Source organism: Thamnophis elegans, chromosome 4 (genome assembly GCF_009769535.1).
Source record: "Thamnophis elegans isolate rThaEle1 chromosome 4, rThaEle1.pri, whole genome shotgun sequence".
In the NCBI taxonomy this organism is placed as follows: Eukaryota; Metazoa; Chordata; class Lepidosauria; order Squamata; family Colubridae; genus Thamnophis; species Thamnophis elegans.
Window position 1 is genome coordinate 76,160,968 of NC_045544.1, and position 129,603 is coordinate 76,290,570.

Here is a 129,603-nt window from a genome sequence, read left to right on the forward strand (position 1 = left end):
CTCTACTTGATTAGTTGCCATCTATTACTTCTTGTCCTGCCTTCTGGTGCTTGGAAAATAGGTTGATTCCCTCTTCCTTGTGCCATTATGCTATGATGTCACCCTCTAGTCCTTTTTTTTAATTAAACCAATCAATAAAAGAAAAATAAGAATACTCAATTCCTGCAACTGTTCCTCGTATGTTTTAGTCTCCAGTTCCCTAATCATCTTTATTGCTCTTCTCTGCACTTTTTCTAGAGTCTCAACATCTTTTTAATAACATGGTGACCAAAACTGGATACAATTTACAAACGTGGCTTACCAGGGCATGAAGACTTCATGTGATACTAACACTCAGTGGTTTCAAATTTTTTTAGAACCTCTTCTGTAGGTGTGGCCTGCTTTGTGGGAGTGGCTTGCTGGCCATGTGACTGGGTGGGAGTGGCTTGGCAGTCATGTGACTGAGTGGGCATGGCCAACTTGTAAAATGTGGTGAAAGTCACTTAACAATGCTCTTGCTTAGCAACCAAAATTTTGGCTCAGGAACTCTGGCATTGAAGCATACAAGTCTTAAAGCTGTCAAGTTACAAGACCCTTGCACCCTTAACCCTTTAGAAAAAAAACGCAGGGGTGTTCAAACTTGACAGCTTTAAGACTTGTGGACTTCAACTCCCAGAATTCCTCCTCCAGTCATGTTGGCTCAGGAACTCTGGCATTGAAGTGTGCAAGTCTTAAAGCTGTCAAGTCACAAGACCCTTGCACCCCTAACCCTTTAGAGAAAAAAAACCAGGAGTGTTCAAATGTGACAGCTTTAAGACTTGTGGACTTCAACTCCCAGAATTCCTCCTCTCACTCTTCATCTTGATGATGTGCGGACGGGCAGGGGGAGGGAGCTGGAACCGGTTCTAAATGGCACTGTAGATTTGCGGAACCTCTTCTATAGAAGAGGTTAGAACTGGCAGGAACCCACCCTTGCTAACACTTCATGTGATCTTGATTCTATCCCTTGGTTAATGCAGCCTAGGACTGAGTTGTTTTTTTTTTTTTTTTTACAACTGCAGCACATTTTCTGATTTTTGTGTCATCTAATCCAATATACTTCTGGGTCACTCAAGGGCTTGATCTATACATTGCTTCAAGCAATGTAATTGCTGCTTTCCTAGAGGCTCAAAGCTGTACAGTGTATATTGTGGTTTATAAATCATGGTAGCTAGATCCAGAAATTCAATACAAAATGCAGATATGATGAAAATGAATATTGCATTTTAGTGCATGGAATAAATCAAGCCAAAAGCTGTTATCTTGTGAATTTTGGCTGATCCTAATAAAAATATTGCATCACTCGTATTTTTTAAAATCTTATTTCAGAATATCATCCCCATCCCCCCAATACTGATATCCTTTACCCTTTTTTATATGTATGTTTCCGACAACAACCTTATTTGCCAATATATTTATCCGTCTTAATTGGTAAACATGTGGGCATGTATATTGCTATTGATTTCACCAGTAAGTCATGATGACATCAAAATGACATGTGCAGTAACATCATCACATAGTGCCTTTGTGTACTTGTGTGCTGGTGTCTGTCCTAAGTACATAAATTACAGCACTTGTGCAATTATGTTGACACACACATCATGCAAAGGGAGACAAATACATGCAAGTATCTAACAACAGCAGTTGTGTGACACCATTACACATTGTTTGTCTGCAGCTTGTTTCATATGCCACTGATTACTAAGCATATGGATCACTGCCTAAATCAAAATTACCATCCCTAAAAAGTAATACTAAGAGCATCAATACTTGGGGAAACATTATTATTACTTCATCCTTTTCAGCCACTCCTGAGCAAAAAAAAAAAGATTTTGTTAAATGTGACAGAGCTGTGATGATGCAATCTGATAATTTGTATAGAGGGCAGGAAGGCACTGGTTGTTGATATTTTAATTACTGTATTTATTTTATAAAGTTACACATTTATCAATTGTGTATTACAAAAATAATCTTTCCTTCAGGTTTTTTTTTTTTTGCTTAACTTAGGTATTTCCATGTACTAGGAACTTAGCCACAATCCTAAAGTGTTGACATATTTCTGCTGTGAGATGAGGGGAGCTGAGCAGTAATACATATTTATCAATTGTGTATTACAAAAATAATATTTCCTTCAAGTTTTTTTGCTTAACTTAGGTATTTCCATGCACACAACCTAGGAACTTAGCCACAATCCTAAAGTGTTGACATATTTCTGCTGTGAGATGAGGGACTTGAGTAGCCAAGGCCAACATGAACTTTCTACAAGCTCAGCATTTTATCTTGATAGAATAGAGAAAGTACTACTGTACTACTGAATGGAATGGAACAGATTGTATCATTCAACCCAAAGAGCATTATACAATATTTTCTGTTTAACTGCATCATTACCTTCACTATCATATAGAGAAGGTAAAGTAATTGATTGTATATTTTTTAAATCCTGTCATTGCCAGGTAAGGATTGGTTACTCTCCTACCTAAATTCCTGGAGAAGTATGGCCAATCAATATGACGGCTTCTGAGCTAAATGTACCAATGAAGTGACTTGCTGTAAGACAATTACCAATGTTCCCTTAGAAAAGGAACAGCAGATGGACAGGAACACTTGCTGCTGAAAACAGACAAAACTTAGCACAAAGACAACCATTCTAAAAAGTGGGTTTTGTATCTGGAACCCTAAAACTTTTGTTTCAAAATTTCAGCAGTTCTACCACCTCTTTTTTGATAGAATCCAACATAGATCTTGAGGCATTCTTCTCTCCAAATTTATAGCATGTACCTCTTTTCCTCTCTCCCATATACATGCACACTATGTGGAATCCTCCAACAATATAATTGTTTAATGTCACTCCTAAGTTCTTTCACTTAAGAACTTGCTTGAACAGAGTTCTACTTCCAATTTCATAGACATCCATCTTCTTTCTGGCAAGTGTGAAGGCTCAAACCAGATATCCAAGGCAAAGAATGGACATTTGCTTTGTTTTTGCTCCAGTTTGACACCATAGCTGAGGAAATGTGTTGCTGGATTGGTGAATGAACATGATATAAAATGAAAGTATTAACAAACCTCCTGAGATGATTTGGTATAATACAGAATCTTTCATTTGCAACTAAACAAACAAACAAACAAACAAAGAAAATGAGATAGAAGGGAAGGGAGAAGTAATAAAAATGGTCAGCAAACTGTCTCATGGCATTATGAGGCCCTTGGGAAGATAATGTCATTGGAAACACATAATGGCAGAAATGGTAGAAAAATTCAATATTGTTTGGACCAGAATTCTAGAGTCAGGGCATATCCACAGCAGTTTCTAAACTCTGAGAAGTAAATAGGCCATTTGAAATCTGCAAAGACTCTAAGAGTTATCAAATGCCTGAAGGCCTAACGAAGTTTCAGCTCCTACAAACTCTCCCGGCACCTTTGACGCCATTATACAAGGTAGGATATAGTCGGATAACAACCTTCTGATCCACTTGCTGCTTTCAAAAGGAGGGTTATCCTAGCCCAGGGTTTCCTTGGCTGCCTTGATGAGTTGAAGTCAACATGCTAATGGATTTACTGCACACATTCAAGAATTATTTTCTCAAAGCAGGATTTACTGCCTTGTGGACACGTTCCTTCATGCCAATTCACAGCCTTCAGTTCCATCAGAGCCATCAACGCTTTGGAGATAAGCAGCCAGAACTGACCCCAGACACAGCTGGAAGGATTCTCTTGAGTCGCCAGTGGGCGTTTCTAGATCAACCAGGCCCTGATTCTGGCTTCTTACAGCTCTGTTGTTTTCCTGGGTTCTATCAAGATTGTACTTAACATTCCCACTTGACATTCTTGGTCCTGAAGCTTCCTTGCAGTTTGGGAGGGGCTCTGACTTCTCCGGCGCCCCTTCTGCCAATTCTTCAGCAGCAGCAACACGGTCACTAAGACCAACAAAATAGTGATCCCCCCAAATACAAGCACTAAAATAAGCTGTGACTGACTCAGCCCTGAGTCCTGTTGAGTTACCACCTCTTTCACAGAGATTAACAGCCCATCATCATTTGATTTCTCGCTGTAGTTAGTGATACGCTTTCCAGTAACTATAACCTTGGCTGGCTCAGACTGGGTCATCCAAGGGTAACTGCTGGTTGTGCTTCCCAGAGCCCTGTTGTGGTCCTTGTCATCAGGCTGAGACTCAGTGATCCAGGTTGCCTCTGGAGCTTGGAGCTGACATGTTTTCCCAGAAAAGCCCTCGGGACACAAGCAATCAAAATCGTTGATGCGATCATAACACTTAGCCCCATTCGTGCATGGTTGGCTGGCACAATCATCAATGTTGATGGTGCAGAAACGTCCTTCAAAGCCAACCTGGCACTGACAGGAGAAGCGATTAATGCCATCGAGGCAGGTGGCGCCGTTGGCACAGGGACGCATGAGGCAGTCGTTGACATCAATCTCGCAATGTGCACCAGTGAATCCAGCCAGGCACTTGCAGGTGTAATTGGAAGCAAAGCCATTATCATCGTGGCACAATGCACCATTTTTGCATGGAAATCTGAAAAGACAAAAATCAGGGGAAAATTAAGACCCATCATGCTTTTTTTATTAGATTACCACAACCCCATAAAGTCCACTACAAAGTTGGAAGTTTCAATTTTCTCTTTGTAAAAGTAAAACTTTAGTCAATCTTTGCCCAAAGGTTACTGTTCTGACCTAGGCTTCCCGAGAGCATGAAGCAAACTCCTTGTCCTGACAAAATATCCCTTTTACTAATTTCCTGTGAATTATGCTCATTCACATCCAGCAAAGTCTTTCAAGGGAGAATTTACAGTCCCAGACTTTATTTGACTTAGAGAGCTGACAGGTCGATATCGGCAAAACTTGGTAAGGAGTCTCAGAGAGCCACGAACCAATTAAGTGAACTAATTGTCTCCTGCAAACTCCACTCCCCTTTTGCTCCTCTTTTATTTCCTCTGGGAGGAACATTCATCGTCCACCTGTGGCCTTACTCCCAAGTCGACTCCTGTTCTTTAGCTGCTCCCTTCATCTGGCAACTCTGCGCATGCGTACACTGGGAACAGGCTCCAGCTGTTTGTCTACCTCACTGATGTCTGACTCTGATGGCAGCTGATAACTGGCATACGGTTCTGGTCCCCTTTCTGCTTCTGACACAAAGGCCACATCAGAGCCATCCCCAGACTCCAGGACTGGCACATGTTCCTCCCCAATCTTCTCACTCTGAATCTGCTGCCAGCTTCGCTGGCCAGCCACAATAGTTACACATTTTCATTTACATGGCATTTTCTTGAAGATGTAAAATTCATTGTGACCAAAGCAGAGGAGCTCTGGTCTCAGATTATCTTCTCCTTTTTTACTAGGACTGCTCACCCTGCTTTCTCACACGGCCCTGTCTTCAGTTCACAGTCCTTTCCATGGAATCCTTCAAGGCACAGACAGGAATATTCTCCATCACGATCGTATACACACTCAGCTCCATTTCTGCACGGTGACTGATGCTCGCAGACATGAACATCTGAAATAATTAAAAAAAATAAAAATAAAAGATAGGTTTAAAACATATTTGAGCTTGATTGTCTCATGCCAATTTTAAGTCCCACTTTTAAAAAATATATTTTTACACTACAATCATTAAGTAGAATTTTTTAAAAAATACATCAAAAAGGATGAAGATCCCATAGAGGTCCATAGGGAGGTGCTTCATAAAAGTTACAGTTATTTGGCCATCTACCCAAGATTCATCTTTAGGAAGTCCTTGACCATATGTGAACCCAAAATTCATGCTTGTGAGACAATTGTTAGATGAGTTTTGCCCCATATTATGATCTTCCTTGTCACAATTGTTAAGTGAATCACTGCATTTCTTAAGTTAGTTGTTAAATGAACCTGGTTTCCCCATTGACTTTGCTTGTCAGAAGGTCGCAAAAGGGCATCACATGATCTCAGGAGATGGCAACTGTCATAAATATGAGCCAGTTGCCAAGAAGCCAAATTTTGATCATGTAACCATGGGGATACTGCAATGGTCATAAGTGTGAAAAACAGTCATATTTCACTTTTCCCAGTGCCATTGTATCTTTGAATGGTCACTAAACAAATGATAAGTTGAGGACTGCCTGTAATTTGACAATGGGTAGAAGTTTTCTTTTAATGAACTTGATCTCAAGAAAAGATGGTAAATATATTTATTTACTGATAACTGAGTAGTATAACATACTTAATGTCTGAAACAAACAAAATGACAATCGAGGAGGAGGAAAGTATAGAACTGAGTAGTTAGATCAAAAGGAAAAACATTTTCCTAAAATAATTTATTGTCTGGATTCCTTCCATCCTTCTTCATACTCAGAAGCTACTTTTTAATTTTCCTCTCAAACACCCCCCCCCCTGAAACCCACTCACACAATAACTAACCAACCTATAGTGGAGTTTAGATATGTGCTTTATCCGTGCTTTACACATTCTCAGAATGTAATAATGTCCCTCCCAAATAGGGTGAAATGTTCAAAGCATGAATATTGTTGACCCAACGGTGTGTCAAAGGGTAAACCTTGCAAGAGACGGAATGAAGTGGCAGCAATATTCAACAAAAACCACTTTTGCTAAATGGCCCCACTTATACTGAAACTGCTAAAATTAAATGGCTTTTTTTCAGAAGTACATTATCATTGTCTTTACCCTGCCTGACAAGGAGGCACCTATTTCTACTGAGGCTTGTATAGGTAAGGCCAGTCTGAAAGAAAGAGGACCAGAGGTGGTATTCAGCAGGTTCTGACCAGTTCTGGAGAACCGGTAGCGGAAATTCTAAGTAGTTCGAGAACTGGTAAATACCACCTCTGACTGGCCCCGCCACCATTTATTCTCTGCCTCTTGAGTCCCAGCTGATCAGGAGGGAATGGGGATTTTGCAATAACCTTCCCTTGCCACACTCACCAAACCATGCCCACCAAGCCATGCCACACCCACCAAGCCACACCCACAGAACCGGTAGTAAAAAAAAATTGAATCCCACCACTGAAAAAGTCAGTTGGTCTTACCTGAACTGCATGTTTCAAGGGTGGCGTGGGAGCAGTCACTGATGGGTATTAACATGGCCCATTTGCCCAAAGACTGAGGTAAATCTGAGGACGCTCCCTCTGCTCCTCCTTCTGACTCTCCAGATTAACTGATGGTCCAGTTAACATAGAACCTGGGAAGGAAGGGACAGCGACCACCCAACTCCCTCCAAGGTCCCTGACTGACCTGAACTAAGCCAACTCAGGCCCTGGCCCAGGGGGCACCTAACGGGCAGGAAGTGACTGCTCCCACTCACCCTCGAACATGCAGTTCAGGTAAGACCAACTGACTGTCTCCGAGGTGGGGCGTGGGAGGAGTCACTGATGGGACATACCAAAGCTAGATGTCCATGGGAGGGATCATTGGGCCTGAGTCTCTCGACTCGGGACCCTCTTCCCGAAGGATGCTCAGCTGAGGCATACGCATTTAGTCGAAAGTGCCTGATGAAGGTCGATGGAGAGGACCAGGCGGCTGCCCTGCATATGTCCTCGATGGATGCCTGGATAGCCCAGGTTGCAGAGGTAGCTGCACTCCAGGTGGAGTGTGCGGTGATGGTCCACCGGCACTGGCAGCCTACATGCCTTATAGGCCCTGGAAATGGCTAATCTTATCCGTCTGCTGATGGTGGTCAGGGATACCTTGGCGCCAGGTAAAATGTCTCCTTCTGGGCCGAAGACTGAGATTAATCTGGAGAGTTAGAAGGAGGAGCAGAGGGAGTGTCCTCAGATTTACCTCAGTCTTTGGGCAAATGGGCCGTGATAATACCCATAAGTGACTCCTCCCACGCCCCACCTCGGAGATGGACCAAGAACTCTAAGCAACTGTTGTCTTCTTAAAAGACACCCTTTCAAAGACAAGAAGACACTGCTAACAAGGCTATATGATTACTGAGATTTGGCTGAACTGCTACTGTTGTTTTAAAACTAAAGATGGGATAACTAAGGTCAGAAAGAATACAGATTCAGTTTTTAAAGCTGGGAACTAAATGGCCTAAAAATCCTAACCTAAATTTTAAAATGTAGGAGAAAATGCCTCGGGCTTAAACCTTGAGTCTGGCCCACATGCACAGGTAGTCCTCAACTTACAACCACAATTGAGCCCAGGATTTATGTTGCTAAGTAAGAAATTTGTAAAGTGAGTTTTTCCCCATTTTACAACTTTTCTTGCCATGTTTGATAAGTGAATCACTGCAGTTGTTAAACTAGTAATACGGTTGTTAAGTGAGTCTGGCTTCCCGATTGACTTTGCTTGTCATAAGGTCCCAAATGATGATCATGTGACCTCGGGACACAACAACCATCATAAATATGAACCAGTTGTCAAGTATCTGAATGTAAATCACATGACCATGGGAATGCTGCAACAGTCATATATGTGAAAAATGGTCATAAAAGTCACTTTTTTCAGTGCCATTGTAGCTTTGAATGGTCACTAAATGAATTGAGGACTACATGTACATAGAATTCAATTCGGTTCTTCTCTGCAGTTATGACTTCTTTTGTATCTACAGTAAAAGCTACATATCTTGCTCTAGCATGTCCTTGAATTTTTTGTAGTTTGGCTACCAAGTATGTGGTCAAGCTTCTGTACACACACACACACACACACACACCAGTGTAAAGCAGCATTATGTAAGAGTATCCACTTCCAATATGTGTGTTTCCATTGTCCAGATTTTATTTAAGATTTTTCCATCCTGCTTCAATTGGAGTAACCTACCTTTGTCACAGAACTTGCCAGCCCAGCCAGTTTGGCAAATGCACTGCCAGGGCTGGTGGCATGTCCCATGGCCACAGCCAGGCATTCTCACACAGTGTTCACAATATTTTCCCTCCCAACCGGGATCACATCTGCAAAAGAATGCAAGATCTGGATGAGCAGAGAAAATTCCAGTATACCATAGGCAGTCAAGGGTTTTCCTCCCCCCCTCTTCAATACTAAATATTGCAAGCTAAATCTTTTCCAATTCTATATGTAATCCATAATGTGTGTCTGATATGCATTCCTACACCTTACAATCTACTTTGAGATAAACAAAATGTTAAAGGTACTGAACTGGAATTCTAACTCTGATACTGATTTTCTCTCTGGCTTTGGTTAGTAGAACTTCTCATCTTCCATCTAACTTCTGCCTCAGAGAAGCAATCTGTTTCCAGTAAAAAAAAAAAAAGGGGGGGGTCTCAGTGCCTCTTCGCCTTTGCCTTCAACCTACTTCTACAGAATATGCCCGTTTCCATTTGAAGAATGTTCCAATGCCATTCAAACCAATATCCCACTAGTATATCAAATTGCCTGGTGGTCCATCTCAGGATCACCCAGCCAATAAATCTTCAACAGCCACTGCTGTCTAACTCAGTTTTAGTTGCTAATTATTACACCTTCATTTTTTTTAAAAAATTGTTTATTTATTTGATTTCTATAGCTGCCCATCTCAACGAGTGACCCTTGGCGGTCCATGTCATGACACATAAAAAACAAAACTATTAAAACAGTACAAAATAATATAGAATAGAAATGTAAATAAATGCACTCTTCTTATATCCAGAATTCTCATTTTCAAGGACTCACAGCTGATGTCAGCTCCACAGGCCTTCCTTCTCTTATGGGAATATCTTGCTATAAATATTTAAGCTAAGTCCTTCTCTCAACTTCTATTTATCAACTTACTGAAACAAAGTGGTTTTTTGGTGGGGTGTCTTAGCCTCTTTGGCTTCTGTGTCAGAATCACAGAAAGTCAAGCCTTCTTGTGACTGTCATATGCATTGTTACAATATATTATATTGAAAAGGAAGCAACGGCAGACAGAATGGAAGGCTACACAAAGAAAAAGCTATACGTGCATTAAAACAATTGTTTACCTGCATTTGCCATCCTTTTCACAGCTGCCGTGGGCCAAATTACAGTGGTCGCTGCAGTCATCACCTGCAACTTAGAACAGAGCATAGAACTTTATGAACAACAGAGCCAAGAATGCAGTTAACTACATCAACATTACAGTGAAAGTGTAAGACTGACATAATAGAAGGGATCCTTCTTAATACACACTGGTCAAATCATAAAAAACCTGGGATCCCAGTCTAAGATTCTTCATGGGTATTAAACTTCTATGTTGCTGAGAGTTGCCTCGGCAAGATGGGTGGCATAAAAGTTAATAATAAAAAATTTAAATGAATAAAATATAAATAAAATAAAATATTACAATCCATGAAAGTAGTGCCGGTTTATTTGAGGTTCTTCACTGACTTCATTGGAATAACTGCACGTTTATTCTTTTGCATACGGTCTTCTTTCTCACACAAATGGAAAAGCACTTAAGACAGAAGCTTTGTCAAAACCTATACTCCGTTGGAACCAAGATACAGAAAATTCCTTTTAATTTCAGACATGCTATTTTCAAATTCTGTGTATCTCATTGTATTTTCCACTGTATCAGACCATCTTCACCTATTCCTTTATTGTGTAGGTCTTGTGCGTTTATAATGTCAGTCTAAACATTTCCTCTGAAAGTTCAAGTCTGCAAAATCATATACATGGAAGGACATTTAGGTATCCAAATAAAAATTATTCAGTCTGCCCAGCCTGTTTAGCTAATGAGGGGGAGCCCACTACTACTTCGATAATTGGTTCCACCGTTGAACTATTTTTGCATTATAAAGTATTTTCTTAATGTTTGTCTTGTTCTGCCCTTCTTTAACTTCTGTTCCTTATTCTATGTCCTGCATTCTGGGTCATAGAGAACAGATCTGGACATTTTCCCATCCAGACATTCACAGTCTTCAAGGACTGAGGCCGCACTCCAACAGCATCACCTTTCTGGGCCAGGGTGAAAATATATAACTGGGTATCATCAACACCAATAATGCTATACCTCATGCTTTCAAATGACCTCACTTACTGGTTTCATGCAGATGTCAAAGAAGGTCAGTGAAAGACTTGATCAAATTTCACATTTCAGAAACCTAGAACTAAGCCTCTGTTCCCCAATCACCAATATTGACTGGAACCAGCTGCATAGGAAAGAGAACCACCACTGCAAATCAATACCTCCCATTCCCCAAAGCTGGACTAGAAAGATACCATAGTCAATGTTGTCAAAAGATCCAAGTGGACCAATATGGTTCTGCTATCTCCATCTCAAGCCCTCCACAGGTTTTCCATGGTGAAGTTTCTCTGAATCCAGTCAGCTTTGCTTTTCATTCTTCATCAAAGTACACAAGGCATTTCTTGTGCCAGTTCCTCTTTCACAACTCTAAAACCACAAACTCTACAAGACCTGTAACCACAAAATCCTCATGAGCATAATCCAATATAGAGCCCCTGTTATGTGCTCATTCCAAACTGCAGCAAAAGCCTCCACTGAATTATGTGCTAGAGCTTCATGGAAAAAAGGCAAGCTCCTACTGAAATTGCATTGGATCTATCAGTTGCTTAAGTTGCTTCATGAAGAGATCTCTATGAACAATTCTAGGGCCAGGGTAAGGGACTGTAATCAACCCCCAACTCCCAAATCACAATTCCACTGCCTTGAAAGAAAAAAATCCAATGTATGAGCCCCCATGGGCACATTTCAGAGACAGGACACTCTTTCCACAGGGTCAACCTATTCTACAAAGCACCTGAAAGCAGGACAAGAAGCAATGGATGGAATCTAACCAAGGAGAGAAGCAAACTAGAACTAAGGAGAAACTTCCTGACAGAACAATTAATCAATGGAATAACTTGCCTCCAAAAGTTGTGGGTGCTCCAATGTTGAAGGTTTTTAAGAAGAGATTGGGTGATAATTTGTCTGAAATGATATAGGGTTTCCTGCTTGAGAGATGGGGTTGGACTAGAAGACCTCCAATGTCCCTTCTAATTCTGTTATTCTGTTATAATTTTGCCCAACCAATTTTTCCTTAAAATCAGAACGACTGTAGCAATATAAGATTAGTCATCCACAGATAGCCAGTAACCCCAAGGGAGATCTAGTGTGCACAATGCAGCTGGTGGTGGTTAAGGTTTATATGTTTAATAATATAAGGTGATACCTGTCTTGGAGTTGCAATGTTACAAGACTGATTATAATTATTAAAAGAAAGTGATGGTGAGACCTTATCTGAGTTTTCACACTGTTAACCATTCAAAACCTTGCCTCTCCTGGATTCCCATCAGCCATCATGGAGAAGTGCAAACAGAGAAAGAAAAAAAGCACTATCTAGCAAGAATGGCTATTGCTCAGAATAACCACATCAACTAAAACTGAGAAATAGTCTAGAAACTGGCATGGATTCCTCCACCTTCAGTTCTGAGGCCACTAATATTTCCAGTTCTTTGCCCCATCACTTGAGAAAAGAATTAGAAGTGTTCCAAGGTGTGGATTTCTTTTTAATTATCTAAGTATCCCCAAGGCTGTAATTGAGCCATCCTCTGGTCCCATCTTTCAATTTTCTACCATTACTTATTTCCATTCTTTGTCTCCATCTTAGTTTCTTGTGTACAAAGCTACTCTGGCTTCTTTTTCATTGAGGGGGGGTTGATCATTTATTGTTAGGTACCTGTAGGCTATGCTAAAGTTTCCATCGGGAGAAAGCTAAGATAATGTAGAGAAAACTAAATAAGATATAATGTACTGATAACTATAGTATATTTTAAAATGGAAATCTAATTGTGTTCTAATTCTAAAATCTAATTGGTAGTAAATTGTGATGGAGGAAAAGGATTAATTAATCTTTCCTCTGATTGTCATTTCCTGCATCAAAACATCTTCCCCAAGCTGAGGTTTTCTCCACGATGAAGATAGTCTAGCAACTAGCAACTTTTTTTCAGATCAAAGTGTAACTTTAATAAGATTAAGTTATGGTATGAAAATATTGCAGGGGACAAAGTAAACAGTAACAACAAAACATTCAGATGAGATTCTCACAGCCCACATCTGATTTTATAGATTTTGTGTGTGTGATACACACACACACATACATACTGTATATATAATATCTAATAAATGATCAGAGTTCTCCTTTCCTGATCTATGGCAGAATTCAGGCATTTTATATATTTTTTATTGTTTTTAACTCTGTTGGCTTTTTTACTCTTATTTTATTTCAATTGTGAACCACCCAGAATCATGTATATGAGATGAGCAGCCTGTGTATTTACTAAATAAATAATAATGTAGCCTCTGTTTTCCATTCTTTATTATTTCTGGTCCTCGGGAATATTGTAAGGCCACCCACTGAGTGTCCAGTAGGTGTCACTGTCTACATTAAAACTTAAAATGCAAGGAGGCACAGTTCAGATGCAGGACAGCGGATACAGTAACAGAACAGACATCCTGAATGCCAGCCAATTCAAGTTAAACATGACTTCCATGTTTTCAATCCAAACTCATTCCAGATGCAAGCAGAGATTCATCACAGCGAAAGGCCAAAATAAGTGTTTCCATTCTAAAACATCCTCCAGCTATTTTCTCCCTTTATGTGAAAAGATTCAGGTGGAGAACACTTGAGAAAGTGTGTGAACACTTGAGAAAGTGTGTGAACACTTGAGAAAGTGTGTGAACACTTGAGAAAGTGTGTGAACACTTTCCTGCACTGTGTTAAGACTGTATTGGATTTGTTCAAAGGAAAAACATCTCCTATGGGTCCTAGGAAAATCCAAGGCAATCCTGTGCCACCATTTCCCAGGAAAAAATTGTTTTTTCCAATACTGTTTTAATTTTTCTGCAGTGAACATTTCTTGCCATAGGAAAGGTGTCACATCAATCTGTTACTAATATTACTGTGACGTACTGTGAGAAACAAGGCAATTTTCACCTGCAGCCCATCTACCAATCTAAAATCTTTCAATGTTTTTTATGATGGATTACTTTATCTTATTACTTTATCAAGAGCCGAGGTGGCGCAGTGGTTAGAGTGCTGTACTGCAGCCACTTCAGCTGACTGTTATCTGCAGTTCGGCTGTTCAAATCTCACCGGCTCAGGGTTGACTCAGCCTTCCATCCTTCCGAGGTGGGTAAAATGAGGACCCAGCCTGTGGGGGCGATATGCTGACTCTGTAAACCGCTTAGAGAGGGCTGAAAGCCCTATGAAGCGGTATATAAGCCTAACTGCTATTGCTATTGCCAACTTTATATTATTTTTATGATGGATTATAGTTGTGCGCTCCTTCCTTAACTCATACTGGGGTTTGCGTGTACCCAAACTCCACTAGTGCCCAATATCACATAAGGATCTCTTGCCCTGCTACCTTCGTGCTCTGCATAGCTTTGTATTCTACCCTCATTTGGGAAACAAATCTGAATAGCTCCACAGACATAATGCTTTCTTTGCCTTGTCCTTAAAACTCATTTGCCTCATGGTCCAAACTAGGGCTAGGCTGCTACGAGCTCACCCGGGTTCGGGAAAACCAGGGGTGAGTTGCTGCCAGCATTACTGCTGGTTTGGTGCGCGCTCAATTCAGTGTGCACGCAATTCAGTGCGCAAGCAATTTTGCCTCCGGAGCCTAGGGAAGGCGAAAATGCTTTCCCCCACCCCTGCTGTAGTGCAGGAGGCCGATTTGGCCATGCCCACCATGGCCATGCCACCCAGCAACTGGGCAGACAATCTGTTTTGGGAAGGAATCCCAACCTCAGCCAAATCCTGGATGCTAATTTGGTAAAGGTGCTTATTTGGCACCTGAAGTACAACCCTCTTCAAATGAGACTCACCCCTCACAGAGAGTTATATAAAAGGAAGGCCATGTGTACAGTGACAAAATAAAACATTCTCTTCTCTTCGGCGGCACTCTAGAGAGTTCAAGTGAATGTTTAGTTAATCCTCACCTTGGATGAAGTGGTGATGGGCCGCAAGGATCCAAAGCAAGGACATGAGCTGAAGACAGAAGCTCCTGAGCATGATCAGTGTGGCCCCACCGAGATAGTCACCTACAAGAAACAAAGATACGATCAGGATCCTGCTCTGCTGCCCTCTCTTGCAGCACTAGCAAGCCACCTTATAAGCCAAATAGTTGGATGGACGCAATGTTAAACATGTTAAAATGAGAAACCTTTAAGACTCAGCTTGCATATTGTGCTCCATAAGCAATCGAACCCATCCCTCTGACCTTTTCAAGCTTTTCTCCCCATTTACTTGGGAAGGGGTTGACAGCTCCATATCTATGAAAAACTAAGCCCTTCTTTAAAATCAAGGGCATACATCAGAGAGTGATTCTTCTGAAGGCGCTGTTCCCTACATATGTGTTCCAAAGTGAAATGCCCACTGTACTGAATAGATAACCCCATCTAGAGCTTTATTTAAAGTTAAAGTTGAAACACAGAAGAGTTCATGGGGTTACTTGGCTAATTAAAAGTGTAATCCTCTGCTGCCTGTTCAGAAATAGAACTCCCACTGTTTTCTGAGCAATTCTGACAATTTCTCCATCTCCGGCAATACAAGGACACTTAATGGGAGTACAGTTTACAATTGGACAATGAATTTAACCATGTTGCTGTTTAGTCACAGCTATTCCTACTGCTTCATGTCTCCGGCAGAACAGCCCAATGGTTATTTTCAACTGCTGTCTACCCTTCTGAAGAAATGTTTGTTTTTTTAATGGTTGGATTTATTTATTACATGTGCATCCCTTTTATAGTGAAAAATTGGAAAACCCTCATGTTAGGGGATATTGGTCTGATATGAGCAATGTTAGCTTGCTCCAACTTGCAAACCTTCAGATTATTAAAGCATAAGTCTTTCGATATACTATCTGGAGAGGCAGGAGTTAAGCCAAAGACCTTCCTTCTAGGAAGCATGCATGTTCCTACTCTGTTTAGAGCGCATGCGCTAAATTAAGCTCTACCCCGAAAATAAGCCCTCCCTGAAAATATTGCAACACAGCCACAGCCATGAAGTGACCATGCTCGCCGCCTCCTGCACCTTAAAAATAATAAGACCTCACCCAAAATAAGGCCAAGTGCTTATTTCGGGGGTCAAAATAAAATAAGACCCTGTCGGTACTAAATGTCAGCTTTTCCCTTTCTTCCAACTACCTCCAATCAACATACTTGTGGCTATTCTATAGTATTATTCATGCCAGCAAAAGTGGGAAACTTGAAGATCCAACAATGCAGGTGACCCAAGCTACTCTTTGACACCTGTAAATCCTCACTGATCACACCAGGTGAAGAGTCATGATACACTGCATCAAGAAAGACTCCAAATAACTCCCCAAAGACCAGTTTTATTTTTTTTAAAGCAAAGATAACTATGGACAAATTTCCTCTGCTCCCTTCCCACCAAAATCACAGCTCATCCTACATGTGGCAGATACACCTTTTTTGTTGCATCATGGCTGTCCCTCTTCTTTTTCTCCCCCATCATTCCCAATACACGGTGAGTATGGACCATATCACTGAAAGAAGAGACACAACCTCTTCTCTTCAATCTTGGAACAAAACATAGCCTGCTATAACATTTTAACCTTTCTTCAAATTCTAGGGTAACCTCATAGATTGCACATGTTCACACACACACACACACACACACACACACACAAACACAAACACAAACACAGACACACTTATTGGTTTAACATTTATTCCCTCTTTTGGCAGGGCCAGACAAATCTTTTTCATCCAGAGGGTGCATTTTTTTAAAAAAGGGTCTGTCGGCTAAGGATTATAGATAGAATAGCAAGGATATATTACTATAATTAGAGTTGCAGAAGTAGAGTTTTAGGCCTCATTTTTCATATTGGGAGAACCAAGGGCAAAAGAGTTTTAAGCCCAGTAAAAATTTAGTGAACCAATTTTAGTCCTTGTTTTATGAAATAGATATAAGAATAAATATATACGGTAAGTTTTTAGGACACTAAGAAGAAGGGGCTGGGGTCTTGCAGTCATGTCATTCACCCTGGCTGCAGGGATAGTCTTATTCACTAAAGGTGTGAAATAGATGCTGAGGATAAGGAAGAAAAGTGGCGAGATTAGGATGTGCCCACCTGTGACTCTTAAAATAACCACCTCACATTTGAAATAAAGATGCTGAACCATTGTTGCTATTAACTAAATGTAAAGCAGCAAGTCCAGTCAATTTTTGTGTACAGAACAGAGGAAGCACCAGCTGCTCCTTTGTTTTGGGTGGAAAACAAAGTCCCCCACCCACATTCTCTCAGCACTTTCCCCAAACTACAATCCCAAAAGTCACTGTAACATAGCTACAGTAAGTAAAACTTTTGTTGCTTTGTAGTGATGATAGAGCTTAAGGCAATATGAAAAGACAAGAATATAATTACAAGCCTATTGCGCCCATTTCAGAATTGTTGATCTCATGAAGCTGGATGTATTCTTGTTGAAAAGATATTCTGGGTGAGTTTACAATAAAGATTCCATGCATGTTTGATTATTAAAGGATGTTATTTTTATGAGCCTACATAGAATTCTGGTCACGTTCTGCTGAGGGTAACCGAACTCTACCATTTCCCTAAAATCCTATTGTTGTTCCAATTGGCTAGCAGATTGGCTTTCATTTCTTATCCTGAAGTATTATGTCGTGGTGTAGTGTTTTGTGCTGCTGAACAGCTGCTGCATATCAGGGAAGGGCAAAATGATTCCTGTGAATCTTATAAAATAATTTATGGATTAAGGATGAACAGTTGGTAACCAATTCCTTTTGAGCTATTAGGACCCCAGCTGAATGCCACATGTCATTGAAAAGGTCATTTCTCCCCTCCATTCCCAATAAAGTCTTCAAAGCAGAGATATGACCTAAGTCACCAGCAATCATAAATCAATTATTTTTTTCTAATTGTTTCCCCCCCCCCCCCATAAAATGTATTAGAAGCTACCCTGAACCATTTTGAAAGTTCTTCACAACTTTCATTGTAGGAGACCTGAGTTAGTCCATCGTCACCAAAAATCATAAAGAATCTGGTAGCATCTTTTCAAAGTAATAAAATGTTAAAGTTTTCTCAGTATCACTTAAATCATGTTCTCAATTTTGCTACTTCAATCTCTGTTTAATGATTTGGGAAGACGTTATTCCTTTCACAGGAAGCTAATAAAATTCCAAATGAATCTTTTCATTTATAACTAGTTCAGGCCTCTCCAACCTTGGCAACTTTAAGACTTGTAGACTTCAAATTCCAGAGCAAAGCTGGCTAAGGAACTCTGGGAGTTGAAGTCCACAAGTCTTAAAGTTGCCAGGTTCAGTTGCCCCTGAACTAGGTGGCTTCCCTGAATTAGCTGAATTTGGAGTCCCTAGGAGGGTAAAAAAAAAATACTTGTGTACATTTCTGGATTATAGGTTATGCAATACCATTTGAAATCATATGGTGGGGTCGCTCATCACTATGTACAGCAGTTACTGAATCAAGAATTCATCAAGAAACTAGATAAGTAGCTGATTTCTCTGCTTCCAATATTTTCAACTGATCCTTTAGAGTTGATAGACTGACCACCTAGAAAGGACAGATCAGAGAAATTAGCACTGAGATAAGTGTTTTTTTTTTAAAGCAGAGATCTATATGTTATCCTAAAACATGGAAGCAATTTCTGCTGCTTTAGAATGGGGCTCTTAGATCTGAGTTTCTAATTCCATGCCCCAGGAGAGGAACAAGCATTATTCAAATTTTACAAAGGCAAGATTGGCCAAGTAACAAACAAACTGTTAGGTAGAATTGGTTATCCTTCTATACTAGTGGTTCTCAACCTGTGGGTCGGGATCCCTTTGGGGGTCCAACGGCCCTTTCACAGGGGTCACCTAAGACCATCGGAAAACACATATTTTCAATGGTCTTAGGAACTGAGACACCAATTTTATGGTTGGGGATCACCGCAACATGAGGAACTGTACTAAAGGGTTGCGGCATTGGGAAGGTTGAGAACCGCTGTTCTATACCCTGTATGCATATGCAGGCTTCTGATGTTTAAAGCCTACTGCTAAAAAGCAACGTGGCTTTGTTTAACTGTATTGCAACTTTATTTATTTATTACATTTGTATGCTGCCCATGTCCATAAGGCAACTTCCAACTTAGCTGGACAAAAAGGCAACTTGACAACGACCCTGTTCCCCACCGCCCCGGCACTCCCCATCCCGACAGCATAGGCAGAGTTGACCTCGCCTCCGTTTGAGGGTACTTCGCTTCAAAATTGCCTTTTCTGGCAGGGCGGATTGTAATAGACCGCTCTTCTGCCTTAACCTCTTAGCCCAGCAAGAGAGATGAATGCACAACCTCATTCAGAGGCAGCGGAGAAGCTCCCCCACCCCAAAAAGGCCGCCTGTCTATGCTGGCCACATCCTCTGCCTGATGCCTCCAGCGGCTCCGCATCGCCTGGTCCCTTCTCCGCCCGGCTCGCCTACGGATTCCCGCCGGCCGAGAAAGAGGCGCCTCTCCGGAGGGCAGCCGGAGCCACGGCGTAGCACCCCTCCCCAGCAGCCCCACGTGCTCCTGCCGCCGCTGCCGCCGCCTGGCAGGCGAGCCTCTCTGACAGCCTCTTCCCGAGAGCCCCACCCCAAGGTAGGGCGGCAGACCCTTCCCAAAGCCACAGTCACCTCCGCTCCTTCCAGGTGTGGAGGGGAAGAGCGCTCTCGCCCAGCCGCCGCAGCGCACAGGCCGAGGACTCTCCCGCCGCCAGCCGCCATCCAAACATCCCCACCCTCGCCCCAAAGAGCAACCTTCTCCGACCGCGCCTGCCTCCATTTGCAGGGCAGAGTCCGGTGTGCCAGCTCTCCCTGAAGGCAGCCCCCCCTCCCCATCTCCCGCTGCCTTTGCCGCCTGGCTCCTCGTGCGCCGTGGGATCCTCCCTCCCATTTCAGACCTACCTTTCTTTCCCGGCAGCTCTTTTCCCCCAATTTCCCCAGATCCCTTCCAGGCCACCCTGGCTCCCCCGCTCCTCTCCCTTGCGCGCATCCCTCCCCTCTCGGATGCCCCCACCCCGCCCAAAAGCAGACAAACAACTTCCCCTTTTCCTCACCTCGGCGATCGCGGCGGCTCCTTGCTTTCACCCCCCCCCCCGGGCCGGGGGCGTGCCTGCTGGCCTCTCTCCTTGCTTCGGGACTAGCGCGGGGATCGGCGAAGGGGGGCTGCCATGCCCTGCCCTGCCCGGGCACGGAGGGTTCGGGAGGCGCGGCGAAGCTGCCTGCGAGCCTCCCCGCTCCTCCGGTTGTTGCTCCTCCTGCTGCTGCTGCGGCAGCCGCCACCGCCGCCGCTGTTGCTGCTGCCGCCGCCGCCGTGCGCGCTCAGGCCGGCTGCCAGGGGCTGCGTGTGGCTACACATCCCTGCTCCCTCCCTGGGACATGCCGCCTCCCGCAGCTCGACGATTGCGAGAGGAGGGAGCCAGGAAACCCAAAGCCCCCAAACCGCAGGCGGTGGACGTTTCTCTCCCGCCCAGCCCGATCACCTCTCACCTGCGACTCCTTTAGCCTATGCTGGGGGAGGGAGGGGAGGGAGGGGGGAAGAGAGCGCGGAGGAGAGACGCCTTTCTCCAAACCGGAGTAGGATTGGCGCCTCCTCCTCCTCCTCCTTCCTCCCGGCCAGACCAGCAGTTCTTCTCCCGCGTTCTCGTCCCAGCGTGCAAATTGCCCCGGCCGTCGCTCTAGCTCGCCGAGTGGCCTCCCCTTCTGCGATTCGAATTCAGGGCTTCCAGGATTGACCCGAGACTCCGCCGTCCATCGACAATAATCTTCGGCCTTTCTAAAGCCTTCGCCTATTTTTGGGGTTGCCTTTGACTTAAGCGTTTGCGGTTCACCACATGTGCAGGGTATATAGTCCTAAGGAAGGTAGGTTGGAATGCACGAAAGCTGATGTGAGATTTGTTGGAAAGGTTTCATGAGCCATTTGCAGATGGCACCCGACACACACACTCCCAGTCAGTCCCTATAGCCACTCCAGAGCAAGTTACATGTCATTCAGTTCTGCTAGCAAAAAAAAAAAAAGCTTGATGTTTATTAAACTTCAGCAAACATCAAGAGTCAAAAGCCAAGCAAACACTAAGGAGAAAGAGATATGAACAGAGATAAAAGGATAGACAGCTTAATATCAAGAATCTATGCTATTTATATGTATACTATCAAAAGGTCCAGAGCTTTTCAGAGCCATGGAAAACAATATTGTGGGTCATTACTATGGACAGACCTAAAGTCCTTTGGTCATTCATTTTATGTACCCAGCGGAACAGATCAGAGATAGAAAATAGGATCCCAGGTGATCCTGCCTCTATTCTGCACCATGAATTTGGTGGACTGGGATAATGTATCCAACATTCCTTTTCTCATCAGCTCTGTGCCCAAATTGTACGCCATTCACCATTGTTCCGAGCACTGAGTGTTGCTGCTGCTGACTATCAGAACTTAAGAAAGTGGTCCCTGGGCAGTACCTTGGTAAGCGCATCTCCACCATATTGTCCATTGAGCAATCTATTTTTCTTGCCCCTTTTCATGTGTGTTCTTCTCATAGTGCAGATTAACGTCTGAAGGCTTCATGTTGGCTCTGGACTGCTTTTTTTGTCTGCAGTTCTTAAATATGCCATTTCGACTTTCAATAATGTGGTTGGATCTTTTATTTAGAATCTAATAATAGCTCCCTGCATGCTGGTTCTGCCAAGCAATATTTAGCTTTTGTAGATGATAAGACCACCATGCTTTGTTTTTTACTATACTAGGCAATGGGTGGAACTCATTAAAATAATTGTACAATATTTTGCACCTGATTTTTCATCATATAGTGCACGGGTGTCAAACTCGCCATGTCACATTGCCGTCGTCATGTGATGTTTCGCGATGTTTTTCCCATTCACCGAGCTGGGGTGGCCGTGGGCTGCATGTGATGCATCCAGTCCACAGGCTGACAGTTTGACACCCCTGATATAGTGTATCCAAAATGTTTTGGATGATTAGTTACCTACAGATTAAAATTAAAGTCCATAGTCTCTGTTAACTATTTGCCTAATCTTTTTACACCTGTCCAGTCCTATGTGAAGCCTACTTACAGTTGCATTGCATGTAGCAGTAGCTATTCTATAGCTATCTTACACTGCTTATTGCTTACCATCTTGCTCCATTTTTGCACCTCTGCAGCCAGCAGTCTTTGTACTTCTTTCTATGAATTGGGATCAGGTACATCACTTGCTCTAGTTATGTTGCAAATTCTTTCAGATAGAATTAAAAAGAGTCCAAAGATCTAAATCCTAATTCTAATTCTTGGTCTGACCGTGTGTCAGAAGCCTCTATTCCAGTAGAAGAGAATGTATGTAGCTCAAAGTTGAACTGTAGAGTCCTTTTTGAGCATGGTTGTTTGCTTTCAGATATTTCATTATCTGACTAGGTAAATATCATCAATGCTAGTGAGTGTGGGATTTGCTCCAGGGATGAACTTCAGACAAACTATGAACCAGTAAACAATACCCTAATTGAAGAGCTACCAAGGAGAAAAACACATTCTGACCAACACTAGCAGGATAAGTTATTAAAACAGTAAGCAGTGATTAACAGAAATATATATTGCTATTTTTTTCAAGCTAAAAACACATGGACAGCCCTCCTTCTCAAGACTGCAGAAAGCCTCATTAGGTACCTTTGGTGATGAGTGGCCCTCCCTCTAAATCATAATTATTAAAAGTCAAAGTCACGTCTTTCTATCATTTCGGAGCAGGGAATATATATATTATATTATATATATATATTATAATATATATTTGTATCCCAAAAATCAGCTGGAGGACGGGAAATGCATGTACATGCACGGTGGAGCTGAGCTGGGTGATGGCTCACGTGCCCGCAGAAAGGGCTCCACGTGCCAGCTGTGGCACGCATGCCATAGGATCGCCATCAGAGGCATATGCTGAACAACACAACCAATGAGCCAACCAAAGACACAATGTATGGGATAGACTCTCCCTATCCAGGTGTGAGATTCCACAGAAGGTCATGAAGAATAACAGGGCTAAGATGCGGTGGGATTTCCTGCTCGAGATAGGCAGGTAGGTACTAGCCAATCAACCAAGGATTGTGGTAATAGACAAGGACCAGAAGACAGCAGTGGTGATAGACATAGCAGTGCCAAATGACAGAAACTTGAGGAAGAAGGAGTATGAGAATCTGGGGAAGTACCTGACAGAGGAATTTAAAAAGATATGAAAGTAAACACCAAAGTGATCCCGATGAGGATAGGAGCATTTAGGGCAGTGACTCCTAAGCTGGGAGAGTGGCTTCAAGAGATCCCAAGATTAACATCAGAGCTCTCTGTCCAAAAGAATGCAGTGCTAGGAACAGCTAAGATACTGCACAGAACCCTCAAATTCCTGGGCCTCTAATTCTAATAGAGGACCCAAGATTGAGGAATACATATACACTATCCATAGGGATAACAGGGGACTTTATTTATTACAACTCAAGGCAGTGAGCATACCTAATGCAGGTAGTCCTTGACGTACAACCACAATCGAGCCCAGCATTTATATTGCTAAGTGAAAGATTTGTTAAATGAGTTTTGCCCCATTTTACTACTTTTTTTAGCACATTTGTTAGGTGAATCACTGCACTGTTAAGTTAATAACACAGTTGTTAAATGAGTCTGGCTTCCCTGTTGACTTTGCTTGTCAGAAGTTTGCAAAAGGTGATCGCATAACCCCAAGACGCTGCATCCGTCATAAATATGAACCAAGCATCCGAATCAGGGGTGGTATACACTTATCTTCCCTACCGGTTCACAAATGTGAGCAGTAGATCCTTCTGCACATGCACTTTTGGTGAAAAAATGGCCTATATGGGATGCCGTAGAGCTGGGCATGATCTGGTCCGAACTGGTAGAATACATCTCGGATCTGAATGTAAATCCTGTGATCATGGAGATACTGCAACAGTCTTAAGTGTGAAAAATGGTCACAAGTCACTTTTTTCAATGACGTAACTAAATGAACTGTAGTAAATTGAGAACTACCTGTACTCCTGCCACCTACTTTCCCCCACAAAAACAACCCTGTAAGGTGGGTTGGGCTAAGAGAATTATTGGCCTAAAATCACTGGTTTTCATCCCTATGGGAAACCTACAACTGTCTCCTGGTTAATAAAAGCACATTATGGCCCTACTCCAGGGCTGGGTTCCTGCCAATTCTAACCTCTTCTATAGAAGAGGTTCCACAAATCTACCGTGCCAGCTCCCTCCCCCCACCTGATCGCACCACGCTTGCCCCGCCTGACACTCACTGATTAGCTGGCTCACCGATCACCCTGCCCACCTCTAAGAGTCCTATCTAAACCTTAAAGTCTTAAAACTGCCAAGTTTGAACATCCCTGGGAGTTTTTTTTTTAAAGGGTTAGAGGTTCAAGGGTTTTGTAACTTGATAGCTTTAAGACTTGCACACTTCAATGCCAGAGTTCCTGAGCCAACATGACTGGAGGAGGAATTCTGGGAGTTGAAGTCCACAAGTCTTAAAGCTGTCAAGTGTGAACATCCCTGGAGTTTTTTTTTTCTAAATGGTTAGGGGTGCAAGGGTCTTGTAACTTGACAGCTTTAAGACTTGCGTGCTTCAAATGCCAGAGTTTCTGAGCCAACATTTTGGTTGCTAAGCAAGAGCGCTGTTAAGTGAGTTTCACCACATTTTACAAGTTGGCCACGCCCACCCAGTCACATGACTGCCAAGCCACTCCCACTTGGTCACATGACTGACAAGCCACTCCCACAAAGCAAGCCACATCTACAGAAGCGGTTCTAAAATTTTTGGAAACCCATCACTGCCCTACTCATACTGCATTACTGTTGCCTTCAATGATGCCATCTCTTTTATCAATGTATTCACACATCTACCGTACATTTTGATCATAATAGTAATTTTGTTTGCAATTATAGAGATAAATTCTCCGGCATTTAAATTTCTTTATCAAATGTATGTAGTTGCTATCTCCCTCAAAGTGGAGTTGAGGAGATATTGCAGGAGTAATAATATTCCTACTTCTTATTAAGCTCTATAAAGAATGGTTCCATGGGCTTTTTAAAACCATTACACATCTTCCCAAGCATTGTTCAGGGCCTAAAATCCATCTTTCATTGGATGCAAACAGAAAGATTAGAGAAATTTATTTCAGTGAAGGCCAGCTGCAGAAGCAACTTTGAAAAGAGACATCCTAGCTTAAATGAAGCCCCAAGAGCAAAAAAAGGATGGGCATAGCAACCAAAATAATATACTGTATCTCGTTTAAGAAGACTTTTACCAGACGGCTTTGCTATGCTAATGCCTGGCCTTGTTCAGTGCAATGTTATTAGGCCAATTACTAATTTTTCCTTTGGGGAAAGGAAACCTTAGGAGAGCTTGCATAAAATCCTCTGGCATTTCATATCTTGCATTGCTTATTATCATACAGTCCCAGAGGCTTGAATTAATCAACTGCTGGATCAGAGTTAGGAAGATTTTTTTTTTTGGCCCTGCTAGACAAAAAATGTGTATGTGTATACACACATTCACACAACCTTATAAATCTGAAGACTTGAGATGGAAAAGAGTTTGGGCATCTTTCCATTGGAAGCATCTTTGGCAGGTTATCCTCCGAAACTGCCTTCCCTGAATCAGACAAAGTTCACTTTGCTAAAATCAACCAGTGGTGCTATTTTATTTTTTTGCAGTTTGCAGCCTGCTTCTTGGAGCACAACAAAGGTGCAGTGTAGAGGGAGGAATAAAGTGGTGTTCAAGGACCTTTGGTCAGACTGGTTCGGCCGAACTGGTAGTAACTTGGGGACCTGGGTTGCTGGAACCAGCAGCGACCCACGCTTGCCATGCCCCCGAACCGGTTCTCCTATGGTGGCACCATCTTGATTTTCGGTTCTGCGCTGGCGCAGAACAATTTTCATTGCAGAATTTTTTTTTCCTTTTTGTAACATTTTGCACATGCGCAGATCTTTTTATGTGCAAATGCACATGTGCACCGAGCCAGCAGTAATGCCAGCAGCAACCACCCCTGACCTGGGCCAATTTTCCCCTCTTCCTCTAGTTGCGGAAGGGAGATACAGGCAGTGAGGGCTATGAAAACCAACTGCAGAAGAACAGTAGACCCAACTACAATGCCAGATTAAATTAATAACTCATAAGTGGGCGCTCATACAAGGTCCATTGCAAACAAATGCCCATACAGAAGTCTGTGTTAAATCAGACTTTACGAGCCGAATGTTCTCCTCTATGTTGCGTCCGTCCTCTTTCTTTTCCTGCCCGAGCCAAGGCTCACCGTTAGCAGCCTGTTCACCCTGCAATAGTGTAACCCAATGCCTTACCATTGTTTCCCCGTCCCCAACATCTATATTTGACTCTGCAGCCACAATGTGTGCAGTGTGTATGTGTGTGTGTGTCTTTGTCCGTGTATGCGTGTGCAGGCATATGCTTTGGTATTCAGCACCTCATTCCCTAAATGCCCAGGATTGCTTACAAATAGCTTCCATGGGCAGAAGGGAGCTGTGTATATGTCTCTCTCTCTCTCGCTGTGTGTTCATGTATATATGTGTGTGTGTCAAAAAGACAGAAGAAAGAGAGGGAGAGCTGATGGGGCAAGAGTGAAACAGTCTGTGGCTCATCATTTATTATTTAGCCTATTCATCTCCCCATGGAAGCTGGCTTTGTTGAAATGTAGATCTGTGCAAGTTGTGGCACGGAGAGGTAGCCACCCTCTCAAATTGCTTCTCCTCAGCACATACCCCTGGACATAAAGGTTGCTTGCTAAAAGCTTCCACCTGCTTCCTCTTTGAAACAGGAAGAGGGGATTGCTGTTGTATGAAGGCACTTGTCCTCCGTGCAGTAGGGTGGACAAAGATTATTGAAGCTAATCCGGGCAGGGGGAAGAGGTCGGGGGTCTTTATAACCTTTTATTAGATTAGAGTGGGGTTGAGTGTGTTATAATCCAAAGTGAATCGAGGTGCAATAGTTTAATCCTCTGATACTTACTTGGGAAGGATCAAAGATCATTGTGCCCAATTCCTTGTCCAAAGACAAACTGCCCACACCAGCTCTCACATACATTGACCTGGACTATCTGAAGCACAGCACTGGGGCCTGGTCTGTGTAAAAGAATCTATACAGAAAAGTCTGTTGTGTGTAGCCTGATTATCCAGCCTTGAAATTTTTGAGATCGATTTATTCATCTTGCGGAGGGGCCAGTTGACCCTAGACCAGGGGTGTCAAACTCAATTTCATTGAGGGCTGCATCAGGGTTGTGTTTGACCTCAGGAGGAAAGGTGTGTGTGTGTGGCCAAGGTGGTCATGGGCACAATGGTGAAATTCAATTTATTTTTTCTTCCGCTTCTGTGGGCGTGGCTTGGTGGGCCTGGGAGGTGTGGCTTGGTGGGCATGGCAGGGGAAGGATACTGCAAAACCTCCATTCCCACCCCACTCTGGGGCCAGTCAGAAGTGGCATTTGCCGGTTCTCCGAACTACTCAAAATTTCCACTACCAGATTCTCCAGAACCTGTCAGAACCTGCTGGATTTCATCCCTGCATGGGCACCTTGATGTCACTCGTCTAGGGTAGTCTGCCAACAAAAACAGGCTCCCGATTTCAGTTTTCGGCTGCGACGGCCTCCTGCAATCCTCTGCCAGTGAAAATGGAGCTCCATTTTTGCTGGCAAAGGTACCCCAGGCCGGTCCTTCACTTTTCCAGGGTGGCCCTGCCAGCCAGATCTAAGCAACCCGTGGGCCAGATTTCGGCCTACAGACATTGAGTTTGACACCCCTGCACTAGAGTATTTAGGATATTTGTTATTTCTCCATCAAGCAGCAGACAATGTCACAATGTTACTTCAATATATATAGTGTGGTGTCTACTGCCTTTGTATAGGCTCAGTTCATGCTTTTTTCAATCTCCAGCAATTTTGCAGAAGTGTAGAAGAAGAATCCAAATTGGGATTAGTCACTATGAATAGAATGATTAATCTGATCACATAGATTTTTGAGTAGGATTCTAGATTGTCCTAAAATGAGGCTTATTGAAAGATCTATACTGGGCTGGCTTATAACTAAATCCATATCATAAGCTATGATTTATAAATCAGAGGGCCACATCTTGTGAAGTCAAAACCAAAGAAACTAGTACTACATAGTGTGATATGGAAGTTAACTGATTTGGAAGTAGGAACAGCAAAGAGGGAAGAAAAATAGCAGAGCAAACAACTGACTGGTAGAGAATTTTTCACTGCTGCAAACACAGGCTATACAGAGTCGTAACCCGACAAATGCGTGCACGGCAAAAGTGTGCCGACAAAACCGCGGCGCTAAAACTGCAATGTCATCAACGCGACATCATCAACGCACCGACAACAGCGTGCCGACGGAAGTGCAATTTAAGTTAAGGTAAGGGTTAGGTTTAGGGTTAGGTTTAGGTTTACAGCGCGCTTCTGTCGGCGCGCTGTTGTCGGCGCGCTTCAGCGCTCATTCGTCAGTGCGGTTTAGAACTCGCGGTTTTGTCACCGCAGTTTAGTCGGGCGCACTTTTGTCAGTCGCCCTTTTGTCGGTGAACCATACAGAGTGACTATTAAAAAAGGAAACAACATACAGGTAAGTCCTTGACTTACAACAGTTCATTTAGTGACTGTTGGAAGTTACAATGGCACTGAAAAAAAGACTTACAATTATTTTTCACAGTTATGACTTCTGCAGCATCCCCATGATCATGTGATCAAAATTCAGATGCTTGGCAACTGTTTTATACTTAATGACCATTGCAGTTGCAAAAGATGATCAGGCAGTTGCTTGATCACCTTTTGCAACCTTCTGACAAGCAAAGCCAAGGGAGAATCCAGCTTCACTTAACAACTGGATTATTAATTTAAAAACGGCAGTGATTCACGTAACAACTGTGGCAAGAAAAGTAGTAAAATGGTACAAAACCCAACAAATTTCTGACATAGCAACATAAATTTTGGCCGCAATTGTGGTCGTAAGTTAAGGACTATCTGTATTTACATTCCCAATAAATATACTATAAATTCAATTTCCTAAAAATGCCACAGCAGGTGGCAGTATCGAGCTGATCTTGGCGGATTAAAAAAAACAAAACAACAACCCAAAGATATGGATGGGAGACCATAAGGAAAGCTATGGGTGGAAACTAGGAAATAAACCATCTTCCATATTGCTAACAAGAAATCTGTGCACCTGTGTCCATATATTTAATAGCAGCCAAGCTCACTTTTCCATTCTTCCTGAGCCGCGCATCATTCCTTATGTAGAAATGTATGCTGGGTTTGATTTAAAAAAGTCTAGATGGCAACTGCAAAGGTGTGGCCAAAATTCTGGTTTTTATGTGCATCACATCTTGACTTTTTTGACCACACTTTACAGACACCTCTGTTAACTTTTGAATCTATTTAAAAAGTACGTATCTATGCTGCTTTATGTGGACATAAGCATGTTTGAGCGCCTGAGTAAGTGTTCCTGAATTAACAGCATTCCGGTTAAATGTTTTCCATATTGCAAGGTTTCTGGTGATGCTGCTCCAAATCAAAAACATATATACCCTGAAGGATGGATGCTCCCCTAATACAAAATACATGGCTGAGGTCCCAAAGTTTTGTTCATTCTATTAAGGATCCTTCAATTTATTGTCAGTCTTCCAAGCCCGGTGCTGCCTGATCTATTTGGCCTGCCATTTCCAGGATTCTCAACCATCTCTTTCCAACTGGAGGGCATCAGGCTGGGAACAGCTGCCACAGTATAACACAGAACTTGTGGCGGAAAGGAAAATTATAAATCAAGAGAGAGAAATTTGCCTATGCAATATCAGTAGTAGCAGCTCCTGATTTCTGAACTGTTTCCAGGAAGCAACAAAGGAGTTATGCCAGCTTACTTTAAAAAAATGTACCCTAAGGCTACAGTGATTTAGAGGCTTGTTGCTGGTTGGATTTCATAGTGCTTTTATTACAAATGAAGAGAAGTATTGCAATTAGCGTGCTGACTCAGTATGGTTAGAATAGACTCAGCCCTTAGCTGCAAATTAAATGGTAAAATTTAGGCCCGTCCCATTCAGAGTGGAGAATGAACATTGGTCAGAATTACAGTGCCAGAAGAAAGCGCCAAATCATACTATACAGTCAATGGCTGGGTTCATTGATAATGCCAAGGCATGTTTTATGATTCTGATTTGTTAATAAGTCACCGTGGCTGTGTTCGCACCCAATGCGAACTCTGAAACCGCAATTTATAATAGCGTTTTTCAGCCTTGGCACCTTTAAGATGTATGGACTTCAATTCCCAGAATACCCTAGTCAATAGTTATGTTTATAACAACCATTAAGGCAAAACAAATATAGCTGGCTTGGTGATGTCCAGTGCAAGTCCAGAAGCATTGAATTGCTTCCATGAATGAGCACGGGTACCTTGAAGCAAACTATATTGTTTCAGGATGTGTCATTGATCTGGATTGCCTCTTTATGAACTTTTCCACAGGAGTATATGTGGAATTCCTAAGCAGACTAACTTGCCAGCAAGACCTAATTAATTAATTAAGCAGGAATTTGCTTAATTTAAAAGTAGGGGGGGGGTTAGTGGTTAAGATTTTGGATTAGAAGTACAGAGACCCAGAGTTCAAGTCCACCCTCAGTCACAGAATTTAATTAGTGACTTTGGGCCAAAAGCCTCTCCCAGCCCACCGTCACAGAGTGGCTGTTGAGAGGAATATAGAGTGTACTAAGGATGCTTGATTTAAATTCCTGAAGGAAAGTTAGGGTATACATCCAATCAATCAATCAGTAATGTATATGCTATTTTCACCACCATGCAAACAAAGGAATTAATTCAGGAATAATCCTTTGATAGAAAAGCTTGCATGATTAAATCTTCACGGACTATAAAAATTGAAAATGCATCATTTGAGCAGCAATTTTGGCAAAGAGAACCATTCCAATAGCACGTTCTCTCTAGGAAATGCCGTTTGTATCAGTAATCCAGCAAAGGAAGGAGTTGGCCATCTCCTCTGACCTTCGATTTTGAGTCATTAATGTCCCGTGTCCACACTACTCAGCCCTGCTTTTATTAGTGAATTAAGTGCAGGTCATGGGTAATAATTCTAAGAAGCTTCCATTCCCACTTTTAAACCCTTAAATATCAAACTACATTAGATGAAGGTAAATGATAAAACTATCAGATCGGGACAGGTCCACAGAATCATTTACTAACAGGTTAAAGTTAATGAGCCAGCTCTTTTAGCGGATCAACCTCAAGTCATGATTTGAAAATGCATCAGGGGTGTTTAACCGTTAGCTGCCAAAATTTATTATTTCCCTCCCTCCTTAACTTTATAATTGTTAGGGACTACAAAGCACATGTGGAATAACCTTCCTGAATGCACTAATAATTTATATAAACTAAGGGGGAAGGCATATGGAAGAGTAAAGATAAAATTGCAGATGGCTTTCACACTCCATCAAGGTTAATAGCCATTGATCTCCAAGACTTCTATGAATTGGTCCAACATTTTTTTGAAGCTAGCACAATGGCCATGCCAATAAAGGCAGTGCCTGACAGCAGGCATAGTGATATATGGTTTTTCTATAGTCATCAGTTCAAAGAAAGGTTTGCAGCTCTGTTTTATACCCTAGCCTTCAAGGGGGGTGAGGGAGGACTAGTTCCAGAACAACCCAATCAGGAGTCTAGCATCCCTCCCTTTTTACAAAGGTGGCTTTTACGTATGTAATGTAAAATAAAGTTTGCTCCTCCAATGCCCCTCCATACTGCCCTTGGAAACATGTCCTGCCCTTTAAATGGATTGAATAGGCTGCAAGAAATCTAACGAAAAGTTGAGGCAAAGTATTTTCTGTAATGAAGAATTGAGTTCTATAGCAATAAAGAGAAATCCATGTTAGCCTAAACCTTGATTTTTATAGTACATCTGAATGATAGTAACACTATCATTCTTGTTACACGATTGCTTTAATTTCACATGCCAGGTTTTCCAAAGGAACAAAATAAAACAGAAAGTGGCAATTAATTTGTTTGTCTGATCCCCCCCCCTTTGAAGATGGTATAAGATGTTATATATTGATCCATTTGGGGACATATTGTGGAATCTAACTTCCTACGAATGTCGTTACATCGAACTACCAAATGTAAGCAAATGTGTGATGTCACACATTTATTGTAAATAAATGGAACTTTTGGAATAACACAGAATCCTTTCTTCTTGCTGTTGTGAGAGCTGAAGCTAAACTAATTTATGTCCTCCTGGAACTTTTATTTATGTTTTGACTGCCATTTTTAAGGAAGGAGGGGAGGAGAAAGAGAAAGAAAGAGAGAGAGAGAGAGAGAGAGAGAGAGATAATTAAAGCATATCACATGGATCACATGGAGCATGAAAAGGACCCATGGAGGCAGCACATTTTAGTTAAAATGAATAAGTATAAAAAGGACCTGAATGATCATGAAGCAGACAAAATGAGTCTTTATAGTACATGGCAACAATAGCTTTGTTGCCGAGGAACTCTAACTGGTCCTATCTGAGTAGAATCTTCCTACCCAGAGGTTAATGGCCTGCCTGATTCAAAGAAAATGTTTTCAGACTACCAGGCTCCTTGGCCATGGAGTTATCTTGTGAGCCAGCAGTAATACAACTCAGCTACTCACCTAAGCACCAACGGTGTCCTAAGGTAAAGTAATTCTTTCTCTGCCTGTCCAAACCTGTCCTATAAACAACTAAGCTTCCACAGGGAAAACAGTATTATAGATTTCATAAGATTTCTCCTTAATGCTGCAGGAATATCTTCAACTGAAGCAATAATCCTCCAAGAGCTCATTGCGCTGGAGAAATCTATGCAGCAGAATTCTTTCTCTGACAGGCAAAGACTTAAATGGATGAGTGGTACAACAGTGATAGCTGGCACTGGATTACTACCTAGCTTGGCTATTGAAATTGACTAGGTAAACATACTGTCAGGGCCCACTCCACTCCATAATTAGGAAAGAAGACTAAGAGACTCCATGGGTTGGAAATCCAAAGTACTTTTACTAATTATAAATGGTAAGCGGGCAGTAGTGAAGCAAGATCTGAATAATATGGCGCGAAAGCAATTGATATATAGGCAAACCCGTTCCCCCCCCTTAGGATCAAAGCTCCAGTCCAATCATAAGTCCTTCAAATGTCAGGTGTGAGATAACTTCAAAAAGACAGGCCGAAGATGGAATGTGTAGGCCGTTGATGCAGGCGGGAAACACGTACGCATGCGTAATTCCCAACGACTGGTACATCCTAGAACATTCCTCCAGCACATCAATTAAATCCCTCCCACATACACGCCCCCCCCTCCCCGTTTCATGGCAGCTGAAGCAACAGCAAAGCAGAAGCTGACACATACACAGTGACAAATTTTCTCCCATTCATTTATGGAGGAATTGGCTCTTGCTTTACCATATGCAAATGACTAATTTCCTTAATGCACGCAAGATAGAGGGACAATCATCTCACATTTGGCCAGAGAACCAAAGATAACAGTTTATGCAACTACTTGCATATAAGCCGAGTTACTACATTTTCTCCAGAAATACATAGTCAATTTCCTGGCAAGGAGTTATTGGAAGCTTCAGCTGGCAGAGAATACAGCTGTCTGTATTCATGTAGGAAAAAGGGAGTAAACAACTGGGTCACAATAACACAAATGTTCCCTTCTCAACTGCAAAGGTTGCTATTGATCATTTCTTTTAAAACTGTATATCAGCTTGGAGCAAGATCAAAGTTTGGCTGTTTAGATCACTTACAGAAACCTTGTTTTCCGATTAGATGGCACAAAGGACAGGGACATTCCTGAAGGGATCCATTGTTGCAAAACCATTTGCCATGGAAGGCTCACTGGATTCACGATTATATTTTGGGAAAAAATTAAAAATATCTCTTTCAGACAGAACTACCTTAGGTTTGTAAAATTCTATCTTTATAGGTGATGTCTCTTTGTTTTAACCAATCTTTATTTAAGATAAAGGGTTTTAATCAATTCCTTTCACAAATTCCTTCCCTCCCGCTTTATGCAACATGTTGAACAAGCGGTATAGCAGGTATCACAATTTGAGGGTGATTTCCTTTCAAGGAATTCACTTTTCTACGTGTTGCATTGAGTGTGTCATTGCCAAGGTAGGAATACAGGGTATGGCCACTCAATTGCAATTCTCTGCGACTTTATCTCTTCTATAAAAGACTTTGCAGGGGTGGGTGGGGCAACCTGTCAGACCAGAAGCATGTTCCAAGTGGTGACAATTTTGTAAAACATTAGCATTTTCTAGCACAATAAATTAAATCAGAAGTGAGACACTTTCCCTAAGTCTGGAGCCTGAATTGACTTTACTGACCAGCTGAAGACTACAAGATAACAGCAGGCACACACATACCCATATTTGGTGTGTGTGTGTGTCTGGGGGGTAATTAAGAAGTGGAAACAGAAGCAAGCTGGACCTGTGAGACAAAGTGCTGCAGAATCTATTCCTTAAAAGATTTAAACTCCTCTCCCCCACTAAAACTGCAACTTAAAATCATGCCATTAGAAATTAAGTAGCAAAATGGCTCAGTGGCTAAGACGCTGAGCTTGTCGATCAGAAGGTTGGCAGTTCGGTGGTTCAAATTCCTAGTGCCGTGTAACAGAGTGAGCTCCCATTACTTGTCCCAGCTTCTACCAACCTAGCAGTTCGAAAGCCTGTAAAAATGCAAGTAGAAAACTAGGAACCATCTTTGGTGGGAAGGTAATAGCGCTCCGTGCGCCCTCGGTGTTTAGTCATGCCAGCCACATGGCCACGGAAACGTCTTTGGACAGCGCTGACTCTTCGGCTTTGAAATGGAGATGAGCACCACCCCCTAGAGTCAGGAACGACTAGCACATATGTGCGAGGGGAGCCTTTATCTTTAGCAAATAGCTGAAATTCTCCAGGCATGATTTTGGGACAGTTTGAGGAAGAAGCTGCTTTAGCTGAAATGATTTGCCTCCCACACCGATTTCCAATCTTGTTTTTGAGAAAAAAAATAATTTTGTTGCCAAATTCAATGGCAAAATTGCTGGGAGCTAGAAGGCTGCATAGAAATGCTTGGAGAATCATTATGGCCCACAGCAGATCAAAGATGGACTACCCCTGATTTAAATTATGAAAGATTTCAAATTGTAAGGTAGGGGGTGTTTTTAGCATAGGATTTCATATGTTTGAATGCAATATTACTTCCTGAGACAGGAAAACAGATGGTGAATATTTTGATTTTGCATTTACTAGCTGTTTTAGGCTCTCTTCTCAGTAGAGCCTTGCAAATTCTATATAGGGTATGTGTCAATTCCATTTATATTTTCCTGAAGTTTTAAAAAACTTTCCTGCTCTCTCCGAGACCAAAATATGTTTCAATTCTCATTTTCCGGCAATGCTAGCTCAAAGTGGAAATTTGACTTAACTCTCAGTTTATGTACCAGTTCTCTATAATAGTCTGCCTTGGGAACGCACCAAGACTTTTTATGTTTGAGACATAAGGACATAAGTGGCATCCCACTCTTTAATGGAAACTTATAACAATTAATTAAATAAAGAACAACTTCTTGCAATATATGAAGGCCAAAGTCTGCAACCTTTGACACAGACTGTCCCACTTTGGTAACGGTTTGATCTTCCTGGTCCTTTGTATGTAGATCAAGTTTCCAATTAGGAATGGCATGATTGTGACTTTGAGATGCCAAGGATCTGATAACGCTTCCTGATCAAAAGGCAACCTGTCCCAAGTTTCTTCCCGTCAATTAACACTGGGTCAAGGGAAGCTAGTCAATCAGTAATCAGGATTGTAGAAACAAAAAGACTAATGTTTTTGTACATGACCTTCCAGTGGAACCTTCTATAGAAAATGATGCTCCTTGAAAATAATTTTTAAAATATTATCTTCTTTATCTAAATTTAAGCTATTTAAGTTCAAACATCTAGGCTATTTAAAGTTCCGTTTTTAAACGGCATCTACCCTATACATCCAGATTTCTTTGGCATAGATTTCAAGATCAACCAGAATCTTTTTAAAATAGTTTATGAACAAGTGTTAATTTACTTCATACTTGTAAATAAAGAGTAATCTTGACAGACCTGCATACTGGGCCCTATCTAGCAAAATGAAATTTAATAGTGAGGAAAGGTCTACATTTGAGCAAGAAGAAAACAAATGCACAGGTACATAGGTGATACCTGGCTCAATACCATAGTAGTAATTGCAAGAGGGATCTTGAAGTCCTAGTGGACAGTCATTTAAATATGAGGCAGCCTTGTGCTGCAATGGCAAAAAAGTCAACACGGTCCTAGGCGGTATTAACAGAGGGAAAGAATCAAAATTACATGAAGTGTTAAAAACATTTTAAAATGCCTTGGTAAGACCACACTTGGAGAATTACATCCCGTTTTGGTCGCCATGACATAAAAGACTCTAGAAAGAATGGACAGAAGAGCAACAAAGATATGTGTGTGGAGGCTGAAACATACAGAAAACAGTTGGAGGAATTGGACATGTCTAGTAGTTTAATGAAAAGAAGGATTAGGGGAGACATGAAAGCAGTGTTCCAATATTTAAGGGGCTGGCACAAGGAAGAGTGGGTTAATCTATTCTCCAAAGCACCTGAAGGCAGGTCAAAAAGCAATGGATGGAAACTAATAAAGGAGAGAAGCAACCTACCGTAGAACTAAGGATATTTTTCTTGATAATTAGATCAATTAATCAGTGGAATGATTTGCCTCCAGAAATTGTGGAAGCTTCAACACTGGAGGTTTTAAAGAAGAGATTGGACTACCATTAGTCTGAAATGGTACAGAGCTTCCTGCTTGACCATGGGATTGGACTAGAAGACCTCTGATGACCCTTCCAATTCTGTTATTTTGACAGGATTTAATTAGCAATTGATTCTAACAAGAAGCAACACTATATTAATATTGCTTATATTATTATTAAATATGTTGCATAATGAATGTCAGCATCCAGTACATCTTTTTATAATATAATATAATATAATATATTATATATATGAATATATGAATACATTTTACTCTATGCATTTAAAGAAAGTCAAAGACAAGGAATTCATAGATGTTCTAGCTGATTGTAGGCTTGGATTTTCATTTGAAAATAGGATTTTTCTAGTAATTGTTTCAGAGCTAAGAACTGAAATTCTTCTAGAATTAGAGTCCTGGAATTCTATTCTATAGAACTCCTTTACCATGAGATTGTTTGAATTAAGTAGTATAACAATGCCACCTAGTCTAAATCTCTGCATTGCACATGAACTCTAGCATAGCCAAGCAACCCTGAAATCAGTGTGTACTATATACACTGTGCCATAACCCATAATATTCTTATAATATCATCACATTAGTAGGTAATTCTGGGATGTATAGATCCAGTACATCTAGAAGAGGATAAGCCTGGGGAAGGAATATCCTAGATCCTAGACTGGAGAAAAATAAGGTGAAATGGGACCACTAAATTTTAAGGACAAATTTCAAGAAAGATATTTCAATTTTTAAATAGTTATTTTAAAGTTGAATAAGTTTTCTTTTTGGCTGAGACCATAAAAAATCCTAACCTATTTTTTTGAAAGTCCACTATAACATTCTTGCCATACCACCTTTGGTGACAACATAATATCATTTTGTCTAATAGATCATAATTTTAACTGCTCCCTCTAAAATATGTGGGAATTTTGATCACCAAAATATTGTCCATCCCTACTTTAGACCATATTTATCTTCATATAGTTTACAAAATCCAAGTACATGACAACATGTCATAAACAAGAGAAGCAACCAGAGGTGGGTTCCTATTGGTTCAGCCTGGTTCGGACCAACCAGTAGTTGTATGCCGGCCTGGGTCGCAGAACTGGCAGTGACCCAGGCTGGCCATGCCCCCAAACATGGGTCCCCGGTCGCCACCATTGCCACCACCATCTTTTTTTTAGTTCTGTGAATGTGCAGAACAATTTCCATTGAACTGCGCATGCACGCGCACGACCGAACCAGCAGTAACACCAGCTAGAACCCACCCCTGGAAACAACAGGTGTGTGGTACCCAAACTTTCTGTGGAAAGGAGATTTTCTGTTTGACCTTGGACATAATAAGATTGAATTTAAAAGGTGTGACCCCTAACTACAGAAGTAGAACTCAGAAAGTCTGTAAAAGAGGCTCTTAATCTCTTATAATGTGTTAATGTGTCATTTGCTTTGAAATCCTGAGCTTTAAGAGGACTGTTAAGAGAGCAAATGGCTCCTATCATTGTCACCTAGGACAGACACCCATGGAAACCTGAACAGGGCACAACTGTGGAAGCTTCAAGGCAACACAGCCTGCTGGAAATGAGAAACCTCACTACAGCTATGAAAATTTCATCAGCTGGCGCTAGGGAAGCAAGAATCTGGAAGTGCAGAGCAGATGGACAGCCTGGATTCTTGGAGTCATTGTCTTTCTGTTTGTTATCTGACTCCAGCACAGAGAGAGGATTCAGAGAATTTATGGAGGGCAAAGTATTGAGGGCTTTCTTGAAATATCTCCAGCTGATGTATGATCCAATGCAGCACTGGCTTTCCAGCAAGAGTATAAATTTCCTACTGTTTCTTCCATTGCACAGTTCCAAGGCCATACAAATAGGATCCTGTTGACAAGATTTTTCTCCCACTTTCCATTGTACATACACCACAACTTTCTACTGGGTTTTGAATCTTCAGGAAAATACATTGAAAAAAAGTGAACTTTATGTGCTATCCAAACAACTTTATGATTCTCTACTTTTGTCTTACAATGTAGAAGATATTCCCCATACTAATATATATAATGCAACACACACACACACACACACACACACATTGTATTAATTTTCTACAATTAATGTTGTAGGAAGTTAACACCCATGTCTCTCCTAGAACCGTGATGGCGAACCTATGCCACATATGCCACAGGTGGCACATGGAGCCATTTGTCAGGGCACGAGAGGCATTGCCCTATCAGCTGGCCAGCCCACATGCCGTAGGGCCGTAGGGCTGTTTTTCACCCTCCGGAGCCTTCAGGGGCCTTCAGGAGGCTTCCCTGAAGGCTCTGGAGGGCAAAAATCAGCCCTATGGACAAACCGGAAGTCATCATTCTCAAATTTCCGGGTCTGTTTTTTGCCTTCCGGAAACTTTAGGGAAGCTCCTGAGGCATCTGGAGGGCCCCCGGAAGGGTGGGGGAGGCTGTTTTCGCACTCCCCAAGCTCCTAGAAAGTCTTTGGAGCCTAGGGAGGGTGAAAAAACAGTGCCAAAAGCGCAAGGGGCTGGTTGCACATGCATGCACGCGCGGGGGCATGCACACATAGCATTATGGATGTGCCATGCCCACGCACGACCCACCCTATGCTCCCCCCACTTTTGGCATGGGAGCCAAAAAAGGTTTGTCATCACTGTCCTAGAAGAATGAAATATTTTGAGGAATATTTAAAAAGGCAGGATAAAATATTTCACCTAAAAAAGAAATAAAAATCTTACGGGAGACAAAAGCTCAGAATCCCAACTCCCCCCCTCCCCAGCAGATATTTTGTGCCCATTGAGAAAGATTGGACCAGCCTATCTACAAAACAAAAGACCTTCATCTCCAGGGTGAAGGAATTAAGACATGACCCTTCATGACACAATAGGATTAACCCACTACCATCTAGCAGCAGCACTCACCACATTGTACAATCTCCTAAGAACACTGCATCCCCCTCCAAACATCAACCAAACTTAGCTCAACCTACAGAGCCAGCTATGACCCCTACAACAACCAACAGAACACATGTTCTTGCACAGGAACAGGAAGTTCAAGTGCAAAGCCCAAGAGAAGGTATAAAAGCCACCCACTCTCAACTCCATGTGGTCAGCTGTCTAGAATCACATGTGCTTGGTAGTTCTGCTTCATCAATAAATTGACTCTTTCCAATCAGCCTCCATTTTTCCCCCCAGTTCCTTTCTTCCGGCTTGGAACTAAACCAGATGGATATTTCTTCCAACAAAGTGTTACAAATATAGTTGTATTGGTGACACTTAGAAAGCCAATGGCTGTTTAGTGTCAGCATTGCTGGTTCAAATCCTGCCTGGGCCATGAAGCTTACTGATTGACATAAAGCCAGTTATATCTCAGCCAAACTTGGCTTGTAGTGCCTGGATTTATATGCTGCAATAAACTACAGCATACTTTCCTTGGGCTTGTCATGACATGTTATGTAAAGTCTCACAATGTGCTATGTCATGTTAAAAGATGATTAAACAAACCATGATTGGTCTAATGCAAAACCATTCAGAATTATAATAGGGGTTGGTGAAATAATTGTATGTTGTTCAAAGAAGAAAGGTCTGGAATAACTAATAATTAAGAGTATTATTTAGAGTATCTAGATCTGTAATGTGATCTAGATTCAAACAGTAATGATGATTATATTGAGAATAAGCCACAGAATTGCTAAGAAAATCTTCAACAAACCTTGATGCCAATCGTGTGTATTGACCTCCCTTTTCTTATTTTATAAATACAACCTTTCAGGTTTTTTTCTACTGCATTTCTTTGTATTTCTCCAATAGATTTCTTTTCTGCATTTGCACCATAATAAATTAGAAAAGTCCTTTATTGTAATATATCTGTTACCATAGAAACTAGCTATACATTGCTTCCAGAACATAAAGCCTGATGTCCTGCAGTTTGTTGTTCTACTAAGTCTTTTGAAAGTACTGAGTTGCAAGTGCCTAAGTCGATATGACGCAGAATTGATAGACACTCAGAGGTGAAATTTTGGGTAATTGATCACATAACAGAAAAAAATGACAGTTCTGTTACTATAAGGGTTGTAGTTTTCTCTCAGCTTTGGAAATGCATATCTAGGTTAGCCTCAAAATTCAATATGTTCACCACAATTACATCTTTTTTTAAAAAAATTGTTCACTAGAAGAAATATAGAAAAGACAAAACATGATAGGGTTCTTGAAAACATTTTATACATTCACCATTATGCTCAGAATAGCACAAAACATAATAGAGGTTATAAAAGACTTGTTGGGGTAATTTACCCTCCCTTCCTATAATTCATTAAAGAGGTGTGAAGTTGTAACAGCAACCAATTCAGAAACACAAGATAATTGTCTGCTGCACAAGCATTTGTCATTGTAAAATTTAACTCCCCTTCTGTTGTTACTTTTTCCAATAATAGCCATGTCTGTACAGTACACTGTCAAAATTAAACAAAACACATTTGCTACCCTAATGTTATTTTAATTGCATCAACTGTGGTTTATTTAATAAGCCACGTGTAACCAAATTATAGCTTAGCATGACATATGAATCCACTTGTTTCTAGCTGCCTGTGTTATTATCTTATATTTACTTTTTATTATAAAGGAATTACAGAACCTTATATTTTTTAATAATCTCTGACATTGTAACTTCTTGAAGCTAAGAACAAATGCCAAATGCTGGGGCCCATCACAGTGGGAACATTTGCACCATTTGTGACAAACTGCAGGTCTAATGCTGATGCCAGGATTTTCAATCAATCAGAATAAAGCAGGAGGGACCTTGAAGGTCTTCTAGTCCAACCCCATTCAAGTGGGAGACCCTATATCAGGAGTGTCAAACTTGCGGCCCTCGCCTGGATGCATCATATGCTGGCCACGCCCATGAGTTCGCCCCTGCCTTATACCATTCCAGACAAGTGGCTGTCCGGTCTCTTCTTAAAAATCTCCAGTGATGAAACACTTTAGAAGCAACTTCTGAAGGCAAGTGGTTCCACGGGTTAATTATTCTCACTATTAACTGTAGTAAATTTGTCCTTAATTCCAGGTTGCTTCTCTTCTTGATTAGTTTCCATCCTTGTTTTTTGTCCCGCCCCTCAAATACTGGAATATTGCTATCATGTCACCCCAGTCCTTCTTTTCTCTAGACTAGCCATATCCAATTCCTGCAACCATTCTTCACATAATTTAGTCTCCAGGACTTTAATCATCTTGTTTTTCTCTTCACTTTTACCAAAGTTTCAACATCTTTTTAGTAACATGGTGACCAAAACTAGATGTACCAGGTGTGGTCTTACTATGGTTTTATAAGGTGTATGGAGGTTCTTGGAGTTTGAGTTAAGAAATACTCCCAAACTGGCACAATTTATTTTCAATAATTCTGCTAATGATTCCTAATTGGCCAGATAGGAATTTGTGATGTTCACAGCCTGGGTTTTTAGAAAAATATATATCTGGGAATAAGTCGCTTTAATTTTAATCAAAAATTACCTGCCTTTTGTGAATATTTTCTTAAACCTTGTAGCATCTTTATACACATCACCAGGGTCTTACACTTTGCTTAACCAGGGTTTATTAACTAAGCTACAATTGAATAAACTCACACAACACCACAGTGACTATACATCCTTATTATATAGGATAATCCTTTTAGAAAGCTAAATCTTTTAGATTTAATTTTGGTTTTTGTAATCTTTTACTATAAAAATGGTATAATAGTCTTTTTAATTCCTGTGAAAAATATGGCAATTAAATTGCCTTTTTACAATAAATTTACATATACTTTTTGATTTTAAATAATTATATTACAATGTGTATTTTTGTTATTTTTCTTGTTTGTAAAGCAAAGGCATAAACGATCTGGATTGGGAGGCCTTATTCACGATCATTCATGCCTTGGTCACTTCCAGTTTGGATGACTCAAACACCCTCTATATGGGGTTGCCTTGAAGACCACCAAGTTATAACTGGTCCAGAATGCAATGAAGTGCAGTGAACCCCTAGGTTTATCCTTGTTACACCCAGTTGTGCAAGCTCTAGTGGCTCCCAGTTTCCTTCTAGATGAAATTCAAGGTCCTGGTTATTGTTTTTAAAGCCCTATGGCACTGGACCAGGCTGTCTGTGGAATCAACTCTTCGTAAGAACATTTACTGTGCTCAGCCTATCTGATCCTACCAGATCAGATAGAGTGAGCACACTTCTTGTTCTCCCCTTAAACATTGCCATCTTATGGGACTTAGGAAGTGTTCTTTTTCCATTCTGCTCCATTCTTTCCCTACCTTTTTAGTCTTCTGAAAAACATTTGAACTGGTTTTTCCCCGCCCCAAGCCCTGGGATAGGGTGAAATTGATAGAGGACTTACTGTAGTGGTGAACTGCATTTGAAGATGTTATGATTGTGCCAGGTTAATATTTGTGGTTTTTATTGTTTAACCTTTGGTTGTAAGCCATCCAGAATTTGGTAAAGTATGTATAACACCATAAGCCAAATAAAAAAAAACATTATAGCTTTGAGCAGAGGTCAAACTCCTCCAAATAATTATCTTTGGTTCACAACAATAGTTGGTAAGTGCTGAATTTGCTTCCTAGCAAAACCAGGGCACTGTTCACCATATTGACAAAAATATGGGCCACAGGAGGTATTCCAGAGGAATGGTATGGCTGCAGTGATATAATATAAGCTGACATGGCAGGTTGCCTGACAAATACAGGGCCTCATTAGTTGGATCATGCACTTAATATCTCAATGCCTTTCGCACTTAGCAGCATACCTATCCAACATTGCACATAGCAGTGGGGGTTGCTGCTGAGGCAGTGCTGGCTTTGTAGGCAATGGAAAGGTAAGGCTTGGCTAGAGGAAACAGGTTGGGCCTACTTGAGGAAAGGAAAGAGATAGTCAAAGAGGAAGACTGTGTCTGAATGTTGCTTTGCTGGATGAAAAAGGGATAAACTTTGCAGAGGAGAAGAGGAAATGACTCAGAAAAAACCTAAAGGATATCTCTGCTCAGCAAGAAGAAAACAGGATTTGGCCAGCTAGTTCTTAATGAAATACGCCTCCTAGCTCAGGGGTATCAAACTTGATTTCATTGAGGGTTGTGTTTGACCTTGGGGGTCCGAGGTGGGTGTAGCCAGGGTGGGTGTGGCCAGCTCGACGTTCTCTTGTCAGGGGTACCTGTGGTGGCCCAAGCGCTCTGCCAGTGAAAACAGGCCCCAGAGCTCTGTTTTTGGCTGCCACGGCCTCCTGCAACCTTCTGCCAATGAAAACAGAGTGCTTCCTGAGCTCCGTTTTTACTGGCAGAGGGTTGCAGGAGGCCGTGGCGACTAAAAACGGAGCTCTGGTGCCCAATTTTGCTGGGGAAGCACTGCGGGCCAGTCCTTCGCTGTTTCCGGGGCAGTCCTGCCGGCCAAATCTAAGTACCCCACAAACCGGATCTGGTCTGGGCCTTGAGTTTGACACCCCTGTCCTAGCTCAAACCAATCTAGATATAGTATATTGTAGAAACAATACTATGAACCTGGTGATAAAACCAAATATCGTTGCTTTCGTTATTAACAAAGGAAATGGGTTTTCTGTAATTCTGTTTTGAAACTGTTTTCACAGTACAATATTTTAATATAATACACTGTATTTAATAGTTTTGGGAGAACTATCCATCTAGGTTCAGTTCCAAGTGGGGAGAAAGACACTGGAATCATGGAGGCTGATTGGAAAGATGATTTATTGGTGGACAGGACCACCTGCCCACCAATTTAAAGTCTTGGTGCAGCTGAATACATGGGTTTGAGAGAGAGGTATTTATATCCCGTCTTGGGCATTGCCCTTGAGCTTCCTGTCCCTGTCCAATGTATTCTATTGGTTGTTGTCAGATTCCCATGTGGAGTCATGTTTGTCTGAATCAAGTTTGGTTGAACCTTGGGCTGATGTAGTATCCCTAGGTGCCATGTGATGAGCTCTGCTGCTAGATGGGTAGACGGCTAATCTTATTATGTCCTGAGGGTGAAGGTTTTTTGTTTTGTAGATAGGCTCTCACCAAAATATCTGGTGGGGAGCTGAGGATGAGTTTCTGTTTCCTTTAAGATATTTTATCTTTTGGGGGAAATATTCTACCTTTTTAATATTTCCTAGAATATTTCATTCTTCTAGGAGAGGGATGGGTGCTAACTTTCTACACTAACATACTTGGGTAGTCAAAAAGTTTGACACTATATTTTGTATCATTATATGGAAAGATTTCTGTGTTGTTGTCTTTGGGCGAATTACTCTTGACAATTTCAATTTGAAATCCCTGGCCTATGGATCCACATTTGTTCCTAACCAGAATGAAGCCAAAATGACAGTATGTTATCTCCCCACAAATTCCATCCTTTTGTATTTATGACACCTTGTTCACAAGTCCAAAAGGGGTATAGTTTGACTATAATGTTACAATGCATATTTCATTAAAAAACAACAACCAACCTCCATGATTTTGCCTTTATAAGCATCTGGGTATGTATTTTGCCAGAAAAGGGTAAGCAACAGGAAGTGGATGGATTCAATTAACAGAGCCACTGGGTGATAGATTTAAAGTGCCATTTTGGGACAGGTCATCCTAGGGATAATCTATGCAGTTGCTAAAAGCTGACCCCAATATGATGGCACATAATCAATATTTTATTTATTTGAAAGTGCAGTAGTGTTATCTTTTAAAGTCACAAGGCCTTTTACAGCAAAACACACACAGTTAAGTTTGTCACCTTCTGCAGCACACTCCCTTCATCATTCATCCAAGGCAGAGTGCCTGCGGGTTTAAGAAATTTACTACTTTAAAATGTTGTATAGCACATCCAAGCATTCATCTAGCTAGGCCAGGTTTTCTTCCAAACAGGAGCACAAGGCATTGCAGCTTCTGGCTCCAGCCTTAGTTGTGTTCAAAAGGAAGATTAGACTAGACTAGACTTCTTTATTGGCTAAGGGTTAGTGGATACACAAGGAATTTGTCTTTGGTGCATATGCTCTCAGCGTACATAAAAAGACAAGATGCATTTGTCAAGAATCATAAAGTACAACAATTATAGTCATAGGGTACAAATAAGCAACCAGGAAACAATATCAATATAAATCTTAAGGATACAAGCAACAAAGTTACAGTCCTGCAGTCATAAGTGGGAGGAGATGGGTGATCAGAACGATGAGGGGACTAATAGAAATAGTAATTGCAGCCTTAGTGAATGGTTTGAAGTGGTGAGGGAATTATTTGTTTAGCAGAGTGAGGGGAAAAACTGTTCTTGTGTCTAGTTGTCTTGGTGTGCAGTACTCTATAGCGTTATTTTGAGGGTAGGAGTTGAAACAATTTATGACCAGGATGCGAGGGGTCTGTAAATATTTTCACGGCCCCCTTTCCATTCCTGGAGAGTTTCCTTCCTAAACGCCGCAGAGAAGCGTCAGGACCACCTCGCGTCCCTCACACCTTTACCCCCTCCCCTGATTTCCCCAAATGCCATGGCAACCCTCCCGACGCCAAAGCAGCCCCCCCTCCCCTCTTCGTTTTCCTCCGGCTCCTTTTTTTTTTGGGGGGGGTGGTGGTGTGATGATGCAATCACGCCGCTACGTGGGGATTCCACCGGATTATCCGGCGTGCCCCGCGGCAAAATGGCGGCCTGAGCTGAGCGGGAGGGTCCGGGCCGAGAGGGGCAGCGGGCGGTGGGTGGGAGGGGGGAAAAAAGCAAAGTTTGCAGGAGATTTGAAATGATTCGTCTCGGGCCGGAGCGACGAAGCAGAGATCCGAACCTCCGGCTCGACTGAGCGGGCAGGAGCAGCCTCCTCATCGCCGAGAGTGAGAGCCACAAAGTTAGACGAACTGCTTGGGTCTCCGCTGCGGGTCGGAGGCGGCTCCTCCTCGCCTCAGGACCCCTGATCCCGTGGAGGTAATAATAATCACCTGTACCCCCTCGGAGCCGCCTACTAATGAACCGCCCGGGTGGGAGTGGAAAGGGGCGGGAACTAAGCGCCGTCTCTCGCCTTCGCCTGCTGGTCCCGAAGACGGTCTGGCTTTGTGGCTTGTAACCGCAAGGTTTGCAGCCGAAGTTCGCCCTCCCAAGCAAGGTACAAAGTCCCGGAGCCGCCTTTCGCTCAAATATAGCCCCGCACGGAGGTTTTGGGGGAGGCGGGAGGAGAGGTGGGGGCAGAGAACTGACGCAGCCCAATCACTGGGGTGGACTTCGTGCAATTCCGCCCACCCGTTCAGACTTGGCGCCAGCCTTTTGGCTCCCGAGTCTTCCCTGCGTGCGAGAGTGGCGGGGCAGGGGTGGTTTCTGTGGGAATTAGGTTGGCTTTGTGAAGAGGCGAGGGCAGTTGGGGTGAGGTACGGTGAGGAGGGCGAGCGGTGTATTGCAATGCAGGCTCAATATTTTATTTATTTATTTCGTCAAGCATGTATTAGATAACGTATATAAGCAGACACATGATTTTGAATGCATGAAATGAATAGGAATAAAAGAGAGCATTAGGACAGGGACGGTAGACACGTTGGTGCGCTTATGTACGCCCCTTAAAAATATGGAGAAGGCTTTTAGAAACCGGTAATGGGTAAGAGAAAGGAGCAAAGGTTATTTTTTAAAAATTTGACTGGAAATCCTGGCATGCTTATCTTAACAATGACATGTTACAGAGGATGTTTTTTTAAACAATTGCACTTTCGTTCTGTCAAACTTCCAAGACGTTTAAAATAGCACCACTGCTTTCTCCATCGTTTATGGGTAGCAGTCCTCAAGGTAGGTTTGGGAAGAAGAAGAGCAACTGATCCACAATCCTTCAGCGAACTTTGTAGCTTAGATTATTTTGAGCTGTGATTTCCCAGGATTAAGATAATAATTAAACTGCATTTGTGGTGTGTAGAAAGACTGCTTACATGCACGCCGCTAGCATACTTCAAACATCTGGGTTAAATATATTTTCATCTCTGGATCCTTTGGGCTCTTTCCAGTTCCATTGTATTTGTGCTATGCAGGGATATGATTTGTTATCTTGCAGTGTGCGCACTGTGCAAACTCAAGAACTGGAGTAACTTTCTGGTGAATGAACTGATCATACAATCGAGTTTATTCAATAAAATCTGATTCATTTAAACATTAGTTCTGAGTACATAGGTTTTGTCTCACCAAAAATAAAATTGTTTATTCCCTTTTATGAAGTAAAAGAAAGGAAATGGACATAGAATAAAAGCTGTATTTGCCCAACATGTCTATTCATGGGTTACAGTGCTTATATTTTCTAGGTTTACACTATGCATTGAAATGCAAACCAGATAGTTACATTTTAGTCTAGTGTGTCATTGCCAGTTTATATTCAGAGTGTCATGTTCAATAAATCAGAGCTTACTTCATTAATATGAATTAGCATTGCAATAGCACTTGTACACAGCTTCATATGATTTACAACACTCTAAGCCCATGATGGCAAACCTACGGCACGCGTGCCACAGGTGCCAAGCACAGCGGGCACACCAACCATTGCCCCAGCCCAGTTCGACTATGCATGCTTGTGTGCCTCCCTCTAGCCAGCTAGTCTTTGGGTCTGCCGCACCTGTAAGGGGGCGCACAGTGCATGCAGGGGATACCTATCCACATTTGTGGGGGATGGGGCGCATATGCGGGAGTTGCATTGCATTTTGGGGCCTCACGCAGCGCCCACATGCCCTGTTTTGGCTTCCATGTTTGTGCAGGAGGCTTTCCAGGCCCAAAAGTGAAAACTGGACTTTCAGAGCCAAGATAAGGTACAATTAATAAAGGTACATATTAAGGTAAGAGTTGAAGAAAATACGACTATATAAACATTCAGAAAGGAGTTTTATATAAAACTTATGCTAGTTTTATTTTAATTATTTTTGAAAAAACCTACTTTTTCTTATAAACACATAAAGGAATTTCATATCCTTTCTATTTTCAAAGAAATGCCACTTAATGAGCAAATTGTCACCTGGAACTGAGTTAACATATTCCGAATAATCTGAAGAGGGAATAAATCAGAACCAGTCTATCCTTTGCCAAGATTAAAAAACACAAATAGTTGGGGATATTACAGAATCTCCTCTCGGCCAAGATGCCAGCAATAGATATGGTTCTCCAAATCTAGAACAGATGCATCTAAATTGTAGAAAATGAGAAAGTGCCTTTCTGCTTTTCTGCTTGTGCATGTAATATACAATGGCTCTAATAATCTGAAGCAACTCCATGTTTATAAATTGCATAGTATTTGGAGATGAACTGCAGTGCAATGTGGATTGGGAATACGAATAAGGGATTTGTAAAGATAGGGCATAGATTTATTTCTGAGGTAGAATTAAGGGATCAGTTCCTTAAACAGAAATATAATCTATTTCCAAAGACAACACCAGGAGTTTAATCCTGATGTTGATGAATTGAAAAACAATGATGTTTTATATCGTTTCATCTGAAAGTCACAGTGTGAGTTAAAAATTAATTTTAGCTGTTTTGGCCATGAGAAACTAAATCTATAGAGGCCAATTTATTTCAGGCCAAATGAAATGTTACAAAACCATTGCTACTTTGTAAGTTTCCAGATTGAACAAAATAGGAAAAAAGCTGGACAAAAGAGGGAAAAATGTAATCTGTATAAAAGCCATATCTATACTAGAGTACATTGTCCGATCAAATCATTTTCTCTCTCTTTTCTTTCCCTTTGTTTCCTCAACTATTTTTTAATGAAGAGATACAGCAACTCAGCAACTTGCATCATTTTGGAAAATTCATGTGGCTTTATGAAGTGTGAATTGCTAGATTTTAGCACCCATTAATTATATATTATAATATGGGTGTCTGGAATAGGGAGATGCTTGATTCTTCATGTATCAGATACTATGACTGATATATAGAACTTATATAGCAAAGATTATGAATATAATTATTTGGAATTAATGTAATCCAAACAAAAAGATGAAATTGTGAATGCTGTCTTAACCAATATGTTGTGAATAAAATAGCTGGCAAGGGAAGTTGTTGATTTAAGATATGAAAGGGGAAAAAGTCATGAGGTTTAACTGATAGGCAAAAAAGTCTAATCTCGGTTTCACTACTGAGAGGAAAGTGAGAAAGGCTTATGTAGAGCTGTGGTTTTCAATACTGCATATTTATTTATCTTTTGAGAGAGATAAACTGATAATACGGGCACATGAAAGATGCACATTTCATGATAGTAAAGTAATCTTAGATGTCGATATTGTGTAAATGTGGTGTACGTCTAAGTTTTGTGTGTGTTTTTTACACATTTGTTAATAAAAAAATTAAAAAAAGATGTGGTGATTGAGATGTTGTTCATGTTCAGTTGGATGTTATTTCTGCTTTGTTTGAAAATAGTTCATGTAATCCAAATTAACTTCTTAATTTGAATATTTTATATGGTTCTGTGTGAGAGCCAGTTTAGTGTAACAGTTAAGGTATCAGGCCAGAAACTGAGAGACTGTGAGTCCCAGTGCCACCTTAGCTGGTTGACTTTGTGCCAGTCCTTGTCTCTTAGCCCTAGGAAGTAGGCAATGACAAACAACCTGCCAAGAAAACTTTGAGAATTCCCTAGGTAATGGAGTATTTGGTGTTCTCTGAACTTGGTTATTTGCTGCCGAATGTTGTGTTACCAGAGTAAGTAGCATCTTCAGTATAGAAGAGGTGGGGTATGCTCTCTGTTTATATAAAGTAGCTTAGCTTGCCCTGTCAGTGTTGAAGAGGGTTTTTTCCTCTTGGTCGTTCCTTGATTAGGATATTCTTTACTGGATCTTTGTCTGGAATTCTGGTATTCAACTCTGCTTATCTGGGAGTTGATTGTTGGTGAGGAGGTGTTCATTTGTTTCCTTTTAAAACTTTTTAAGATTTCTTTTGAATGGTGTATAAATGTTGTTTATTTCTATGTGCCTGTTGCTGGCTCATTTGTCTGAGTGCCAAGCTTATAGGATTTCCCTAGTGTTCTTGGATTTTACTTGCTCTAGATGCTTAGTTTCCCAGTTGTAACTCTAGTTGAGTCTGTCCATGTGTTGTAAGATTATGGGGTGTTTTATTATGTTTTCTGACTACTAGTAGCTGTTCATAGTTGCTCTCTGCTAGTCTTCTGCCTGTTTGTCCTGCACCGTGGCTGTTACAGCCATTACGCTATATATTGTAGATGATCCCTGTTTTTTCTTTTTCGGCTCATGAGTCTTCTGGTTTATTTAAAATGCTTGTTTGAGGGTTTCAGTTATTTTTTTTTAATAAATCGATATATTCAAATGAACAGAATACTGAAAACAGAATCATTGGAATTTTTCCCAAGTGTCCTTTAATATGACCCAATAAATGAACACTATAAATTATATTTTGTTTTGTTATTTATTATTTTACATACTCATAATTTTGTCCAAGCCTTTTATGTTCAATTTGAGATCACAATTTTTGACTATGGCAATTGACAGTATTTCTGTTGGAACTGGAAAAAATCACATGCATGACATCTCTATTTTTTCTACCACTTTTTTGTTATGTTTTATTTTTTTAAAAGTTACAACCTATTGCATAAAAAATTCTAAATTTTATCTTTTATTGGAGTGGCCAAGTTTCACAATACAGCAGTGGTCCCCAACCTTTTTATCGCCGCGGACCAGTCAGCCTTTGATAATTTTACCATGGCCCGCTGAGCGCGCGCAGGGGTGGGGGGTGTCTCTTCCCTGGAGCCTTTGCGCACGGCCCAGGAGCTTTTGCGCTTTTGGGATAAATTGTTAATACACTGCCTAGGTCTGTAACAAGGAAGGCACTTTCTAAGGTAGCTAGAGGAAGTCCTACCGTGTCCTGACAGGTTATTCTCAAGTCTGCATTCTCTGATATGCCCCTGTTCTCAGGGTGTTCGCCTGCTTAAATCTGTGGACAATCTACCATTATAACTTTCAGGCAGGCCTTCCATAAAAATAACATAGAGGTTAGTCTTTCTTCATCTTTTTTATGTCTATTAAAACACTTATCAGGATCTAAAGCAGGGGTGTCAAACTCGATATCATTGAGGACCGTATCAGGATTGTGTTTGACCCTGTGGTGACATCACTCGTGTTGTGGCCCGAGTGCTCTGCCAGCGAAAATCGCATTCACACACACACAACCACGACTTTCATAATCCGGAGCAGCCCCATTGGCGGCAGCAGCAGCAGCAGCCGTCACCGCCACCTCCCTGGTCTCACACGTCCGCCCGGAGATTTGTGATTTTTGTGATTTTATTAATATTTGTAGGCCGCCCTTTTCCCTGAGGGGACTCAGGGTGGCTCACATAAAATCGGGGAGGGGAATACAGACATTAAGATAAGACATATAATAAAATAGTAGACAACATACATTCATCATTCGGGAGGGGAACTATCCTTGTCCCCAGGCCTGACGGGCGAGCCAGTTCTTCAAGGCTGTGCGGAAGGCCTGGACGGTGGCGAGGGTGCGAATCTCTACGGGGAGCTCGTTCCAAAGGGTCGGGGCTACTACTGAGAAGGCCCTCCTCCTTGTAGTTGCCAGCCGACACTGGCTGGCCGATGGTATACGGAGGAGGCCTAATCTATGTGATCTTATTGGTCGCAGGGATGTAATTGGCAGAAGGCGGTCTCTCAAGTATCCAGATCCACTGCCATGTAGGGCTTTATGGGTGACTAATAGCACCTTGAAGCGCATCCGGAGATCGACAGGTAGCCAGCGCAGCTCGCGGAGGATAGGTGTTATGCGGGTGAACCGAGGTGCACCCACAATCACTCGCGCGGCTGCATTCTGTACTAGCTGAAGTCGCCGGATGCTCTTCAAGGGCAGCCCCATGTAGAGCACGTTGCAGTATTCCAGCCTAGAGGTCACAAGGGCCCGGGTGACTGTTGTGAGAGCCTCCCGATTCAGGTAGGGTCGCAACTGGCGCACCAGGCGAACCTGGGCAAATGCCCCCCTGGTCACAGCCATTAAATGGTGGTCAAACGATAGCTGTGAATCCAGGAGGACTCCCAAGTTGCGAACCCTCTCTGAGGGGTGTAAAATTTGACCCCCCAGCCTGAGTGATGGAATATTGGTCGAATCTCTGGGAGGGAAACACAACAGCCACTCGGTCTTTTCTGGGTTGAGCACGAGCTTGTTAACCCTCATCCAGTCCATAACAGCTTCGAGGCCGTGGTTCATCACGTCTGCCGCTTCATTGAGTTGGCACGGGGCGGACAGATACAGTTGAGTATCGTCCGCATATTGATGGTATCTAATCCCGTGCCTGCGAATGATCTCACCCAGCGGTTTCATGTAGATGTTAAATAGTAGGGGGGATAAGACCGAGCCCTGAGGCACCCCATAAGTTAGGGGCCTAGGGGACGATCTCTGCCCCCCCACTAACACCGACTGCGACCTGTCCGAGAGGTAGGAGGAGAACCACCGCAACACGGCGCCTCCCACTCCCACCTCCCGCAGTCGTCGCAGAAGGATACCATGGTCGATGGTATCGAAAGCCGCTGAGAGGTCGAGGAGAACCAGGATGGAGGAATGTCCTCCATCTCTGGCCCTCCAGAGATCATCGGTCAATGCGACCAAAGCGGTTTCTGTGCTGTAACCGGGTCTGAAGCCTGACTGGAAGGGGTCTAGATAGTTTGCTTCCTCCAAGGACCGCTGGAGCTGGAAGGCCACCACCTTCTCAACAACCTTCCCCAAAAAGGGGAGGTTGGAGACTGGACGATAATTATTAAGGATAGCTGGATCCAAAGATGGCTTCTTCAGGAGGGGTCTCACCACCGCCGCTTTCAGTGCGGCGGGGAAGTTCCCCTCCCGAAGTGAGGCGGTGACAACCGCCTGGATCCAGCCTCGTGTCACCTCACTGCAGTTAGAAACTAACCATGAGGGACACGGATCCAGTACACAGGTGGAGGTACTTACAGCCCTCATGGCCTTGTCCACATCCCCGGGGGTAACGTCTTGAAACTCAACCCAGAGTTGTTCAAATTGATCCTCCTGTGCCTCGGCTGGAGCTGCAGGGGTGGAGTCCAAGTCCGACCGAAACCGAGCAATTTTGTCCGCTAAGAATTGGGCATACTCTTCGGCTCTGCCCTGCAAGGGTTCCCCCGCTTCCCTTTTGTTCAGTAGGGAGCGGGTTATCCTAAACAGGGCGGCCGGGCGGGACTCAGCGGACGCAACCAAGGTGGCTATATGGGATCTTTTTGCAGCCCTAAGTGCCCTGGTGTATTCCTTGGTGCAGGTGGTTACCATTGCTCGGTTCGCTTCGGACTTATCGGACCTCCAACGGTGCTCTAGGCATCTCCTCCGGCGCTTCATCTCCCGGAGTTCCTCGGTGAACCAAGGAGGTCTCCGGGATCCGCCGCCTCGGAGGGGCCGCAGTGGCGCAATCCGGTCGAGGGTCTCCGATGCTGCCGAGTGCCACGCAGCAACCAGAGTCTCCACCGGACTGTGGGCGAAAGTGTCAGGAATAACCCCAAGCTCTGTCTGGAACCTTGACGGTTCCATAAGACGCCTGGGGCGGAACCACCTGGTCGGTTCCTCCTCCCTACAGTGGGGGTTTGGTCTCCGAAAGTCGAGCCTCAGTAGGCAGTGGTCTGACCACGACAGGGGTATGATGTCGTTCCCCCTCAGACCAAGATCACAAATCCACTGCTCCGAGAGAAATACAAGGTCAAGCATGTGTCCCGCCGAATGGGTTGGGCCTCGAATTACTTGGGTCAAGCCCATGGCTGTCATGGAAGCCATGAACTCCTGCGCCCCCTCCGAGTTTTCACCGAGCGACGGCAAATTAAAGTCCCCCAGGACCATCAACCTAGGGAACTCAACTGCCAGCTCGGCTACCGACTCGAGGAGCGAGGGGAGGGCTGCTGCAACGCTGTTGGGAGGCAGGTACGTTAACAGCAGACCCACTTGACCCTTGAGGTCCAACTTTAACAGCAAAGACTCACACCCGACAATCTCCGGAGCAGGGACCCTACGAGGAACTAACGACTCTCGGATAACAGCGGCCACACCCCCACCCCTTCCCTGGGCTCTCGGCTGATGTAGCACCTGAAATCCTTCTGGGCACAGTTCTACAAGGGGGACTCCTCCCTCTGGGCCCAGCCAGGTCTCAGTAATACATGCCAGGTCTGCCCTCTCGTCTAAAATTAAGTCCCGGACGAGAGGAGCTTTATGTACAACAGACCTGGCATTTAGCGACAACAGCCTGAGACCAGGGTCCTGACTGCTTACGCCATCTGGTCTCGGAGTGGGACCAGTGAGAACAGTGAGATCACGACATGACGCGGGGCGCTGACAGGGGAGGCCGGGTTGGTGGTGGTGGTGGTGGTTCGGGGAACAGCCTCTGCGGGAGACAAAAACGGCGGCCGCAGACGAGCGAGGGGAAAGCCCGGCGCCGGCGAGAGCTCGCGGGGAAGAGGGGGGGAGGAAACAACCACCTGGGCTTCTCACATTCCTCGCAGCGAAACCTCGCGACGGCACACGCCCACCAACCGCCTCTGAGAGAGGCTCAGTCCGGTGGCCCCGCTCCGCACACCGTCCCAGGCACGCGCCCGGCCACCCCAGCCACCAATTTGCGTGCGCTGCTCAGCAACCGAACGCCCGGCCTTAATTCATGCCCCTTTAGCTTACCTCCCCTCCCTCGCCGACCAGCCAGAATACAGCTCCCGCCCCAAAAGCTAACGTCCATTGGCTACCCCTGCCCTTGTCCTTCTTCGGTTGGCTTATCCATCCCATCCGCCCGCCTACCGAAGCTTCCTCGCGCAACTGGAAGGGAACTGAACCGACACCCCTCCTTCATCCCACTTTACTTACTGATTGGACGACGTTGTCCCGTAGGCCTAGCGACTTTCTCTTAGGCCCCCGGCCGCTGCAGCGATCATGGCCCCCGACCGCTGCGCGGCCCGGTGCCAGGTACTCCACGGCCCGGCACCGGTCCGCGGACCGGGGGTTGGGGACCACTGCAATACAGGATTTACACATTGGCACTTAATATTGCTCATTTCCTCATTTTACAAGGACTGTTGCATTCTATTGAAATGCTTATCCTTTTGTTTTATGCTTTGTATTTCTGTAGGAATGTGTAGTTACAAATTCAGAGCCCAAATTTGCTTCTTCTCTTTAAGCAGAACTTGACATGCCTTGATCTCCATAGTTAACAAGAGTAAGCAATGACAGTTTTCTAATAGATCATTTTTAAAGAGGCTGATGTGGTCTCCTAATAAAGCAACTCAAATAAGAAATCTGTATAGAGCATAGATCTAATTTGCCTTTTTCCTTTCTTCCTCTGGAAAGAAAGAGATCACTACAGTGCTTTGTATTTTAACTTTACAAAGGATTTTTTCCATCGTAGAAAAATTGAGAATACTTATAAAATTGAGCTACAAACAGGTCATCTATAAAGAAATTAACTATAGAAATGTATTGCAACTTGCCAAGTAGGAGGAAATAATATTTTAAAGCAGTTTTCTTTTAACCCCTTTAATCATGAATGGCACTATAAAAAAAATCTATCCTCCATTATTATGCCGCCTCTGTAATTAATATATATATATATATATATATATATATATATATATATATATATATACACACACACACACACACACACACACACACACACACACACACACATATATATATATAATTTATATATATATATAATTTATATATATGAAATACTTTACAAGCAAAGAAGTAGAGGACAACTTTGAGTGATTATAATTGTTTAATGGTGCAAAGATATTAAAAGATAAGCTACTTGGTTGACATAAAATTCTGCTAGTTGCAGAGATGCTATTTCAGGGTGTTGGGAAATAGAGATTAGATGCCCCAAGAGCCTCTTGTTTAATGTGTTTCCTCTTGAGGTGGTGGTAAGATTTAGAGAGATTTCTCAACTGAGGCCTTTGGTCTAGATAGGTTCTTTAGGAAGTCCCATGAACCTTAGGTTTTTTTTCCTGACTGAAATGAATTTTGCTGTCATATTGTTCATTCTGATTGATATTGCTTTCACTAAACCAAATGAATATTGTAAAACACACACACACCCTTTTTGAGTTGAAGCTGCCACTGTCAAAAACCTGTGGGGATGGATTGAGGTGGTAAATTCACTCTTCAGAGGCAAAACGATTTTACATCCATTGAGTAAAGCAATCATGTTCCTCATCTTTAAGAAGCCATCAAGCTCATTTCTCTACTTGGAGGCTATCCAGGTTCAAGCAATAAGGAAATTCTTTTACTTACACCCAAAGCACAGAAGCATGTGGAATTTGATCTTTCCATCCATCTCTCCACATCACAGGCTTGAGTGAACTTTACTTGGCATTTATCTTGAAACTGGCTGTCTTGGGGGCTGAAAAAGTCAGGAGTGTAATAGTTTGACACAATCCCTCTTTGTCTAATTTATACTAAAATAAATGCCCTAATTATGATTTGAAGGCTGTTAGATTTCTACTGTGGAGATGTTGCGGGGCCATTGGGACAAAAGAAGATAATAAAGAAGGAACTTTGGTAAGTATATAATTGAATAAAATAAGCATTAAAGTAGAAGGAAAAATGAAGCTGGTGGTGCAGCTATCCACAATTGCTGTTTTGAATCAGAAAATGTTCAACGTTTGTAGAAAGGTTGCAACCATTTTGTTGCATGATGAGTTTGAGGACCTGAAGGATGTATATTCTTGTTTTGTAACAAATGCATAATTTTTTTAAAAAAATATTCTTTTAGGCTTTTAAAATAATGAACAAAAATATGGAAAAAACATCAAAACACATAAAAAGCATGATGGTTTTATATGTATATATATTAGAAACATATGTACTTGTATAATAATTCAATTAGAAAATTACATATAGAATTTTAACTTTATTTTGAAATAATATTAATATACCTTTCTTTTTTATGGTATTTTTTACTTTTTACTCTTTATTTTCTTGCCAAAGAACTGTTTTATTTCATCACGGTTATGGACATCTCAGGACGTATTTATGCAGTGAATTCAGGGTGAAATCACAACTTGAAGCAGGGATAGGTAATATACTTCACCATTTTTCTACAGCCACCAAAACCTGGATGGTGGATATGGGAAATTGAGCCAAAAAAGAATGTTCTAGAAATGCATCTACAATCTACGTTTCTTTTTTAATCATTCTGAAATTCCTGGATTTTCAAAGGCAGCTGGAGAGCATTTGATTATGCATGTGTATGAATGTGGAAAGGTAGTGAATTTGTAGAAACTTACTTTGCCTTGCATTTGCTTACCTGGGTCAAAGGAACACAACTAATTTTGTTCTTTAGTAACCCAGTTGCAATAGGTATAAATAGTTCTTTTTTAAAAGATTTGGCTTGTGTTTCTGCAACATCACAGTATAATAGTTAGTTAAATGATGTATACCTAAGTTCTATTAGACAGTTTTAGATTTTTAATGAGAACTGATTAAAAGCTCTGGTTTCCTTATTTTATCAAAAGGTAATCCAAAAAAATAATCCAGGATACTTCCAAATCTGTTTTTTAAAACAATTGAATGGGAGATTAGTGGTTTTATATTAATGAATCTAGAGTACCAAATATTGGAAGAATTCTTTTTTTTTTTAATGTGTTGGTTTATTCCAAAATCAATTTTTGATATTTAAAGAGTTTTTGCTACTTTGGGGTACAGGAATGTCTTGTGTGAATGTTTTCATAAATAGTCATACATTTCTTTTATGCAGTACTTTAATTTTGTCTTGCTAAGCAAGGATAATTCTCTGTCTCATTAACAGTTGAATTTATAACCTGCTGACCAACCACGCTCAACATGTAGTCCTTAATGGAATTGCAACTACATGAAGGTATACAGCAAGGCTCTGCTTTGGCCCAATACTTTTCAGTATCTTTATAAATTACTTAGAAGAGGGGATAAATGGGAAACGCATTGAATTTGCAGATGACTTGAAGCTGACAGAAATAGACAACACTCCGGAAGAAAGGCTTTAGGTACAGAAGGATCTTGACAGTTGAACACTGGCTCTATCTAACAAAATGAAATTCACTGGTGAAAAAAGTAAGGTTCTACATTTAGGCAAGAAAAAACAAATGCCCTTTACAGTATAGGTGGTACCTTGCTCAATAGTAGTGAGAGGGATCGTGGAGTCCTAGTGGACAATCATTTAAATATAAGCCAGCAGCAGTCAAAAAAGCCAATGCCGTCCTAGGCTTCGTTAACAGAGGGATAGAATCAAGGTCACATGAAGTGTTAATATCACTTTATAATGCTTTGGTAAGGCCACATTTGAAATACTACATAGTTTTGGTCACCACGATATAAAAAAGATGTTTAGACTCTAGAAAGAGTACAGATAAGAGCAACAAAGATGATTAGGAAACTGCAGGCTAAAGCATGTGAAGAAGGGTTGCAGGAATTGGGTATGTCCAATTTAATGAAAAGGACTACTAGGGGTGACATGAAAGCAGTGTTCCAATATCAACAGGGATTGCTGCAAAGAAGAAGGGGGTCAAACTATTCTCCAAAGCAACTGAAAGTATAAGAAGAAACAATGGAATGAAACCAATTAATGAGAGGAACAACCTAGAATTAAGGCTAAATTTTCTGAGTTAATCAGTGGAATAACTTGTCTGCAGAATTTGTAGGTGCGCCAACACTGGAGGTTTTTAAGAAGAGATTGGGCAATAGTTTGTCTGAAATGGTATAGGATTTTGTGCCTGAGCAGCGGGTTGAACTAGAAGACCTCCAAAGTCCCTTTTAACTCTGTTATTCTGTTATTCTAGTATTCTTTCATTGTACCTATTCTAATGCAAGTTTCCTAATTCCTTGTTTTCTGTAAAAGGTATCTTTTTCTATCTTGCATTTTAACATTTTATGTTTATTTCATTTTTTGTGTGTAAAAATCAAGTGAAGTTTTACTTTTAAAAAGAAATATTTACAAACATGTAAAATACACACACACAAAACTTAGACGTACACCACATTTACACAATACAATACGAACAGGAGCTTCCTGTTCTTTCTAATAGCAATTGCCAATCGATATCGCTCACCTTATATTGTTTCCCCTTCTACTGTATTTCATTTGCATTTCACCATTCTTAACCCTTTTTCCTTACTCTTCTGTCTGCTATATTGGCTCTAGTAAATTTTCTTGGTAAAATATTCATTTTGACTGTGGCTATACGTCCCATTAGTGATAGCTGAATATTTTTCCAGTTTTATTCTTAAAGGCTTAAAGTTAACTCCATGTCTGATCCAGAGTGAGAATTTGTATTTTTAAAAATGTTAATATAAAGATTATAAATTGGGTTCTATGTGTACACACACACACATGTTCACAATCACTTATTTTCATTGACATATATTTAGGATATGTAATATCCTAAATATATTTTGCAAATGGTTCTTTTAAATTAGACTGAAGAAGAATGACCAGAGTGTAGGAAGATGCTTAATAATTAAATATTTGTTTGTTTTAGTTTAGTCTAGCTTTACCATTAAAAAATGAGAAAGCACTTGGGAAAACCAAATTAAAATGAACTTTGTTAGGAATTGTTTATATACCGAAACAGAGTTAATCCTTTTCTGTAGGGTATAAAAATTTGTTTAAGTACCTAATTTTCAGGCCTCATTAAGTGTCTTTTAAGTGGAAAAGTGGAATAAATATTTGCAATAAATACATTCCTCTGAATTGGCTTAAGTAGGTGACATCAAAGAGAAGTTTGTTGAAAGGGTAGAGAACCAATCATTGTCTTGGGGAATGACCTTTAACTACAGTACTTCATTTAGGTATTAGATTACAACTTTGTTTTGGTTTAAATGAGATGGTAAGTTAAGACACTGTTAATTGTTACTTTAAACAAATTGATATTAATTTTCAGAATTTTGTCTCTAGCAAAGATATTTTTATCATGTAATAGAATAGAATAGAATAGAATAGAATTCTTTATAGGCCAAGTGTGATTGAACACACAAGGAATTTGTCTTTGGTGCATATGCTCTCAGTGTACTTAAAAAGACATAAAAAATATATTCGTCAAGAATCATAAGGTACAACACTTAATGATAGTCATAGAATACTAAATAGCATTTACCACTATTTGCTCCTGAAATTGCATTGAATATATTTGTTTTGTATGTTCCTCCAGTTGTTGCTTTAACATTTTCAGTTATCAACAGCATTAGAACATAACATATCATTAGTTATAGTTACTATAACTAACTTGATGTTTCCAATAGAAGAAAATATATGATGCTCAGAGTTGAACTGTGGAGTCTTTTGTGCTCTCTAGATTGACGATGTTTCATTACCCAACTAGATAACATCAGTGCTAGTGAGTGTGAGGTTTACTTTATGTTTATGTACAGCAGCTTGCCCCATGTGCTTTAATACAGCGTTCCCAACCTTTCCACTCTGGTGGCCCAGAGTGGAGGGAGGGGCGAAACAGAAGATAGTTTTGTGGGAGGGGCAGGCACGTGCATATATGCACACGAACACCCATTGCGAGAGCGAGGGGGTTGCAAGCACTCATGCAAGTGGGGCCATGAGCGCTCGCAAAGCACCAGCCAGCTACCCATTTGGTCCGATGGCTGCGACCCACAGGTTGGGGACCCCTGCTTTAATATGTTCCTGAAAATGAACACTATCAAAATGTATTTTGTTTTGTTATTTATTAATTACTTCCGCTGATCATATTTATTTCAACCCTTTATGCTAAATGCTATCAATTTGAGATCACAATTTTTGACACTGCAATTGATAATTTGAGAGTATTTTAAAGGGTTATGGAATAAATGCCTAACATCTCTATTGTTCTATTTCTTTTCTTTATTTTTATTTTTTTAAGCTTTAAAATATTGTTCACAACACGCTAAATTGCCTCTTTTGTTAAAAAAAGGGGGATAAATGTGCTTTCTGTTATTTTCCTTTTTCTTTTATGGTACAGTTTAAAGTGAGATATTGTGACTGTCTTAATTTCTTTGATATCTTGATCTATGAATTGTCCTGTATCTGAAACACCATAAACTAAACTACTGAACTATTTAAACTCCATCTTAGTTTGAAGTGCCCATTTTCAAGTGATTTCAGTCTGCTTTATCTTAGGACATGCATATCATATCATTCTGGAAAATGGTTTAATGGGTTTTGAAAGTGAATCCTCTGAGACTTTCTTGACAGAAGATGCCAGTGAGACAATTTTATTTTGCAGCAACACCGGCACTGGCACTATTGAAACTGTTTCCAGTTCAGAAAATTTACTTTTGGAAACCATCAGACATCTTCCTGGAACAGTGTGGTTGAAATAAATTTTGGCATGATTTAGATGGGAACAGAAGGTTCTGAAATTATTCAGAACAGTTTGTTCCTGGATTGATGAATTTTTCACATCTCTAAATAAATCTAATACTTCATATATAAAAATCTGTGTCATAATTATTGAGATTTGAAAAGATTTACTTTAGCTTTAGCAGTTTTTCAGTAGTTGTAACCCTCTATAATCATACCTGAACAAAATTTAGGAATGACCCTTGGTTTCATATAACCCAGTGACGTGCAGTCAGGGGAGGCATGGGAGGCAGAGCCTCACCACTGTCATCATGAAAAGAAAAAAAATTAAAAGGAAAAAGGCTGAGGTAGTTGCTGCCAGAGTCACAGTGGATGACTCTGCTTAGTGCTTAACTGTTTAAAAAAGCCTCTAAAAAAGTGCCCTCTACAGGAGGAGGCGGGAGAACCACGTGCCTCATTTAGTCTGGCTTTATGATCACTCGAGCAGAGTTAAGCAAGGGTTAAAAGCCGAAAAATTCCTTATGTAGATGAGGCACGTGGTCCTCTTGCCTCCTCCTGTAGAGGGCGTTTTTTAGAGGCTTTTTTAAACAGTTAAGCAGAGTCATCCATTGGGGACTCTGGCAGCAGCTAACCCAGCCTGACCTCAGCAGCTCTTGCCTTTTTCCTTTTATATTTTTACATTTTCATCATGGCAGACAAGAGTAGAGTTGAAATCCTCTGTGATTGTGAACCGCTGGGAAAGGTATGTGGGTCGGAGGGAGGGGGAGGAATTCAAAATTAATGTAATTTGTAAGTAATTTGTGTGTGTGTGTGTGTGTGCTTTTCTTCACTTGGAAGGGGGTATGAGAGGCAGGGAGGGCATCCCTCCAGTTTTTTTTCTCTGTGTTGGCGAAGCCCGCCAGCAGAGGCGGGTCTTTTACCCGCCTCTGCTGGCGGGCTGGCACTTTCTTTCTAGAAAGCGGCTTTTGGCTGCCCTGGCACTATTTCCGAACTCAGACCGCCTCCTTCTCCTGTCCTAGATGTATACTGTGTAACCTTCTCGCCCGGTGGGACTTGTGGGGGAAACCAGGTCAGTGATCGGAAGGCGACCAAGCAGGAAGCGTTGGCAGCCCGTAAAAAGCAAGGCACGGTCACCTTCCAATCGCTGACCTGGTTTCCCCCCAAGTCTCACCGGGCGAGAAGTTTACACAGTATACATCTAGGACAGGAGAAGAAGACGGTCTGGGTTCGGGGCTGCAAATTGAGGTCCGGCTCCTCTCGCATCCTGCCCCCGTTGAACACGGTACCTTCCAGCCATCCCCGGGGCTGCTGTTGCAGGTGGTGCAGCCGGCCGGCAAACAGAAGCCCGGGCGCTGCCTGTTGCGGATGTCCCGCGGAGTCGGGGGGCCAGCTGTCGTTGCCCACCGCCTGAGCTCAGTGGTCCTTCTCGCCTCGCGGGAAGAGCGCTGGAACCGAGCCATGAGTTGAAAGCCCAAGAGGCTGCTTATCAGGCCGGCCGTCCTCCCTCCAGGTGGGAAGCAAAAGCTAGGCGCGGTGGGACGCTCCAACGGCAGAGCCGCCAACCGGCCACCGTTCTGCAGAGGAGCCGGAGAGAAGGGCCGGGCTTGGAACAGGTGCAGCCACAGGACGCCTCAATGTCGGACATAGCAGCGGGGCAGCCAAAAGCCGCTTTCTTTCTTTTTGCCTCACCAGCCATAAACCTCACCGTACGTCACTGATATAACCTTTCCCTTAGTGCAAAGAAAAAAGATTAAATGCTTTCATTTGTTCATTTTATCTCACAAACAAGTATAGACAAAAAGTGGATGTCAACAAATTCTTAGCATTAGTACAGCCTTATATCAGATAACCCTTTTAAATATCTTGGAATAAGTATTCAAAGAAAAAAGAATTCAGTAATATAAATATTTAAACAGTTTATCTCATTTTATTATTGATAGAAATAGATGGTAAAATTCCACTGAATTTATTAGGGAAAAATATATTCAAAATGAATTTCCATTTTAATACTTTAGAGATATTTCAAGGAATTAAGAAATTGTTAAGAAGGTTTTTATCTGAAGGGCAATGCCACGGACTTTATCTAAATGATAATTATCAAAAATGACGAGTGTTTTAACTTTCCTGACTTTCACCTTTATCATGGAACATGTATATCAAAGTGTCAAACTTGTGTCATCATGCTGTTGTCATGTGACATATATCACAATTTTCCCACTTCGCTAAACCAGGGGTGGGCCTGATTAGCGCATGATGCATCCAGCCTGCAGCCAGCAAGTTTCACACCCCTGATGTATATCGACTTCTATTTCTCCATGGGATTCTGGTAATAAAGTCCAAAAACCATTAAGGGCATAATTCAAAGTTATTACATCTTCATTAGATCCTTCTTACCTTATGGCAGGGGCTTGGTTTCTTTTTTGTCAAAATTCTACCTCATTTCAAGCATTAGCCTCTGAGGTTTATTTGGAAATTATTGGGACAGAAGTGTAATTTGACAGAAGTGGAATTTTAATTATTTGAACTAATTGCAATTTTAAAACCATTTAAATTACTGTAAGGGGAATTGGGAATATTTAAAACCAAGGAATGACAGTATATTTAATTAAAGGATCTTTTAATTCAAGCTTGGTTTATGTTTATAGTCATTTTCCAAGGTTTGATTGTCAGTTTCATTGTTCATTTATTTATTTAACATAACAACCATCTCTATAAACAATTTATGCTAGAAATATAAAGTGATGGGGGACTCATGCACCTGGTGAGTAGTTGCCCTGCTGTTGTTCTATTTTGGTTTAATAACCATAATTATGGTTATTTTGGGAAGTTATGTTCCCAATGATTTTGGAAAGAGTAAGGTTTAAAAATGTGAACATTACTTTGAATTGCATATGAAAAAAAGGAATGTATCATTTATGATTTTTATGGAATTTATAAATGTTATGAATCTGTCGGTTTATCAAGCAATGTTCAAAACTTGGTTAATAGCTTTAAAAGACTTGCAGGTTTAATTGATAAACAGTATAATCTAAATCTTCTCATCACCACCACCACCAATATTTAATTATTTTTGAAAGAGTTGTGATATCATTGAGTGCACTCATATGGCCTCAGCTGATACAGTGAGTATTTTGCATCTAGTATTTACAGCTTGATTGACAACCTGTAATATAAACATTAGTCCAAACATGATCTTAAAGTGAAACTCCACCCATGCGAGAAGCCAGCAGTCCTTCTGCCACGCGCCATAAATCGTTTACAGTTTGCTTATGCTAGTGCATTTGAGAAACAGCTGCACCCTGGGATTAGCAGTTCGTAGAAGGCCTCTGATGAGCTAAATAAGGGCCTTCTGCTCTGGTTCTAAATGATGTTAATGGGGAGAGTGCAATAACAGAAGTATTTTCTCTGCACCAAAAAGCAGTTAGTTTAAGCAACGAGATAGGGAATTTGCATAATATAGGATAGTGAGTAATATTATTCCATGCTATGAGAGTATTTTATGATCATGTTGCTTACTCTTGAATTGAGTTGGTAATCAGTATTTTACATATGGAAGCCAGTTTTCAGGGAAATGTTATATTCTAATAAAAGGGTACTGAGTGACAGGGACATTTCTTTGGTGATGCTTAGTATTTGTGAGCAATGAATATATTATCATATGTTCCAATTATTGGGAAGGAGACTTATCTCATGTCATAAAACACTGGTACAATTGTTATTGGAACTACATTCAATAATTTACTTAGATTACTTAGTATAGTACATTCAAGGAGCACCTATGCCCATTTGATGTTCCCTATGTTTAGCAGAGGAAGTCCTGATTTCAGATTTCATTGTATGTAAGGATTTATTGGTCTTCATCTTTACCAGGCTGTAGATTTGTGGTGTGGAACATCTTTTCATGGGGTGCTTAATATTTTGCAGATTGCTTAAAATATTTTCAATAAATATTTTCTGGGTAGTATTCTCTGGTTTTCCATTGTATTTTTATGTTGAATGCTTTAAGAGCCATGGTGGCAGAGTGGTTACAATGAATGCTGCAGGCTACTGCTAGATCAGCAGTTCAGCGGTTCAAATCTCACCGGCTCAGGGTTGACTCAGCCTTCCATCCTTCCGAGGTGGGTAAAATGAGGACCCGGATTGTTGGGGGCAATATGCTGACTCTCTGTAAACCGCTTAGAGAGGGCTGAAAGCCCTATGAAGCGGTATATAAGTCTACTGCTATTGCTACTTCTACTGCCTGCTGCCTGCTGACAGTTCGATTCTCACTGGCTCACGGTTGACTCAGCTTTCCATCCTTGCAAGGTCGATAAAATGAGGACCCAGATTGTTGGGAGCAATACGCTGGCTCTGTAAACCGCTTAGAGAGGGCTGTAAAGCACTGTGAAGCTGTGCATAAGTCTAACTGCTATTATTCGTGCTAACAATTGTATTGTTAGATGATTAAGAATCATTTAGAAATTCAACCCATTTGTAATTGATAGTGTTCTGAATGCTCCAAAGGATGTCTTTCTGAAAACAGTAGTCAAAGATTATACAGAGCCTGCGTCTGGGCTGATCCTGCTTTAACTTTTATTGAATTCATGTTGCTGGAGACTATTCATTTTTGTGGTCTGATATTTCAGAACATATTTTTTCTTGGTATGTCTCTAGATATATCTGTATTTAGATGTTAATACTGCAATTTTGGAGCTTTGCCATTATGGCAGGTAATAGCAAACACTTGCCAATTGGATTCTAACTTTCTGGGGTTCTTTTTTTTTTTTTTAGTCTCCTTGTTCCTTTAAGAAATCCATGAATGAATGAATGAATGAATGAATGAATGAATGAATGAATGAAGTAAAAATTGGGGATTTCAGTTTTATGTCATGAATTATTGATAACAACAATTGACCTAAAGTGGAGAATTTCATAGCATGGGAAATTGATCCTCATTTTTATTATTTCAGATGAATGCAGTTCTTCAAAAAGTCCTTATTTGCTCTTTGTATGCCAGTTTGGTTGACAGGCTTCATGAAGGAATAAATTATTGGTAAAAGCTATTACTTACTAGTATTATCGACTCCATTTTGCAAAGTGGATAAGGAATACAATACTGCAGCATAGCATATCCTACACTGAAAGAACTAAAGATGAGTTTTGAAAAAATTGTACAACATTCAAAGGAAAAATTATTCTTCCTTAATGACACAAGTGGATAAGGTGCAGCACAAGTGTATAGAAAAAGTGATTGGCACATTCAAAAGAAACCAGAGAATAGATTTCTGTTAGGAATTATTTTTGAATTACTATATTTTGGCTTCCCTTTCTTCATGGAAATTTAAATGGTTTGTTTTGGCATCCAGTTTGCTTTCTTCTCTTTCTTCATTTTTGGCCATTTCTTTTTACATTTATTTTAAACAACCTCATTGAATTCATTCCATAACCCCTCTTGTTTTCTATCAGATTCCTGATGTTCTTGAAACAACCCCCCCCTGTGGTTGTAAGCCGCCCTGAGTCCCCTCAGGGAAAAGGGCGGCATATAAATCCCAATAAACTACAAACTACAAAATGCAGGTGATGTTTATGTATTAGAAGTGTCATTTTGATTGTTTAAAGACAGTATTAGCTATGAAAAAAACCATTTCAGTGGCAGTAATTGATAAGTTTCATTTCCATTTCCTAAACCCTTCAATCCAGTTCTACTTTCCTCTTTAATGTTTCAACTTTGATGTTCTAGACTCCAATCGCAAACAGTACATGCTGCTTGCATTATCCATCGATTTCAAATTTAAATTAATCATAAAACTCATCCATCTCTTCTTTACATTGGTGTTTGGAACATAAGCTTCAATTATTATCATATTAAAGGGTTGTCCATAAAATCTAATTTATATTATTTGGTCATTGATTGCATTGCAGCCAAGTACTGTTTAAAAGTAACTCCATTTTTTTATTTTCATGTCCTCAGTTATAAATATAATGATTTTCTGACTGAAAGGTTCTGATCTTAGTGCATCTTAGTTTGCTGATGCCAAAATGTAAATTTTTAGTAGTTTCATTTCATCTTTTATTGTGTTGAACTTTCCTGTGTTCATGCTTCTTATCTTGTTTTTTACTGTAGTTATCTTTGCTTCTATAGTTTCCCCCCCTTTCTGGAAATATTAGCAAATAGATATCCTAATGGCTTTAATTTATCCACATTATAAAGACCTTTCATACCCTGGAAGAGCCTCAATAGCACGTTGAGTGTCATCTGATTTGAGATACCCATCATTGGGCATTACATTGTGAATCGTTTTATTTTTTCTATCCATTTGGTTTTCTTGGTAGAAATACTGAAGTTGTTTACCATTGCCTTCTCCTATGCAGCATGAATAGCTTTGCCATTGTCATTAAAATGATTGTCTGCCTCCAGCATCTTTCTATATTGGTGCTGCCCAATATAGATGCCGGCTTGGTTTAGCTGGGCAGCTGGGATGACCTTCACATCTTCGGCGACCCTGCTGGGAATATATACTACTGTACTATATATATTGTTGGCATACAATCCCAATGTTCTTAGTTCATCACTCCAGGAACACAAACATATTCTGCCACAATAAGGCAGCACGGCACAGAAATAGGTGAAGGGGGTTTAAAGAAGATGTGTCCAGCAGTGGGAATGTAATTAAAAGTGGTGAAATAATTTGGAATGAAACAAGTAAGGAAAATCTGTAAGTTCAAAATTGAATAGAGCAAGAGAGGTATGCACAATGACACCTTTGTTGTTTCTTGAACTTAGAAATGAATGTATAAGGAATATTTATGATTATAGCAATAGCAATAGCAATAGCAATAGCAGTAGACTTATATACCGCTTCATAGGCCTTTCAGGCCTCTCTAAGCAGTTTACAGAGAGTCAGCATATTGCCCCCAACAATCTGGGTCCTCATTTTACCCACCTCGGAAGGATGGAAGGCTGAGTCAACCCTGAGCCGGTGAGATTTGAACCGCTGACCTGCTGATCTAGCAGTAGCCTGCAGTGCTGCTTTTAACCACTGCGCCACCTTGGCGCAGTGGTTAAAATTATACTTCAGGTATGTTGGCTTGGGGCATCAATGTGCTGTATTTTTACATTCAGACGATTCTATCACTTCTTTGTAATAGAATGTGTGAAGGCTGGAAATTGGGGATACCATTCTGAAGTGATTCTATGCTTTCCTGAGTGGCTGGTGCCATTTTGTGTTGTTGAGAAAGGAAGGAAAAAGTAATTGGGGATGCCAGTGTGGATTGCATCAGGGAGAATTATTTCTCATCCTGTTTAATGTCCACTTAAAATGGCTAGGTCTTTTTAAAAACTTTTTTAAAAAACATAATTTTTAGTGTAAATTTCAGTATCATTTGTGTTTTTATGTTTTAACTGTTTTTAAATTGTACATTGTAAGGTGCCTCAAGTTGTTGAGTTAGATGGCATACAAATGCCGTAAAATATGTTACATATTAAATAAGTGACTTATTAAAGCAAATATTTTGGGTACCTTGGTAAGATATTTATTAGACAGAGGAATATGGTTGGAGAAAGTTTAAGGCATGCAAATACTGGTAGAAGAGAAGTGGGTAGTATATGATCTATTGTGAGAAATTGATATTTGTTGAAAGAGGTGCAAATTATTTTATAAAACCGTTTTTCTGCCTCCTTTGTTATATTGAAGTTTGAGTTGGGTATGTCAGGAGAAACAAAAATAAATTGACCAAGGTTAGAATGGATACTTAATAAGTGTGCATAATAAAAAAGAAGAAAATATAGATTTAATGAAGGCGAACTGGATATCATTAAAAAAGAAGTTTATTGAGATGGTTTGGTTATATATAGAAAGGATAAGTGAGGATCAAGAAGTAAAATAGATTCATGAAGGAACAGTGGATGACTGAGAAAGTCATTGTTAAATGGAGTTGATGAGATTTTCAAAAAGAAACAGGTACTTCCAAAAATAAAAGTCAAAAGTCAACATAGGAATCAGTATATGGATATAAGAGAGAGAGAGAAGATATGCAAAAATAGACTATATAAAGTGTTTATTGACATCACACACACAAACACACACAATTAAATGCTGTGGATGTCTCTGTGTTGTTACATAGTATATTTAACTGTTTTAGTTTTATGGTTTGTACTTTTCGTTCTACATAACATTGCTTACTGAAAGGAAATAGAGTCATGAGTAGGTACCTTATTCAGAGACATTAATATATTTGAGAGATATAACATTTTATTCATGTTCACTGTGATTTATCTATCCTCATTCTAATTTCAAAAGCTGAATAACAAGACAGAAACAATGATGTTTTCTCCTAAATGAACTTCATGTCCATTAGGGGCAGGCTGGGATGTAGCAATGTTCTGAAAAATTTGATTAGTTTTTAAAAAATATTTCTAGTCTAGCTTTATGGGTCAATGTCCTGTTAAAAACATAATGATCACAGATTAGTAAATAAACCCAGAAAGCCTGTAGTTAAACAAAAACTGCCAAATTAAGCTAATTAAAATGGAGAAAACTCAAACAATCCAATAATTTTCTCTCAGAGACTAGAAAAAGAGATTTTCAAAAGAGTTTGCAGTAACAAGCCATTTCAGAGCTGTGGTGTCATTAAACAAAATATCCTGTTGTGTGATGGTTAAAAATGAGAAATGCCTCTTTACTGATTTGAATGAGTAATTACAGGTACCGTGGTGTATGTTATTGTACTAATACCAACCACTTAATGTTTCCAAGTTTACATTGTATGAATTATTGACTGTTAAAGTTGTTTTACTCTTTAGTGAAACACCCATGAGGACTAGTAACTTTCATAATAAATGGGAGAAAGCTACTTTATGCTCTGAAATGAAGCAAGAACCTACATGCTGTTTGCTACCTGCCCCCAGGTTAACCCAATGAGTCAGACAACAAGCCTTTACTCTATTTGTTTAGCAGGCAAGGCATGGCTTACATGAGATAGATTTCTAACTCACTCTTTTCTGCTTCTGGGTGTTTGCTGCTGTTGAAAGTGATGACACCCCCCCCGCTTAAAATATAGTTTTAATGTTATATTGTGTTGGTTATCTGTCTGAATTAAATTAATCATATATTAGCCTGTGATCCCCCTGTTTTAACTAATAATATTTCATGCAGCAGCAGCAGCAGCATCTCTCTTTCTTTTAATGGAAGACAATGCTTTCTCCAGCGCAGCCCTTCTTAGCCTTATCCCTGCCTATTTCTTCTTGAAAAACATTTATAGGCTCTGTAAGCAATGAAGAAAGATGTGGGTGGGTTAAGAGGAATGAAAGAAATAGTGGGCATACAATTGAGTTTCGTTCTTCTTGTCTTACTCTTTGCCCAGCTGTATATAGTAAGTTAGTAGTACGTGTCTCTTCTTATTCCTATGAAAGTAGACTTTGTTCTCTGGAGACTGCTAATCATGCCCCATGGGGGTGTAATCAGTTATAAGGTATTTAATATGTGCAGGCAGGAACAGGCTGCCTGGCCAGGCTGGCAGATTGCAACACTACAATTATAAAGGGCCCCTTTCCCTAGCTCTGCCCGCCCACCAGTGGCAGGATGAGGGCCATGCCCTGAGATGTTGTAAAACACACAAAGAATAAATGTGGGTGGGAGCAGGTGAGCTGCAGAAACACCTCCTCTGGGTCGATTGCTTTCCTGAGCATCTGAATTCTGGGTGAATTGCCGCCTTCATAGGAATCAGGAAGTGGATTACTAGTAGAAGGGCTTCTCCCTATTCTTCTGGCTTTTAGTATTTAGTATTTAGTATTTATTAATACTTATAGGCCGCCCTTTTCCCTGAGGGGACTCAGGGCGGCTTACATAAAAAATGAGGGGGGGGTATACAGACAATAGACACTCTGACGTGTGGTTGTCATTGGAGGAGAAGCGTTTTGGGATGATACGTTGCTTCTGGGTCACAGGCTTCTTTTCCCTTGCCTTCATACTGTAAAATGCAAGTGCCATAGTATTTATGTTCTGAACCTCTTTCCTTGATAGTTCTCGAATTGGAGGGGAAAGTGTTTTCCAGAGAGGTTAGTGAAGAATGTAAAGTAGTTATCTTAGAATACACAAAGTCATGAACTGATTGTGTTTACCTTGTCAATGTGTCCCAGCCTGCTCCTATCCTTTACAGCATTCCAGTTTAGGTTTCTTACCTGTAAGAGGAGTTGTGTCGTTAATTCCCTACAGGGTCATTTCATGTGAGTCCTATTTTGAATATAGGGTCTTTGATGAAAAAACAATAACCCGCAATCAGTATTTCAAACCCACATGCTTAAAAGTAAAACACGTATGAGGAAAATTGGGGTGGTGGTGTTTGCTATTCAGCTTTATCTGAGTTTGTCAGAGATATAGGCGGTAGGTCTTCCTGAAATAAAGTTTCCTGTTTCAGGAATGCCTTTTTTATTGTGTATTATTAGTGCAGCCCACTCACATTATTCTGTGTATTGTGGACAGTTCTTTGTACTTGAAAAAAAATTGGTTACCATTCATTTGTAATGGAGTTATAGGGCTTCATGTTCATTGTCTAACCATTGCCATTATTATATGAGAGCACTCATGTGTCAAAGTAATACAGTTGGTTTTTCAGTCCTCATAAAAAATAATGAAGGATATCAAAGTGTTCAATTTTTTTAACCCGACAAAGAACCAGGGTATTTGTGGGACTGCCACTCTCTGAGACTATCTGCCTCCTACATTAGACTAGTTAGGGTGGGCATGTTCCACATCATGTCCATTTAGTATTGCCATCTAGTGAGACCCAGAAATTTTTTGTGTCAGCTCTCGTCTACAGAGCTCCTTTCCCCCTTTTCAGCCTTCCGGAAAGCTGTAAAGGGCTGGCTTCTCCCCCAGGCATGGGGATAAGGTAAGGTTGGAACTCAAGGATTGTATGGATTGATGGTGCATCAGGCACCTGGTGTTCTTGTTTCCCTTTCCCTGATTTTTGGCTTTATTGCTGTGAGCTGCCCAGAGGGGTGTTTTAAAATATGGGCTTTCCTATAAGTCAAATCAATCAAGTCTGAGACACAGTAAAGCCACACAAGAAGCTTCATAATTCAACTAGAGTTTGTAACTTACTTTTAGAACAATTTTATATAGAATGGCAGTAGTGATGATTCCCAGAATTAGACACTTCTCTGGAAACCTGTCTTGATGATGAATACATGACTCAAATACTTATTGTCATAGGCCAGGATAAGGAGAATGGGAAACAGACAGTTAGTAAAAAAATCAAAACTTAAAGATTTAAAAAGTATGTATAATAATAAATATACCATTATAGGGAGAGTGAGGTACACAGGATTAAATAACATAAAAGATACATCTAAGTTTAATTTTTTTTAAACAGCTAAAAGATAAAGTATATGTTAAAACAAAAGTCTAAAAAAATTGAGTGGGTAGAGTAAAAAAAGTTAGCAAATGGCAAAATCACAACATAAAGCACTTTTAAATAATGAACTACGGTAAGTGCATATTAAGTCTAGTTTATGATCAGGGGTAGATCAACATCTGACGGGTTTTAAGTACTGCTGCACAGAACCTGGCAACATTATATTTTGTAGCCAGATTAGTATCTGCAAGCATCAAGGTGATCTAGAATTGTCCTATGTGTCCAGGGATGGATGGATGGATGGATGGATGGATGGATGGATTTATTTATTTATTTATTTATTTATTTCCTACCTTTGTTATATTTACAAATAACTCAACGCAGCAAACATATCCATCTACCTCCTGCTATTTTCCCCAGAACAACAACCCTGTGATGTGGGTTGGCTGAAAGAGAATGACTGGACCAAAGTCACCTAGTTGGCTTCCATGGTTAAGACGGAACTTGAACTTATGGTCTCCCACTTTCTAGCCTGATGACTTAACTGCTAGACCAAATTGGCTTTCATGTAATATATATACAGTAATGGGAAGTTGACTACCAATGTCTTTGTAATATAGCATTGAAGAAGTACGTGCTCTACTGTTTCTGTGTGTCCATAGTCAAGTGGCATAGTGGCATTGTCTCTACCAGTAGGAAAACTTCCTGTATTGGCCCTTTAAGGGCAGCTGAGGGGAGGGCGAGACATTGTGCCAGAATAAAGGCCCTCCAGTGGTTAGGGATTTGAGGTTAGCTAAGTATGCCATGGGGGAGACACAATGCTTGAGTTCACTGGCAATAAATGTTGGGGACCTGGCTGGATCCATCTGGCATTCTCTGTGCTGTTTAATGAGTGCTTTGGCTTGATCATATCCTATGATGAGTAAGAGACCTGGAGAGAAGCCCAGGGATGAGATTTTAGTTGCCGTTGCCTTTTTTCCATGTGGACTGAAAATCATCATTCATAATTAATGGGGCACGGCAAAGAGGAAGAAATAGCTAATAATTGAATATGGTCACCCACATCCTAGCCTCCACATCACCAACACTCTAATCTTCACTGTGTATACATTGTAGCTTATGCCTCCATCTTGTGTGGGTAGATTGAAGTATAGACTTCCTGCTGTATTGAATATCTGAGATATTTGACTTTGTACTTAACATTTCTGATAGTGATGAACTATCAGCAGAGGAGGTATTGCATTAGTCTATATTGATCTGAATGTATCTGTTTATATAGTAGGGGGTTGAAGTAGAGAAGAGAGTAGATATCAGACATGGTGGGAGAAGAACATGAGTGCAATTCCTAAGAATAAAAGAAATACTGATGGCTTCTTGGGTTTCTTGGTGAATTAAGTCAATAACAAAACTTGTGAACAAAACTTGTGTTTGGGTGGAGGAAGATCCTTCATATTCCTCAAAACAAAACTGTCCTTGGCTCAAAATGTTAAATTCCTAGGTATATTTTTGTTTCTTCAACATCTTTTTTTTTGTTTACTTTTAAATTATCCTGTCATCCTCTTTATTTTATGCCAAAGCAGATGTTGATAGCTCCTGTGCTTTCCCCAGTGCCTGAACTGAGGAAGTGGTGGATGTCTGTAACTGGTATATTTCAAGGTGGGATGGAGGACACGTGGGCTTGGCTGCTTGTTTTTGTTCTGTGCCTTTCATGGAATGCAGTGTGTTTGCCTTTCTTGGCCTGTGGTTTAAGCCTGCATTCCTGTGTGTAGAGTCAGCATGGCGGCAGGCGGCGTGCTGTTCATGCCCTACAGCTACATGGTTTCAGCTCCACATCAAAGGTGTGTTCAGTGCGTAGCTTGTGCCATTCCTGGCCACACCTGGTGGCCTGCAGGCACGCAAGTAGGAGAGCTCAGAGATGCAATTGCAGACTGCGATGTTTAAACTCAGGCTTCTCCATACTTGTGAAATCAGAGGAGTTGAATTTACGTTAAACAACCAAAACATGTCAAACTCGGCAGGAAGAAACAGTCTGTCTAAAGGACAGCCCAATATCACCTAACTACCTCTAGGGCAAAAAGAAATACTGTTTCTTTAATAGACTATGATCATTTGAGGAGACCAAGTCAGGTGCCTGCTGATGGGTTATCTACTACATTTCTCAAATGGTACCCTGTGCAAAATGATGTTGAAATAGGATACATTCTGACAGTAGGAGTATTTTGCATATGAAGAAAATGACATAATTCCTTGCTTCAGATGTTTGGGTCTTGTCAGGCTACATAATAGAAGAAGATCATGACAGCCCATGGAGCTGTTTGGGGAATGGGAGAGGGGGTTGTCTTTTCCTGAAATGTTATTCTCAGTTAAGTTTCTTTCATTATATTTTTGTTTTAATAGATTGATATACCAAACATTTACTGTACTTAAAATCAAATACATTATCTAAAATTAAACATATGTATTTTAACATTTTGGAAGTGCTTGCTTTCTCTGAAAAGGTGGCCACGTTCTTCTCTGTACAAGGGCCTTCTTGTATTTGGTATAGAATGGTAGACCACATAACTGTGATCAAAATTAATATCTGTGTCAAGATTCACAGAGATTGTAACCTAATCATTTCTACTAACATCCACGAGTGTTAATTGCGCCACAGGTGAATTTAAAGTGATGGAAGTTAGGATCATTGTGCAATATAAATAGCTTGTGTGGGATTATAATGTAATTTGATATAAGAAATATTTTTGAAGCTGTATCTAGAACTGTGTGTAAGATGCCTGCTGGTTAATACCCAAAAGAGTGGATCCAGGGTTTCTACTGGGATTGTAAGACTTCTGGATATACTTGTAGACCAGGGGTGTCAAACTCATGTCATCACAGCCTCGTCATGTGACGTATTGAGACTGAAGTGGGGCCAGCACATGACGCAAGTAAGCCATGGACCGCAACTTTCACACCCCTGTTGTAGACTGTGTTTTAATGCATAACAAAGTAAAATGGCATCTGTGTGTTCTCTGTTCTCCTTGACACTGTGTCTTGCTTGGGATAATGATGAATTATGCAGAAATTCATGAAACCATCTTTTTAGGTTGATTTATTAATAATGAATAGCTGGGGGCTTGATCTATTTAAAACTGCCTTCATACGTATGAATCCATGTGACAATAGCATTGCTTTTTTGCTAGTACTAAAGCACCCTCTCCTGGGGAAAATTAATGACAGATCTATTTCATTGCCAGAACAAATTGGTTAACATGGGATCAAACTACATATCATGGATGCTTCTGTGTCTTTTTAAAATCTCTGCAAAATAACCATTGAAGCTGCCATCAGGCCACATAGCACCCTCCGGGTCATCATAGATAAACAATGATCTTTTTTTCTGTTAAAGACATTTATGGTCTTCTGTTTCTTATTGCTGCCTCAAATACTGCTTTTAAGTTTAAAGAATAGTTGGAAATAGGCAGGCAGTTGCCTGCAATTCTATTGCTAGTGTAAGTATTGGAATTAGAGTGTAAGTGCTATTATCACGTCTTGCTTTATAAAATATGTCCAGAATTCACAGGACTATTTTGTATTGCCTTATGTCAATTTTGTGCCAACATATAAGTAATCAATTTCTTTTTTCTTCTCCTAGGCTGTGAGTTGTCTGTGTGAAGACCGCTACTAAAACCAGTAAGTACAGGCTAATTTACTTACTCAACAATTTCAGTGAATATTAAATTTATCTGGTTTTTGTATGTTATGCAGCATTATTACTGTCAAAATTGTCTCTTAAGAAATTTTTTCAGGAGTAGAGAACCATTTACCCAGTTATCACATAAATGTAAAGAGAGTTTGTTTTGCCAAATTATGTGAAAACAAATACATGACTAAAACTTTGACATAGATTTGGGATTTAAGCCATTTGGGGGATTAATTAGTGATAGAGCAGTGTTTCTTCTCTTGGCAACTTTAAGACATGTGGATATCAATTCCCAGAATTCCCCAACCAGCATGCAATCAAATGAAAGAAAATGGAATCATGGATTGCATGGGAATTGAACTTTTGAGGGTTCCTTGCTCTAGCATAGTTTTTCTTAACCTTAGCAACTGTAAGATATGTGGACTTCAACGGATACTTGCCAACTTACTTTATAGGAATATCTTATGCTTTGAAAAATACTGTGAATAAGTTGAACTTTTGCTTCTCAAGCTGGCCATAATTAAATTGGGTAACATCTTTTACAAACAGATTGCCTCTGTTTGTAACTAGTTAGCCAGCTGTATAACTTCCTGTTGTTGCATGTTTCCCCCCCATAATTCTGCAGCAACACGATGAATCTTTTTTTAGAGGCACATGTTGTTTTTGGAAACAGAGTGCATGTGCTTGCACATGTGTTCTTAGCATTTGTAAAGGACTTCAGGATGGAGAGTGCTGAAGAAAAACAATAATTCTTAGGGAAATAAAATGTTTCTTAAAAATGGGAAGAACCAAAGATGGAACACAAAAGAGTTGCCCAGAGTCACTTTCAGTGGAAAGATGGGCCGCATATAAATTTAACAAATAAATAAATACAGTCAGTTCAGAAATGCTTTTAAAAGAATCTTCATTTCCAAGCAGCTTTGTGTAAGTTACATATAGTTTAAAACAATTAAAAACAAAACCACTAAAATTTATTCAAGAGAAATAGGCTATAAAAGGAAGCTAAGATTCTTGCCAGTAGCATGGTCATCAAGCTTCAGGTCTACCTGGATTTTTTTTAAAAAAATGGATAATTTCAGAGTTCCAATAATACCATGTTGAATTATAGTTTGCGGGTTCTGTTTAGTTCTCTTAGAAAATGTGAATGAGAGTAGTTCTAATTCCTGCAAGTTATTATAATTCTTTATGTGTGAGGCTGACTAGTAACTCATGTAGAATTTCATTTCTCAAGTTTCAGGAGCCTTCAGCCAGATGCTGTTGGATGCAGTTAGGAGACTACTTTTGAAGTCATGTGGACAAACATGTTTGGACAGGACATTACTTTAGGTCTGTAAATATCTTTATTTTATAAGAGGCCTATTCAGGGATTTTATAACTTTTTGTACTGATCTTACAATTGTACCCCAAAAGCTTTATTTTGGATGGGATTGGTGAAGATAGAACTAAAGCAAAAAAATGTTTACTATAACAAGCAAGATCAGTTCAATGAAATGATAGATAAGCAAATTCTAGGAAGTTGATGAGGGTTTATTACTCCAGCTCTCAGTAAACATAGATCAGATCTTTGTGGTACAGTAGAGCAGTTTAAAGGGATTAATACCAAACTTAAAAAGGCAATAAACATCAAAGATTGCTAGTGAGTAGGGCCTTTGAGGTTTTTTGTTGTTCCTATTGTTGATTTAAATCCAGTAACTTGCGAATCCCTTTGCTAAGTGAGACACACATTTTATATATGCATAACTTCCAGCATTTGTTGCTATGTAATCCAGAACTTTCTTTCCATTAATGCTATTCTCCCAGTGCAATTCCTTAATGGAATAATTCACCTCATAGTAGTTCCAACATGTAACAGTTTTTATATATGCTGCCCTTAGCATAAAACACACTAGGTACATATAAATTATGAAATTGTTAAAACATCAAGGGGTGGCGATAATGCTGCAATTCCCTGAACCATATATTTTCCCCAAGGTGAATTTACATGTCCCTGCCCTAATTTATTTCCTATATGCTTTTAGATTATATACTATTCTGTACTGTGTTTCCACTTGTATATTATAGATACCTGGCCTTTGGCTCCTTTTAAAAGAAAGACACAACAAATCTCAAAGATATTTGGCATTTAATGCAAAGTTTTGTCCTGAATTATTATTTTTAGGGGAAAACCATTCATGTTTCTGTTGAATCATTGTACTTGTTTTTAGTAGGTCGTTCAGTTTTTCCCCACTGACAAATTTGTGATACTCATTTGAGTCATCAGAAAAGGATGCTGTACAGATGCAGTTATGTATAAGTAAGATGAACAAATATTTTTGCCCATGGGCACCAAGCCTATGGAAAAACCATATAAAGTGGACTGTGAATTATGATCTATTTAATGAAAACAAATTGTTTTCTAAGAAGCTATTCCCAGAGAAAATTAGAGATTTTGAATTCCTTAGTTTTAATAGCTTAATGTCATTTTTACTTTTTATTTTTCTATATCTAGATTTTTTTTTATTGTGGCTACATTTTTTATTTTTTCTATTTTATTAAGTTTGGGTGTTTGAGAGCATTTGAAATAAGACAACAGGTGGTGAGTTAGAGGACAGTGTCTAATCAAGAAGTAGTGACTTAATATCCCCCCCCCCAGTTTCTTACCATTTTAATTATTTGAATTAAATGATAATATGTTTCTGCATTTCAGATTTATTTTTAAATCAATGTATCCAAAATATTTATGATTAAAATGTCTAAATTGTTTAATGGGGCAAAAAATTTAACTTTTTCCTGTTTCTCCAGCCAAGTATTTAATTTAAAATATCCTGAGTTTTTTGGGTTTTTATATAAACCCAATTATTTATGGAAGTATCCAACAGCGCTCAAAGTTACTTGACAGAGAGATGGGTAGCATAAATTTAATAAATAATTTTTTAAAAATTAGAGGGGTTAATTTGTTTTTGTGTTGATTATTTTTTATCTTATTTCTTTTTATTTTGACTGATGCTTTTATTAAACTAGCTAGTGATTCAATTGGAAGGAAAATAATCCCTTTCTTTATTTCCCTAAACAGACTAAACTTTTTGATGACATGTTATTTTCCTAAAGAATGGCTTTTGATCTGCTTATATTTGAATTAAGTATACTCATAAAGGATTTTCAGAACGTAGCTTTTTATAGCAATAACATCAGCTTAAGTAATCAAAAGCTTTGAAAGCATACAGTACTGACAAAAGTACAAACATTTTTTTTTTACTACAAAAGTAAATTGTATTTAATGTTATTTTTGCAAACATATGATGAATCCTGACATGACCTTTATATATAATTTGTGATTATTCTCTTTGCATTATAAAGTCATTTCCATTTTAGTTCAAAAGACTATTTTTTTCTAGTTTAATAAGACTGTTGACATATATAGGAATTATACCAGGGATGGCTTTTTGATACATCTCTGCTGAGCTGTAAAATTAATTGGCAGTACTTCAATTGGCAGATTATCAACGACTGGCTTAAATTATTGAACAAACAATAAGCAAACAAATACACCTTAGTTAAAAGAAAATAAAGACCACTTCTCGGTGAAATAAATCCCCTATCTATCACATACTTTATGATATAGGGTAGTCCTTCAGCAATCTGATTTAAATTAGCAGAATGGGAAAAATGGCTATGTTGCTATTTTGCTTAGTTTAAATGATAAGAATGATAAGATAGTAATGGTACCTTGCAGAATAACCAAGATCGTATTTCTTTTCTTCTAGAACCAATTTAAGTAGGATTAAAACTATTGCATTAAATTTAAAGATAAAAGAAAAATCAAATACCATGCTAAATGCATTAATTGACCAATCATTTTGTTATTTGTACAATAAAAATATACAACTAGTCCTACTGTCAACCTATGATTGATAGGCTGGGAAATCCACCAGCTATTAGAAGAAGCTCCACTGGGCAGTGCAGAGATAATGGTGATAATAAAACATTACTGGAAATCATCTCTTGGAGCACAGGTTTGATAATAAACTTCAAAACACTGGCTTTCGCTTGGGATTTTCCTACCAGTTGCATTTATTTTGTTTCCAGAGATTTCCATAAGATATCAAGGAGTTAATAATAATTATCATAAAATGTCTTTTCACAGTGTTTTTTAAGACGTGCTAATAAATAATTAGGAATTATTTGTATTCTATTAATCTTGGGGGCTATTCACAGCATGTACAGAAAATCCTGGCTGATATAAATGAAGATTCAGAGAAGGAATTAACCAGGACAGGTCTTATACTTGCTTTCCTCCTCATACATAAGATAGATATCTTGTTTCATTAAAAAAAATACTCAGAAAGTTTTTCTTTACTTGTATGGAATTGCAAAACAGAACGAGTCCTTTTTTGAGCTGCTTTTTCCCCAGCTGTGCTATTGTAAGATTGTTTATTCTGTACTCATTGAGGCCCAAAGAAAACACTGTAGTAAGGAAAGGGGCCAACAAACTTGTTGGGGCAAGGCCAATAGCAGGGCATCCATAAGACTTGTTTCAGCAGCTTTCTAGCCCAATACAAGCCTTGCTGACTTCCTGTTCTATTAATCTTGAAGCTTTAGATCTTTCTAGTTAATCTTTTCAGTCTCATTTGCAAATTAACCATGTTTAAGTTTGGACCAAATGTAATTGATAAATATTTTTTGTAATACAAAGTATGGCAGGTCTAAGCTACTATTTGTGCGGATTGCTTTCTAGGCCTTCGGATATTCAGCATGGAAGATGGGAGGATTGTACCTCAGAATCTCATTTTTTAAAAACAGGAAATGGCATCACAAGTGGTCTTTGATGGGAAACCAGCCTTTAAAACTTGGTCCATATTGTATACAATAACATGCTTTAACACTAGCACACTGTACAACCCCCCCCCCCAAAAAAAAACAAATAAAAAAGTTTGAAAATGAAATCTTTACTTAGGCATCTCAGAATAGAATTTTCCTTTCTCCTCTTGTGGATATGAAAGCTTATTTTCCACTGGTCATATGCATGACTGGATATAATTTGGTCTTAATCACAGCTTAATTTTTAAAAGATATTTCCTTATTTTCCACTTGTAACAAACAGTAATGTTTGCAACAAATTGAAAGAGAAATTGAAAACAAATTGACCCTATTTGGATCACAGAATATTTCCAATTATGGATAAAGTACTTTAGATCAGAAGGTGTTCTGCAACTTCAGGGTTGGGAGTACTTTAAACGACATAAGTTGCAGGTTCCTCAAGCTGAAACATTTGAAGTAGAGGAGGTATTCATCATAAGCTGATTGTCTTTTCCCCCCCAACTCTTAGATCCTTGGATTGAGTGCCTTTTTCAGACTTCAGATCAGAACCCAGATTGGTAGGTATTCTGTATATCCATTACATAGCTATGAGCATTGCCTTTAAGTCTCATGTCGCCTGAGGACTGCACCTCTCTACATAAGATTCCATTTCAGTTATTTCTTCAAGGAGGCTTGTTCCTGATATGTGCAAGATGAACCAAAGAGGCTATGTTATGCTAGATCAGAGTAGTTGTTCAGCTAACTCAGAGCCGTCTTGTCTCCAGTATTATCTGAACTAATTTCAGCTATTCCAGTACTGTATTTCCTATCACGGGTGACTGATCCTTTAAACTGGTGAGTGCGTCATAGACTAAAAGTATGTGATCTTATTACTGAACCAGGATCCTTCCTACTAGCAAAATATTGACATAGAGAAAGGCTTTCTCAAGACAGGATTCAGATACCAAGGGTCATCACTTTTGTGACTCCCATAATGAAAATTGTTGCTAAGTGTTAATCTTTAATCTGTTTTAGGAAAATTATAGATATGACAGGTTTTCTCAATGATATTTTAAAGAGTGAAGTTATAACCATTTTAATTCTATGAAATTTCTAACAACTTATGAATAAAATAAAATCTTTGTTTTTTAGATAGTGGAATTAAAAGATGGGAGAAATAGCCCAAAGATTTTCCATTCTTCTGGAATTTTTATGGATCATTAGCTTACTCGTTCTCTCTCAGAGATTGCTGCTATTCCCTATGGTTATATGGTTACAGTAAACTATTGTTTCTAATGTAGAGTAGCATACCTTGATTTATATGGTAGGATATTTATTGAATCATGGACAGAAGAAATAATATGGCTTCATTCACATTTCTGTTTAATTTGGAAGAGTCTGGGTGCTACACAGAGTGAAATTTCTTGGAGATTCTGTGTTCCTCCCTATATCCTTCTTTACCTCTTGGTCTGCTTTAACCAAGCATTGCAACATGCTAGTTCTTGAGGATTGCAAAGCCCCTTATGAGTACTAGATCTTATTGCATTGTTGGCTCAAGGACATGCATTCCTTGTACAGGAGGAAATAGACAAGAAACTGCTTGCTTGCAAAGGAGATAAGCTCCATTCAGCAAAGTGTTGTCTGATTTACTGTATTTCTTTTTTCCCCCAGCCTCTTCTGACCTTACTGATCTTTGCTATGAGCATTCCTTGTCAGTTTCTTACAGTGCTTTGCATTGTTTTTACAAGATAGGTATGTCAATCTTATTAATCACATTTATGCTATTAATTTCTACCTTTGTATGAACTGAAATAAGTGATTTCTGCTTGCAGTTGTTGTCGATAGACAATTCTGTATTGATCCTGGATGATGATAGCACACATCATCTATGTGTACCCTTTAAATGCAATATACATATATTGTATATAGTGATAGAGATAGGCTACTGCACCCATGAATACTCTGGGGAGATTATCATGGCCATACTGGTTTGAGGCCAGCCTGCCTGGTTTCCAAAAGGAATTAGACACACCTCATCTTTGCTGACAAGTTTGTTGTGCCATCTGGTAATACAGTAACTTAAACGCTGTCTTTGCTATATCACAGATAATGAAAGCCTAATTTAGCAGATCATATAAGCCTTAGCTATTTCTCTATCCCTAGTAGAAACTGCACAGAATGTCTGGTATATATAGTTATGCAATGTGTGTGTGTATGTGTACAGTATATGTGTATGTGTATATATATAAGATTTTTTGGGAAGAACGGTGAGATTGATTTATCATTTGTGGATGAACTGTATTGCTGTGTAGGTGAAGCCTATCCTGCTGTATGTTTTCTGCTTTTTAAATGTTTGCTACATTATAGTATTTATTTTTAGTGTATTTTATGGATGCAGGACTATTTTTATTATATTTGTTGGTCACTACTCTGATGTCTATTGTATGAATAGCCAAGTTTAGTTTTAGAAATGCTTGCATTTTCCATTTAGGATCTGTCTTTGGCTTTGCCCTTGGCTTTTGAGGAAGCATTAATAGCGGATGTTTCTTTGGGCTGTTTGTGTCCTTCTCTCATTCAAATATAATTTGCCTTTAATTAATTCAAGCACACAACTATTCCAGCTTGCCTTATACTTCATATCTGCAGTTTATTCTCTGTTGTCATCGTTGGATCTGACAGCATTAGATCAATAGCTCCTGTCTAGTTTGCCACTGTTGCAAACTAGATGTTTTTGGCCTTTCCTAAAGAGCCCAATCAATATTTTGCTCCAAGGTTTGTTCTCATATGCTATATATAATCTGGACACATGCCGTGTGTGTGTGTGTGTGTGTGTGTGTGTGTGTGTGTGTGTGAGAGAGAGAGAGAGAGAGAGAGAGAGAGAGAGAGAGAGAGAGAGAGAGAGAGAGAATATGTGTATATCACATGCACTGAGAGGATGAACCTGCTTTTGCTCTCACTAGCTGGGCTGACACCGCTGTGTTTTTTCTTCTGCTCTTTCTTCATATGCAATTACTATTCCCACACTCTGGCCTGCTTCTTTCCTCTGTTCTCGGATTATATGGCTATTGTGAGTCAGCAGATTTTTGATTGTCTCGTGAAAACATACTTGGCTTTTGGGAGCATCTATGACTCTTTTTTTGTAATTTCTGCTATTGGCAGGTGACCTGTGGTGAAAATCAAGCAAGAAGGACAATGACAAGCACAGTACCTTCTAAGAAGCCTTACCGTAAGGCTCCACCACAACATCGTGAGATTCATCATGAGCTGCCCATTCTGTGTGATGAATATGATGGTGTGATTTTGGCAGAGCAGAATCAGGTAACTGAAATCAAGACACTTAAGGATCTGGTGTATCTGCAGAAGGGATTCAGCTGTATCAGGACAGATAACCTTAAACAGCAGGTGGATGGGTATGATGAGGTTTGCAATGTTAACTTTCCTTCCTTGTCTTTGGAGTCAAGTAGTGACAAGAAAGTAGCAGGATGCGAAGCAGAGCTAAACCTGAAGAGTTTGAATCTATCTTCTGCCGTACTTCCCAGCTGGAAAGTAGAGAAACAGAGTATGAAGTACTCTCAGTATCCTAGCCAAAGGTGGCTCAGTAAGTTCATGAGCCAGAGTGTGGAGACGTTAATGGCTTCTGGAGATGAAGGCCAAAAGCCAATCTGCTCCTTCAAAAGTAGAAGTTCTCTTATGTTCAAAGAACCTGCTGAGGTATTGGCACCAAGGAAGTTCCGTATTCCAACCACTCACCTACCTCTCAAAGGCATTTTGAAGCAGACAAAGATGCTGAACGTGCAGCCTCAAAGCTTGGGAATATCCAACCCAGTAGAAACCCTGACCCAAAGCCACCAATCACAACAGTATTATGACCCTCAACCTTGCGTCAAGAGACATGACAGGCAAGCATCAGAATGTCACAATGTTAGCTCTTCAGAGTTTGTTCAACGAAAAGACAAAAAAAGACAGGAGAAGCTCCAGTTCTCAAAGTTCCTGGATGAGATCACCCACAGAGTCCTGAGTCCTGTCTATTTGCATTCTTTGGATGAAGATAGTGAAGAAGAAACAGTCCAGAAGTCTTTCACAGTTTCCAAATGTGCCACACGAAAAGGGCAGAAGAAAAGCCTGCTTGAGGGCACTAACCAGTTTGCTAAGAAAAGCCCTTGTTTAGTTAAGAGAAGAGAAGAATGGAGGCGAGAGGGCCTTGAAATAATATTCTGCCATAGGAAGACTCCCGGGGAGATGGACAGGACATCTAGACAAAGGAGAAAGCTTGCTCTAGTGAGGAAGGTCAGCACAGAGAAGCTTCAGTCTGTGGAGAAACAGGTGGTGGATTTGTGTCAATATCAGTTGCAGTACCTAGTGGAATTGAGTTTGCTAACATATATTTTAAGCAGCAGCATCTACCCTCGTGGAAAATATCTTAGCCAGTGGGAGGGAAGGATACAAGGCAGGACCAAAAGGAATACTTAGTATGTACTTGCAATCCACCTGGCCACATGCCATTTTAGTGTGAGGTTACCAGGAGGAGAAAAAGAGCTCCTCTCCTCCCTTGTGTTGGAAAAAGGAGAATGGTAGTATGCCACTTAGAATTTCTCTTTCTTTCAGCTTAGCTGTCAATCAGGTAGGTGTTTAGAAAGAGGGGATAAGTAACCAATCTAGCACTTAAAATACATATCTGTTGTAGCAATAAGCATCCGAAGGGAACTTCTCCCTCGTTCCTCAGTTGAGGATTTAATATAAAGCTTTTTAGCCCTATCTTCTGTGGAAAGAGATTATTATGTAATAAGGAAGCCCATTAAATGGGAACCTTTCAAACATTCAGTTAATTTATATCCCTTTATATTCAAATTTAGATTGCTTTGGTTTGTTTCTTCAAGGTATTTTTTCCACATCTTTATTGCTGTGGTCAGTTTAGAGCACCTCTTTTGCATTAATTTGAATAGTAACACAATAAATCCTGCTGCTGTTGTTGGTTATCTGATTGCAAGATTTCAAAGTTGTAGCTTAAAAGACTAAATGCATCTGCTGTAATTTACTTACTGGGTCAGGCAGGCTAATAAATGCACATTTTCATCAAAGCATTGTTCTTAAGATCTTCCATTCCTCCAAGGAAAAGAATTCTTAAGTGAAATGCTTTAACACAGGGGTATCCAAACTTGGGAACTTTAAGACTTGTGAACTTCAACTCCCAGAATTCTGGGAGTTGAAGTTCACAAGTCTTAAAGTTTCCAAGTTTGGATACCCCTGCTTTAACAGAAGATTCTGAAATTTCTGATTTAAGAAAAAAAAAGTGTAGAATAGCTTGTTTGACAACTCTATATATGACAAATATGCGGAAAGTAGCAATGAGCAAGAAGAGAAGGAGCAATTATTCCAAAGGTGCTTTTTCAAAAGCAACTGGACTTTGTTTTTCCTTGAGGACATTTGGCTTCTCATCCAATATGCTTCTTCAGTTCTGAATGAATGGTGGAGGATGGAAAGATTTATATTTACATCCTCCACCATTCAGTCAGAATTGAAGAAACTTCTTAGGTTCCTTTTCAAGGAAAAACAAAGAAAGTCCTGTTGCTTTTTGAAAAGGCACATTTGGAACAATCAGCACCTGAATGACTGAGAATCTCCATAGACAAAAGGAGCAATTGTAAACTATGATAGTTAAAAGTTAGGACCACTGAGGTTTTTGATTCAAAGCTTCCCAAATCTCGAAAGATAATTTTGAAGTAAAATTAAATGGAAATATTAAGCAATAGTAAATTTTGACACTTGACCGATTGAGGACATCTGGATTCAAATTCCTATCAAACCATAACATTTAGAGGTTGAATTTAGATGATTTCATTTCTGTTGGCTTAAAATATCCTAGTTTGTTGTGAGACTATCCTTTCTGTAAAATGGACTTGGTGAAGAATGTTCTAGGTCCTTAATAGCAATATCATTTATCTTAATTTTTTATTGATATGATTGCTAGAGTAATTTATTTAACACTGATTTATAGCATTTTGCTAACATCCCAAAACAACATAGTGATACATTGAATGTCAAATAGTTTGTGTTGATAGAAGGGAATAAACAAATGTATGGAAAGGCTTAAGTCAACTTGTGTTTTCACTGAAAGAATATATTTGCCATAAAACAAATCCTAAGTACTATTTGTGTAATAAGCCTTGTAATTGAGAGATCTGTTCAGAATACTCTTGTGTTCTTGATCCAAATTGTCCTCCCCTCATAACCACAGTTGTGGCCTAACGTAGGCAGTTTCTCAAATATATTTGTGGCTTACCAGAAATCTGATTTTCAGGTTGGTCTTGTCCTCTGATGTCTGCTTGCACAAGTCCCTGCAGTTTTCTTGGCATGATTTCAAATGTAGTTTGCCTAGGGTTGAGAGAGTGATTGGCCCAACTGAATTCAGGCAAGAGTAGAATGCATAGTCTCCTGGTTTCAAGACTTTGTACTTTAATCACTATCCAAACTGGCCCTTTTTTCATTTAGTATGGTTTAGTTTGATAGCTAGTTCATACTTTTAATTAAACCTTGATTCTGTTTCCTTTTATTTTCTGTAGGAGTCCTTGACAGATGCAGAAAGGATAAAGTAAGTATCCTGGCCCTTTTTTGTTCCATAGTTGTTTGTACTACTTCTGGTTTCCAGTTGTATTATCGGTGCTTATTTCCCGATGTTGTGGAATTGTGTTTTCCTCTGTTAATCTTTTAATATGCTTAAAAAGAACTAATGTATAACTTTTAAGATTGGTAAAAGTGATTGTTGTAGAGCTGATAATGGCTGAATTGAGCTTAAACTTCCAGGAATGCTCTTCACAGAAACCCAGCTGTAGAATTATTAAATGAAAGCTCCAGTGTTATCTTTGTCTTAGTGCTGCTGCAACAGCTTAGCTTAAGAACAATATCCATTCTAAGTTTCATCATCTATTTATGTGGCTTGAAAATATTACTTTATGTTGTTTTGGGAAAATTGAATGGGTAAAATGTTTGCAGATGATAAGCCTGTGAAGAACAACACTAACAGAATTATTGAATCTTTGGGAGAACATCTACATAGATGTAAACGTATGGACATGGAACAGCATCCTTTTGCATCAGCATTTCCAAAGCCAATATGTGAATATTTATCTAGAAATGTATTTGTGGATTTAGAAGTGGATAGATCTCTTAATATGAACATTGAAGTCAAGGTAAAAATGGGGTGGATATTTTCTTTCCTGCAGTGTTATTTGTTTTCCCTGGGAACACATAAATTATTGAGTGTTTCGACTTCCAGTGGAGGATACCTGAGCTATTTAGCCCCATCTGGCTGCTGTGCTTAATCTAAAGGCTGTAAACTAAGAAGGAACTGCTTGTATAGATCGATGGCCTACTTTTTAGAATTAAACTCTCTGTCTATAGAATAGTAGAGAAATGATCAAGCATGGAATTTTCCTTCCCTGACCAGAGCAAGTTGTTCATATTTGCTGATGTTGGTGCCCAGATGGGCTTGCTCCTTAAAACAATCTTGTGGACATCTTCATTCTGTGCATTAGATTTACCTGATTTTGCATACTCTTTTTGATCCCAAATTTATTACAAATTCCTTTCATCTTTTTTTCTGGTCTGACAACATGCTAGAAATTTTGAAAAACTATCTTCAGCACTACCCAAATAGCAATAGCGCTATTATATATCACTCCTTAGTGTTTTACAGCCCTCTCTAAGAGATTTACAGAGTCATCATATTGCCCCCAACAATATGGGTCCTCATTTTACTGACACCTCGGAAGGATGGAATGCTAAGTCAGGCTTTATTTATTGTAGCAAATAAAACCAGTCACAAAAATCTGCCTAGAAAAGCGATTAGTGGAAACTATATACTTTTGTATTTCACAAGCAATATTTTGGGATTTCCCTCCCTCCCTCCACCACTTTCTCTCTCTTATACACACAAACACTCATACATCTTTAACGATCACAGACATGTCAATATAGTATTCCACTGACTACTTGCCTTCTTATTTTCTTAGCTTAAATAAGCCTAATATCAGTACCTGGGAAATTTTTGGGCAAATAGTAAAGCAGGACATTTGTAATCATTTTAAAGACAACACTGCGCTTCCTGAGCCAAGCTTTTTATAAAAATAGGTCATGTGAGACAGACCTCATCTCCTTTGCAAGTCAATTATTTTAGCTATCCATGCTGTGGATATAGCCTGCCTCGATTCCAGAAAAGCTTTTGACAAGATTCCACATGGCATTCTCCTTGACAAGTATTAAAAGTATAATTTGGATAACACCACAGTAGGATTGGTCTACAGCAGAAGGCCAGCTGTGCTTAGGCAATCAGAACGAATGGTTCTACATCATGTTACAAAGCAGTAACTACTGGAATCTGCCTTACAGTCAGTATTATTTGGCATTTTTATAGAAATCTGGATAATGAGATTGATGGGCTGCTTACTAAATCTGTAGAGGACACAAAATTGAAAGATGTGGCTAAAATCCTAGGTGACAGAACAAGATTTCAGTCTAATTTGAACAAATTAGAGGGCTGGACTGAAAAGAAGCAAGTTGTTCTTCAAAATGGAAAAATGTAAGTTGTTATATTTAGGGAGGAAAAATACATGGCACCCCTAAAAAATGAGTATTTTCGGCTTGAAAGCGCCATAATGGAGAATGACTTGTGTTTATTCATTGTCAACAAGCTAACATAAGTTAGGGTGAAATAATTGTTAGAAGAGCATTATATCAAAGATGTGTGAAGCCCTTATTCCCCTCTATTACACACTGGTGAGTCCACATACATGATTTTGGATCCACATTTCCAGAAAGTTGCAGGGGCTTCATCACTGAAGGTTTTAAGAAAAGACTGGACAGCCACCTATGTGAAATGGTATAGGGCAGTGATGGCAAATCTGTGGCACATGGAGCCATTTGTCAGGGCACGTGAGGCGCTGCCCTGTCAGGTAGCTAGCGTGCGCGTGCTGGCCAGCTGACCAGCCATTTTTCACCTTCCCCAGGCTCCAGAGGCTTTATAGGAGCCTGGGGAGGACAAAAAGAGCCTCCCCCACCCTCCCCCCGGAGGCCCTCCGGAGGCTTCATGAGCTTCTGTGAAGCCTCTGGAGTGCAAAAAACCAGCCCTATGGGCAAACCGGAAATTCAGGAACAGACTTCCGGTTTGCTAGGAGGGTCATTTTGACTGCTCCAGAGGCTTCAGGGAAGCCTCCTGAAGGTCCCTGAAGCAATAGCAATAGCAGTAGACTTATATACCGCTTCATAGGGCTTTCAGCCCTCTCTAAGCGGTTTACAGAGAGTCAGCATATTGCCCCCAACAATCTGGGTCCTCATTTTACCCACCTCGGAAGGATGGAAGGCTGAGTCAACCCTGAGCCGGTGAGATTTGAACCGCTGAACTGCTGATCTTGCAGTAGCCTGCAGTGCTGCATTTAACCACTGCGCCACCTTGGCTCCAAGCCTTCGGAGCGCTCAAAACGACCCTCTGAGCAAACTGGAAGTGACTTCCACTTTGCTCGGAGGGTCATTTTGACTGCTAGGGAGAAGCCTCCTGAAGGTCCCTGAAGCCTCCGGAGGGTGTCCGGGGGGGATGGGGGAGGCTGTTTTCGCCCTCCCCAGGCTCCTATAAAGCCTCTGGAGCTTGGGGAGGGTGAAAAAAGCATGCAAAAAATGGGGGGTCGTGCCTGTAGTGAGCACTTGCGCACTGGGGAGGTCGTGCATTGCATTATGGGTGCGGCACGTCCGCACACAACCCTCCTGCACTCCCCCCACTTATGGCACGTGAGCCAAAAAAGGTTTGCCATTGCTGGTATAGGGCCTCCTGCTTGAGCAGGGGGTTGGATTAGAAGACCTCAAAGGTCCCTTCCAGCTTTATCCTGATTGATTGATAGTATAGAACAGTTTCAGAGGAGAGTGACAAAGCTGACAGACTAGAGCACAGACGGAAGGAACCTTGGATGTTCAACCAGAAAGAAGAAAGACTGAAATGAGACATTAAAAAGGTAATATAGATAAGATAATCAGGTATTTTTCACTTCCATGATTCTGTGATTCTTTTCTTGGCTTACCAAATGATGGTTTTTGAGAATCCTGTACAGGAAATTTTGAACTTGAAGCTATCAGTTTTCTGTCCACAGGACTTGGGGATATTATTCAGAAGGGAAGGTGGTTTGGGTGTCTAAGTGTGTGGGTTATAATTAGCCAATTGTTTAAAGCAAATTTTAAATTTATAAAGCTCATTTGTTCACTTTGCAGCTAAATTAGATACCAATTGAAGCTACGTTTTATGTGTTTATCTTGTTTCATCTTTCCAGATTCCAGGAATGCAATTGAACTTTGTTTAGAGGCACAATGCTATATTGGCAGCAAAGTTTCCTGTAGTTTAATTGGAAATAAGTTGCTGCTTTTTGTACCTTAGGTTGTTGCAGCGTGACAATGAGGAGCTGCGTCGACGGCTGGCCTATGTCACCAACAAAATGGAAGCAATGGAAAGGGAGTTGGAGTCTGGGCAAGACTACCTGGAGATGGAATTGGGCCAAAATCGAGAAGAGCTAGAAAAATTTAAAGACAAATTCCGTAGGTATGTGTCTTTTAGAACATCAGGTGGGGAGGAGAGAAAAGCAGTCCAGTTCCTTAGTTGATAGTGTTTATCTTATTCTGCAACATGTTTTACCATAATCTGCCATTTATAGAAATACTGCAAATGAAAGCCTTTGGCTTTCCAGGTGTTGTTCACTTAAAACTCCTAATACCTCCTGGCTGCTATTCTTCATAGTAGTTTGATAACATCTGGAAAACCAAAGACTATATTCTCTTGTAGATCATTATGTACAGGGAAATTATTGTATATGAAATGTGTGTCCTGAGACGTACAGACACCACTTATGAAGCTGGGTTTTCCCCTTTACCATTTGACTTGCTATTGGATAGCTTAGTGTTATGTAAGACCCATAGATTTACCAAGCTATATTGTAATTACTATATAGAGATTCCTTGGTCAGGCTTTTTAATACCTTTGTTAATAACTGAAGACAGTCATAGGAAGCCAGAAACAGAGAAGAAAATGAGTTTTACTGAATCTTGCGAAAGACATGCCCAATCCAAATGTCTCTCCATGATTCCCGAAGATGATGGCTACGTTGAATGATGCCTTACATAGGGGGAAGGGGTCCTTTCTCATGGCCTATTAATATTTATAGTTTATTAAATTTAACCAGGTCTGAATACAGTAGTTTAAACCAAAGTGAGAGACCAGTTCTAAGAAAACACAGATAAGTCATGGATCACCAGCTTAGAAGCTGGAGCAATGGAGACAAATGTGCAGTCATTAATATAGCAACTTCACAGGTGGGAGGAAGATGACGTGATGAAGAGAGAGGAAGAGATTAACCTTTACTGATAACTGTATTCTACCATACAGGATTTGGAGATTTCTCTGAAAGCTTTATCATAGTCTTCAACATTTCTGCTCTTTTACTGGAATGGATTTTGATCATTTCCATCTTATCAAGCTTGTTGTGTCCCCCCCTCCCCCCTCCTCTCTCTCTCTCTCTCTCTCTCTCTCTCTCTCTCTCTCTCTCTCTCTGTCTCTCTCTCACACACACACACACACACACACACACACACACACACACACACACACACATTTTGTACCTCTGTTCTCAAGCTTTCTGCAGATTAATGCAGAAGGAGATGAAATACCCAAACATGGCAGAATTTAAGGCATGCTGTAAATACAATATCACAGTCCATTGTATAATATGTCATATATGGTGTTCACCCCAGGGGATATTTTATGCCTATTCAGTAACATGGGTGTTCTTCTATATCTTAGATTGCAAAATAGTTACACAGCTTCACAAAGAACAAATCAGGATTTGGAGGAGAAGCTGCATGTCCTGGTAAGTGATTGTATGGCCCCATAATCAGTAGAATGGGCAGGTCTAACTGTTTTAAAGATCTTAAAGGGTATAATATATCTGTATTACTGTATAGTAATATCAAAATGCAATTAATCAAGAGTAATGAGTAGAATTTCAGTCTAGAGTTGATGAAAAGGGGCATTGCTACCAAGTTTTATGTTTTGTGCAACAGTGTTTTGGGTTCTCCTGAATGCAGCTATTTGTAGTTTTGTCTTGCAGCTTTTTAAAATAGTCTTGGAGTCATTATGTGCTGCTTATAGCAGAATCTGGGTGGGATGGTTTTGTCATGAATTGTGGGATGTCAAAGTGGAGCCAACATTTATATATTATGTGCATTCATAACACTCATGGCTTTTTTTCTCTCCTCTCTCTTTCTCTCTCTCTTTCTTTCTCTCTCTCTCTGTTTCTTTCCTTCCTACGCTGCTGCTGGCACATGCTGGGTGTGCTCACCTCTCAGGCCTCTCTCAGTCAAAACTGGATTTTTGCAGTTGCGTCTTTTTGTTTGTGTGTTTTTCTTTTCCTCTTCACATGTTTCAGCCTTTCCAGTTTCATTGTTACTCAGTTCCATGCATTACTCAGCCCCACTTGCACTGTCTTTGATGGGATCCAGAATCTGAATCAGCCTGCAACTTGGGTTTGAATGAAATAGCTGATCCTTTCTTAGCATGACTTGCTTCATCCTATTTTATGTGATTCCCTAGTTTGGGGTTGGGTGGAGTGCCATTTATCTACCCCAAAAATTAATCTACAAACTGACATGAAATATAGTACTTTTTGTTATCATTGCAGAACTAGGAGTTGGGTAGTACAGTTCTCAGAAGCTTCAATCACCATAACAAAAACTAAGGATTTCTCATTCTAGTACAAATACAATATTAAATCATTATCATTTTAATCCAATATCAACACTCATGCTTCACAAGATAGAATGGAGTGGGAACAAGTTCATGTTTTTCAAATTAAGTGAAATGTTTTGTTGAAGCAGCTGCTGACACAATAGTGTCAGTAATATTTGTGTTAGTATGAAAGTTATATTATCTGTCATCTGAACTGAGAGATAGGTGGCAAATAAATTTGGAAATAAAATAAATGTGGTGAACATGTGAAATAACAGAAAGCTTCTGATCCTGCTCATTTTATATCACAATATATAACTGCAGGAAAAAGAAATAAAATAAATGATAGATAGATAAATAGATAGATAGATGATAGATAGATAGATAGATAGATAGATAGATAGATAGATAGATAGATAGATAGATAGATAGATGTTACATTATATATAGATATATCTGCAAGGCTAGGAATTCTGCTTTTCTGAGTGGGCTTTAGAACAATAAGGTATTACTTTAAATGCAAAATGAATATCTGAGAATCCATTTTCATGGAAAGCACAAGTGAACAACTTTCAGTTGTATATTTTCCTGCTCCCTGAATCCCATCCTGACCATACTCCTTTACTATGAGTGCTTTGCTGGATGGGATTGCCATTGAGGCAGGAAATATGTCATATAGTGTGAACAGTAAAGTAGGCTTAAAGTAATAGACAGATTACTTGCATTATCAATGCACCCACTGCCTTCATTTTCCTCCAAAGGGTGGGTCTCAGCTGCTGGAGGGTTGCTCACCCATTGAAAGAGCCTATACTTATCGGTATAGTAGTACCGGTAATTTAAAGGCTGTTGTACATTTATTTGAAAGCAAACTCTATTAGACTGAATGAGGCACACTAAACCTGGGCTGTTTTTCTGTGGAAAAGGTAAGGTACTTTTGTAGGGCAAATGCCTATTGAAATTTCGTAGCAGAATTTGCCCTTCCTGTGATGAGATGCTTATGTTTTGCTACTTCAGCAAAATATCTTATTTGGAAGAGGTTGGGATAAAAGGACAGTCTTGGAGATTCAAGAAATAAGTTGAGGGCTAGGATGTGCAAATCAGATTAAGTCTATTCCTTATCAATATGGCATGCATTTAAACATTACTTTTTGCCCCTCAGACAGTCTTAGAATTACCTGTTTAAAAAATAAACACCATTCAGTTTTGTCTAGTGATTAAGGCACCAGGCTAGAAACCAGGAGACTGTGAATTCAGTCCCGCCTTAGGCATGAAAGCCATAATGCATGACTTTGGGCCAGTCAATCTCTCTCAGCCCAATCCACCTCATAGAATGGTTGTGGGAAAATAGGAGGAAGAAGAAATATTTGGTATTAGATATGTTTGCCACCTTGAGTTATTTATAAAAATAATAAAGATGGAATAGAAATTAAATAAATAAATACCCTCAATCATTGTTATTTATTGCACTTATCCTATGCGCCTTGCTCAAAGTATGTATTTTTGTTTGAATTCATTCCAAGGTGGATTTCATTTTGGTGGGTCACATCACTTTTATTATAAAGAATGTATATGCTAGCCTGCAATGCTAGGTAAGTGTAGGAGAATAGAATTTTAAAACTCATAGCGCAGGAACCATTTCTTTCTAATGATAAGCTCTAGCTGTTAATTTGATATGTTTTTAAAGAGTACAATATCTGCTTGTTTCCATTATTTTCTCCTACCATTTCTCACCATTTGTAGACTAAAATTTGAAAATTGAGATTTTTGTTAATTAACAATGAATATTGTAAAATTAAAGACCATGTGTAGACCAGGTTCAGACGAAGCCAAATAAGCTACTATTCCTCTGCCCTACAATTAGATATTTAATTATTGCAGAAAATCTAGGTATGTGTAGAGTTGCAGAAAACCTGAGTAGAAGATATAATAAGTACAGTTGCTTTGGATATTTTATGTGCTCCTATTACTTTTCTCACACAAACAGCTTTTCATAATTCCCCTAAGCATAATTCATCTCCTGCTCAAATGTGTCTATTCAAACCAAAATGACTAAAGTTTGATCTTTCTTGCTTTCCAAAATGTTCTTGGATTTCAATTCTTATAATGCCTTACAATAGATAACACTAGCTTAAAATGATATGAATTGGAGCACAGCAGAAGCTCAGGTTTGCCAACACCTGATTTAAAGGGCACTCTTCATGTTTGCATGATGTTTTTGCAAACAGGTATGAAGAAGTCAAGAAACACTCAAACATAATTTGCGTTCCTAAGTAATGCCTTCCTTAGACACACAAAAAGAATTAGATGGGTAATTTAAACCTCTTTTTTGCTAAAGGAAGAAAAGGAGTTCGATTTTTAGAGTTGGGCAGGCTGTGGAAGAGAAGAGGGCAAGGATGAAGACTGCCAATTGTTGACTAATGTGACTCATCGCCTGTATATTGCTATTCTCTAGATTAAAAAAGCTGAAATGGATCGGAAAACTCTTGATTGGGAAATTGTGGAGCTCACCAATAAGCTTCTGGATGCCAAAACAACTATCAATAAACTGGAAGAGCTTAATGTAAGCCGTCTTTTTTTCAGAACATTGATCTTGTATAGGAAATAGGGAAATAATTGATAGGTGTATCCTTATTTAAGTATATTAGTGTTTAAAGTTCTGTGAAGAGCAGCACATGACAGCCTGCTGAAGATCAATAAACATCCTTCTAAAAAAAAAGACTGGCAGTGTATAAGAGAGCCCAATTCCTATCCAAGCAACATATTGATGCTGAACTTTTTCAAAAAGATGGATTGTGAAAATTGGGATACTTAACCTGTGTTTTGTTTAGAACAGCCTTTCCCAATTGGGTGTTCTTAAAATGTACAAAATTATGAATATGGGCCTTCCCACTTGATGTGGTTCATATACCAGCATATCTTGAGGACCTAGGTATGGAAATGCAATGCATTAACTGACAGCCATACAACTCAATTTATTCTATCAGACATTTACCAAAGATTCTGATGTTTTTTTGTGTAGTGAGTTGTTTTTTATTTTATTTTTTATTATTTTTCCTATTGGCTTTGTACATTGATATGTCAGCCAGTTCTCCGCTTACAGTAGTTGTCTTTTGTAAAGCCTGTTTTAAAAATAACTATTCTAGTTTGTGAATGAACTTGTCAAATTGCACAAGTTTTAATCAGCCACAATGGAGAAGAGGCTAGTAGCTAGAATAGGTAGTAGAAGATAGTAGCTGTACATTTTAATGCATTTTTATTTTTCTAAAATGTTCATTGGGACTTGCGAAAGAAATTGATATGATCAAGACTAGTTCTGCCCTTAGCCTTTAGCTGCAGGTTCTGTGTTGGCATAATCCAGGGGTGTCAAACTCGCCTGTGGGCCAGCTGTGTCACGTGCTGGCCCTGCCCGGTTTAGCGAATGGGGGGGGAAAGTCCCGATACATCACGTGATGCCTCTGTGATGATGCGAGTTTGACACCCCTGCCGTAGACTTGCAAGTTCTCAGTTGTTTTGATTTCATCATTATGAAATACTTTTGTACTTTTGCCTCGGACATCACCTTGTTGTGGACCATTTCAAGCTATGTCTCTTCAATTATGATGTGTTGTCTTGACAGGAGCGATACCGGCTAGACTGTAACTTAGCAGTGCAGCTCCTGAAGTGCAACAAATCTCATTTTCGGAACCACAAATTTGCTGATGTGAGTAAAAACCTGGAGGGGTTTGAGGACCTGTGAATCACTTTAATGGCCTGGGATGAACTTATTTTTCTGGGATTTCTGTTTCCTAACAACAAACAGTTAATGCCAGTCATCTCATACATGTTGTTTCTCATTCTCATTGCCTCATTGCCTTTGAATTCAGTAGGTTCCTGAAAAGAGTTTCATGAATTGCAGGCTTCCTGCTTAATCCTAACTTTCTTCTTTTTGTTTCATTAACCATTTCTATATGAATCCTCAGCACAATGAGTTATTATAAGAGAATTAGTAATCTAGTACAAGAATTTGTTTACTATGGGGGTTTTAACTAACTAAAGTCAGAAGGTGATTTACTAACAGGATAGAAAATAAGGAAGGAAGTTAGCCTAGGAAGTTTAAATATCTAGTAGATTTCCAGATTTAATAAACATTATCACAAATTTGTTCCAAAGTTCAATATGTTCTTGCTACTGATTTTACTGTTATGATGCGTATATTTTTGCTGGCTTTCAGGCTTGCAGAGTGGCACACAAATACAATCATAGTCAACTAGAAGTCCTAACAGCTTTTGTTTTAAAAAAAAGATATACTGTTCAAATCTGGTTTCAACCTAAAAATCATCTATGAGTTAAACTGATGGCAATCTTAAACAGAAAGCTATATACAAAATAGATGCATGGACTTATTGTATATTGACAGTGTTTCCAAAGTATTAGTATCACCACTGAAAAGGATTTCTTACGTATCCAACAGATCTTAATAGTGTTAGAATTATCCCCAAGGTAGATGTTGAAAGTCTTTTGGTACTAATGTATCATTGGGCTCGCAGATGAATTGGGACCAAGATTTAACAGCAAATACAATTGAAACATTTATGTTTCATTTATACATATACTTATATTAATTGCAGCTTTTTAAAATAGGAACAAGATTAATAGATGATGTTTGCATAATATGTTTAAAATATACTGATAGATATAAAAATCAATATATGAAATTTACTCTTTCTTTATTGGAGATGAGAAGAGTTCATTTTCTGTTATACTATATTATTCCATAATTAAATGGCCCCTCTACAATTATATAAGTATAGCTACAACACAATTATGTTTTTAAACTATTTTCAAACACTTGCTTTCTCCCATTTCAATATTGCAATAACACACTGGTAGAACCAATTGTATCATGAATTTTTCATGTAACCTGTCTATACTCTGATGTCTAAAGTCAGCTGCTGCTGACATCTTCAAACCTGCCACTCCATCTCCAGAATGTCATATTATATACATATTAGTTAAAATGAGACCACCATCTTTTCCATGAGATGCTTTCAGTTCAGGCTAATGGAAACCAGAACAACATGCTATTAATTCCTATTTATATTAAATATGTATTACTTAGTAAATTAGTATTTTTATTTTAGTGGTTCTTTGGAGCCTGAAGTTTTTTCCCCAGCCGCAGAAGAAAATTGTTCCATTGTATTGAAACTCTGACTTGATGAAAGTCATCGCATACTTGCTTTAATATTAAGAGATTCATGCACATGCTGGTTTTCAACATTTTAAAACATGGATTATTTCAAATATAGACTGCCAAGCTACTCATTCCATGGATGACTTGTGGGCATCCCTTTAGGATACAGAGTTATCTATTTAAAGAATGATTTTTTTTTTTCATTTATATTTACAGGCCTGGTACATGTTCTCAGGTATCAGTGTTTACACATTTCTACTGCTGGATATTTAGGTTAGCGCAATGCTTGTCGTTGCAATCCTAATAGATCTGGCCCATCACAGGGCATTTGGTCAGAGAAAAAGATTATGTCACCTCTGCATTCACCCTATTTGATCTCTGCCATGGGTGCTGGCTTTCATGTTCTCTGTCATTCGTCTTTTCATGGTTTACAGGAATTGCTGCAGTATTTACTGGGAAATGAACAAGAGCTGAGTCCTGCAGGAAGGCATCTTAGAGAGCAAGGAAGGACCACGTTCTGCTAGAAGCTCAGCTCTAGGATTTTCTGCACGGAATCTATTTGTGTAACTGTTGAGATGAAAGCTGATGAAAATGATATACTCCTTGCTTATAATTTGCTTGAGTGACTATCCATGAGAAGATTCCCAGGGAGTGCAAAGTGGTTCTGTTTCTAAAATCAATCAAACTAATTCTAGGGCAGTTTGGCCAAGGCAGTGCCCTATAATTACTAGATGTTTCCTAGCAGACATAGTTTATAACAAGGGCAAGGAGGGAATTGGTCATTCAGTTCAGTGTGGCAATCAACTTTTCCCCCCCACCGATCAATAGTACTGTGTTGGCCTAACATGAGCAAGGAATGCAAGATGTTGCAAATATTTCTATTTCTTCTAAATGTATATTGGAAACACAATATTTCCCTTGATTCTGGGATAGAAATAGAAGTATTTTGAATGTAGATATTATATATTTGAAAAGCCCTTCAGTTACATTTAGTTAGAACAAGCAGCTTAGATGGGCTTTGCCAAAACCTCTACAGCCACCTTGGTGTATTTGTCCATCCCATTTACCCTGTTTCCTATATGCTATTTTAATTCTGCACTACTCTTGTCTTTTTTTAGCTGCCATCTGAGCTGCAAGACATGGTCAACAAGCACTTGCAAAACACTCAGGATTCTGTAGGCCCTGGCCAGGAGGAACTGCACAGCTTGGCTCCCTCTGACGCTGTGCCCACCTCAGTCATTGCTAGAGTGTTGGAGAAGCCAGAATCACTGGTGCTGAACTCAGCCAAATCCAGCAGTGGAAGTTGCTCTATGGCTGAAGATGTTTTTGTGCATGTAGATATGAGTGGCACTCTTCCTGAAACTTGCGTGAGTTCGAGGCAAGCAGAAAACAAGGGGAAGGAGGGATCTAGACAGCAAAATGGGAGCTGCAAGCCACAGAACTGCTTGGAGAGCCTGCCAAAGGAGGTGCCTACTTTTGAGAAACTAAGCCCATATCCCACCCCTCCCCCTCCCCACCCCATGTATCCAGGGCGCAAAGTCATTGAGTTTTCCGAGGACAAGGTGCGGATTCCAAAGAACAGCCCACTGCCCAATTGTACTTATGCTACCCGCCAAGCTATCTCTTTGAGCTTAGTCCTGGGGGAGGATGAGAACTGCGACAGGCAGCGCCCCTTTCCCAGCAGCCCAGCCTCAGGTCAACGCTCTGCCTCCAGCTGCTCCTACCAACCTTCCCCCAAGTTGAGCCGGGTTCCTGGATCTTCTCAAAGCAGCCCCTTCAGCAGCCCCCCACAGGTTCCCAGCACATTGGCCAGCTCCGCCAGCTCCGAGGAGGATTTATTAGCTAACTGGCAGCGGATGTTTGTGGATAAGGCTCCTCCTACCACAGAGCAGGTGCTAATAAACCGTACTGCATTTAGCAGTGACACAGCACAGGAGCTCCAGAAACGTTTCAGCCGCTCCATGCAAGAGTTAGGTCGGGTAGCTTCCGCCTACTCAGATGGTGAGGAATCCGTGCAGAGCTACAGCTGGACTGTAAGCAGAGACTCAAGCGTGGACATCGACAGCACAGAGTTTCGAAGTCGGCGGAACTTCTCTTCTGACTACAGCACAGATTTCTCCCAGGACGAAAGCTGCAAATTGCTGCAAGGGTCTGGCACTGCAGGGATGGCAGAGCCTGTCACTTCTTCACCAGAGAAGTCCAAAGATTACATAGCCTACCCATCTGGGAGCCCAGCTGAGGAACAGGGATTGCTGCTCCAGGAAAGCAGGGTGAACAGCCAGGAGGGGGTTTCTGAGCAAAGCAAGGATGGCAAGAGCAAGCCACCACCTGCACGCCCACATCGCAGCCCCAAGAGAATGGGGGTTCATCATTTACATCGGAAGGACAGCTTGACCCAGGCTCAGGAGCAAGGCAACTTACTTACTTGAGAACGGAGAAGAAGAATTGTCTTGGCTACCCAGGTTGAGTGTTGCATTCTCATTCCAGGGTTGCCCTTCAAGCCCTGAGACTCAAGGGATTGCCATCATGTTATTTTGGCCAGGAATTATAGGCAATGTTTAAGTATTTACTGTCTTTTTAATACGCGGGAAAGGGGAGACAGCTCTTCCCTAGCACCAGGATGCACTTGGATGTATGCTGGCAACTCTTTTGTGCTGATATTGACTGCTCAAGCACTCCTCAGGTGTGGATAAGAGATAGAATCGTGCTTTCTGTGCCTGCCTTCTTCAACCTGTTCTCCTTGTCTTGAAGGCCAAGATCTAGAAAATAGTTACACTGAGTCCAAGTATAATAATATATATGATTGGAAAACCAGCACAATTTTAGATCTACACAAGACCTCTAACTGTATGAAATTGAATCTGGTGTTAATTACCTGACACACCTTCCCTCTTAAGGTAAAGAACAATGGAGTAGTTGAAACAAAGGTATGCTTTCTATCTCCCCTCCATGCGTCCTTTCTCAAAACGCTCAGTGAGGGATTCCACCTGACTTCATTTCTTTTCTTCAAAAATTCTGCCTTCACACTTACTGATCAGTTCCAATTGATTCAAATTAAGTCCTGAGACACCTAAAGCCTATATTTCTACCTTTTTGGCTTGTGGCACGAGATAGGAATATTTAGTCCCTATTTTCTTGCCTCAATCTCCCACCAAGCCATCAGGTGAAGAACATGAATGAAGTGAGAAGCCTTCTGTGAATGAACATCCTCAGTTCTGTAAGCTTTTGGTGAATTCTGTAATATTTTGGTGAGTTCATGTTTGTTTCTCCAAGCCTTCCTGTGGCTATATGCATTGGTCAACAAGGCAGATGAGGCATAGGAATCACTTCTACTGTTTCTTTGCATGTTGCATATGGGGAGTGGGGCTCCACATTATGGAAGTTGGGGTTTTCTGCCAAACTACATCTCAGACTCCCTGCCATAGTTTCCCAACTTGAGCTAAATTGTTTGCCATAATGAGCTGAGTCTGTGTAGCTGTCTGTTTAGCTATCACTTGGATACTCTGGATCATGATTTGGTGATCGTGTACTATCTATGTTTTCCTTTGGATTAGTCTTCCTCACTCTTATTCTTTAGATGTGTAGGGGCTAAAATTCCCAACAAGTGTGACTATAGGGCTGTGTGGTTACAACACTTCTGAGGGAGGGGGGGAAATGCCAAATTGAGGAATGCTGCTTCAGGTCTTCAACTATTAATATTTACGTATCTCTCCATTTTTGGGTGAGCAGAAAGGTGTTGTGGGATGGGGTGGTATATGCTATAGAAGAGATATCTCAGCTTTTTTATCTTGAGTCATCTTATGTCTGGTCCATAAATTTCACTAGCTGAGGAAAAGATTCACATTGATCCAAGACTAAACCATACAGCCAGCTTGCCTCTTGACGACTCTTCTTGGCACAAAATTAGATATTTCTTATTTGCCCGCTTGGAGATGGCTGATGAGGTTGGGCATCCCAATATGGGGTCCAAATTGACACTAGTGCCTTTCCAAGGCCTTACCCAAGGTCTTTTATTCCCTTTCCCCCTTTTCGGTTTCCTACTTGTATTCAGTATTTTGTTCTTTTCTGGCTGTTTTTGTGTGTTATTTGCGCATTTGAGTGGAGGGACTAATTTCATAGTGTTAAAAAATTTTCATTAAAGAATCAAAGTTCCATATTTGAATTCATTAACCTGCCCTGCTATTCATGCAACCAGAGAAACTTCTTGGCTACTTTGTTTAATTGATTTTGCCAGTTACTTGTTTGAATGAGATTTTGGTAATTTTCTGTTAGAGAATATTACGGCTTTTCTTTTCAAATACAGCAATCTGGTCATACTTGACCTTTTGGATATGGTCGTGTTTAAATTCTTACTAATGGACCATTCCTTTAGTTAAGCTGCTAGCTACTGCATTGTATTAGTGAGATGTAACACAGTATTTTTTGCTAATAAACTGGTGCTAAAGATATTATTCCTTTAGCTTACATAATACTTAGTGGTCTGATTTCTTCAGTTGATATTTACTTACTTACTTCTCTTGATTTAGCTTGCAAATTCCTTGAATTTTCTCTGCACTACATGGAAGAGGACAAAGGTCACTATTTTTTCTGTTCCAGTCCTCCTTTATACTTTTAATCCAGTTACTGATGGAGATAGGGCAGCTTGGTGACCTTTTATTTAAGCCAGTATTGGTTGAATCTTATCTAGTTGAAATGAAATAGTTCTAATGAGCTAATTGGGTCAATAGAATTGATTCAAGACCATTTTATATTACATCCAGATCCAGTTCTCCTTTCTGTGTTGGGTTGCATAAAACATTCCGAAGCTGATAACGTTATCAGTGTAGCTGATGACAAGATTATCTAAATATTTTTTTTCTTCTCTAAGTAGGTACATTGAGCTAAAGTGGGGACCCATAAAATTCAGCTCAGGGTCGCTAACATCTCGCTTTTGGCCCTTACAGCCCTCCAAGTTGGTGGGATCTAAAATTTTGGACTTTTTACATTAAAAAAAAAGGTGGATGTAGTTTAAGGGCCAAAAATGGATAATTTAAAGTCCTGCAGAGGTTATGGGTACCCATTTAACCCCTTAAGCGAACTCCTTCTATAAGTGACCTTTGAAGTGCTGTTGACATGCCGCCCAAGCACTCGGGTAGCCCTGTAGGTAATAACTTAATGGGCTAAAGGCTGGGGGAAGAAAGCCAGAAAAAATATTTTTTTATTATTATTATAAATGAATAGTATAATTTATCAAGTGAATTTACTGTCCTTGTGCAATCTGGCTTCTTTGCCCTTCACCTCTGACAGTATTTTGTTGGAGAACTTGAATTGACTCTCATTTAGCTGATCCCACCCTTTAGAGTCCCAACTCAAGACTGTTAATCTACAACTAAAATGTTTTGGTGGTGGTGTGTGTGTTTTATTTTGGGGTTTTTTTTTGGGGGGGGGGGTATTTTGTTTTGAGATTTACAAACTGATGATGTATATTTTAAAGGCAGAAATAAAACTATTTTAAAAATATGTCTGTGCAGTCGGTTGTTTATTTTGTGGCTTGAATCAGAAACAAGCCATAGAAATGTGCTAAAATTCTAAAGTGTTATCACAGGTATTTTCAAAACTTGATAATTGATATTTTAATCAGAAATGCAAGGGATCTAATCTGGAACCACCTTAATGCAAAAGATTGTTGTAACGGTTAGATACAACAATACCTGTTAGTTATATCAAGATTAACTTTCCTTTATGATTGTATTCAAATTAAAGTATTTTTCTGGAATTATCAGTTAGGTAACAATTGACCTTTGGTCTTTAGCAGGATGCTGAAGACCTTAGTGTAGCATGGGGCATCCTTAGTAAAGTAGAAGCACATATTCCGTTTTTTATTTTATTTTCAGTATTTAGATTTTAGAGTTCCTTCAAATTCTTGATATACTTGTATACCAGCCTTCCCAATATGAGTCCTTCTAGATGTTTTGCTAATATCCACATCAACCTCACCGTTAACCACTTTGAAGGTTGTATTTGAAATCCAAAACATCTCTGGTTGGAAGTCCACTATAAACCATGCAAGGGTTTACTGGAAAAATCCTAATTAGAAAATGCAGACACTGCTGCCTCCTATTGGTTTTCAAGGTCTTTGTATTTTATTTGCAAAGGAGATATATAATTGCATTTCTAGAATGATGGTAATACTGTACAATAATATTTTTATTGTTGGACCAAAGTGAATGTATACATAGAAGTAAGGCCAATATATAAAAATTAGTAGAAATAGTGAGCTGTAATCACACCTGATCTCTGTAATGTGTTTTGCAATCTTCACTTGTACTAAAAAAGTGTGGTGGTCTATGGTAATGTTATCACTTTGGTTCTGAAACAATTGTTGATACATTCCTGGGGGATGAAGTTTTTTTTAATTGATACATTTATGTGGGCCTTAATAATAGTTGTTTTGGATTTTATTCTTAAACAAGAAAAAGTTGGTACATTGGACTTACCACGCTGTGGGACAGAGGATTTTGTAATGTGATATCTTCTTTCCATTCACACCCAGGGCAGAACCAGAAGATTCTCGGAGTGCTTTCTGGGGGAAGATACAATTTATCCACCAGTTTCAGTATGACAACTCCCAGGATTATTTAATGAAAATACGCTTCAAAAAATAAGTGTGTGTGTGTGTGTGTGTGTGTGTGTGTAGGATTAAACTGTGTAGAATTAGTTGCTTAAATTGATATATATCGAACAACACTTAGGTGAGCTAGATGCCCTGTTTCTGTTGTAGAAAAAGAACTTCATGTAAGTCAAATGGTCTTTAGCAAAATCAGGGCATTTTATGATATACCAGAGCGGTCCCTGAGAGTTGAATTTTAAATCTGGATAGTTTCTAGTCCTTGCTAGAAACTACCTTCTGTTCTGCCAAAAATGTTTCATCCAATCATTGCAATAGTTATGCTCACAGCATTTTATGAGAGGTGACAGAGGAGATGTGTCCCAAGCAATCCATACATATATGAAGTTATTTGGGATCCACAGAAAAGAAAATTCTAGACTCCATTTATTCGGAAATAGTGGTTGGTGCTTACTTCTCCCCTTTTGCCAGTGGGGAAGTATATTTCCCTGGCTGGAACCACATTTGAGGTTTCTGTGCCTCCCCCAAATAATGTGTCCCTTGTTGCCAGTTGGGATGCTGCTTTGCGTGTGGTAGGAGCAGAAGGAATGGGGAAACTCTGATGTCCTGGTGGTGGTGATTAAGAATAGGGTTAGGCATATGCTGATTGGTTTTTGGTTGGTTAGGAGTTTCTTTTTTCAATCTCAGTAAGATCCATATCTCTAGAGGCTTTCTAAATAGATTATCATGTTTGAAGAATCCTAATATGAGGACTGATTTTATAACTTTGCTTTCCTGTATTCTACCCAAAGTTGTCACTTGTTGTCTACATTAGAATCATGCCTTCTGCTGAAAACTCTGTAATTTAGGTTAATATATGCCATAAAACCAGGCTTGCTATTATGATCATGCCTTGGCTATGGGATCAAAAGTCTAGGGAAAATGGAATAGGCAAGGAAAGTTCTTAGTATAAGACTAAGGCAGTAGCTAATGGATTCGGTGTTATATAATCTTCATTCTGTCCTCTGGATATTCTAAAAGCATCTTTATATACTTTTAGCTTCCAAAATCAGAGGTATCATGAGAACAGGTCCAGGAATTTCCCTTTGGAAAATTATAGAATTTGTACGCCGAGGGTTAGAGTTAGCGTAACCCTAGCCCTAACCCCATTTTACACCCAATTCCAACAGATCTAACAGAGGACCCATAGAAACAAACAATTCTGATTCTTTTAGTCTAGGGACTTACAGACTACTCCCCCCCACCTCTAGTGGTGAAAAGACTGCTTTTCGGAAAAACCTGATAGATTTGGCACATGAATGTTAATCTGCTCAATCTAAGGAGAACTATGTCTTCCTCTTCAACCAAATGTACACGTGGTGGGACAGGATAACTTGCTTACCTGTTTCATATTTCTTCCCCTTGCAATCAGCCTAGTTCTTGACCATTGCAGTGGAAGTCTAGGGAGGAAGAAAGGGGGACAAAAGGGAGAACGGTGCTACTTTTCTCTCGTTTGCTTCTGTAAATTAATCTGGCTATGAATCATCCATAGTGGTATTTTCTTTCTATCTCCACTTCCATGGCTGAGTAGGGTGGTTTAATCTAGGAAATCTGCGCCTACTTGGTGAATTCTTGCTTGATCCTAGAGATCTCTGGCCCATGGCTTTCAGGGAGGAAGATGTGATTCAACACCGGTATTCCATCTGGAGGGCAGAGAGGGCTAGGTATCTAGCATTGCTAGCTTCTGTCCCCTGTGATAGTTTTTGGATAGGGATGAACCCTCTGGAGTTGTAGGTGGAATGTGTTCATGGCCTGCAGCTTTGATAGTTGACTATGTTCCCCTCTTGAAGCAGGATAGGGAGGTGACAATGGATAATGTGCTACTATGGGTGTCTTACTTGGCCTTAGCCATCTGAGCAGGGCAACCTATTCACTGACAAGAAGTTGTCTTTGGTGGCTACTGTATGCACCTCTCATTTTAGCCCCAACTTGAAAGAGCCACCCAGAATCATGTGAGAGTTGGGTGGCATCCACATTTTATTAAATTAATTTATCAATATTATTTCCACAATCAATTATGTGATTGCTGTAGCTTTTATTTTTAATGGCCTATTGTCATTTTGTGAAACAAAGAGTATATCAAAATGGCTTTGAGAAAGTAAAGACAGCAAAGTACATGAAATTTGAGTTCAATGTAGGACTTGGCTGAAAATGTTCTTACAATATTAGCATTCTGCTTTTCGTAAGACTGTAAGATACGTGGAGTCAAGCAGCCAAAGTGTTTTACTAATAACTTGCTCAGGTGAGCTGTTACTATTTTCAGTGTACATTTCCTCCCTTCTAACTTTTTCATCCATACGCAGATCAGAACTCTGCCATGTTTTTGTGAATTTTATAAAATTTTACCTCAGCATAAATACAAGCAATAAAAAGAATATCTCTCATTACATAAATATATACATCTGAAAAAATGCAGTTTCTCTCAAAGATCAGTTAAATATGGCAAAATATAAAAATACAGCAACTGAATCATCAAAAGCAGATGATAAGGACTGATTAATTAGAATCTGGTTCCAGAGTAGGAAAAGGAAGGTGACTAATATACGGATCTTCAGTCACACAGCCCAGTATTTGCATACAGGCATATCAGCTTTCCTATCTTTGCTTTGTGCACACATGAATTCAGAAGCACAGTAGACATTACACAAGATGTGTGAAAATACACATTTCCACCAATACATGATCTTTCCAAATACAGTACATGGAAATATTTTTCTTATCAGACATTCTGTTCACATCTCTGTTTCCGCTAATAGACTTTCTCCAAGGCCTGATGTTACCAAGACCATCTGGGAACTAGAATCTGAAATGGAAAAAAGTTTCTTTAGCATTGACACTGGCAACTTTTCAATCTTCCGTTCGCCCCATAGATAGTGCTGCCAAAATCCAAAAGCAAAATGGTTAATTTTCAGCCTGTGAATTTCTCTCTTAACTTTGTCTCAAAATAACAACAGTGAAAATCCAGTGATCTCTTATCTAGTGATCACAGCAGTTCCCTGCAGGTTTCAGCACCAGGAGAGAAGGGAAGCCATCCCCAATTGCAGCAAAACCTTTTTAAGACACCAGGTTCATTAAGCCCCTCTTTCTTAACACCTTTGAAGTGTCTGTAAAGTTGCCAGAAATCTTCCAAGCAACAAGTTTGTAAAAACCAGCCGCTGAGTTAACATAGTTTCCAATACAAAATTAAATTAACAGCCTGCATAATGAAAAGAAATGAGGTAAACAGCAAAAAGCTTAATAAGAACTTAAGTTACAAACAAATTAAGGGACCAGACAGTTTTGGAATATTAGGACTTTTGTTTAAATTTTTGGGAAATAATTTTTAAAAACCCAGTATTTTCATGGTAATATGAATTAAGTCTATTAAAAAATAAGAAATAGAAACGTGAAAATTTGCAATTTTGAAATAAAAACACTAGAGGGGACTAAAGACTTTGGGCAGAAAAAAGTCCAATGACAAGGTTTATAAAGGATATTTTATAATTAATATAATTAATGAAGCACTGTTAAGCAGTATATAAGACTAAGTAGAATTGCTATTTCAAACTTATTTCACAAAGGATTGAAGGAGACTCACTAGGTGTTGTAAAATTTGTGATTCGAAAGTTCCTAATAGCTGAAAAGCAGTTAACAAGTATTTTCCAAAAGTGATTAAGAAAGGGAGAATACGAACCAATTGTCTTTTTGAGGAGCCAAATGGAATTTGAACAAAATGGCTATTCCCTCATCTCCCAGAGCTTTAAAGCTACTGAGATCACTGTCTCAAGGTCTCTCCATGAGGAATAACTATCTGGAGCACTTGTGGGTGATCTCAAGTCCTCTCATTGTCCGGAGAGAAATTATGGAGAGGCAGTCTACTCGCTGGGTCTTCATTCTGTCATGGTCAGCTTCACCTTTTGTGGTGCCATCTTCAGGTTGTTGTTTCTTCCCCAGAAGTCTTCCCTGCAGTTTTCTTGAAAAGATTTTGGAAGTGGTTTGCCATCTCCGTGAAAGCATTAACTATTAATTTATATTCAAATTTAGTATCCATCAGCTTCTATTAAGATTTCATCCTGAAAGAGGAATTTCAGTTCTAGATAAACTATGCCAATTATGCTAATACAAATAAATATTGGGATGAAAGAACAATACAATTTGGAGATACAAGTATAAAAACTTCAATATTACAAGAATGAGAACATATCCATTCTCCATCAATTTATGTGAAATATAGAATTCCTCTATATTTGAAAAAGCATCTCATCACTAGGAGTCTCAATTAGTGGGCTATTTAAGTATCTAGTCTGTTTAAACTGTCCTACATAGCTTAATATACTTTTCCCCTTTATAAAGTCAGATAAACTGACTGAAATACAAATTAGTTTTACAATATGATAAAAACATACTAAAGACTAAATGACCAGTGTTCTAGTAAAGAAAATTCTTTTCTTTCCAAATAAATCAAGATTAAAAAATGCAATATCCTAATTCCACATCCGTGTAAATTTCCCACACAGTGTCACCTCCCATTCTCAAGAGGGAACCAATCTTACTGCTTTGACAGATCCGGGAATTCTTCTCTCTGGCCATCACTTCATGGTTCACAGTCTCATCTTCTTCCTCTCCCTCTGAAAGAAGGTCTGAGATTTGCTGCTGTAGTTCAGGACTAATGTTGTTCTCTGCCAGGATCAATGTCCTCAGAGCTGTTGGATAGTTTTCTACCATGTCCAATAAGATCTGAATTGAGTCAGAACAGAGGCATCATGAGTAACGGCTCACTCTAGTCTCTAGGTGACCAAGGAAAGAAAAATAAAATGTACTACAAACATCATGAACCGCAGTGACGCAGTGGTTAGAGTGCAATACTGCAGGGTACTTCTGCTGATCACCGGCTGCCAGCAGTTTGGCAGATCGAATTCCACCAGGCTCAAGGTTGACTCAGCCTTCCATCCTTCCAAGGTGGGTAAAATGAGGACCCAGATTGTTGGGGGCAATGTGCTAACTCTGTAAAACTGCTTAGCGAGGGTTGTAAAGCACTTTGAAGCGATATATAAGTCTATTGCTATTGCTATTTGGAGGTAGGAGAAACTTCTAAAGTAATTTACCAGATTCCCTGCATGGATTGCCCCTGTGACAGATTGGGAGGAAGCTAATCATCAGACTGCAAGAACAAGAGCAAACGGTTAAATGAGAGGATCCAAACTCATTGCAATGAATTAGGACATGCATTCAATTTTGCAGCTATTAAGATTGTTGGCTGAGCAGGGACAAAAATAGCCAGAGAACTGGAAAACAGGCCCCTGACCAGTCAATAGGAGTGCTGATGTACCATCACCAGCTTACCATGTATTTAGGAGCCAAGTGTGTGGTAGCACACTGAAACAACAGCTAACTACTTAATAGCTAGCCATCAACACCCTAATCAACAACTAAAAACCACAGACAATCAGGCATCATATAAATACAACTCATAGAACAGCCACGTGCACACATTCTGAAGAGAGAAATTCCCTGAGGATGGGCTTCAGCATGAGCCTGAAAGCTTGGAAGAATAACCCTTTGGTTCTGGTGACCGACTCAGACCGAGTCCTGCAAGATCTAAAATGTATTTATTATGACATGGGATTAACAAGACTTGAATGGCCAATTAACCTACAACAGTTGTATTTCTTTCTCTTCCCAATAATTACACAGAGCAAGTTCTGCATCACTTAAGAGAATCAGTATTTTTATCACTAATTCACCCTAACACTTGTGACTATGTCCATCTTTATTGATTCAAAACCAAACCAAACCCCACCCCACTCCCTTCACATCAAACCAAATCTAAGGGGAGGTAGGATGTCTTCCACATCATTAAAAGTTTTAAGTAATTGTAAATTCTTGAGTCCCTTGAGAAAAGGAAAAATACACGGGGAGGGGAAAATTATGTGCAAGCTTTGCAGTTGGTCACACTGACTCATGACAGGCAAGAAGAATAAGGGCAACAAAAAGAGATATTTCCTTACCATAGCCGACTGGTTGGTAAGTCCTGTCCCTTCCAAGTCTAAAACTTCTAAGGTGCGGCTGGATGCCACTGAAACAGCCAGCATCGCTGCTATCTGGTCACCTATGGAACAGAAAGCCAGATGATGTGAGAAAAACACAGTGCAGCTCTACCAAATGGACCCACTTCAAGAGTAGCAGAACGTGAGGGACATCCATAGTCATCTGAATGCTGAAAGTTTCTCCACTTTCCCTCAGATTATGGCTCCTAATGCTGAATTCCATAGTTGCAGCTTTATAAAGAAGATGCTGCGTTAATACTTTACCGTGTGTTGACAGTGCAGGATGCTAGGCAATGTGAAAAAATTCTCCTTTTCCTCCTGCTTTTCATCCTTGGCAAACTATAGCCAAACAATAGCAAAAAAATAAAAATAAAATCCTCAGACACTGAGCAAATCTGAGTAATCCTTGTCTCTCCTTGTCTCTGAGTAGCCCTCTAGCAGCTTATGATTGGTTAGCAGATGAAAGGATATACACTGCTCCTTGGGAACTGAGGTGTGTGTGGAGGGTAAGGGGAGGGGGTGTTATCCATCCTGAGAGGGCAAGGTGAGGTAGGGCGTTCACAAATATGGCCAAGATGTTCACATCTATCTCCTTTAGTGGGATGAGTAGTACAGAGCAGCCTGGCTCACCAGCTGCCAAATCAGCTCAGCAATGCAGCTGGGAAGAGAAGAAGTTTCCATGGCAACTACTGTTGGAACTCCTCCTTGCCTTGCTATTTTTTGAAGCTGCAGCTGGGAAAGGAATAACTTATGACCACCAAGCCCAGCAGTAAAGTTCTACAGGATGTGGGATAGAATCCAGCCAATGACCCCACAAATGCCGTGGAATCTGCAGAGGTAGTTCATAATCTTGGTTCCAGATGGCCCAATAGTGCTCTGCTGCTCTTCCTTTGTGTAGAATGGGGTAGTCCTCCGTCCTACTTTTCCAGAATAGAGTACGTGATGATGGCAGGTTTGGTTTTGTGCTTTCAGCTTTCAATTATGGAGTGGTCTCTTAAGCTCTCTTTTATTGCTTCTTTTTTAAGCATGTGGGTGGGAGATTATTCCTGACAAAATGGGCCTGGCTTACAGACAAGGGGAAAAAAAGAGGGGGGGAAACTAGATGAGGGAAGACCTGACTGAAAATTTACCAAGTCCCCAACCAGCCTTTGAAGATCAGGTGGGGGAGGAACAGTCCCAACACATCCAGAAGACAATGGGCTATAGAAGGCTGGGATAGAAAACACCTGATAAGCTGGCACAATTGGGCTGATTTTGTAGAAAGCAGCTTCACCAGCTGCCAAATTTGCTTTTTTTCTAAGTAGCCTTCTTATAGTCCTTAGCTCCTCTTGATTAGAGCACAGAATAAGCTGCTTTTAAATTACTATTGGTATAAGGCAACCATGTCAAACCCACAGACCACATCAGGCCCTGGCCAATGAGTAATGAAGCCCTACAAGATTTATAAAAAAAATTAAAGGAAGTTTGTTATTTATATACAGTAACTACATATTTTATACGCTGCCCAAGATGATTCCTCTTCAGTCGATGAGACCCAGGCAAATCCAAAAACTGGGCACCCATGGCATCCCTAACCGAGAAGACCAAATGGCTTTCTAAGAAGCTCCATTTGGGTATTATCTGGATTTGTTTTAAGATGCAAGCCTTAAATGTTATAACCTGTATAATCCCAGCAAGATCTCTAGTAGCCGGAAGGACATAGCCGGAAGGAGACACAAACACTGCCAAGTATCCAAATCCAAATAATCCTCTTACCCAGGGGGTTGTAGTCCAAGTTCAACACTCGCACTTGGGAACTATGAGCCACTGCAATAGCCAGACGTCCCCATCCCTTGGGGGTGATGCCAGAGTTTGCACTGAGAGTCAGTTCCTTCAATCCTAGGTATAAAAGAAAAGCCAGGTGACCTCAAGGCAACTTTTACAAAGCCTCTTCCATTCACTGAATTATTCATGTAGGTGAAACTTATCCAACCTTGATCAATTAACCTCAAAATGTATTTTCAATAGGCTCTTGTTCAAACTAGTACAATTAAACTACAATTATTTGGTAACCTATGTTAGATATAGGAGAAACTAGAAGTAGAGCAAAACATTTTCAGGAGCAAAAGGAGCTCAAGTTGCTTGAATGGCTGAGAGGCAAGCTCCAATAGAGTTATCTTACCACCCCAATTGTCACAATAATGCAACAATAAGCTAAATATTTGATCATGTTCTACCTTTCCCCAGCTAATGCTGTTCAGATGTGCTGAAATGAGAACAGAAATCCTAACCAGTAGGGCCCAATGTTGCAACTTTCAGTCCCACAACTTCTGGAGCACAAGATTGGGGAAAACAGTTTCAGGAATATTTGAAGTTCTACTCTCTGATTCTCCAATCCAAACGATAGCTACCGGTAGCCTTTGACTTACAACCCTTTTGTTTAGTAACCGCACAAAGTTACAACGGCACTAAAAATGTGACTTGTAACATTTTTCACACTTATGAATAGGGAAAGTCAAGTTCACGGAGCAGCTGCTATGATTCACTTGACAACTATTGCAAAACTTACTTAACAACTGCCTTGTTAGCAGCGGAAACCTTGTGCTTGATTTAGTCATATGTCGAGAACTGAGAGTTATCAATTAAAAAAGATAAATGTAACAGATTGGGCCTGTATTACAGTTTATATGTCTCGTCTACAACCCCAGGATGCTATAATCAAAATATACTTTCAAAATAGAAGATTGTTTATTAAGCTATATTGAGAATATGTGTTTAAAATGTTGTATATATTCATTACCCTTTCACTTAGGGATACATTTCCACACCTGCAGCTGATTAGCATTTTACACTTCTCCATATGAATGCATATGTCTGAGCAGCTGAACTGATAATGTATGCAAACATACTGTATTATAGAAATTATATAATTAGGTAAGATGTTAACAGTATTCAATTAAATAAACATATATACCGTAGTTATATGTTCCAGGGGAAGATTATTATGGTTTTAGATAATCAGAAAAACAAGATTGTATTAAGGTAAAGGTAAAGGTTCCCTTGCATATATGTGCTAGTCATTCCTACTCTAGGGGTGGTGCTCATCTCTGTTTCATAGCCAAAGAGCCAGCGCTGTTCAAAGACTTCTCTGTGATCATGTGGCCAGCATGACTAAATGCAAAAGGTGTACGGAACGATGTTACCTTCCCACCAAAGGTGGTCCCTATTTTTCTACTAGCATTTTTACATTATTTCGAACTGCTAGGTTGGCAGAAGCTGGGACAAGTAACGGGACCATTATGCTGCACTAGGGATTCGAACCGCCGAACTGCCGACCTTTCTGACCGACATGCTCAGCATCTTAGCCACTGAGCCACCGTGTTCCTTTTAAGATTGTATTACTTATCACTTATCACTTAATTTTTAAAATGTACCATAGTATCAGGAAGTTTCACTTATGAAACTTTTGTCTATTTAAAATCAGCATTTGATTGGATTCCTAAGGACGAATGTTTAAACAAGTACAATTACTAACAGCAACCTCAAATGATTGTTTCTTATTCAAAAACTTTATCCTTAACTGAAGGTGAAAAGTAATCATCACGGTCACAGTCTAATTTATTTCTAACTTGGGAAAGAAAAAATATAACAATATAACAGATATCTTTCCGCTTGCTTATATTTGAATAATAATATAGTGGTACTTTTCTTGACATCAGCTAGTACAAGAGAGCCTTATAGCTTCCCTGCAATCTATTGTATTGAGGAATTCTTAATTATCAATTTTCCTAATGGAAAAACGGAGGCAGGTTGTTTAAAAAAAACTCTAGCCAAATACAGACAGCAGGTAAATTGAAAATATGTATGCAGAGCAAATCAGGTTTTACAGATCTCAGTAGGTTGCTTTCCAGACAGCAGTAGTTTCCTATTAGGCAGAAACTGGTTGAAAGCATACAAAATAATCTTTCTTTCTTAGGTAAATAGAACGAACTGCCTTATAAGTGGTTGCTCAGCTGTTGTGCCTCTATAATGTTTTGGCTAGATAGAAATGTTCCGTCCAAATTCTTAACAACTATGTTTGTATTATACACAATCAGCAGTCTAGATTGGTCACAACTGAAGCTGGAGCTCAAATGTATTTACACAATCCTTAGTTTAAACTAATCTTTCCTCTGACGGTTTGAGTTTCCTAATCTAACTGGAATGCTTTAAATCCTTTAGAAACAATCTTGGAAATAAAAAAACATCCAGTATTATGAATTTGCCTTGGATTTAGCTCAGTTGAGTTTTTACAGAAAGCAAAACAAAACAAACAAAACTTAGTCATTGTGGTACTATTTATTAGATCTGTTTGCCACCCATCTCTCTTTGAGACAACTCTACAGGCTTTACTAAACTCCAAAAGGTGGTATTATTACCAATTACTGAATCTTGGATGCCCTGACCAAAACTTTATGCTTGGATGTTATCATTCTAATATGACTGCCCCAAATCAGAGCAGAGCCTCTACAATGTGTGTATGTGTGTATATGTTATATAACTGTGTGTATGTATGTGTATTTATATGTGTATATAAACACAGATCTATTAATTTATTTTTGTATTATACCAAGGATCCATATTCAGCACAACATACATTCAGCATTTCCACTCTTGAATTCCTACTGAATCTGGGTTAGAAATTAGTGAAGAATAAGGGTGGGGGGAGAGATTATAAATTCAGAGAAGGCAAAGGTGCATTTTACTCAGTCAAGCATTCTCTGGTACTATTTCTAATAATTACAGATTTGATATTTGCTATATGTAGTTGTTTTGCAGAAAAAAAATGCATGATATTTACAGAGCACCTTTTATGTTATAGAAGAATGCTTCACATCTCCAGGGTACAGAGTTTACCTTGAATATATATCAGTGGTGGGATACGACCGGTACGCCCCAGTATGGGCGTACCAGTGCCTGCTGGGAGCACCAGGTACCGTTCTGGTACGGTGCTCTGGAGGGCCCACCCATCCTCCTTACCTGTATTTGAGCTGATAGGAGCTTTCGCACACAGAGCGTATGGTGCCTGTGCAATGTTCCGCCAAGCAGCTGGAGCATTGCAGGTGAAGTACGCATGCACATGGTGAACGCCGGGCCCGTTGCAGCGTACCAGTTGCAACGGGATCCGGAACCCATCACTGGGGTGTGTGTGTGTGTGTGTGTGTTTTTCAAGAGCCCATTCTAGTTTCACATGAAAAGAAGTAAACTTCTGTTCTTAATATTGTCTGTGAAGAGTTGAAAATCATTTTTAATATAATTTTATTAAATGTTTAGAAACATTTTGCTTGAAACTCATTTATTCTTAACTCCCTTAAGCCTCATCATCTACCAGAAAATTTCTGGTTTGAGCCCATTAAACTAAGAAACCAAAGCCATAATTTCTTTTGGCTAAGGAACTCCCACAATCCCTTTTGCTTTATTGGAGCAAAAGACCAAAGAGACAGCTGCAAAAAACAACAGTTCCTCTCTTCCTTACCTGACTTGGCCCCATCAGGAGGAAGAAGGCCACAAATCAAGTTGATACCTTCATCCCCCAGCATGCAGTCTCCCAAATCCAAGGCCACAAGGGATGGATGGATGGATAAAGCTGGGTTGAGAATGGCCAGACCAGCATCTGTCAGAGGACTTCCATGAAGGCTGCGTAAAGAAAAAGGAATTATAGTCTCACTTTTCTTTGACTTGCAAATGATAAGCCTAGGTCAGTGTTTCCCAATGTCAGCAATTTTAAGATGTGTGAATTTCAACTCCCACAATTCTGAGCCAGCGTCCACACATCTTAAAAGTTGCTGACGTTGAGAAACACCAGTTGGCATACTTGCTGCATATTGTATTTGTTTTTCAGAAATGAATAAAACCAGGCACTGGTAAAAAAAAAACTCAGGAAGGTTATACTGGAGGATAGGAACACCTGAGCCTTCTGAAACAGGGAGGAGAAAATGCTGATAAAATGTCTTCTCTAAAAGCCTATTGATACATATTTTCCTCTAAACTGTCTTGTTTAGGAGCCTATTTCTTTTGTTGGAAGTCATCTCGAAAAGCAGGGATGTCCAACCTTGGCAACTTTAATACATATGGACTTCAACTCCCAGAATTCCCCAGCTAGAGTGGCACAGGAATTCTGGGAGTTGAAGTCCACAAATCTTAACATTGCCAAGGCTGGACACCCCTGAGACTTTTCTTAGGTAGATTCTTGTTCATGAAAGTTACTTGTTAATTTAGGTGAAAGACATTCTGCTGTGTTTTTTTTTTATAACGAGCCTTCAAGTTCAGGTCAACTGTTCCATATCAGAGGCAGCCATCGGATTTGTTACTCCACGCTTTTTGTTGAGAAAATTTTGTCCTGATACCCTGTTTCCCTGAAAATAAGACCTCCCGGATAATAAGCCGAATTGGGCTTTTGAGCGCATGTGCTAAAATAAGCCCTCCCCTAAAAATATTAAAACACTGAGGTGACCATGTTCATCGCCTCCTGCACCTCAAAAAATAATAAGACCTTCCCAAAAATAAGGGCATGTGCTTATTTCAGGGGCCAAAAGAAAATAAGACCCTGTCTTATTTTCAGGGAAACACGATACTTATCCTTTGTTTGATATTCAACACACAACCTAGAGCTTGTTGGTGTTGGTTGTATTGCAGTGTTAGGTGCCTTGCGACTTACTACCCTTTCCAGCCAATAGTCACATGGGTAGCTCTTGCTCTCTACATGTTCCCTTGCAATCTAGTCTTAGTTTCTGTGGTAATTATGTATATTTTTGCACTTTTTTTCTCATTAGCACAGGTAAGTGAAGTTTTTATTTTATTTAATCTATTAGCTTTAAGGTTTATTTCTCATGTAAAGTAATGATATATAACCCTATGTTTTTACATATTGCCTTAAAATGTGCATTGTCTTTGGTTTGGGTTAGGATTAGAGTTTTTATAGTTTTTGGTACTCATTGCATCTCTCAGAACCAATTAACAACCTGTAATTATAGGGACTAAAGCAGCTTTTTAAAAAAATTATAATAAATTTAAGAGGTCTGTCTCAGACTTCCTCTGAAAATGAATGCAAGATTTGGAAGCTCATTTAACTATTCCACCAACATAATGCGACGAAATATGGGTCTATGTTTGTGTCTAGGGTGAAAAATTGCATTCCTACTAAAATCGATTGGATTTTGACTTATCAGCTCCAGCCCAAATAGCAAACATTCTAATTTGTGGCATTTGCTAAAGTCTACCTATTACTCTGGAGAATTCAACAGATGTGATTATCAATATTTAGGATTGGATAACCCCTGGTTCTTTAAAATGCATTAAAATCCCATCTTCCAGGACAGGAAGATATGGAATAATAACCATTTAACAATATTGAAAGGATAACAGAACTACGCTGAGGAATTCTAGGAGCCCTCCCTCATGCCTGAGTACATTCCATTTAAGTCAATGAAACATAACTTAAAAAAAAAAATCAGCACAACATTTGCCCTGCAGGATTTGTACCTCCCGGAGTAAGAGGCACCATTCTCGGTTGATACTAATAGGAGGACCTACTCACAATAAAGATTGGACAGAGCGGTTTGTCTTCAGAGCTTCAGCCAATTGCTTGACCCGATTGATATTGGAAACAATTCCTAAATTAAGATTAAGTTGAGCCAAGGAATGAGACTCTGCCACCCCCTTGCAGATGCGACCGAAATCTCTATCGGAAATTTGGCAACCCCGGAGGGAAAGCAGTTTGATGGAGTTCTCCCGCAAGCTCTCACAAATATCCCGAATTTCTGCACTGGATAAAGTCTCCCCAGAGATCTGAATAGATCCTGGCAACATCGCTCTGAAAACCAGCAAACACCTTCCGCAGTTGAACTATGTTAATCTGGATTGCTGCCCTCAAAAAAATATGGGAAACCCAGATTAGCGCACCGGGAGCGCTCTGCAACCCAGTTTAAAAAGAGAAAAGCAGAGCGTTACAAAAAGGAGTGAGCCGACAGTCTTTTAATCCTGTGTAAAATCGGAGGACAGGTGCGATTTTAAATGAAAGGAATGCATTGATCAAAACAATCTGCAATTCGGAAAAAATCCTGCCGGGCGTATTGCACGAACTGGACCCGCGGAGAGACATCAATCCGGACGCCTGGTTGCACTGAAGTAAATTCCGAGTTAAAAGCTCGGAGGTGAACAGCGCCTGCCGTCTAGACAGGGGGGAAAGGGAGCGCGCACCATTTCTAAGGATGGGTGGAAAAGTGAGCGGACGGGTAGGCGGCGCAGCAGAAATGCCAGGAATACGAAATGCAAAATCCAAATCAGAGCCAAAGTCTTTCCAGGATTTAAAAATCCGGGGCAAAGCGGATCTTCTAGATTCTGCAGAAGCGGGAACTAGGAATCCGCCGGCGAAGGATCCGCCGAGTATCTTCCGGGTTTTCTTCCGTTTCAAAGAAACCCTTGCGCGCTTCTTCCAATCCGCAGAGCTCCAGTCGTCATCGCCGCCTTGCTGCTCTCTCCTCGCCGCCCCACCTGCTTTTCCTCTGGCACCAACCGAGGCCCGACTCCTCCGGCCCGGAGACTGCGGACTCTGCCTCCCTTCCCCGGCGCCTCCTCCTCTTCTTGCTTTTACCGCACTCGCGGCTACCGCTGCAGCCCTTGACGCAGCTTGACCGACGCGCGGAGCGGATCCGGCCAGTCCTGCCTCCTCCTCCTTGGGTCCCGGGGGAAGGAAGGATCCAGCTTGATGTGGCGCTGTGCCGGTTTCTATGGCTACCCTCCGATACTGGAGCCGCCACCGCCGCCGCCTCTTGTCAAGACAGCCACTCGGCGGTGCCTGCAGCCACCACTTTTCACACTAAATCCCTCCGCGGGCTGATCCCTTGCAGGAGCCATAAGCATCCCTCTCCTGTACCTCTTCCTCCCCCGGGTCTGGAGAGAAAAAGAAAAAGTATGCAGGTGGGGTTCGATGGAAGAATTGCAATTACTTTAAAAAAAGCAATAGCTGGACTAGAGCCAAGGGGCTGTCCTAATTTTGGATAAACTTCTATCCTGTGGATGCTTCTGGGTGGAAATTCCTGACCCCAAAGGTCGAAGATCATGTCCTGGGAGTCCACAGTTTACTTGACAGATGCTCAGGGGTATTGTCCCCCTCCCCCATTAACCAGATTCTGTACAAAGCCAGCATTCACCCACCCTCCTAGAGAATGAAATGTTTTAGGGAATATTAAAAAGGCAGGATGGAATATTTCCCCTAAAGGAAAAATGGGGGGGGGGAGTCTTAAGGGAAGCAGAAACCAGCCCAGTCTCAACCAGCTCCAAGCAGAAGCAGAAGAGGCCAGCTTTTAGAAATGCAGATTTGGTAATCCATTCAGGAAGACTGGGTCAAACAGAAACTTCAAAATAAGAAACATGCCAAAGGTTGACAAGATTAGCTCAGACAAACCCCTAGGACTTGCATTTCCCCTTTTGCCTATAGAGCCAGCCATGACCCCTACATGATCCCATAGGAATCCAGAAAGTACACAATCCATCCACTCTCAACTCCCTTTTGTCAGCTGTCCCAGAACTGCACACTGTGTGTGTGTTAGTTCTGTTCACCAATAAACTGAATCTTTCCAATCAGCCTCCATTTTATCCCAAGCTTGTAAGTGGATTTTTCTTCCAACAATTCAGCCCTTCCACTTCAGAAGGAAGAGCTAAGCTTCCTTTTCCAATTACAAAATCAGAGACCATCCTCCAGAATCTGAATCTGTTTCTTAGTTGAGGGGAAACTGTATAGGAATTAGGAAAGTGTTTTTCAAACTGGGTAACTTTAAGGTCGGCGGACTTCAACTCCCAGAAATTCCCAGCTATCAATGAAACTCATCAAAAAAATTGAATTGTATGTTGTTATGTTATGTTTAGACTTGGGAAAAGAATCTTAAGAAGCTATTAATCAGTCTTCAAGCAGGGTTGTTAAGAAAATTAGGCAACAACTGGTTTTGATAATCATTGGTATTTGCTCATACTAGTGCAAACTTGTCTTGTATACATATGTATCAGTGGTGGGTTTCAAAAAATTTTCGAGCCTACTCTGTGGGTGTGGCCTCCTTTGTGGGAGTGGCTTGCCGGCCATGTGACCTGGTAGGAGTTGCTTGCCGGCCATGTGTTCTCTCTCTCTCTCTCTTTCTCTTTCTCTCCTTCCTTTTGTCTCTCTGTTCCTTTTTTCCTTTTTTTCTTTCATCTCTCTTTCACTTTTCTTTCTTTTTTTATTTATTTATTTATTTATTCCTTTCTTTCTCTTTCTCTGTGTGAATCTCTCTGTGTGTGTCAGGGATGGGTTCTGGCTGGCTTTACTGCCAATTTGCTAGTGTGTGCGCTTTGCATGTGCATGTGTCAAAAGTACGCTTCAAATAAAATTAAAGGAAAACAATCTAGGATAAAACTTTTATCACTCCAATCCCCCAGATCATCAGTTTAATTGTTCACTGAGTTACATGATAACTCTATCATCTCAGTATTTCATGCACTGTCTGGTATTGGCTCTTTGGGGTTTTAGAGGCAGGATTGTTTTTTCATGTGGAGCTCCTGATATTGTTTCCAAACAAAACTTGGACACTAACTGAACAGTTGTTGAGAAGTGGTATAAATCTCAATGGGAATTACTTTCAGGAATAATCAAATCAGGGATGGGTTTTACTGCCAATTTGCTAGTGTGTGCGCTTTGCGTGTGCATGTGCAGTTGAATTAAAATTGTTCTGCGCCTGCACAGAACTAAAAAACAAGATGTCGATAGCAGCGATGACTGGGGAACCGGTTTGGGAGCATGGCAGGCCTGGGTCACTGCCAGTTCCAGTGACCCAGGCCGCCATACCACTACCGGTTTGACCGAACCCGGCTGAACTGGTAGGAATCCACCTCTGAATCAAGTGAAACTCAGCTGAGCTATGTCATCTATGGTGAGTGTGTTGGGCATAACAGGCTTCAGAATTTGGCTCAGTTGGGCATAACAGGCTTCAGAATTTGGCTCAGTACATTTTCACAAACTACTTTTTCCATTCCCCTGAGTGCTAATAGTGATTCATTATCACAATCTTCTACTCACCTTGCTGCAGTGAGAAGCAAAGTGTTATTGCTCTGCCCTGAAAATCCTCTTGACACCTAATCTCTGTAAAAGGGAAAGGGACACCCTCCCTACCCAAGGTGAAAAGCTGTTCTGCCACCTTTCCCCTTGAAAAATCTGTAAGGAGAAGGTAGCCCACAGAGAGGCAGCAGTTTTTGCAATTGGGGACATGGGCTGCCCACCAGCTCTGCAGAGCTGCAGCCTTTTAAAGGAAAGGATTAGGTTTACTGCCGTTTCAGAAATGCTGCTGATGAATCAGAAATGACTGGGATTAGCTCTCCAACATTGCTGAAGCCCCAGGATCATGGGCAAGCTGGAACTGGTTTCAAGTTAAGTCCTCTTGTAGAATTGCTTTGAGCTGCTGTCACCACTGTCACCATATAGTAATACCCTATTCTTTCTTCTGCTCTCATGAACCCAGTTTTTGAAATTACATAGCGGCAACTTATTTGCTTATGACCTAGAAAGCCAGGCAGAGAACAGTCCTGGCACCTAACTTCAGAGGTAGGATTGGCTTATCTGAGAAATCCTTCCCCTCTCCTCCCCCTCCCATTAGAGGAGTTAAGGAATACAGTTATATGTGGGCTAATAGACTATATGGTGGGAAATCAATTATTAGTTTCCCATAGCAGCAGGATTCCCTTCTGATAGCAATTCTGCCCATCTTGGAAAGACTGTATATACAATCTATTACCCAGTCCCATTTACAATATCCTTGGTGAGAAACATATTGGTACCTAAGGATATATTAGAAATATGAGGAGTTAACGATCCTTTCCTCTGGCAGAACATTTGGAAAAAGCTAGAAAGTTATGCATTCTGGTCAGAGGTGGTATTCAGCCGGTTCAGACGGGTTCGGCCTAACCAGTAGCAGAAATCGCAGGTGGGCCCGCCCCTGCCCACCTGGCCCAGCTCTATGCCATCCTATTTAAGCATGTTTTTGAGGCTGGGTACATGCATGGAAGGCATGCATGCGAGAGCAAAGTGCATGCACGGAAGGCCGGGTGTGTGCGTGGAAGTGATGGGGGTGCTCGTAAAGTAGACACGCGTCGGGCAAACCAATGGTAGCAATAGCAATAGCAGTTAGACTTATATACCACTTCATAGGGCTTTCAGCCCTCTCTAAGCGGTTTACAGAGTCAGCATATCGCCCCCACACAATCTGGGTCCTCATTTTACCCACCTCGGAAGGATGGAAGGCTGAGTCAACCTTGAGCCGATGAGATTTGAACCGCCGAACTACAGCTAACAGTCAGCTGAAGTGGCTGCAGTACTGCACTCTAACCACTGCGCCACCTCGGCTCAGTACATGTATAATTAGATAGAGTACATTTTTCTTAAACCCTTCCAGTATTATGCCTAGGAAAAAACCCTAACGCACCACTGATTCTGGTAGAGAGAGAAGTTCCTTAAAGAATGGCCTCTACCACTTGTCCAAAAGCTCAGATTAAACCTCTTGTCCCGGTGACTGACCCAGATTGAATCCTTCAACATTATCCCAGGACACATATATTCACCTTCATTTATAGGAAGTTATACTTATTTTAGTTTTCACATTTATATAGCTGCCTATCTCACAAATGTGACTACGTGCAGTACAGTTAAAATTCACTGGCAGTGAGCATCTATTCAGTAAAATAGTCTGTTTCCTGCAAAGTTTAGTGTCTGAGCTGATCTGGCCATGGCTTCGTTCATCCTCCTCCCAGAAAGTAACAGCTGGTATTAAAATAAAACTGGGAGGCACAGTCTTCATAAAGGAGCTTTGCTTACTTTAGCAATCAAACTGTGCAGTGGTTGCTTGGCTGAAGCTTTATGTGTTTAATTAAATTCCAGGAATGCAGAGGAAAGGAGAATTAATTCCTGCTGTTGCTTCCCTCTTGCTCAGTGGATTATTGCAGGGTAGAGAATCATGAGGAGTCAAAGAAAAAAAATGGCAAAGTGAAAATAAAAACATACTCAGCCCTCAGTTAAGGAAGAAAAAGCATTTGTCTTAGATAAATATCAGATTAAGAAGAGCAGCATAATCAACCATAGTATTTCCACACAGGATTAAAGTGCAAAAGCACTTTGATGGGTATAAATAAGAAGACTTCACGAATTTCATGCTAAAAGTGAACAAACCACAAGTGCTGGTTGCTCATTTTTTAAAAAAAATGAAGATTGAATCAACAGTTGATGCTTATTCTAGGAAAAGAAGATGTTAAAATAATAACAGACTTCTAGGTTCAAAGATTTACAAGGATGGTGACTAACAATCAAATGTCTCTATTTTGGAGAAAGATGTATATCTAGACAAAATATTAAGCACAGAGAAAATACATGGCTAACACATACACAACACACAAATCCAAGAAAAGATGGTTAGATTTTTCTGGATCGGAGGTAGCACCAGTCTGAGTTTACTCAAGCAATGGGATCAAATTGATGATGGGGTATTGTGAGGATTTGTTTTGTTTTTCGAGGATTGGACATACTATAGCATAGCAAATTATACACAATGCTTTGTTGTAGCACGCATACCTCTTCCTCAACTGCTACTCTTTCTCTAAGTTAACTCCACCCTCCTAGCCTTGGATGTTGATGTAGCCATATTAATATGTTTTTAATGCTCAGTCCTTAAAGCAAACAAAAGCTCAAAATCTGTGAAATGGCATACAACTTCACAGTCTCCCACCAAAAACTCTTGCATTTGTTGGGATTAAGGGCTGCTTCAGTACGATTGCAATTTTTTTTCTGGTTGCTGCTGAGCTCCACTCTTAGGCAGGGTGGCTTTTGAGCCCTCCAGCTGAGCTGCAGGAAAGTATCACACCAAGATAAGCTGCTTTCCATAACCTGTGGTCCTGGTAGTTGACTGATACTGTTAGCCAGAGGTTGCTGCCACTCCCTTTTCATCTTGCCATTTTATCTATTTTCTCCTATACACCCATACATTTGTAGGCCAAGGGCCTGGGTGGGGTGAAGCTGCCTGTGAACATCCTGGCTCAAGTAGCCAGACACCTGAAATATATATATTTTCCCCATTCTGACTTTCTAAGGATAGTCAGAATGGGAAAAGTAAAGAGTTCTCTGGCTGTTAAAAAAGTTTATCGAGTCACTCTTTAGTAGGGAGAGAACAAAAGCAAGGAACTTGTTGCTAATGAAATAGAAGCTAAAGATGACTCTAATTAGAAACATAAATTGTTTCCCTCTCCTCTCCCTTCTTCCATCCTCTGGCTATGGACCACTGTTCAAATTGCAACCTCAAAAATTCAATTGTGGTCAGCGTGTTTCCTAGAAAAAGACAACAGATGGCAACATATACCTTTTTTAGGATAAATATTAAATGGTGGTTGATAATTGAAAACATCTTAACAGAATTTGTAAATTTGCTTGTAATCTACTGTATTTCTACAAGAGTGTCCTAATTCACAGATATTTAATCTTATGAAATAGATCTGATCAGCAAGTTTATGATGTATTAAAGTTGGCTAGTCTTAAAAAATCAACAAATTCTTGTCTCTTTGGAAAAGAAATGTAATTATACATTACTTGCTTTTGGCATAACTAAGTATACTTTTCAAGACAAACTATAGGTAATCCTCAGCAAGACCACAATTGGGGGTGGGGCAGGAAATTCCGTTGCTAAGCAAGGTGATCATTAAGGGAGTCATGACTAATTTTATGACCCATTTTGCCACAGTCATTAAAAAACCCACTGAGTTTAGATATTAATCATTAAGTGTTTTTTTAAAATATTTATTTTTATTTTTAAACAAACAAAAACAAACAAAAAACAAAAAACACATACAACATTTTTCCATTTCATATAGCGTAACGTTTGGTTACAAGATTTTGTGCGTCCTTCCCATGGTCACCACTTACAATTATATATCAAATCACAACTTGTTCATTAGATAAACATAAGTACGCCTGCTGCCAATTACCTCCAATAGACCGATTAGATCCCACAGATTAGGCCTCCTCCGAATTCCATCCGCCAGCCAATGCCGGCTGGCGACTACCCGGAGGAGAGCCTTCTCTGTGGCTGCTCTGATCCTCTGGAACGAGCTCCCCGTGGAGATTCGAACCCTCACCACCCTCCAGGCCTTCCGCAAAGCCCTTAAAACCTGGCTGTTCCGACAGGCCTGGGGCTAAAGAGCTTTTGCCCCCCTCCTCGAATGGTATGGTTGTTGTGTGCTTTTAAATTGTGTATTGTTTTGTTCGTCTTTTTTATCCCTTATCTGTATCCCTTTCCCTGACTTGGATTGTGAGCCGCCCTGAGTCCCCTTCGGGGAAAAGGGCGGCATATAAGTGCAATAAATTCAATTCAATTCAATTTATTATTAAATGTCAATTTTTCAACTGTAATTATTCCTTAATTTTAAACAAGATTTTCTGAATATTGAATCCTTACATACATCATTTTGCATCAATAGTTCAACTCCAATTATTATTCCTACGTTTTAAACAAAATATTCTATATATTGAAATCATATACACATTATAGGGCTAAACCCTTATAGTATTGCATATATCATTCTATTCTTAAAATATAAAAAAATTCTCCCATTTGTTCCATTACCATGATTTTTTATCTAACCATTGATAAAACAAATCCCACATCTTGTAAAATTGTTCATCTTCTTGTTCTCTAATTTCAAATATCAATTTACTCATTTCCGCACCTTCCATATTTTTTTGAATAGTTTCCTCCTGCGTTGGTATTTTCTCATTTTTCCATTTTTTTTGCAAATACAATTCTAGCTGCTATTAAAACATTTACAATCAAGTATTTCAAGTCCCTATTATATATTTCTGGTATAATTCCCAATAAAAAAGTCTCTGGTTTAAAGTCTATACGTTTTTGTCATTTTCTCCAACCACGTATGGATCTTAGACCAATATCTTTTAGCTTCTGCGCAAGTCCACCACATATGGTAATATGAACCGGGTGTCTGATGTCATTTCCAACACTTTTCTGATTTATTCTTGAACATTCTTGCTATTCTCGTCGGAGGTAGATGCCACCTGTAAAACAAATTTTCTTTATATGCTGTTGACATTGTCATTTTGTAATTTTGGGACCACAATTTCTGCCACTTCTCTAATTCAATCCCATGCCCAATATTTTCCCCAAGTATCATAGTTCCTTTAATTTGTTATTCTTCTAACTTAACCTCTAGTAAGTGTCCATAAAGTTTTTTAATTACTTTTTCGTCAGTACCCATCAGAATGAACATAAGGTGATCAAAGGTTAAAAAAAAGGTAAAAGAGAACAAAAAGGCCAAGGAAAAAGGGAAGAGGATTCTGTGAAAAAAAAGCCAAGAGTAAAACAAGAAAGCAAAATGGGAACAGTAAGTAAATCTACTATCAAAAATGTGAAAAGGAAAAAGAAAAAACAAAAACCCATAAAAGAGAATAAAAATCTTCAATCTTTTCTATGCCATAATCCAATTGAAATTTTTTTTTAAAAAAACAACCAGATACGAACCCAATTTCACAGCAAAAAGAAGTAAACACTGCCACCAGCAAAAGAAAAAAGAAAAAGAAATAGTTTCAAGGCTTCTTGTAAAGTTAAAGCTCTTTAAACAAAAGAAAAATAAATTCAAAACTTTTATAAAATGAAAGCCTTTCAAGATCACTCCAGGCTTACTCTTACAGTTGTTATCTAGTCTCTCCAGGCAGAATTTCCAAGGACTGAAAATTTCAGAGTGAGCACCTGTGTAAATAACTCTTCTCCTATCAGTCCTGGCTGAGCCAGTAACCTTGGAGAGCAACTTTTTCTAAACATTCATTCAAACAAAAATAGAAACAAAGTTTCAAAGCCTCTAGGTGCCAGAGTTACTTATCCAAAAATTTCCCTCTCTGTATTGCGTTCTCTGCCTTATTAAGAGAAAATAAAAAAATAAAATAAAAAGCCAAATGAGAAATGCTGTATATAAAAAAAGACTCCTAAACAATGGAACAATAGAACTTAGTTATCAAACAGTCCAAAAAGTAAAAGGCAGGAAAATGGGGAAAAAAAGCTCGCTCCATTTAACACTATGCTGATTAAAAAGTCCAGTCAGGGTTCCAACAATAAAAAGGAGAAAAAAAACCTTTCACTTTGACTGTAGCTTTATATTCACCGCTTACTCTCTCTCACCAGTCT

At 40.1% G+C, this 129,603-nt stretch overlaps 3 protein-coding genes across 19 annotated transcripts; 1 reads left to right on the forward strand and 2 right to left on the reverse strand.

The window, feature by feature from the left end:
- Positions 1 to 2,710: 2,710 nt before the first annotated feature.
- DLK2 (delta like non-canonical Notch ligand 2) lies at positions 2,711 to 22,268 on the reverse strand. Of its 10 annotated transcripts, none has more exons than XM_032216634.1 (7): positions 20,431 to 20,896; positions 18,339 to 18,480; positions 14,867 to 14,968; positions 9,927 to 9,996; positions 8,788 to 8,918; positions 5,383 to 5,527; positions 2,711 to 4,549 (listed from the first exon to the last, which is right to left on the reverse strand). In XM_032216634.1, exons 2-7 carry the CDS (start codon positions 18,349 to 18,351, stop codon positions 3,784 to 3,786), a joined length of 1,227 nt encoding a protein of 408 aa, XP_032072525.1. In that variant the 5' UTR covers positions 18,352 to 18,480; positions 20,431 to 20,896; the 3' UTR covers positions 2,711 to 3,783. The 10 variants fall into 10 exon arrangements, with proteins under 10 accessions (XP_032072525.1, XP_032072522.1, XP_032072526.1 ...); XM_032216631.1 differs by having other exon boundaries at positions 19,998 to 20,896; XM_032216635.1 differs by lacking the exon at positions 20,431 to 20,896 and adding an exon at positions 19,576 to 19,591.
- On the forward strand, positions 21,336 to 105,217 carry TJAP1 (tight junction associated protein 1). Of its 8 annotated transcripts, none has more exons than XM_032216624.1 (12): positions 21,336 to 21,402; positions 76,971 to 77,008; positions 78,250 to 78,344; positions 82,324 to 82,372; positions 83,466 to 83,546; positions 84,954 to 85,112; positions 88,355 to 88,383; positions 92,209 to 92,370; positions 93,625 to 93,691; positions 97,001 to 97,108; positions 98,165 to 98,248; positions 100,837 to 105,217. In XM_032216624.1, exons 6-12 carry the CDS (start codon positions 84,987 to 84,989, stop codon positions 102,145 to 102,147), a joined length of 1,887 nt encoding a protein of 628 aa, XP_032072515.1. In that variant the 5' UTR covers positions 21,336 to 21,402; positions 76,971 to 77,008; positions 78,250 to 78,344; positions 82,324 to 82,372; positions 83,466 to 83,546; positions 84,954 to 84,986; the 3' UTR covers positions 102,148 to 105,217. The 8 variants fall into 8 exon arrangements, with proteins under 8 accessions (XP_032072515.1, XP_032072511.1, XP_032072510.1 ...); XM_032216620.1 differs by lacking the exon at positions 21,336 to 21,402 and adding an exon at positions 46,061 to 46,843; XM_032216619.1 differs by lacking the exon at positions 21,336 to 21,402 and adding an exon at positions 46,061 to 46,665.
- A 3,168-nt stretch (positions 105,218 to 108,385) lies between these two features.
- Positions 108,386 to 121,010, reverse strand: LRRC73 (leucine rich repeat containing 73). Its single transcript, XM_032216559.1, has 6 exons — positions 119,946 to 121,010; positions 117,885 to 118,045; positions 114,146 to 114,268; positions 112,352 to 112,452; positions 110,897 to 111,080; positions 108,386 to 109,167 (listed from the first exon to the last, which is right to left on the reverse strand). Exons 1-6 carry the CDS (start codon positions 120,215 to 120,217, stop codon positions 109,097 to 109,099), a joined length of 912 nt encoding a protein of 303 aa, XP_032072450.1. The 5' UTR covers positions 120,218 to 121,010; the 3' UTR covers positions 108,386 to 109,096.
- Between the last annotated feature and the right edge of the window lie 8,593 nt (positions 121,011 to 129,603).

What these genes read in the sequence shown, in the direction of transcription:
- DLK2 (XM_032216628.1), bottom strand. Translation starts at nt 19,723, where the DNA reads ATGGAGGCAGGCGCGGTCGGAGAAGGTTGCTCTTTGGGGCGAGGGTGG. An exon ending in CACACCTGGAAGGAGCGGAG is followed by an intron (nt 14,969 to 19,575) that starts GTGACTGTGGCT and finishes TGTTTCTTGTAG; the next exon opens with GTGACTATCTCGGTGGGGCC. An exon ending in GAAAAGGATGGCAAATGCAG is followed by an intron (nt 8,919 to 9,926) that starts GTAAACAATTGT and finishes ATTCTTTTGCAG; the next exon opens with ATGTGATCCCGGTTGGGAGG.
- TJAP1 (XM_032216624.1), top strand. Translation starts at nt 84,987, where the DNA reads ATGACAAGCACAGTACCTTCTAAGAAGCCTTACCGTAAGGCTCCACCA. An exon ending in TTTTGGCAGAGCAGAATCAG is followed by an intron (nt 85,113 to 88,354) that starts GTAACTGAAATC and finishes TATTTTCTGTAG; the next exon opens with GAGTCCTTGACAGATGCAGA. An exon ending in ACAGATGCAGAAAGGATAAA is followed by an intron (nt 88,384 to 92,208) that starts GTAAGTATCCTG and finishes TTTGTACCTTAG; the next exon opens with GTTGTTGCAGCGTGACAATG.
- LRRC73 (XM_032216559.1), bottom strand. Translation starts at nt 120,217, where the DNA reads ATGTTGCCAGGATCTATTCAGATCTCTGGGGAGACTTTATCCAGTGCA. An exon ending in CGCTCTGTCCAATCTTTATT is followed by an intron (nt 118,046 to 119,945) that starts GTGAGTAGGTCC and finishes TTCTTTACGCAG; the next exon opens with CCTTCATGGAAGTCCTCTGA. An exon ending in TCCTGATGGGGCCAAGTCAG is followed by an intron (nt 114,269 to 117,884) that starts GTAAGGAAGAGA and finishes TTTTATACCTAG; the next exon opens with GATTGAAGGAACTGACTCTC.